The sequence below is a fragment of the Hylobates moloch genome, unplaced genomic scaffold, assembly GCF_009828535.3.
Source record: "Hylobates moloch isolate HMO894 unplaced genomic scaffold, HMol_V3 SCAFFOLD_9, whole genome shotgun sequence".
NCBI lineage: Eukaryota > Metazoa > Chordata > Mammalia > Primates > Hylobatidae > Hylobates > Hylobates moloch.
The window spans coordinates 21,750,342-21,890,661 of record NW_026652284.1 but is presented as its reverse complement, the minus strand read 5'-3'; the positions used below and the strand labels follow the sequence as shown (position 1 = coordinate 21,890,661).

At 50.3% G+C, this 140,320-nt stretch overlaps 4 protein-coding genes across 8 annotated transcripts in view; all 4 read left to right on the top strand.

The window, feature by feature from the left end:
* Positions 1-580, top strand: part of ID3 (inhibitor of DNA binding 3) — a 1,573-nt gene extending 993 nt beyond the window's left edge. The window contains exon 3 of the mRNA XM_032759270.2: positions 100-580. The gene's annotated coding sequence lies outside the window, so the exon portion shown is untranslated. The remainder of the gene's footprint in view (positions 1-99) is intronic.
* A 27,800-nt stretch (positions 581-28,380) lies between these two features.
* Positions 28,381-52,095, top strand: E2F2 (E2F transcription factor 2). Of its 2 annotated transcripts, none has more exons than XM_032759269.2 (7): positions 28,381-29,032; positions 35,100-35,205; positions 37,836-38,049; positions 38,816-38,974; positions 41,080-41,194; positions 43,630-43,822; positions 50,253-52,095. In XM_032759269.2, the coding sequence occupies exons 1-7, from the start codon at positions 28,781-28,783 to the stop codon at positions 50,513-50,515; spliced, it is 1,302 nt and encodes a 433-aa protein (XP_032615160.1). In that variant the 5' UTR covers positions 28,381-28,780; the 3' UTR covers positions 50,516-52,095. The 2 variants fall into 2 exon arrangements, with proteins under 2 accessions (XP_032615160.1, XP_032615159.1); XM_032759268.2 differs by having other exon boundaries at positions 37,836-38,055.
* Positions 52,096-71,041: 18,946 nt separating this feature from the next.
* ASAP3 (ArfGAP with SH3 domain, ankyrin repeat and PH domain 3) lies at positions 71,042-127,030 on the top strand. 4 transcript variants are annotated; one of them, XM_032759267.2, is made up of 25 exons: positions 71,042-71,226; positions 99,890-99,962; positions 100,058-100,203; positions 103,417-103,491; positions 104,663-104,712; positions 113,579-113,690; positions 113,919-114,004; positions 114,458-114,533; positions 114,715-114,801; positions 114,977-115,086; positions 116,948-117,017; positions 117,345-117,432; positions 118,706-118,754; positions 118,858-119,048; positions 119,134-119,267; positions 119,525-119,619; positions 120,160-120,337; positions 121,572-121,657; positions 121,821-121,936; positions 122,494-122,561; positions 122,655-122,762; positions 122,912-123,107; positions 124,259-124,481; positions 125,050-125,140; positions 126,245-127,030. In XM_032759267.2, the coding sequence occupies exons 1-25, from the start codon at positions 71,098-71,100 to the stop codon at positions 126,317-126,319; spliced, it is 2,712 nt and encodes a 903-aa protein (XP_032615158.1). In that variant the 5' UTR covers positions 71,042-71,097; the 3' UTR covers positions 126,320-127,030. The 4 variants fall into 4 exon arrangements, with proteins under 4 accessions (XP_032615158.1, XP_058300377.1, XP_058300378.1 ...); XM_058444394.1 differs by having other exon boundaries at positions 122,655-122,825; XM_058444395.1 differs by having other exon boundaries at positions 114,971-115,086.
* A 4,393-nt stretch (positions 127,031-131,423) lies between these two features.
* The window catches only part of TCEA3 (transcription elongation factor A3), a 45,270-nt gene continuing 36,373 nt past the window's right edge, over positions 131,424-140,320 (top strand). Inside the window, exons 1-4 of the mRNA XM_058444116.1 lie at positions 131,424-131,610; positions 136,988-137,050; positions 138,111-138,216; positions 138,731-138,872. Of these exons, the coding sequence (XP_058300099.1) occupies positions 131,542-131,610; positions 136,988-137,050; positions 138,111-138,216; positions 138,731-138,872 (380 nt within the window). The 5' untranslated portion in view covers positions 131,424-131,541. The remainder of the gene's footprint in view (positions 131,611-136,987; positions 137,051-138,110; positions 138,217-138,730; positions 138,873-140,320) is intronic.

Sequence of the window (140,320 nt, the reverse complement as noted above, 5' to 3'; positions counted from 1 at the left end):
AGTTTCCTCCCTGGCGCCGGCCAGTCTGCGGACGGCCCCCGCCTCGGCGCGCTTGGCGGAAACTAACTGCTCCTTGGTCTTCTTTCCTCCCCCGCCCAGAACGCAGGTGCTGGCGCCCGTTCTGCCTGGGACCCCGGGAACCTCTCCTGCCGGAAGCCGGACGGCAGGGATGGGCCCCAACTTCGCCCTGCCCACTTGACTTCACCAAACCCCTGCCTGGAGGCTGAACCTGGTGCTCAGGAGCGAAGGACTGTGAACTTGTGGCCTGAAGAGCCAGAGCTAGCTCTGGCCACCAGCTGGGCGACGTCACCCTGCCCCCACCCCACCCCAAGTTCTAAGGTCTTTTCAGAGCGTGGAGGTGTGGAAGGAATGGCTGCTCTCCAAACTATGCCAAGGCGGCGGCAGAGCTGGTCTTCTGGTCTCCTTGGAGAAAGGTTCTGTTGCCCTGATTTATGAACTCTATAATAGAGTATATAGGTTTTGTACTTTTTGTACAGGAAGGTGACTTTCTGTAACAATGCGATGTATATTAAACTTTTTATAAAAGTTAACATTTTGCATAATAAACGATTTTTAAACACTTGTGTATATGACGACACCCGTCTCCACTAAGTACTAATGATGCTTTCTCCCACAGGACCGAATTTAGGGAGCTTTGGGAAAGTGAACTTACTCCCATGAGAGGGAAATGAAAAACTGCCCAGTTGGGATGGGGTGGAGAGAGAAAGTGTTCATGATGGGAATCTCCTGTCCATTGAGGGATGGGTGCAGAGAAAAGATCTGGGCTCTGCCCCGTGATTTCACGGATGAAGAAACCAGAGACTGATGCAAGCTCGCCCAGCAAGTTGGGGGCTCAGGCAAGTTGAGAACTGAGTTTTCATGTCCCTTGAGATCTAGCAGTAGCTTTCCTCTTTATTGTCGCTATTGACTATGCCATTCTAGCAGGGGATGTGGTAAGAGGAGAGCCTTAAGTTTGCTTCACCTGGTGCCCAGACATGGGTGGTGGTTGATAGACCAATTCCAAAAATGAATAAACTGATAGCTGGGCCTGGTTTTTCATTTCCTTCTTGCTCTCTGGGCTGGCTTCCTTGGGGGCTTCCAAAGTTGGAAAAAAGGAGAGAGGAGGTCTCTCCTGAAATAGGTAAGAAAGATTTGGATGCTGGTTGGGAAGTACTGATACTAATCCCTTCTCTAATGCTAGGTGGTTGTAGAGTCCAACCCTGAACAAGGAATGTGAGGCAGAGACTCCACAGTCCTCATTTCTGCTGGTATTTCTACACCACCTCCATTGGGAACCTATTCTGTAAGCATCCCTGTCCCTATTTCAGAAATGGGGAAAGGGAACCTCTGTGGGTACTACTTCTGAACCAGGTTTTCACAGCCCTTGAGAGGTACAGATGGGATTTGAACCGCAACTTCAGTGACTTGATTGTGGTGAACAGGAGCAGGGCTGGGGACTGGCCATTCCTTGAGGCCAGGCCTGGAAGTGGGGCAGAGAGCAAGGTCCCAACCCATGCCTTCCCCCACACCCCTGGTGGCTCCCCAGGTGGGCTTTACCAGGTGCCTGGCCTCACTAGAGATTCCTGTTTATGGTATGATCTCATCTGTGTGTTGGTCCCTGGCATGAATTACTTCAATATTTCATAACAAACAGGTCACGTCATCACCTTTAGTGCCTTAACCCTGGTGAGCTTGCTGGGGTGAACAGGGGCATGGGGGAGGAGGAGAACCTCTGGCATTGCCAACCAAACTCCCAGCCTTATCAGTGGTTCTTAACCTGTTCTGTGTCCTGGTCACTCTGATCTGAAGGAAGATATGAACACACTCTTCAAAAAATACACAGTGCAGAGCAATAGCAGACTTCAATCCTCATGTAAGGAACCCTTGCCCCAAACCAAGTACGAGGCCTGGGTTGGGTCTATTTTGGATTGTTTTTTAGGTGTGCTGTGCTGGCTTTAGAGATGGCCATACAAGGGCATAAATCCCTGCTCTGTCACCTCCTAGCTGTATAACTTCAGGCTAGGGACTTTGCCTTTTTTTTTTTTTTTTTTTTTTTTGGAGGGGGGCCCCCTTGGTCGCCTGGGCTGGGGGGCAGGGGGGCCATCTCGGTACCTTTTTTTTTTTTTTTTTTTGAGACGGAGTCTCGCTCTGTCGCCTAGGCTGGAGTGCAGTGGCGCAATCTCGGCTCACTGCAAGCTCTGCCTCCCGGGTTCACGCCATTCTCCTGCCTCAGCCTCTCCGAGTAGCTGGGACTACAGGCGCCCGCCACCACGCCCGGCTAATTTTTTTGTATTTTTAGTAGAGACGGGGTTTCACCGTGGTCTCGATCTCCTGACCTCGTGATCCGCCCGCCTCGGCCTCCCAAAGTGCTGGGATTACAAGCGTGAGCCACCGCGCCCGGCGGGACTTTGCCTTTCTTGAGCCCCAGTTTCTGCATCTGTAAAGGAAGCTGATTCTAAGGCAGCGGTTCTGTGGTGCTAAGCCCCACATTACACCATGAACTGCAGTAGAGCCAGGCATTGAGCTCAATATCTTATACCATTTTCTGCCACAGCATGTTGCCTCTTGCTTGCTCAGAAGTTTCGGTACCGTGGAAGGCTAAAAAGGACTGCGGTGGTCATCTGCCGAGTGACCTTGAGCAAGCATTCCACTTCTCTGAGCCATGCTCCTTCTGTGCCCTGCTGCCTTCCAGGACAGAAGATAATGGTGGGAAAGTTCTTTGAAACGCATCACACACCTACGAGGTATTATTAAGCTAATTCCAAGGAAATTGCCTGTCAGGACTCCCAGGACTGAGCTGTTCAGGTAGCCAGGACAAAAGATAGACCAGCATGCCAATCCATTAGTCATTAGAGAGTGAAAGCAATTTGGCCCTAGGTCAGAAAACTCCCAGAGAGAGGATAGTGTCTTCTGTCATAATCACCTATGGAAGTGCCTGCCAGGTTCCAAACTATTTTATCTTCATTTTTGTTCTAATCCTCACAAACCACCATGATGGGTATCATTCCCTGGTTTATAGAAAAAAGACTCAGGCTGAATAACTTGATCCAGGTCACACAGTAAGAAAGTGGCAGAGCAGGGTTTAGGAACCCCAGCTTCCTCTAGCTTCAAAGCTCATGTTCTTGCCTTCTCTTCAGATTGCCTCTTTTCCCTCGCCATTCCCATAGCCTGGCACATGCTTGGTCCCCAGGGAGTGCTTGTCCCAGGGAGCGCTCGTCCCAGGGAGTGCTTGTGGAATGAAAGACCTAAGACTCTCCCTCATCTGTGAAAGGGGGTGTCGGTACCTCCCTTCCATGTGTGTTGTTCGGATAAACTATAAGGCGCATAAAGTATCCACGAGGCTTCCTGAACTACAAGATTCACTGCTCAGTGTCTTGTGCAAATTGTCGCATGCGATCAGATTCAGAGCTGATGGCATCGGCTGTGAAATACAGACATTTGGGAGGTGTCTTTATTTTGTAAATAAACTAGCTCAGAACAGGCGAAGTAACTTGCTGGTGGCCACACGACTTCTAAGTAACAAAGGCCAGGATTCAAATTCATGCCTGTGACACCAGAAACGGTGCCCTTTCCATAAAGCCAGTTATAGCTCTCTACCTGTGGACGCGCCGGACAACCTTCAATTATCTGTCTTGCCGGCCTCATCACCCCTCGTGGCCACCATTCTTCCCCATGCCCCAGGCTAAACCTGAAAACCTCCTGCCGCGCTCTTTCCCGCAAGTGCTGCTTCCAAGGGCTCCCCTCTGCCCACTCCCGGACCTCCCCGGAGACAGCCGCTCCCCACCAGCGGCGCTGCGGCGCCTGGGCTAGGGCAGAGCCTCGGCCCACGTGGCCCGGAGCCCGGCAGGGCGGAGCCGAGCCGGCCCCGCCTCCGCCCCGCCCCTCCCGGCGCCCCTCGCTCCCCCCGCGGGCCCTGGGGGCCGCTCGCAGGTGTTCGCTGGCGCCCGGATGTCTGAGCTCTGGCTCCGCTCTGGCTCCGGCTCCCTCCGCAGCCTGCGGGCGGGGCTCGCAGCCCATCCGGAGCCTCGCGGCGCCCCCGCCGCTCTGCCAGCAGCGCGGCCTCCCGGTTCCCAGCCTAGCGGCCTGGGGGGGCCCCCCACCCAGCGGAGTCGCTGACCCCACTGCTCTCCTGCTGCCCCCAGCTGCGCTCGGGCCGCTGCAGCCTCGGCGCACCCCCACCCGCTTCCTGCCCCGGCCGCGAGGCCGCCCTGGATCGCACCCGGTTCCTTCCTTCCTTCGTTCTTTCAGGCAACTCGCATTCCTCGAGCGCCTGCGACGTGCCCTGCATAGGGCCTTACCGGCCTTCCGAGTGTGGCCCCAGGCCCGCTGGGCTCCTCCGAGAAGCCTCTGCCCTCTCGACTCTCCTTTCCCACCTCCGCCCCTCTGTTCCGTGAGGTGCTTCGCTCAGAGTCGAGCAATTTAATTGTTCTCTGATTAGTTCTCCTGTTAGAGGTCAGTCAGTGGCAAGGTCACGAAGTCTCTTTGTGGCTGAGATCAGGGGTCAGAGCGTGGCCGGATTTGGGGTTTCGCCACTCTGGGGCAGGCTTTAGGGATAAATGTGAGTAGTCAGGCTGTGGGGGTCCGTCTGTAGGCAGTGTCAGAGGCCAGGGTTAGTCCGTGTTTGGGTAGGGTCGGTGGGCAGTCGGGATCAGGGTAGTGAGACACCTTGAGACTGGGAAATGGGGGTTGCCTTTGACAAACCAGATTAAGGAGGGAGGAGTTCTCTGAACTCATATTCACCTCCCGCCGTGGCTGGGGGCTGACCAATGGCGCCCCCACGCCGGCCTCCGCCTTCTGAGCTATGGAGCTGTCTTTCCATCGGGGGACGCCTTCTCTCCTCACTGCCACCCTGCTTCTACTTTGTGCCCGATGCTGCAGGCAGAAGCTCTCACTGGGCCAGACTTGTCAAAGGGAGCCTGGGCTTACAGTGAGGGTGGCCAGGGTAGGGAGGTCTTAGGCTTCCTGGGGACCCCTACCCTGGAGCCACCCAGGAAAGTTGAGGTTCTTCCTTGCTGTCTGAGTCATTTGTTATAATTCTGAAGCCTGTCAGGGATGGAAGGAAGGGCCCTTAGAGGTCACAAATGTAGCCCAGAGAGGAGTAGGAACCTGCTCAGGGACACACAGCAAGTTAGTGTTCAAGTCGGGATTGGAACACCAGCCTCCCACTTTGCTATTCAGGGCTCTTTTCGTGATGCTCTCCCTACCTCGAGTAGGGGTTGTTTTTCCCCCTTTAGAGATGGGGCAGCGGAAGCCTGGAGAGGCCGAGAGACTGCCTCTTAGCTTGAGGATCTGCAAAAGTGAAGTTAGGGAAGGGTGACTTCCCAAAGCATTGTCTCTTGGCATTGCCCACCTAGCCCCCTCCCTGCCACCCTCGTTAGGAGCAAATGGAACAAGAGTGGCCAAGCGTCGAGTTGGAAGGCGGGGAGGGAGAGAACACTGTTAAGAACTGCTGGGGAAAAGCTTAGCTGGGCTCTTAGGGAAACATATGGAACGCATTACCCGGAGTTGAGGTGGTCGCTGGCCAGCTGGCAGTTGGTCCCTTTGGGGCTAAATATGTGCCTTGTGTGGCCATGAGGGTACCTAAGGCACGGCAGACTCCCCAGAATAACCTCCCCACTCACTGATCCAAGTTATTTCTGAATATTGTTTTGTTTCCTATGCCTGTGCCATTTCTTTTCTTCTTTTTTTTTTTTAACGGAGTCTTGTACTGTCGCCCAGGCTGTAGTGCAGTGGCACAATCTCAGCTCACTGCAACCTCCGCCTCCCGGGTTCACGCCATTCTCCTGCCTCAGCCTCCCGAGTAGCTGGGACTACAGGTTCCCGCCACCACGCCTGGCTTTTTTTTTTTTTTTTTTTTTTGTATTTTCAGTAGAGAAGGGATTTCGCTGTGTTAGCCAGGATAGTCTCGATCTCCTGACCTCGTGATCCGCCCGCCTTGGCCTCCCAAAGAGCTGGCATTACAGGTGTGAGCCACCGCACCCGGCCTTCTATGCCTATGCCATTTCTAGCATCAGAAAAAGAGTTTCAAGGCCGGGCACGGTGGCTCACACCTGTAATCCCAGCACTTTGGGAGGCCAAGTGGGGCACATCGCCTGAGGTCAGGGGTTCAAGACGAGCCTGGCCAACATGATGAAACCTCGTCTCTACTAAAAATACAAAAAATTAGCTGGGCATGGTGGCACGTGCCTGTAATCCCAGCTACTGGGAAGGCTGAGGCAGGAGAATCACCTGAACCCAGGAGGCGGAGGTTACAGTGAGCCGAGCGTCTGGGCAACACAGTGAGATTCCATCTCCAAAAAAAAAAGAAGGATTTCAAGACATGCCACTGTAGGTTATGCAGGGAAGAGATGAGAAATTGAGGGCCATCAGGACAGACAACCATATTGCTCCATTCCTCACCCTACACCCACCCTGACTCTCTTCATCGGGGCCAGGGGCCACTTGGTCTTACAGTGGTTCCATATCCACTGTTCATGATCCCAGCTTCCACTGAGGGTTCATCCAGGTGGGCCCCAAGGGTCCTAGATGTTAATCCCTGTCAATCACATTTTCCACTGCAGGTTCAACTCCATATACAAAGAGAGCGGCAAGAAAGTGTTTCAAAAGAGGCCATTCACTAGTGGGCAGCATTTTACAGTCTATGTGGTAACGTGGACTGGTTGGGGGGTGCTTCCATTTCACCCCCCTCAGGGCTCATAGGTGTTAGGGGACCTGCTAAAGGTCACCCTGGAGTAACTGTCAGAGCCACAGTCTCCAGGATGGCCTCCTTACTCAGCGCTTTGGATGTCTGCAGCTGTTTTGAAACTTCATGCAAACCGATGGGTGCTGCAGAATTGGCCTCTTCCAGCCGCAGCAGTAATCCTGTTACTTTCTCTCTGTGAGTCTGGGAAACATACAGACACTGGTCGAAACCTCAGCTTTGTCATTTACCAGTTGTGCTATCCCAGGTAAGTTTTTGGTTTTCTTTTTGTTTTTTTGAGACAGGGTCTCAATCTGTTACCCACGCAGGAGTGCAGTGCATGATCACTGCTCTTACTGCAGCCTTGACCTCCTGGGCTCGAGTGATCCTTCCACCTCAGCCTCCTGAGTAGCTGGGACTACAGGTGTGTGCCAGCATGCCTGGCTAATTTTTTTTTGTATGTTGCCTAGGCTGGTCTGAAACTCCTGGGCTCAAGCAATCCTCCCACATTGGCTTCCCAACGTGCTGGGATTACAGGTCTGAACCACCAAACCGGGCCACAGGTAAGTTATTTATCATCTCTGAGCTTCACGTGGTTGAATTGATGATTAAATTAGATGACATATGTAAAGCATCTGGTATTTGGTAGGCTCCAGATGACCCCCACCACAGAGTTTGCTGGGCTTGGTGTCAGATTCCTAGCCTTATTCCTTCTTCATCTTTCCAGAGTGGCAATGTGGTTGGCATAACCCGATCACAGCACCCCAGGACTCCTGTGCAACATTGCCGCTGTATATGCAGAGCCCTTTCACTCAGCCTGGCAGCATCCGATCAGCGTCGCAGCCCAGTGGATTGAGGAATAAATATAAACAGTGCAGAGACTAAAAGCAGAGCTCTGGTCCAGCACATCTACTCCCAAGCTCTGCCACCCTGGACAAGCTCCTTCCCCTCTCTGAGCCTCAGTCTCCTCCCTGTAATACTGTGAGAACCCTGTCCACAGTTGTGTGCCGATATACTGAATGTAAAGCACCTAAAAGCCTGCCAGGATGTGGCAGGCACTCAAGAAGCATTACTAGATTCATTTCACACATGGAGAAACTGAGTCCCAGAGTGGGAAAGTGACTCAGGCAAAGATTTCCCTCACAGAACTGGGGATAAAAATCCAAATCTTCAAGCTCCCAGTCAGTGCCTAATTACTACTTTCTCATTCTTGGAATTTGTAATTATTTCATGACAAGCGTGCTTTTGGCTGCTGGAGGGATGGAACTTCAGAGGTTGTGAGCCTCCCCTGGCTCAGCCTGGCCCAGAACCAGCTCACTCATGAAACTATCCTCTCTTGCAGAGAACAGGAGTTGCAGGGAGGAAGAACGTAACCCAGAGGCCAGAGAACCTGGAGGCCAGGGTTGGTGTAACTGTGTAGGTAAGAGCAGCAGCTTCGTGATCAGCCAGACCTGCATTTAAATCCTTCTCTGCCACTTCTCAGCTGTGTGACCAGCTACATGACACCACGTCTCTGAGCCTCAGGTTTTCATCTGTAAGCTTTCAATGGTACCTCTCCCATAGGGCTGTTGTAGGAATTAAATAAGACAACAGAGGTAGAGTACCTGCTCCCAACTGGCAGCCCTTATAATTTCACGAAGAGGAAGCAAAAGGGGAGCCAGCTACTTTTTTTTTTTTTTTTTTCGAGACAGCGCCTCTCTCTGTCACTCAGGCTGGAGTGTGGTAGTGTGATCTCGCCTTGCTGCAACCTCTGCCGCCCAGGTTCAAGCGATTCTTGTGCTTCAGCCTCCTGAATAGCTGGGATTACAGGTGGACACCGCCATGCCAGGCTAATTTTTGTATTTTTAGTAGAGATGGGGTTTCACCATGTTGGCCAGGCAGGTCTCAAACTCCTGACCTCAAGTGATCCACCTGCCTCGGCCTCCCAAAGTGCTGGGATTATGGGTGTGAGCCACTGTGCCTGGCCGGAGCCAGCTACTTCTTATCCTCATTCTCATGTATAAATCTTGTTGTAAACTTTTAAACAATTTTTTGTTTTATTTTTATTTTTTATATTTGAGACAGGGTCTCTCTCTGTCATCCAGGCTGGAATGCAGTGGCATGATCATGACTCACTGCAACCTCAGCCTTCCAGGCTGAAGTGATCCTCCCACCTCAGCCTCCCAAGTAGCTGGGACTACAGGTACCCATCATCACACCCGGCTAATATTTGTGTTTTTAATGGAGACAAAGTTTTGCCCTATCGCCCAGGCTAATCTCTAACTCCTGGGCTGAAGCAATCCACTTGCCTTGGCCTCCAAAGTGCTAGGATTACAGGTATGAGCCACCTCGCCCGTCCTTGTAAAGTTTTTTTTATTTTTTGAGGTGGTGTCTTGCTCTGTCGCCCAGGCTGAAGTGCAGTGGTGCGATCTCGGGTCACTGCAACCTCCACCTCCCAGGTTCAAGCAATTCTCCTGCCTCAGCCTCCCAAGTAGCTGGGATTACAGGCACCGATCACCATGATTTGCATTTTTAGTAGAGATGGGGTTTTGTATTTTTAATAGAGACAGGGTTTCTCCATGTTGGCCAGGCTGGTCTTGAACTCCTGACCTCAAGTGATCCACCCACCTTGGTCTCCCAAAGTCCTGGGATTACAGGCGTGTGAGCCACTGTGCCTAGCCCTTGTTACAAACTTTTAATTGAACAAACAATGGATAATAGAGACGTTCTAAGATTTGTCTAATGAAATGCTTTGTGTTCCCATGCTCTTCCACATACTAGCTGTGTGAACTTGGACAAGTGACTTAACTTCTCTTCTCAGTGTCTGCTAACAGTCCCTACACAGATGGTTGTTGTGAGGCTTAGTTACCATACAAAATTCTTAGATTAGTGCCTGGCACATAATAAGAACCACAGCCCCCAAATGCTAGTTGTCATTCATTATCTTAACATACCATGTGAAGCTTGTGTTCTCTTTCATTCTATAGCCATCTGTGTTTTAATATAAAATTGTGATGTCTCTCTTTCTTTTATTTTTATTTTTTGAGTAAAACGGACATTTCAGAAAGATGTACCAGATTTTTATCACATGGTTTTGTGAGACCCGGCACCCAGCCAACTTCACACGTAGTCACACACGTGCATGCGTGAGGACACATGCATGCAGACACACACACTTTGAGAAGGCCATGCTACGCCAGGCTGCTTCCCAAATGGGCTGAAACAAGTTCCCTTGCCCTGAAGATCTGCCTGTCCCCTCTCCTGCCCACTCATCACGCTCCGTGGAGTGAGGCAGGAAAGGGTGATTGGCTCACAGCAGCAGCATAGCTCTTAGCAAACCTGACTTGGGAGAAAGGCCTGGCTCCAGCTCTTAGCCCAAGTGTCAGAGCCTGGGTCCCAGCACTGGCTCGATGCCCTCCTTTGCTGTGCAACCCTGGCCATGTAACTTCACCTCTCTGAGCCCCAGCTTTGTCGTTTGTGAAAGAGAGCTAACTGTTCCTACCGCTCAGGGTTATGAGGATTTGACAGACACATGGAAAGTGCCTGGCACGTCGCTGTTGCTCCATCAATGAGAGCTCTCAAAAGTCTGGCTCGTTTTTTAGCTCAGTAAAAGCTATCTTTTATAGTCTTTAATAAAGTGGGGCTGGCCGGGTGCAGTGGCTCACGCCTGTAATCCCAGCACTTTGGGAGGCCGAGGCGGGTGGATTACGAGGTCAGGAGATCGAGACCATTCTGGCTAACATGGTGAAACCCCGTCTCCACTTAAAAAATACAAAAAATTAGCCGGGCGTGGTGGCGGGCGCCTGTAGTCCCAGCTACTTGGGAAGCTGAGGTAGGAGAATGGTGTGAACCCAGGAGGTGGAGCTTGCAGTGAGCCAAGATCGCGCCACTGCACTCCAGCCTGGGTGACAGAGTGAGACTCCATCTCGAAAAAAAAAAAATAATAAAATGGGGCTATGGTCTATGTGCCTTACATAATTAATAGACTTTATTGCTTTTTGATGTATCTGTTAATCCAATAAAGGTGTCTCCTAACACTGTTTTATTTCATATTTTACAATGTCTGGGCAAGTCAATGAAGCCCACTGAACCTCAGTTTCCTTATTTCTTTCTTTTTTTTTTTTTGAGACGGAGTCTCGCTCTGTCGCCCAAGCGGGAGTGCAGTGGCGCAATCTCGGCTCACTGCAAGCTCCGCCTCCCGGGTTTACGCCATTCTCCTGCCTCAGCCTCTCCGAGTAGCTGGGACTACAGGCGCCCGCCACCACGCCCGGCAAATTTTTTGTATTTTTAGTAGAGACGGGGTTTCACCGTGGTCTCGATCTCCTGACCTCGTGATCCGCCCGCCTCGGCCTCCCAAAGTGCTGGGATTACAAGCGGGAGCCACTGTGCCCGAGTTTCCTTATTTCTAAAATGAAAAAGAAAAAACCTTCCTCACAGAGCTGTTTGGAGAATTTAACGAGATGGTATATGCGTGTCCAGGAAGTAAGAGATCTTTTTTTTGCAGCCCCCTTTCTCTCATTAGGCTGAATTTCTCAAAGACAGAAGGGAGTTATTATTATTATTATTATTATTTATTTATTTATTTATTTTTTTTTTTAGACAGGGTCTCACTCTGTCATCCAGGCTGGAGTGCAGTGATAACCATCCCGGCTCACTGCAACCTCCACCCCCAGGGATCAGTCGATCCTCTCATGTCAGCCTCCAGAGTAGCTGGGACTACAGGGAGAGAGTTCTATTGACCTCTGTATCCCCAGCATTGAATATCTAGTAATACATTTAATGATAGCAGTGACGGTGACAACAACTTTCATTTACTGAACACTTACTGTGTTCGAGGCTCTGTGCTAAGTGCCTCTTAAGAGAAGGGCAAGTAATAGACATGTAAACGATTTGCTTTTCTCTGCTGATGATTTAAACATGAAGGAATTGTTTTACATTTCCCTTGGGGAAGTTTTATATTCCATACTGGAGACAAAGTTTATTCTTGGGCCATGTACATTGTTTTGCCAAATCAGTTGGATAAAAATTAGAGCAATCCTTAGTTTACTTATCTATAAAATGGGGCTAATGATTAACTTGACTCATGTAAAGGTGTCCCATAAATGGGACATAAATGACAATGGTTTCTGCTTACTCCTTCCTTTCCTCCCCACATACACACACCCTTCCTTGGGGAGAAGGCAGTGACTAGGAAAGATTTGTTTTGTTTGTTTGTTTGTTTGTTTTTTTGAGATGGAGTCTCGCTCTGTCACCCAGGCTGGAGTGCAGTGGCGCGATCTCAGCTCACTGCAAGCTCCGCCTCCCGGGTTCACGCCATTCTCCTGCCTCAGCCTCCCAAGTAGCTGGGACTACAGGCACCTGCCACCACGCCTGGCTAATTTTTGTGTGTGTGTGTATTTTTAGTAGAGACGAGGTTTCACCATGTTAGCCAGGATGGTCTCGATCTTCTGACCTCGTGATCCGCCCACCTCAGCCTCCCAAAGTGCTGGGATTACAGGCGTGAGCCACTGCGCCTGGCCGTGACTAGGAAAGATTTGAAACTGAGTGGCAGAGAGCTGAGTCCCTTTGCCCCTGTGGGATTCTGTTTCTCCTTGGCATAGCGTGGGAGATTTTTCTGGAATATTTTCATGATTCTGAGACTCTCGAAGGCCTATCTGAAGTCCTGCCTCCCTCAGAAAAATCTCCCTTAATTGCCACAGCACCAGAGTCTACTTACACAAATACCCGCATGCCCCTGTGATCACATGTTGCATATTCCAACTGGATTTAAGTCTTAGAAGATGGAGTTGTGTTAGTGTTTTGATTTCTGTTTTCCCAAGTTCTCTCTTTTCTTTTCTCCCCTTCCCTCCCATTCCCTTCCCTCTTTTCTTTCTGAGACAGGGTCTCAATCTGTCACCCAGGCTGGAGTGCATTGGTGCAATCATAGCTTACTGTAGCTTCAAACCCCTGGGCTCAAGAGATCCTCCCACCTCAGCCTTCTAAGTCTGAGATTGCAGGTGCACACCACCACACCCAGCTACTTTTTAAAAAAGTTTGTAGAGATTGGGAGGTCTTGCTGTGTCTTGAGCTCCTGACCTTGTGATCCTCCTGCCTCAGCCTCCTACAGTGCTTGGATTACAGGTATGAGCCACTGTGCTCGGCCAAGTACTTTTTTTTTTTTTTTTGAGACAGAGTCTTGCTCTGTCACCCAGGCTAGACTGCAGTGGCGTGATCTCAGCTCACTCCAACCTCCACCTCCCAGGTTCAAGCAATTCTCCTGCCTCAGCTTCTGGCGTAGCTGGGACTACAGGCACCCGCCACCACGCCCAGGAAATTTATTTATTTATTTTTTAAACGAAGTCTCTCCCTATTGGCTAGGCTGGAGTATAGTGGCGGGATCTCAGCTCACTGCAAGCTCTGCCTCCTGGGTTCACGCCATTCTCCTGCCTCAGCCTCCCGAGTAGCTGGGACTACAGGTGCCCGCCACCACGCCTGGCTATTTTTTTTGTATTTTTAGTAGAGACGGGGTTTCACCATGTTAGCCAGTATGGTCTCGATCTCATGACCTTGTGATCTGCCTGCCTCGGCCTCCCAAGGTGCTGAGATTACAGGTGTGAGCCACCACGCCTGGCCATGCCCGGTAATTTTTTTTTGTATTTTTAGTTAGACGGGGTTTCACCACATTGGCCAGGCTGGTCTCGAACTCTTGACCTTGTGATCTGCCCCCCTCGGTCTCCCAAAGTGCTGGGATTACAGACGTGAGCCACCGCGCCTGGCCAGGTGCTTCCTTTTCTTTGGAGGCAGGTCGGGCCTCACTGTTGCCCGAGCAGGTCTTGAATCCAGGACTCAAGGAATCCTCCCACCTCAGCCTCCTGAGTAGCTTTCATCCTTTATAAGCATTTCAAAGTCTCCAAGTCACAGATGGAGCAGCTGAGACCCAGAAATAAGAAGGGCCTTGTCTAAGGCCACAGAGTGAGTACAGAGCCAGTCCCACATCCCAGGACCCCATCAACCCACCTGAGCTTAGGAACTCTCTGAGCACCTTCTTGGCACTAGGCTTTGTGCTCATTGCTTCCTCACACCAATTTTATAAAGTGGGTGTTGTCCCACTTTTGCGATAAGGACACGGGGACTCAGGAAGGTAAAATAACTTGCCCAAGTCACACAGCTAGGAAGGGACAGAATCATGACATGACTATCTGACTCCAAAATGCATGCTTTTTAAATACCTGGAGGCCTCTGCAGTTTGGCTGTTTTGGAGCCTCAGAGTTGCTTGAGTGGCTCAGTGGACAGCCTCTCTGAGTTTCTGTAGTAGTAGTGTTGTACCCCAAAGCAAGGAGTCGGTTACCAAGGCTGATCCCTGTGCCCAACTCCCTCTGTCCCAGCAGCTGGGGTCCAGGGGTTCACAGAGCAGGCATTCATGGCCCCTGCTCTAGCAATGATCTGCATGGCATGCCGCCCCATCCCCAAAGCCCATTGTCTCCCCAGGAGACAATATGGAGAAAGGACCCAGCCTAGTGGGCTGCCTGTATCCATCTGTAACCATGGAAACCCCTTAGGGAGACAATTACAAAACCCTCCTTGCCACCTCCCGCCCTGCAGCTGTGGCTCCAGGAGCCCAGCCTCCAGCAGCAGAGGAATTAGTGATAATTGCTGCTCCCCCAGCACTGCCACCACGAAATGGGACCCAGCTGGGCCCCCCTACACGGGGATCTCCCCCACCCTCCCAGTCCCAGAATTGGTGTTGGTAAAGGGGCCTTAGATGGGTTTAAGGCCTAAGCTATATTTCTTTTGCAAGAGTCAAAATATCCTTGTAGCTCTCTACTGGTAAGATATGTCCTTGATCCCACATTTGGGCACAGAGAAAAAAGGGCTCAGCACAATTCTTAACCATTGAATGGTCAACCAGTCACCTGGGAAGGGCTTAGGTCTTCAGTGCATGACTCCCCTCTGGCGGCCAGTTGCTGCAATTGTCAGAGAGGAACAAAAATGATGACCTCGGCCGGGCGCGGTGGCTCACGCTTGTAATCCCAGCACTTTGGGAGGCCGAGGCGGGCGGATCACGAGGTCAGGAGATTGAGACCACGGTGAAACCCCATCTCTACTAAAAATACAAAAAATTAGCCGGGCGTGGTGGCGGGCGCCTGTAGTCCCAGCTACTAGGAGAGGCTGAGGCAGGAGAATGGCGTGAACCTGGGAGGCGGAGCTGGCAGTGAGCCGAGATTGCGCCACTGCACTCCAGCCTGGGCGACAGAGCGAGACTACGTGTCAAAAAAAAAAAAAAAAAAAGATGACCTCTTTTCCTGGGTATTTACTGTGGTCCAGATACACACACATATTAGATCTAATCCTTACCATCTCTCGGTGAGGGGAGTCTTCTTGTCCTACTTGCACATGCTGAAGCCAAGGTGTCCAGAGAATATCCAGAAGAAGGATGACAAAGTGGTTGAGAGGGTGAACCTGGACAGCCCTGACTCAAAACCACCTCTACTGTCACCAGCCCTGTGGTCTTGGGCAAGTTACCTAAATGCTCAGAGTCTCACTTTCTTCATCTGTAAAATGGGGGTGATGATGTTACACATCTCATGGGGGTGATATGAGGATCATATGTGTGAAAGTTTATGAGCCTTCAGAAAGGTGACCCACACATAGTAAATAAAATTCAGGGCCCTGACACGCAAAGCTGTCCTTCAGGCATAATCATTGAACTACTCTTGGTCTCAGTTCCTTCATCTGTTCTGTCGGGCTAATGGTGGCTTCCTCATAGGGCTGTTGTGATAATTAAGCAGATCTGGGCATGAATGTGCATGCTTTGCAACTATTAGCTTTTTTTTTGACAGAGTTTCCCTCTGTCATCCAGACTGGAATGCAGGGACACAGTCACAGCTCACTGCAGCCGTGACCTCCTGGGCTCAAGAGATCCTCCAGTCTCAGCCTCTTGAGGAGGTGTGACTACAGGCATATACCACTACGCCCAGCTAATTTTTAAATATTTTTGTAAAGACAGAGTCTCGCTATGTAGCCCAGGCTGGTCTTGAACTCCTTGACTCAAGCCATCCTCCCGCCTTGGCCTCCCAAAGTGCAGGGATTATAGGAGTGAGCCACTGTGCCCGACTTCTTAGCATCATTTTTGATCTGCTTGTTTGGGGAGGAATAATCACAGGAGTGGGGTAGTGTAGGGGGCAGGGGGTGGGGGAGAGCAGTGGGCGGGGAGGTGGGTTAGAAAGTGAATTATAAGCCAGGTATGGTGGCTCACTCTTGTAATCCCAGCATTTTGGGAGGCTGAGGCAGGAGGATTGCTTGAGTGTAGGAGTTCGAGACCAGCCTGGGCAACATAGCAAGACCCTATCTCTAAAAAAAGAGAAATGAAAAAGAGAGAATAGGGAGAGAGAGGCAGGGAGGGAGGGAGTGGAAAAAAGTGAGTTATGTTTCTCTCCATGAGCCTGGAGGAGGTACATGAGAATTCTGGCTCCTGTGACTACCTCTTTGGCCTCACAAGGCCCCCAACTCGCCATTTCCCCCCAAGCAGAGTTACAGAGGGACTCTGACAGTGGCCAGAGACTTTCTTGGAAAGTCTCTTGGAAAGGGATTGTGAGTGATCTTGCACCTATTCCAAAAAACCTTTCATTGGCCGGGCTGCATGGCTAACGCCTGTAATCCCAGCACTTTGGAAGGCCGAGGCAGGCGGATCACCTGAGGTCAGGAGTTCGAGACCAGCCTGGCCAACGTGGTGAAACTGTCTCTACTAAAAATACAAATTAGCCAGGCGCAGTGGCTCATGCCTGTAATCCCAGCACTTTGGGAGGCTGAGGTGGGCAGATCACCTGAAATCGAGAGTCTGAGACCAGCCTGACCAACATGGAGAAACCCCATCTCTACTAAAAATACAAAATTAGCCAGATGTGGTGGTGTGTGACTGTAATCCCAGCTACTCGGGAGGCTGCAGCAGGAGAATCCCTTGAACCTGTGGGAGGCGGAGGTTGCAGTGAGCCAAGATTGGGCCACTGCATTCCAGTCTGGGCGACAGAGCAAGACTCCATCTCAAAACAAACAAAAAAACCTTTCGTTGAGTTTAGTTCAATAAGCAATTCTTGTCCTTGTACTCTGCAGTGGGTACTATGCTGGATATTGGGGTGTGAAAATTAAAAAGACAAGGAGAAGCTTAAATCTGGGGGTGGAGTGGGGAGGAAGAACATTAAAACAACTGTAATTACAATTGCAAAACGATGATAGAGGGCCAGCATGGTGGCTCACCCCTGTAATCCCAGCGCCTTGGGAGTCCGAGGCAGATCACTTGATTCCAGGAGTTCAAGACCAGTCTGGGCAACATGGTGAAATCCCTTCTCTACAAAAACAAACAAACAGGCCGGGCACGGTGTCTCACACCTGTAATGCCAGCACTTTGGGAGGCCGAGGCGGGCAGATCACGAAGTCAGGAGATCGAGACCATCCTGGCTAACATGGAGAAACCCTGTCTCTACTAAAAATACAAAAAAATAGCCAGGCGCGGTGGCGGGTGCCTGTAGTCCCAGCTACTCGGGAGGCTGAGGCGGGAGAATGGTGTGAACCCGGGAGGCGGAGCTTGCAGTGAGCTGAGATCGCACCACCGCACTCAAGCCTGGGCGACAGAGCGAGACTGCGCCTCAAACAAACAAACATACAAACAAGAACGATGATAGATTGAGATTCCTAACAAGAGGTGGGGTGCAGGGCTCAGGGTCAGCTTCCAAAAGATGGCTGGCATAATCTGCCACCACCCCTACTGTGGCCAACACCAAAATCACCTCGATTTCAAAACTGAATGTCTTGATTATTTCAAAAGAGATCTGGGCTGGGTGTGGTGGCTCACGCCTCACAGCATGTTGGGAGGTTGAGGCAGGTGGATCACTTAAGGTCAGGAGTTCAAGACCAGCCTGGCCAACATGGTGAAACCCTGTTTCTACTAAAAAGAAAAAAAAACACAAAAATTAGCTGGGTGTGGTGGTGGATGCCTGTAGTCCCAGCTACTCAGGAGGCTGAGGCACGAGAATTGCTTGAACCAAAAAAAAAAAAAAAAAAGAACTAGCTGGGCACGGTGGCTCACGCCTGTAATCCCAGCACTTTGGGAGGCCGAGGCGGGTGGATCATTTGAGGTCAGGAGTTCGAGACCAGCCTGGCTAACATGGTGAAACCCCGTCTCTACTAAAAAATACAAAAAACAATTAGCCGGGCGTGGTGGCAGGCACCTGTAGTCCCAGCTACTCGGGAGGCTGAGGCAGGAGAACGGCGTGAACCCGGGAGGTGGAGCTTGCAGTGAGTCGAGATCGCGTCACTGCACTCCAGCCTGGGCTACAGAGTGAGACTCCGTCTCAAAAAAAAAAAAAAGTTCTGAGCCATTTTTCAATGTTAGCAATTGAGCTGGCTTCATTTTTTTTTTTTTTTTTTTTTTTTGAGACGGAGTCTTGCTCTGTCGCCCAGGCTGGAATGCAGTGGCGCAGTCTCGGCTCACTGCAAGCTCCACCTCCCGGGTTCACGCCATTCTTCTGCCTCAGCCCCCTGAGTAGCTGGGACTACAGGCACCCCCTACCACGCCCAGCTAATTTTTTGTAATTTTAGCAGAGACGGGGTTTCACCGTGTTAGCCAGGATGGTCTCGATCTCCTGACCTCGTGATCTGCCCGCCTTGGCCTCCCAAAGTGCTAGGATTACAGGCATGTGAGCTGGATTCCTAATTTGGTCCCTGGTTTCTGTTCTCTTAGCCTGAGGAGTTAAAAATGCACCCTTTTAAAATTGAGTGCTGTTTAAGATCACGTGGGGGATATGGAGGTACACGGCATTCTCAATGATTTATTTATCTGGTTTAAGAAAGAAAAGAAAGGAAGAAACTTCTGAGAGCAGAAAAGTTTTTTCTGGTGGAAGAGATGGAGAGAGACATGTCAAGCAGGGAGGACAGCACAGGCAACAGGGAGAGCTGAGAGGTCAGAGGGGGAGTTAGGAAGAGTGTGTTGGATTAGAACGTAAGGGGGCCAGGTGTGGTGGCTCACGCCTGTAATCCCAGCACTTTGAGAGGCCAAGGCGGGTGGATCATTTGAGGTCAGGAGTTCGAGACCAGCCTGGACAACATGGTAAAAACTCCTCTCTACTAAAAATATAAAATTAGCTGGGCAGTGGTGGTGCGTGCCTGTAATCCCAGCTACTTGGGAGGCTGAGGCAGGAGAATCGCTTGAGCCTGGGAGGCAGAGGTTGCAATGAGCAGATTGTGCCACTGCACTCCAGCCAGGGTGAGAGGGTGAGAGCCTGTCTCAAAAAAAAAAAAAAAAAAAAAAAAAAAAAAAAAACCTAAGGCCCATGTGTGAAGGGTCTGAAAATCAGAGGGACCTGGTGGTGGGGGTGTCTGGGCCGTGGTGGGGAGCTAGTTGCCAGACCTTGAGCTAGAGAGAGACAAGGTCAGGTGTGTGTGTTAAAGAGATCCCTCAGGAAAAGGGGGGAATAAATTGACAATTACAGGAATTATAGGGGTGGATCACGAGGTCAGGAGATCGAGACCATCGTGGCTAACATGGTGAAACCCCGTCTCTACTAAAAATGCAAAAGAAATTAGCCGGGCGTGGTGGCGGGCGCCTGTAGTCCCAGCTACTCGGGAGGCTGAGGCAGGAGAATGGCGTGAACCCGGGAGGCGGAGCTTGCAGTGAGCTGAGATCGCGCCACGGGACTCCAGCCTGGGCGACAGAACGAGACTCCGTCTAAAAAAAAAAAAAAAGGAATTATAGGTGGCATTTCCCCCAAGAGGCTGTGGGCAGCTCTGCTGGGACCTGACTCCCACGTGGGATGTCCCTCTTCCCGCATGGGATCACCTCCACGGGACCCGACATCTGTGAAAAACATTCCCAGAGCCTATCTGGAAAGAATCTGGCCGGTCTGGTAGCCCTGTCCTTCTCAGCGGGGCTGCATCTTTCACATCCTGTTTCTCTTCCCCAAGCCCATAGCGGGTGAGTTACCTTGTTGATGAGAAGACGCCTCGCAGACTTTGGCAGGTGCCAGGGTTGACCTCTAGGTGGCAGACTTCACCTTTCAGCCCCACCAGCTTCCAGCCAAATGTCTGAGAGAAGGAAAAGGAACTAATGAAGACGCAGGGGGACCCACCAGGCGCCGCAAGCACGTTTACTGAGCTGCACAGCCACCCTCTCAGGCACACGTCATTCTCTCCACGTCACAGCTCAGAGACGTGAAGTCACTGATCCAAAGTCACACAGATGGGTGGCAATTGGCTTCTCTGAGCCTCATGTTCTTTATCTGTACGGAGACTGACCCATTCCTAGCAATCACTAATCTACTTTTTTTTTTTTTTCTGAGACAGCGTCTTGCTCTGTCACCCAGGCTGGAGTGCAGTGGTGTGATCTCGGCTCACTGCAGCCTCTACCTCCCGGGTGCATACAATTCTCCTGCCTCAGCCTCCCAAGTAGTTGGGATTACAGTCATGCGCTACCATGCTTGGCTAATTATTGTATTTTTAGTTGAGACATGGTTTCACCGTTTTGGCCAGGCTGGTCTTGAACTCTTGACCTCAAGTGATCCACCCACCTCGGTCTTCCAAGGTGCTGGGATTACAGGCGTGAGCCACTGTGCCTGGCCTTTTTTTTTTTTTTTTTTTTTGAGACAAAGTCTCACTCTTTCCCAGGCTGGAGTGCAGTGCACGATCTCGGCTCACTGCAACCTCCACCTCCCGGTTCAAGTGATTCTCCTGCCTCAGCCTCCCAAAGTGCTGGGATTACAGGTGCCTGCCACCACGCCCAGCTAATTTTTGTATTTTTAGTAGGGATGGAGTTTCACCATGTTGGCCAGGCTAGTCCCAAACTCTTGACCTCAGGTGATCCGCCCGCCTTGGCCTCCCAAAGGGCTGGGATTACAGGCGTGAACCACCACGCCCAGCCCCACTAATCTACTTTTTGTTTCTATAGATTTATCTATTCTAGCCTGTAATCCCAGTACTTTGGGAGGCCAAGGTGGGTGGATCACCTGAGGTCAAGAGTTCAAGACCAGCCTGGCCAACAGGGTGAAACCCCATCTCTACTAAAAATACAAAAATTAGCCAGCCGTGGTAGTGCACAACTGTAGTCCCAGCTACTTGGGAGGCTGAGGCAGGGGAATCCCTTGAACCTGGGAGGCGAAGGTTGCAGTGAGCCAAGATCATGCCACTGCACTCCAGCCTGGGTGACAGAGCAAGACTCTGTCTCAAAAAAAAAAAAAAAAGATTTATCTATTCTAGATATTTCACTAAATGGGATCATACAAACATGGCCTTTCATTTCTGGTTTCTTTCACTTAGCATAATGTCTTGAAGAGTCTTCCATGTCGTAGCATGTATCAGTACCTCATTCCTTTTTACGGGGCCAGGTGTGGTGGCTCGTACCTATAATCCCAACGCTTTAGAGGCAAGAGGATTACTTGAGCCCAGGAGTCCAAGACCAGACCACGGGATATAGTGAGACCCCCATCGCTATTAAGAAAAAAAAGAGGCCGGGTGCGGTGGCTCACGCCTGTAATCCCAGCACTTTGGGAGGCCAAGGTGGGTGGATCACCTGAGGTCAGGAGTTTGAGACCAGCCTGGCCAGGATGGTGAAACCCTGTCTCTACTAAAAATACAAAAATTAGCCAGGTGTGGTGGCATGCACCTGTAGTCCCAGCTACTTGGGAGGCTGAGGCGGGAGAATGGTGTGAACCCGGGAGGCGGAGCTTGCAGTGAGCCGAGATCGCACCGCTGCACTCCAGCCTAGACAACAGAGCAAGACTCCGTCTCAAAAAAAAAAAAAAATTACATTACTTTTTTTGGCTGAATAATATTCTATTATATAAATATACCACTTTTTTTTTTTGAGGCAGGGTCTTGCTCTGTCGTCCAGGCTGGGATGCAGTGGCATGACTTCCGCCTCCCAGGTTCAAGCAATTCTCCCACCTCAGCCTCCCAAGTAGCTGGAACTACAGGTGCATGCCACCGCACCCAGCTAATTTTTGTGTTTTTTTTGTAGAGATGGGGTCTATGTTACCCAAGCTGGTCTCAAACTTTTGGGCTCATTTGATGTACCCGCCTTGGCCTCCCAAAGTGCTGGGATTACAGGCATGTGCCACTGTTCCTGGACTCCACATTTTGTTTATCCAATCATCAGTTAATGGGCATTTGGGTTGTTTCTACTTTCTGGTTATTATGGATAATGCTGCTATGAACATCTGTATACACATTTTTGTGTGAACATATGTTTTCAATTCTCTTGGGTATATGGGAGTAGAATTGCTGAGTCATGTGGTTAACTCTGTATAACTTTTTAAAAAACTGCTGAACTATTTTCCAAAGCAGTTGTACCAATTTACAATCCCACCAGCAATGAATGAGGGTTTCAATGTCTGAGAGTTCTCCACATCCTGGACAACACTTGTTATTGTCTCTCTTTTCTATTATAACCATTCTAGTGGGTTAGTGAAGGGTCATTTCATTGTAGTTTTGATTTGCATTTCCCTAATGACTAATGATGTTGAGCATCTTTTCATGTGCTTATTGGCCTCTGTATATTTCCTGTTTTTTTTTGAGACGGACTTTGGCTCTTGTCTTCCAGGCTGGAGTGCAATAGCACAATCTCGGCTCACTGCAACCTTTGCCTCCTGGGTTCAAGCGATTCTCCTGCATCAGCCTCCCGAGTAGCTGATACTACAGGTGCCCGCCATCACACCCAGCTAATTTTTGTATTTTTAGTAGAGTCAGGGTTTCACCATGTTAGCCAGGCTGGTCTCCGACGCCTGACCTCAGGTGATCCACCTGCCTCAGGCTCCCAAAGTGCTGGGATTACAAGTGTGTGAGCCACTGCGCCCGGCCTGGCCTCTGTATATTTTCTTTGAAGAGTTGTCCAGCCAAATTGTTTGCCTTCTTAATAAATTTTGGTATACACACACACACACACACACACACACACACACACACACACAGCACAGCACATTCACATCCCATCCCAGATTCACTTCAACGCAATGAACCCGAGACAGCTGTGATTAGCCCTGTTTATGAGATGAAGGACCAGAGGCCCAGAGTAATGCAATGATATGTCCAAGAGCACATAACTTATGGAGTGCCAAGATTTAGAATTGTATGGTTTTTTATTTATTTTTCTTTATTTTTATTTTGTTGAGACGGGTTCTCACTCTGTCACCCAAGCTGGAGTGCAGTGGTGCAATCTTGGCTCACTGCAACCTCCGCTTCCTGGGTTCAAGCGATTCTCCTGCCTTAGCCTTCTGAGTAGCTGGAATTACAGGTGTGCGCCACCACACCTAGCTAATTTTCATATGTTTAGTAGAGACGGGGTTTTGCCATGTTGGCCAGGCTGGTGTCGAACTCCTGGCCTCAACTGATCCATCCACCTCGGGCTCCCAAAGTGTTGGGATTGCAGGCATGAACCACTGCACCTAGAATTTTTTTTTTTTTTGAGACGGAGTCTTGCTGTCGCCCAGGCTGGAGTGCAGTGGCGAGATCTCGGCTCACTGCAGGCTCCGCCCCCTGGGTTCACGCCATTCTCCTGCCTCAGCTCCCAAGTAGCTGGGACTACAGGCGCCTGCCACCTTGCCTGGCTAATTTTTTGTATTTTTAGTAGAGACGGGGTTTCACCGTGTTAGCTAGGATGGTCTCGATCTCCTGACCTCGTGATCCGCCCACCTCAGCCTCCCAAAGTGCTGGGATTACAGGCGTGAGCCACCGCGTCCAGCCTGCACCTAGAATTTTATGTACTTAACAAACATTCATATAGTGTTTACTACATGCCAGTCACTGTTAGAAAAGCCCACGAACCCATCTTCCAACAATGTTCCAGTAAAAAGGTTACCACTAGCAGAACTTCCTTAAAGGAACATCTTGTTTCTCTTTTTAAAAAATAACTTTTTTTCTCCAATCACCAAAGTAATACATGTTTATTGCAGAATAGGAGAAGCACAAAGAAGATGGAGCAGGGATTTTTCTCCCTTGTTTCCCATAGCTCTGATCTGGTTTCTCTGTGATTTAGGATTCGTGTGAACAGGTGATGCACTGAGGAGCCCGGGACAGGGGATATGTACCTTCAGGAAGTGTCTGTCAAGCGGTTTGTATTCTGATTAATAGGACTTTGAGCACAAGGAATCTGTGGAATTTTTCAGGAGAAGATACACCAGCTGGAATGGAAGCTTGCTTTAGTTTGGGGATTTTTCCAGGACTATCTGGGGTTGTCTGGAACAGGAACTTCCTCACTTACCTGCTCTGTGGCCTCAGGCAAGTCGTGGCTTCCTCATCTGGAAAATAGTACTAAGCATCCCCAACTCATCTAGTTGTGGGACACAGTCTTTCCACTTCCAGCAATGTGTGCAGCACTGGAACCCCTGGTTCATTAGCAGAATGTACCCTCCTTCACATGGGGTTTTGGGGCTGAGTTCATTGTTCACAACAGCACTGTGCCTTGGGAGAGAGATCTGAGTTCAGATCCTGATTTCATCTTTAAACAGTTGTCAAGTTCCTTTACATATTTCAGCCTCAATTTCCTCATCTGTCCAAAATGTACCTGTGTTACAGGGTAGTTGAGAGGTTTTCACAAAATAATGTATGTAAAATACCTAGCTGGGGGTTTACGCCTAGGAAGTTCTCAGGAAATGGGAACTATTATCGTTTATTTCAGGCCTACTTTGTGCCTGGCATCTCAGGGGAGGAAGGCACAAAAGTGAAAACAAAGCCTGGGTTCTGCCCCCAAGGAGTTTGAAGCTTGGTTGATTAGAGTAAAAGGGTCTTATGCACTGGAGATAGGATCAGAGACAGAAGAAAACTGCCAATTCTTGAGGCTCCTTATGAACCTGGTTCTGTGCTGAAAGCTTTATATGCATTATCTCATGAGATTTCCTCACAATCCTAGGAGGTAAGTGCTATTAGGATTAGAAAATCAGGATCAAAGATCAGAGAATTTAGGAAATTTGCCTGGGTCACACAGCTAATAAAGTATCAGGGCCTGAGTTTGAACCCAGGGATGTCTGACTTCAGATTCTTTGCTCCTTCCACTCCATTTGAGTTGGACCTTGAAGGATGAGTCAGATTTGGGCACATGGGGATGGAGGGGAGGAGGGGCCTGGAGAATAGGAGGATATGGAGCCAGGTAAGCAAAGCCTGGGAGATGAGGAAGTGTAAGGCATGTACGGCAGAAACTCTGAGGGTTTGTGTGTGTTTTTTTTGTTTTGTTTTGTTTTGTTTTGAGACAGGGTCTCGCTCTGTGGCCCAGGCTGGAGTGCAGTGGCACGATCTTGGCTCATTGCAACCTCCACCTGCTGGGTTCAAGCGATTCTCCTGCCTCAGCCTCAGTAGCTGGGATTACAAGCACACACCACCACGCCTGGCTAATTTTTTTTTTTTTTTTTTTTTGTATTTTTAGTAGAGATAGGTTTTTGACATGTTGGCCATGCTGATCTCGAGCTCCTGGTCTCAAGTGATCAACCCACCTCAGCCTCCCAAAGTGCTGGGATTACAGGCATGAGCCACCATGCCTGGGCTGTTTATTTTGAGAGAGTCTTACTGTGTCGCCCAGGCTGGAGTGCAGTGACATGATCATGGCTCACTGCAGCCTTGACCTCCCTGGGCTCAGGTGATCCTTCCACCTCAGCCTCCCGAGCAGCTGGGATTACAGGTGTGTGTCACAACACCCAGCTAATTTTTCTATATTTTGGAGAGACAGAGTTTTGCCATGTTGCCCAGGCTGTCTTGAACTCCTGGGCTCAAGAGATCTGTCCACCTTGGCCTCCCAAAGTGCTGGGTTTACAGGCATGAACCACTGTGCCTGGCCTGAAACTGCAAGTATTTAGTCTGGTTCCATGTGAGGGCCTCTTCGGGTCCATTTCACATAAACCTTAGCCAAAATATATTAAGTACCTACCATGCACCTGACATTTCTCTAAGGACTTTATAACCAACACCTTACTAAGTCCTCACAGTAAATGGAGAGGTCACTTGTGCCGCCTCCATTTCAAAGATGAGGAAATTGAGACTCAGAATGGTCCAGCAACCTGACCATGATCACAATGCTAGGAATGAATGGGGCAGGAATTCAAGCTCAGGGAGGCAGATTTCAGATCTGTGCCCCACACCTCTTGCAAGAATTAGTTCTCAGGCAGTGAAACTCTAAAGCCAGCCCCAGCTGCCCGAAACTCAACCACAGAGAGCTGGCTCTCAGCCCCTCACTGGCTCCCTTCTCTTCTCCCAGCTCCACCCTGCCACCCCCATTTCCCTCCCTGGCCCTGGGGCCCTGCTCCTTCCCCAAACCTGCTCTGCCACAATTCCTTCCAGGTTCCCTCATCTGTAAAATGGGGATAATAATAGTGTCCGCCTCAGAGCAGTGTTGAGAGGATCAGAGGAGGGGCTCAAGGTGCTTACAGCCCAGTGTATAGTAGGTTCTCAGTAAAAATCAGTGATCATCACCACCACTGTCGTTTAAGTAGTGTCTCTGAAGTAATGTAAAATTGAATGAGTGATAGCATTATCCACATTTGATGGTTGAGGAAATTGTGGTTAAGAGAAGTGAAGCAGCGGCTGTCCAGTGTCACTTAACTAGGAAGTAGAGAGCGGAACTTACTTAATCTGGGCCTCCTGACTTTCTGACTTCAGAGCTCATTAACTTCTCCTATTCTTTGCAGCCAGGCAGATGAGTGAATCATAATCAGTATTTATTACCTGCCTTCTGCACTCCAAGCCAGGCCCTAGATGCTAAGGGGCATTCTAGAGAGATCTGACCTAGATTCTTGAAGGAGCATAGAACCTAACTGATAAACAAGGTATGAAAACAAAGCCTTGTTTTGTTGAGGTAGAAGACACTAAGGGTCCCAAGAGGGTAAGAGCCATTCTGGCTGAGAGGAAGCAGGCAGGGGAGGCTTCTTATAGGAGGTGAGATTTAAGCTGGCCCTCAAAGGACCAAGGAGATACGCAGACTAGAGTAAAAGGGTCTTATGCACTGGAGATAAGGTCAGAGATGTGACCGGGAGTGGTGACTCACACCTGTAATCCCAGCACTTTGGGAGGCCGAGTAGGGCGGATCGCCTGAGGTCAGGAGTTGGAGACCAGCGTGGCCAACATGGTGAAACCCTGTCTCTACTGAAAATACAAAAATTAGCCAGGTGTGGTGGCTGGCACCTGTAATCCCAGCTACTCGGGAGGCTGAGGCAGGAGACTCACTTGAACCTGAGGCAGGAGAATTGCACTGCTGCACTCCAACCTGGTGACAGAGTGAGACTCTGTCTAAAAAAAAAAAAAAGTCAGAGATACAACAACAGCTGCCAATTCTTGACGCTCCTTATGATCCAGGTTCTGTGCTGAAAGCTTTATATGCATTATCTCATGAGATTTCCTCATGATCCTGTGAGGTAAGTACTATTAGGATGAGAAAATCAAGGATCAAGGATCAGAGAATTTACAAAATTTGCCTTGGTCACACAACGAATAAAGTGTCTGGGCCTGGATTTGAACTCAGGGCTGTTGGCTACAAAGCCTGGGCTCTTAATCATCATGGGTTATTGCCACCTTGTCCTCAACCATCTAATGAGGAATTAAGCTGTGGACTGTCTCTGGAGGGCTTTGAATGCCAAGGCTCAGACTTGCATAAAAATCACACAGCACCAGGCAAGAAATCAGACCTGAAATCTAGCAGCAGCTTTTTACCACTCACTACCCAAGGTTGCTTCTCTGAGCCTCTCTAAACTGGAGTGATGAATGTATTATCAGCAATGAAGGTTTTTGAATGAGGCAGAGAGGCTCTTGTGACAAAAGGATTGTTTAAAAGAAACCTAGAGATGTTCAAACATTTACTGAGTGTTGGGTCCTAAGAATACAACTGTGAACAAGACAAAGCTCTGCAGTGGGACTCTGACCCTGCTGTGCCCCCAGGCAGCTTGGGAGGGTAGAAGAACCCCTTAACTGGAAAAACAAGGGCTCCAGAGCTGGGACCTGTCCCAGATTCTATTGCCAGCTCTCAAATCAGGGAATCTCTCTGTATGACCTTGGGCAAGTTACCCAGCCTTTCAGACTATCAGTCTTTATCATGGGGATCATCATTCCTCTTCCCAGGATTGTTGGAATAAATTAACTAAAACAACGCTTGTAAGGATCTAGCATGGTGCTTGGCATCCTGTAGGCACTGAATAGATGTTAGTTTTCCCTACAAAGAAGTAGACTAGTTTGCCTCCGTCCCTTACCCCTCTGCCATTAAAGGGAACAGGTTCCTGGCCTTCATTTCAGCAGGAAAGGGGCTATGAGTGCACATGTGCTAGCTAAGCAACAATGCAAACTAACAAAAGGGCCTGTGGCCTGGGGAATACACTGCTGGGTCTGGGCTCAGGCCGGGACCCCGCGCCAAAATGTTTCCCTTCAATCCCAGAGAATCCGGGCCCATTTCTCGGGGCGCTGTGCACTGCTCTGGCCGCCTCTGCACTGTGCATCCCCGGAACCACCCTCTGTCTCCGTCTCACCGGCTGCTAGCTAGCGCGGCCGGCGGCTGGCGGCACCGACAGCAGGTGTGGCTGCCCCTTTAAGCGGCGAAGCAAGTGTTGCAATCGCCGCCTCGAGGACGGGTTCTTTCCGGGGGGTGGAGCCTGTACTGTTGCAGTAACCAACCGGAGCGCGGCATTTTCCGCGGGAGATCCGAATTTCGCGGCACGACGTTTGGCGCTAAAAAAAAAAAAAAAAAAAAAAAAAAAAAAAAACAGGCAGAGAAAGACTCAGGGACTAGAGAGCGAGCCGCAAGGAAGTCGGTGCAGTCGAGACCCCCCCTCCCCATCCCAGCGCATCGCGTCTCCGCCGAGCTTGAGGGCACGCCGGGGACCCCTCTCCAGAGCCGGCCGGACCCCAGGTGCCGAGGCCTTGGGGAGCGCGGGGAGTCCCGGGTCGCGGTGCCCTCGGGACGAGACAGCCCCTGGCAGTGCCACCACCGAAGCCGCCGGGCGATCTCCAAGCGCTGCTCTGCTCGGCCGCGGGCCAGGAGGGGAGGGTCCGGCCTTGCCCCGCAGGCGTCCATTGGCGGCTTCCCCCGGCCTCCGCGCCATGCCGCGGGCCGTGTGAAAGGCGGCAGCACCGGAACCCGCAGGTGTCCGCGGGCGCGCCAAGCCCTTTTGGGTAGGGGGCGCCTTACTCGCTATGCTGCAAGGGCCCCGGGCCTTGGCTTCGGCCGCTGGGCAGACCCCGAAGGTAGTGCCCGCGATGAGCCCCACAGAGCTGTGGCCATCCGGCCTCAGCAGCCCCCAGCTCTGCCCAGCTACTGCTACCTACTACACACCGCTGTACCCGCAGACGGCGCCTCCCGCAGCGGCGCCAGGCACCTGCCTCGACGCCACTCCCCACGGACCCGAGGGCCAAGTTGTGCGATGCCTGCCGGCAGGCCGGCTGCCGGTAATGCGGGGGGCCCCCACCGCTTCCCCCTATGCTTTTCCAGGTGTAGGAAAGAGGGAGGGGTGCCTGAGATCCAGTTTGAGTGGAGCAGGTAGAGTTTTGGGAAGAGGAAAGATGAGCTTTCAGTTTCCAGGACCCAGTGCCCCCAGTATCTGAGTAGAAGACCCCTTCATTTTCAGACTTTGGATGAAATAATCTCATCCATTGTAGTGGAGTGGAATGAGCACTGGATTGCGAGTCTGGAGGGAGACCCAACTCACTACTCCCAGTGCACTGTGTGACTTTGGGGAAGTCCATGCAGCCAACGTTGCGGCCATTCATTCATTACTTCATTGTTTGGCCAGAAACCAGTACTGGGTGCCTGCTATTGTCCAGGCAAAGAGTATGGCCTGGGGACACTGTGGGACTTTGTAAGACAGAGGGATAGGTCTAGTGGGTCTCTCAGGTCCAATCTGCCATGGACAGACTCCAGATTGTCCAGCCAGCTCCTGGTATAGCCCCAAGTATCTGCCCTAGGTCCTCCCCCAGGCCCAGTCTTCCCTCCCAGACAACCTGTAGCAGATACAAATGTGGGCAGCCCCCTTGGGTTCTGTTCAGATTGGCTGCCCTCTCCTCAAGCTCCCGGGCTCGTTGTCAGAGAGGGCCCAAAGCGTAGTGGCACCAGGCTCCCTGCCGACCTGGGCTCAAGGTCTGTTTTGTGGGAGTGGAATTCCTGGAGCCCGTGTGAATCAAAACAACTTTAGGGTGGGGGGTGGAGTGGGAAAAGCCTGGGGGAGTGGAGGTGGTGGTGGTTGAGGAGCCTGGTTTCTGGTGTGACTCTGCCACTAATTCTCTGTGTCCTTGGACAAGTCTTGGCCCCAGTCTGGGCCTCAGTGTCCTCTCCTTCACAATGTGTGTGTGCACAGGTGGCTGTGGGGCTAGCTCTTCTCAGCCACATTCAGCTCCAGGTCCTGGGTTTTGGAAGCAGGCTCCAGGGAGAGGAAGGGGGTGTTGTAGGTTTGCTTAGTTGTGAGTGCGGTGAATAAGTTTGGGTACAGGGATAAGACCACCCCCCACTGCCCCAGAGGCATCTGGTCAGACTTGTGCTAGTCAGCAAGCACGGATACCCAGCCAGCTCTGGATGCAGGCAGAGCCACCACTCCCTGCCAGTGGACTCAGGCTTTGCCCATGTTCAAAACGTTAACCTTCCTGGAGACCCCTCCTGCACATGATTTCTAACTAGGAGAGCAGTGGGCAGGAATGGTATTATCCCCATTTTACAGGTTAAGCAACTGAGGATAACTGGGATTGGGTATCTTGTGTTCGGCGTTTTATAGCCTAAAACATCTTTGTAGTTTGTGAGATAGATGGCATTAATAGCTCCATGTTACAGGGGAAAACTGAGGCTCAGAGAGGGGATGTGACCTAAGGTCAGAGATGGGGATGGGGTAGAGTGATGGGACTCACAAGGCAGTCGGCTCTTCTTTTTTTTTTTTATTTTTTGTAGAGACAGGGGTCTCCCTATGTTCCCCAGGCTGGTCTCAAACTCCTGGGCTCAAGCAATCCTCTTGCCTCAGCCTCCCAAAGTGCTGGGATTACAGGCATGAGCTACTCTACTGCACCTGGTCAGGCAGTAGGCTCTTCTCTATGTAGCCTTGACTTTCTTTAATACTGCCTGACTTAGGAGCTGAGATCCCCCCAGGGAAGGGAGCTTTGTGGCAGGCCCACTCTCCTCTGGCCTGCTGCTTTCAGACTGGAAGTTTCAGTAACAGCTGTGGTTTTACACTGCTTTGAACCCTCCCAGAGGAGCCCAAGTACATCTGTCTGTACCTCCCTCCCAGAAGGGCTCAGTGATCTTAGCAAGAAGGTCTCTCTTTTACTGAGTGCCTCTCCTGTGCCAGACACTGCTTGGCACTCTTCACGTTCATTATCTTGGTCGGGATGTCCAGAATGAGGCATCTTGCAGATAAGGAGACTGAGCAAAGAAAGGAAGTCACTTGCCTGGGTCACAAGCAAAGAAGCAGGGGAGTCTCCTTGCAGCAGACCACCCTAAAGGCCTGCCAGGCCCAGAGCTCCCACTCCTGTCAATCCCCAGATGCCCGGGGCCCAGCCCCGTGGGCAGGCCTGCCCTCTGCTTACTCATTTTACAAGGGTGTGACCTGGAACGGCTCCAAACCCAACCCTGGGTGTGGCCGCTTGCTTTGTGGCCAGGCTGCAAAGTGCAGGGTGAGCAGGATTTGTTGGGGAGCTTCTGTTTAAAGGGACCTCAGGCACTGTCCAAGGATGGCAACCAAGTTCAATGGCAGAATGAAGGCCAGAACCCAGATCTCCTGGCTCCCTGTCCAGAGCTCTTTCCAAGTCCTCTGAGGAAGGCTCAGGGAATGCCCCTTTATCGCATGCCTCCTCTGGCCAGGTGCATGGCGTCATTCTCTTTCATCCCGGCAGGAAGCTCTGCCCAGGCTGGTGTGCAATAGCACCATCTCTGCTCACTGCAAACTCCGCCTCCCAGGTTCAAATGATTCTCTTGCCTCAGCCTCCCAAGTAGCTGGGATTACAGGCGCCTGCCACCACGCCAGGCTAATTTTTGTATTTTTAGTAGAGATGGGGTTTCACCATGTTGGCCAGGCTAGTCTCGAACTCCTGACCTCAGGTGATCCGCCTGCCTTGGCCTCCCAAAGTGCTGGGATTACGAGCGTGAGCCACCACGCCCGGTCCTCCTTTTCTTTTAATTTGTCTACATTTTCCAAATTTCCTCTTGTGAGGCATGAGAGAAAATAAACATTTTAACACACAACTCTACAAGGCAGGTCAGGTGAGGAGATGTAGGCTCAGAGAGGCAAGACAGTGAATCCCAGGCTGCCCAGCTACCAAGTGGCAGAGCTGGGATCTGAAAGCGAGGTTCGACCCCTTACATTTGCTCCTGCCCCTACCATCTAACTTAGGGCTTAAGAGAGACCAGGCTCCACTCTGCGTGACCTTGGGCAAGTCACTTCCTCTTCCCCAAGTCCCAGTTTCCTCACCTTGGTGCCCGTAAGGGGGTTGTGCCTGGTGATCTCTGACCCTCTGCACTTGTGCAGCTGCCTGAGGAAGGAGCTGTACTCTTCTCCATAGGGGTTGGCTGGGTGGGCTTGAGTCCTGACCAGGCCTTGAAGATCCAGCCAAAGGGGCTGCCTAAGAGCGTCCAGGATAGAGCTAAGCTGGCCTCTGGCTGTGGCCATAGCCTTTGCTCTCCTCCCCTCATTGCAGTCTCTTTTCAGCTCACCCTTGAACTTTCCCCTTTTCCCACTGGTGCTCCCCATACATCAGTGCTAGCAGCTCCCCGGTGGGGGCACTCCTTATGGGCAAAGTGCTTTGCTGCACTATGTCACTGAATCCTCAGCATAGGTGGAGACAATGATGCCCATTTTATAGGTGACTTGAGGTCAACTGATTTCCCAGCTAAGAAGGGGAAGGCCTAGATGCAAAGCCAGGCCAGTCTGACTCCAAGACCTGTGCTCAGCCTCACCTTGATCCTGATCCTCCTGGGCTTGTCGTCTGCCACCTGTGTTCTGCAGGTTCAGCCCAAGCCATAGGCTGACTTTCCTCTGGGCACTGCCCAAAGGTGTCAGGGAGGTATCCTTAGGGGGACACTTGCTGCATTGGGACCCTGGGAGTGCAGAATAAGGATGAAGGAGAGTGAGAAAAGAGAGAAGGCTGTGTGTGTGTGTGTATATGTGTGTGCACGTGCATGCAGTGATGGGGGCAGGTGGGCGTAGCCCAGGCCTTGGCCCAAATTCTAGCAAATCCTGGGGCAGCGTGTGTGGGATGCAGCTGAGGCAGCCTGGTACATGGCTTTGGAGTCAGACAGGCCTAGGTTCAAACCCTGGCCTGGCCTTTTGTGTGACCTTGGGCATGTGCTTACCCTCTGTAAGTCTCCATTTCTTGGCTTCCGAGAGCCAGTGCCAATACTGATGTGGCAGGACTGTTATGGGCGTGTAACAGGCCCAGCATAGATATTCTGTTCCAGGTCTTGCCGGGGTTCTTCCTGGTGTGTTCTGGTGGGGGAGGCAGGTGTGGCTGGGGAGGCCCTAGGCTGCCCCACCTCCGCCTCAGGTAGAACTCCACCTGAGCTTCCCTTCCTCTCCCTGCCCTTGGTGCTCCTGCTGGGGGATATATGAAGAATACTAGGATGTGCAGCCTTGGTCAGGATTGATGGAGGCCTCGGAGCTCCCCAAGCCTCAATTACTTCAGCTGTACAATGGAGATTAGTGGTGTGGGAAGATTCAGTGAAGTGATGAATGTTGGGGCGTGGTTCAGGGCATGTGGAAGGTCTCAGCCAGTGACTGGCACTTTCTCCAGTGACAGCGTGGGGCTGAATCTCTAGAATGTAGGATTTCACCAGTTAGGAAGGTAGAAAAGGAATATTTGAGAGACTCATTCAAGAATGAGCAGTAAAGTGTTTGGATGGTTTCCAGGTCTGGGTAGTGGTGGAGAGCAAGAGTGTTATATCCAGGCTCCTCAAACCAAGGAGCAGGGCTCCTCAAATCAGCCCAGGAAGACTTCCTGGAGGGGGCAGGAGTGGGGGGAGGGGAACTGACAGCAGGAAGAGCTGTCACCACCTCCAACACCTGTCAGCCCAGCTGTGCTCAGCAGCAGTTAGAAGTCTCAGCCCTGCTGAGCATGACCTCACCACCAAATGTTAAAATAGGCCTCTCTGTCCAAGCCAGGGCAGGGGTGTCTGGGGGATCCAGAGTTGGAAAGAGGAAAGAAATGGGCTCGATGACCCCCAGAAGGATGTATGAAGGAAGAGGTTGAGATTAGATTTTCGGGAAGGGACTCTGTGTTTCCTGAACACCTACTGTGTGCTGAGACACAGGCTGAGAACTTTACAGAAGTTAAAGGAGCAGGAGCTAACCAGGGTCTTTCTCCTGCATGCAGACAGGGAGCTAAATAAGTGCTTCAAAGGGAAGCAACACAGGGATTAATTCAGCGTGTTCCAGGGTTTTTAAGATGCAGAGGCTGCCCAGGTGGTGCCTTCCTTGAATCCTTACAATAGCCCCTTGAGGTAGGCATTTTTACCCCATTTACAGAGGAAGAAACTGAGGCTCCTAGATGTGTAACATTTCCCCCAACTGGTACAGTGAGCCTGCGAAGGAGCTGGAGATTCAAGCATGGGTCTCTGACCTATGTCCCAGTGTCCCAGTGCCCCAGCCCTGCCCCTGCCCTGCCCCTGCCCAGCCCTAACCAGGAGAGAGGCCCTTTCCGGGCCAGTGCAGCTCTGGGCCTAATTGGGGCCCGGGTGGCAACAGGGTGGAGAGGAGCAGATGGGTCTACGGTTTGATTTCCCCAGCAGGTGTTTCCCAAGCTTGGCGGGAACAGAGAGGGGGAGCGGGGGGCGGGGAGGGGGGGTGGCCTCAGCTGCTTGTCCTTAAGACACGGGAAGGATTCATTGTCTGCCCCTCTCGGCAAAGAAAGAATGGCAAATGCAGTCTATTCAGGAGGCCCTGGGGCCCTCAAGCTGGAGTCCAAACATGGGGGTGGGGATGTTTGCACTGCTTCCCACTGTGGGCACCTCCCTGGGTTGTGGCACTGAGCCAGGAAGTCCCCTGGGTCTGGGCGGATGCCCAGCCCCGCCCTGATAAGGACCAGCTGTGGGACTGTGATGGGCACTCAGTCTGGCTGGGCCAGCTGCTTCTGTAGGGGGGCCCTTTCCCCACCCTGATGTGGTTTAGGCCCCACCCACTGCTTCCTCCTGGTATCATCCTCTGGGTGTGGTGGGGTGAGGAGTGGGTATAGGAGCCGGCTTAGGGCCCGTGGTTAAGGAACTCTGAGCCCTTGGCCAGACTGGCTTTTGTAGGGTCTCAAGTGCCTGGGCCTCAGAGGATGGGAGTTTTATTTGCCCTTCAGAAAACAAGAGTTCCCCTGAAAGCTCACTTCTCAGGTCACTGATGTTTTCCTATCAAGTATAGCAGTGCTTCACCAGGACTGGTGGTAAATTGAGGCACAGAGGTGGCTGCTAAGTGGCTTCATCGCTTTGGGCCCACATCAGGGAAAGGCTAAAGGAGGAATGATTCTCAAAGTCTGCCTCTCTTTCCCCCTTCTCTCCAAGGCCAAAAGGAAGCTGGATCTGGAGGGGATTGGGAGGCCCGCCGTCCCTGAGTTCCCAATCCCCAAGGGGAAGTGCATCAGAGTGGATGGCCTCCCCAGCCCCAAAAGTAAGCAGTGCTGATGGGGCCTCTGGGGTGGGGTGGTGCAGGGGCAGAGGGCAGTGCCCTGCCCAATCACTGGTAGTCATATTTGGATCACTTTCCAGTTTACAAAAGCTTCCTGTGCATTTTATGATTTGATCCCGCCAGGTAGGTAGGCTTGTCTCTCTTTACTAATCAGGCAACTTGAGACTCAGAGAGCTTGAGTGACTTGCCCATAGTCTCAGAGTGGAGTCAGGACTAGAGCCTGGACATGTAAATCTTGCACTACTTCTATGTTTTTTGTTTTTGTTTTTGTTTTTGTTGTTGTTGTTGTGAGACAGGTCTCGCTCTGTCACCAAGCGTGGATTGCAGTGGTGCCATCTGGGCTCCCTGCAACCTCCACCTCTGGGATTCAAGCAACTCTCTCACCTCAGCCTCCCAAGTAGCTGGGACTACAGGTGCATGCCACCATCCCTGGCTAATTTTTGTATTTTTAGTAGAGACACAGTTTCACCATATTGGCCAGGCTGGTCTCAAACTCCTGACTTCAAATGATCCACCCGCCTCGGCCTCCCAAAGTTCTGGGATTACAGGCGTGAGCCACCATGCCCGGCCAGTCTCGCATTACTTCTACCACACCATGTACTGCTCTCATGATCTAAACGCAATGACCAGTGTTTTATTTGGGAATTTATTATTCTTAAAAAGTTTTAATGTTTAGGTCAATGTAAATTTTTCTAAATCAGAGGAGCAGGGGCTAACCAGGGTCTTTCTCCCACATGCAGACAAGGAGCTGAATAAGTGATTCAAACGGAAGGGAAGCACAGATTATTCCAGTCTCTGCCACCCCAGAGGGTTTTAAGATCCAGAGGCTGCCCAGGTGGTGCCTTCCTAAAGCTAAGTTGGAGGGGGTTGCTGCCTCTTGATATTTTCAGTCAATATCCTGGATAGGCTGAGCGCAGTGGCTCACACCTATAATCCCAGCACTTTGGGAGGCCAAGGTGGGCAGATAACCTGAGGTCAGGACTTCCAGACCAGCCTGGCCAACGTGGTGAAACCCCGTCTATACTAAAAATACAAAAATTAGCCGGGTGTGGTGGCGCATGCCTGTAATCCCAGCTACTCAGGAGGCTGAGGCAGGAGAATCGCTTGAACCTGGAAGGCAGGTTGCAGTGAGCCGAGATTGCAACAGTGCACTCCACTCCAGCCTGGGAGAGAGAGTGAGACTCCATCTCCAAAAAAAAAAAAAAAAAAATCCTGGTTAGAGCAGGAGTTTAAGCAACTGTGTTTGGGAGGAACACTAGTTTTGGGGGTCCAGGTAGGCCTCTGCCCCAACCTGACAGGTCACTCCTGTGAACCTCAGTTGTCTCGTGTAAAAGAAGACACAGCTAGATCAGGAATGGCAAGAAAGTTTCCTCTACATTTGATTGGTCAAGGCTGCCCAAAGCACTGTCTTGAAGGATCCTGAGGCTCATGATAACTGGTCCTCCTCCAGAGGAACCTAAGACTCTAAAACTCAGGTTCCAGAATTACTAGATTGGCCACTAACTTGCTATATGACTTGGAAGTCACTCAATTACAAAAGTCCTCTCGTGGTTTTTTTTTTTTTTTTTTTTTTTTTTTTTTTGAGACGGAGTCTCGCTCTTTACCCCAGGTCGGACTGCAGTGGCGCTATCTCGGCTCACTGCAAGCTCCGCCTCCTGGCTTCACGCCATTCTCCTGCCTCAGCCTCCCGAGTAGCTGGGACTACAGGCGCCCGCCACCGCGCCTGGCTAATTTTTTGTATTTTTAGTAGAGACGGGGTTTCACCGGGTTAGCCAAGATGGTCTCGATCTCCTGACCTCGTGATCCGCCCGCCTCCACCTCCCAAAGTGCTGGGATTACAGGCGTGAGCCACCGCGCCCGGCCTCCTCGTGGTTTAAGATGCTGCAGCTGAGATATGGTCTTGCGACATCAACCTCATTGAGAAAGGGACCTTTTTCATGAACCTCCCCGACTTGATGTTACAGGACCGATTTTTCTCAGATAATCATTGTGATTCACATGGGAAGAAAAAGCAAGTGTGTGTCTATAAAAATGCTCTTAAATCCAGGCTTATTATTTCTACCCTATTCTAATTCCAAACTCTGGACATTTAAGTGGCAGGATAGGGTAATGGTTAAGAAGGAAAACTCTGGAGTCAGACTGCCTGGATTTGAATTCCATCTTTGCCACTTTCTAGCTGAGTGAGCTGAGCAAATTACTTAAACTGTGCCTCAGTATTCTCATCTATAAAATGGGGATGATTGTACAGCAACCTTACAGGGTGTCGTAGGGCTTAAATGTGTTCGTATATGGAAAGCACTTAGAACAGTGACAGTAGTTGTGGGTGGTTGTGTGGCAGCCCTAAGCTGTGGTGGAAATGTGCATTTCACCAGGAGTCAGGACACTAGGCTTCCAACACTGCCCACTGGCTGTGAGACCTTAAGCAAGTCACCTTCCCTCTTAGGTATCAGGTTCCCTGTCTGGACAGTGGTGGTGATGGATGCCCTTGCTCACAGTGCTTTGTAAACTGGAAAGTGGTGAAAGGTGGTACTTAATGAGCCTACGTCAATGGACGAGGGTCCTGGGCGGGTCCTCCCCTCCCTGAGCTGTGACTGGGTCCCTTTCTTCCTCAGCCCCCAAATCCCCCGGGGAGAAGACTCGGTATGACACCTCGCTGGGGCTGCTCACCAAGAAGTTCATTTACCTCCTGAGCGAGTCAGAGGATGGGGTCCTGGACCTGAACTGGGCCGCTGAGGTGCTGGACGTGCAGAAGCGGCGCATCTATGACATCACCAACGTGCTGGAAGGCATCCAGCTCATCCGCAAGAAGGCCAAGAACAACATCCAGTGGGTGTGAGTGCCTGGGCGGCCAGTGGTACCCTCCAATGGGTACTTGTGCTGTGGGCGGAGCCAGAGGCAATAGCCAGTGGGTGTGAGTGGCAGGGGCAGGGCTGAGAGCAACATCCAATGGGCACAAGGGCTGAGGCGGACCAAGAACAACATCCAATAGGCTTATTGCTGGGGGTAGAGCCAATGTATGGTGAGGAAGAGCGCCGTGTACCTGCTGAAGTAACCGGAGAACGTGATGCGGGGCAGAGTGGAGAATGACATCTGGGAGGTGTAAAGGCAAAGGGAACCCCAGATTCTTCCTCTTGAGTCAGAGATCCCAAGATCTACTTCTTCTAGCTTAGGGCAGTCCCCTGGGAGCTGAGTAGGGGGATCCTGGACTCCCTCCAGATCTGAGATAGGAGTACTCAAGCCTCCTCTCTCCATTTCTACAGGGTTTAAAGAGCTGACCTATAGCCCTTGGCATAAATCCTAAGAGAACCCAGGCAGGGAAGTCAGGACTGAGGCTACTCCAGTTGGAGGAGGCTGGGGCATGGGGATGAACAGAGTCGAGAGCCCCTCAGAAGTGGGGTTCAGGCCTTGACTTGTTTCTTCTCCCAAGCCCAAGCCCCAAACCTCTAGTTCCAATCCCTGGTAGCTCCCTGAGAGACAGGCATGACCACTGATTTGCACAACCCAGGGAAGCACCCTCATAGACTATTTTTTGAATGGCCTTGTTCTGGAGTTTCACCCACAGACTGACACTGGGGGGCTGCTCTGTTCCCAGAGGCAGGGGAATGTTTGAAGACCCCACCAGACCTGGGAAGCAGCAACAGCTGGGGCAGGAGCTGAAGGAGCTGATGAACACGGAGCAGGCCTTGGACCAGCTCATCCAGAGCTGCTCTCTGAGCTTCAAGCATCTGACTGAGGACAAGGCCAACAAGAGATATCCTCTTTGTTGGGGGAAGGTGTCAGGGAGCAGGAATCTGCTGCATGTTTATATCTATCCTGAGTTGATGCAGTAACTTACCCTAAGGGTCTGGCATCTGTTTCTTCCTTCCTGGGTGGCTTTTATTCTCAAGTCTATTTTTCTAATTATTTCTTTAATTTTTTTAGAGACAAGGACTCATTCCGTCATCCAGGCTGTAGTACAATGGCATGGTCATAGCTCACTATAGCCTCACACTCCTGGGTTCAAGTGATCCTCCCACCGCAGCCTCCTGAATAGCTGGAACTACAGTCATGTGCCACCATGCCTGGCTAATTTTTTATTTTTTGTATAGACAGGGTCTCGCTTTGTTGCCCAGGCTGGTCTCTAACTCTTGGCTTCAGTCGATCCTCCTGCCTCAGTCTCCCAAAGTGCTGAGATTACAGGCATGAGTCACTGTGCCTGGCCTCAAGTTTATTAAAGGTATTTTTTCATTATTGAAAATAAGCCAAGTACATTTCTTTAAATCTGGAAAATGGAGAAAAAGAATGACGAGCTGCCACCTTAACATAGCCATTGCTGCCGGGCGTGGTGGCTCAAGCCTGTAATCCCAGCACTTTGGGAGGCCGAGGCGGGCGGATCACAAGGTCAGGAGATCGAGACCATCCTGGCTAACACGGTGAAACCCTGTCTCTACTAAAAATACAAAAAATTAGCCGGGCGTGTTGGCGGGCGCCTGTAGTCCCAGCTACTCGGGAGACTGAGGCAGGAGAATGGCGTGAACCCAGGAGGCGGAGCTTGCAGTGAGCCGAGATCGCGCCACTGCACTCCAGCCTGGGGGACAGAGCGAGACTCCGTCTCAAAAAAAAAAAAAAAAAAAAAACCATAGCCATTGTTCCTGAACTGCACACAAAATGTGTTTTATTTAAATATAGTTGTAATGTAGTTGTGTGCCTGCTGAACATAGCTTTTTTTTTTTTTTTTTGAGACAGTCTCACTCTTGCCCAGGATGGAGTGCAGTGGCACAATCTTGGCTCACTGCAACCTCCACCTTCCAGGTTCTAGCGATTCTCCTGCCTCAGCCTCCTAAGTAGCTGGGATTACAGGTGCCTGCCACCATGCCCGGCTAATTTTTTTTTTTTTTTTTTGAGATGGGGTCTTGTTCTTGTTGCCCAGGCTGGGGTGCAGTGGCATGATCTTGGTTCACTGCAACCTCTGCCCCCTGGGTTCAAGCGATTCTCCTGCCTCAGCCTCCCGAGTAGCTGAGATTACAGGTGCCTGCCACCACACCCGGCTAATTTTTGTATTTTAAGTAGAGACGGGGTTTCACCATGTTGGTCAGGCTGGTCTCGAACTCCTGACCTCAGGTGATCCATCCGTCCCAGCCTTCGTAAGTGCTAGGATTACAGGAGTGAGCTACCGCACCCAGCCTTCACACCCAGCTAATTTTTGTACTTTTAGTGGAGGTGGGGTTTCACCACGTCGGCCAGGCTGGTCTTCAACTCCTGACCTCAAGTTATCCACCTGCCTCGGCCTCCCAAAGTGCTAGGATTACAGGCATGAGCCGCCACGTTCAGCCGAATATCTTTATACATAGAATGCTTTCCCATATTTTTACTTGTTTCCTAGGTCAGATCTCTAGGATTGAAATGATGAGGTCAAAGAGCATGGACTTTGCTAAGGCTCTTTCATGCATTTTCCAAAATCATTTCATATCTAATTGGTTTTGGATCTGACCTTGTATTTTTGGAAGGATGCTAGGCATTGTGAGAAATATAAAGAAATAAAACACGTTTTCCTGCCTTCTCAGAGCTAATGATCTAGTTTGAGAGATGAAGCCTTTACATAAGGCAACATTTTTTATGATTTATAATGTAAGGCAACATTATATGATTTATAATGTAAGGCAACATTTTTTATGATTTATATCCCCATCTGCTTTCCAAAGGGATCCAAGGTAGCTTATGATATTAACAGGTTACGGATTGTATTATTTCTAAGTTGTACAAGGAGTGAGAAAGTAATATTCAGAGGCTTAGGAGAGGTGGGTGAAGGTGCTTCCTGGCAGGTTTGGGGTTTGAATTTTGACCAGACAGTCACTTTTCTTGACTCTCCTGCCCTACGCTGGCCTATGTGACTTACCAGGATATCCGTGCTGTCGGCAACTTTAAGGAGCAGACAGTGATTGCCGTCAAGGCCCCTCCGCAGACGAGACTGGAAGTGCCCGACAGGACTGAGGTGAGAGGGGAAATATTTGGTGGAGAGCAGGGTTGAGACCCTGCCAGGGAGGGTTCCAGGTGGCTTTGCAGACTCTGTCCCTGGCACTGCCTAGCCCCATGCTTCTCAGGCCCATTCTGGTGTCCATGGCAATACTGGTGGCCTTCAAGCTTGGGCAGAAATGGCAGAAGCTGGAAAGGGCAACGGAGACTGAGCAGTGGCCTGAGAAGATGTCTGTTCCTAGTTTCTTTCTGCATCCCACCAGCCCTGGGTTCCTGCGCACATGCACACTCATGCTCACATATGACGCTGTCAGTACTCATGAAAATCCTTTCATGCGGACCGTGCTTTCCCAGGTTAAAGACCAAAATTCCTGACACTCCCTATGGGGCTTTGGTGCTCTGAGGCCCCAGCTGACCTTGCCAACCTCCTTTTCCGTGCTGCCCCATCTGTCTTTGTTTTGGCCACACTGACCTGTCTGCAGTTTCTCCATTGCACTAAGCTCGTTCCTAGTGTGAGATCTTCTGTTTTGTTTTATTTATTTATTTATTTATTTTTGAGACTGAGCCCAGGCTGGAGTGCAGTGGTACGATCTTGGCTCACTGCAACCTCCGCCTCCCGGGTTCAAGCGATTCTCCTGCCTCAGCCTCCCAAGTAGTTGGGATTACAGGCGCCCGCCACTACACCCGGCTAAGTTTTGTATTTTTTTTAGTAGAGATGGGGTTTCACCATGTCGGTCAGGCTGGTCTTGAAGTCCTGACCTCATGATCCACCTGCCTCGGCCTCCCAAAGTGCTGGGATTACAGGCATGAGCCACCACACTCAACCTATTTGTTTTTTTTTTAAGACAGGGTCTTGCTCTGTCACCCAGGCTGGAGTGCAGTGGCATGATCTCAGCTCACTGCAACCTCTGCCTCCTGGGCTCAAGCCATCCTCTCACCTCACCCTCCTGAGTAGCTGGGACCACAGGTGCATGCCACCATGCCTAGCAAATTTTTTGTTTTTTTTGTAGAGACGAGGTTTTGCCATGTTGTCCAGGCTGGTCTCGAACTCCAGCATAGAAGTGATTTGCCCGCCTTGGCCTCCCAAAGTGCTGGGATTATAGGCATGAACCACCACACCTAGCCCGTGCAAGACCCTCATACATGCTCTTCCCCTCGAGCTGAAATGCTCTTCCCTCTCTGCCTGATTTACTGCTATTCATCCTACAGGTCTCAACTCAAATGTCACTTCCTCAAGGAAGCCTTCTCTGATTACCTCCAGACTTCATAAACACCAGTGCTTTTCCACTGCCTTTAATCTCCATTTGCTGAGGTATATTTGGCATGATTACACGATTGCATTCTGCTTCATCTATTAGTGTGTAAGCTTCACAAGAGAATGTTCTGCTCACCTTGTATCCCTTGCCCAGAGCCTGGCATATTATAAGGACTCAAGAAATAATTTATTTGAAGGAAGAACTGGGGTTGCAGAGACAATTAAGGTCCCGCCCCTACCCTTGGAGGAGTTCAGGACTTAGTGGGAAAAAGACGCTGTCATTTATAGACTGAAGATGTGCTTTGAGAGCATAGAGAAGGGGTAGTTAGAGGAGGTATCCCAGGTGGGGACAGTTAAACTAGGTCTTGAATGAATAGGGTTTTTGCTAGGTGTAGTTCTGTGTGAGTACAGGCATGGAGACCTGGACATGTGCCTGGATGGCATGCGTGTCATCAGTTGTGGCTTCAGTTGCGGTTATGTGGTAGGGAAGAGACAAGGTGGGAAGACCAAATACTAGGACTCTTGGTTACAAGTAACAGAAAGCCAAGTCCAACTGGCTTCAGCAGGAGGTATGGGTAGGGGTGGTGGGAACCAAATGACAAGTCCCAGGGGAGATTCAGAGATTGCGGGCAAGGCTGGATGTAGATGCTCAGACTATGACTTCAGGTCTGTCTCACGCTTTTCATCTCTCTGCTTTTCTCTGTGCTGACTCCATTCTCCTTGTGGTGGCAGAGGTAGCTTTTATGATACCAGCTCAGCAACCCCAGTGGGAAGGGGGCTTCCGTTTCCCACAAGTCCAGCAAAAGTCCTGGGCCTAGTGCTGGTTGGATCCACCTGAGCCATGGGCCATCCTGAACCAATCATGTCACACTAACTTTCCTGGCTGCGTCACAAGCTCATCCACTGGCATTGGGGAAGGGTGCTGCCCCCCCGCCCCAAAACTAGATGACCTGAGAGTGGGGGGAAGAGTGATTTCCCACAGGAAAATCAAGGTGTTCCCCCTAAAAGAAGTGGGCTTCGGGGCCAGACAGCAGAAACAGCGGAAGTCCACCTTAGGCCAGATGGAGTTGGTCTCAGTGCCAGCCCAGGGTTTGAGCTTGCACCCATGGATGGCAGCAGCCACGTGCGTCTGTCCATACACACTAAGTGTAAGTGTCCAGCTGCCCAGGGCAATGACCTGGCTTCTCCTCCTCCTCCAGGACAACCTGCAGATATATCTCAAGAGCACCCAAGGGCCCATCGAAGTCTACCTGTGCCCAGAGGAGGTGCAGGAGCCGGACAGTCCTTCCGAGGAGCCTCTCCCCTCTACCTCCACCCTCTGCCCCAGCCCTGACTCTGCCCAGCCCAGCAGCAGCACCGACCCTAGCATCATGGAGCCCACAGCATTCTCAGGTAGGTCCCTTGTCCAGAGGGACAGGAGGTGGGGGGAGGGACCGGCCTTAGTTTTCTCTTCTACATCAATGTTTGTTGAAAACCTCCTGTTTTATCCAGCAGCTGGGGATGTAGTCATCCTACCCCACACATGTGCATTGTACTTAATGCTTTATAAAGCCTCACTAGGAAGGCTGGTGCTGCTCCAGGACAGAGGAAGGCCTGGATCTGAATCCCAGCCTGTCCACTTACCAGCTATATGACCTTGGACAATTTACCTAACCTCTCTTGGCCTCAATTTTTCTCATCTGTGAGTTGGGCGCAGTAATTAATACTGTCTAACTCATAGGTTGTTGTGAGTTATAGCTCACGCCTATAATCCCAGCACTTTGGGAGACCGAGGCAGGAGAATCATTTGAGACCAGGAGTTCAAGAGCAGCCCGGGCAACATAGGGATACCCTGTCTCTACAAAAAAATTTACAAATTAGCCGAGTGTGGTGGCACAAGCCTGTAGTCCAGCTACTCGGGAAGCTGAGGTGGGAGGATCACTTGAGCCATAGAGGTTGAGGCTACAGTGAGCTATGATCATGCCACTGCACTCCAGCGTGGGCAACAGAGGGAGACCCTGTCTCAAAAATAAAAATAAGAATAAAATTTTAAAAAATAGGCCAGGAGCTGTGGTTCCCACCTATAATCCCAGCACTCTGGGAAGCTGAGGTGGGAGGATCACTTGAGCCCAGGAGTTCAAGACCAACCTGGGCAACATAATGAGACTCCATCTCTAATAAAAATAAAATAAAATAATAAAATTTGCCCATTAAAAAAAAATAAGACATAGAGGTGATGTGTCTTACCTAAGGTCTCCCAGCTGGGAGGCAACAGAGCCGTGTCTTGAACCTTGGTCTACACACTCCCAGCCCAGTGCTGTCTCCACAAGGCATAGATCAAATCAAAGAAGGGGCTTCTGGCTGGGAGGTGGACAGTATGGTTAAGAGCTGGCTACCCCTGATGGAAGGTAGTACAGGTAAGTTGCCAGGGAGCAAAGTTCCTGAGAGCTTCCCAAAGAGGGTGGGAGTCTGGAAGGAGTACAAATGGAAGCCTGTAAAGGCCCCTCTCCAGAAAGCTGGTGGGAGTCTGGAAGGAGTACACATGGAAGCCTGTAAAGGCCCCTCTCCAGAAAGCGGGTGGGAGTGTGGAAGGAGTACACATGGAAGCCTGTAAAGGCCCCTCTCCAGAAAGAGGGTGGGAGTGTGGAAGGAGTACACATGGAAGCCTGTAAAGGCCCCTCTCCAGAAAGAGGGTGGGAGTGTGGAAGGAGTACACATGGAAGCCTGTAAAGGCCCCTCTCCAGAACAGTTTTTGCCTTTTCCTGGATCACACATCTGGTTAGACTGGCAGGATTCTTCAAGGCTGTGTAGGCCAGTGTTCCACTTTTTGTCTTCTTAGCAGCAGAATCCTCTTAAGTAGAACCCTAGTGTTTAGACAAAGGTAGAGCTAGAGCTGGGCTGATGGGAGAGGCTTGCTGGAAGGGCTCTGCAGTACACCGGTTGTGTCCATTTCCCTAACTCAGAGGTTAATAAACTATTGCCTGCAGGTCAAATCTGACCTGCTTTTAATGACCCATGAGCTAAGAATGGTTTTACATTTTTAAAGAGTTGTGGGAGAAAGAAAAAGAAGGCAACTATGTGACAGAGACCACAAGTGTCCCACAAAGCCTAAAATACTCTCCAGCTTTTTTTTTTTTTTTTTTTTGAGACAGAGTCTCGCTGTCACCCAGGCTGGAGTGCAATGGTGTGATCTTGGCTCACAGCAACCTCTGCCTCCCGGGTTCAATCAATTCTCCTGCCTCAGCCTCCCAAGTAGCTGGGATTACAGGTGCCCGCCATCACACCCAGCTAATTTATTTATTTATTTATTTATTTTTTGTATTTTTTAGTAGAGGCAGGGTTTCCCCATGTTGGCCAGCCTGGTCTTGAACCCTTGACCTCAGGTGATCCACCTGCCTCGGCTTCCCAAAATGCTGGGATTACAGGCTCCAGCTCTTTATAGAAGTTTGCTGTCCCCGTCTAACTCAACCCTTCTTTTTACACATGAATGAACAGAGGCCCAGAGAGGGCAAGTGGCTTCCCTAAGGTCACACAGCAAGTTGATGGCAGAGCTGGGACCAGAGCCCGGCCTCCCAACTCTTCTCTAATGATCTCTCCTGTGTCTGTCAGGCCTCATCAGGGACCAGAGCTTCTCCCTGTGCCAGCCATCTGTCCCTCGGGGCACCTCCCCAGTGCCTATCTCCCATCGCAGACCTGTGCCCCACCCTCTGGTCCATCCTCCTCCTGCTGTGCCTCCTCACGCAAGTGTCAGCATGCGCATAGCCCTCTGAGGCTGGAAGCACCTTTGCTTCAGTTGTCCTCTGAGACCTTGGGTGGAGGTGGCAGATCCCAAAGCATAAACAAGGGTGTGAAGTTGTTGGTTTTTTTCTTTTTTTGAGACAGAGTTTCACTCTATCACCCAGGCTGGAGTGCAGTGGCACGATCTTGGCTCACTGCAACCTCTGCCTCCCAGGTTCAAGCAATTCTCCTGCCTCAGCCTCCCGAATAGCTAGGAGCACAGGTACATGCCACCATGCCCGGCTAATTTTTGTATTTTCAGTAGAGACAGGGTTTCACCATGTTGGCCAGGCTGGTCTCGAACTCCTGACCTCAGGTGATCCACCCACCTCAGCTTCCCAAAGTGCTGGGATTACAGGTGTGAACCACAGAGCCCGGCCCGGTGTGAAGTTTTTACCTGAGTTTTACAAATCAAGATCCTGAGGCCCAGAGAGGAGTAGAGGCTTACAGAGCAGTCAGTGGTGGGGCCAGCTCTCATGTCATGGCTGTCCCCGCCGACCCTTGTCACATGGCCTCATAGTATTATCCCTGCTGAAGGGAGGAGGAGGAAGTTTTCCTGGTCTCGGCTCACTGCAACTTCCACCTCCCAGGTTCAAGCGATTCTCCTGCACAGAAACACACACACACACACACACACACACACACACACACGTGTTCCCTGCTGTGTTCTGAAACAGCATGGTTTTGAGGTCTGCGTGCCAGAAGCCATGTAAGAGAGGAAGCCACTACAGTCTTGGGACCTGGGTCCTGGCCCTGGTTCTGCATTACCGGGGAAGTGTTCTCTTCAGCCTCAGTTTCCCTCATCTGTAATGGAAGGGGTTTGAACAACATCGTCTCTGACGTTTCTGCAGGCCCTGACATTCTGAGATACACCTAAATGTAGCTGATGGCACAGGATTTGAAATTGGGAGACCTGGGTTCAAGCCTGTATCTCACCTCTTAGTGACTTGGTGACTGTGAGTGAATCACTTTAACCCCTCAAAGCCTGAGTTCCCACATCTCTCAAATGGGGACACTTGAAATTTCCTCATGAATATTGAGTGGGTTATAGAAGATGACATGGCATAAATGTGATTTAAAAAAAAAAAAGAAAGCTTACGTGGCCGGCTCCGGTGGCACACGCCTGTAATCCAGCACTTGGAGAGGCTGAGGGAGGTGGATCACTTGAGGCCAGAAGTTCCAGACCAGCCTGGCCAACACGATGAAACCCCATCTCTACTACAAATACAAAAATTAGCCGGAGGTGGTGGTGCATGCCTATAATCCCAGTTACTCAGGAGGCTGAGGCACAATAATCACTTGAACCAGGGAAGCAGAGGTTGCAGTGAGCTGAGATCACACCACTGCACTCTAGCCTGGCCGACAGAGTGAGACTGTCTCAAAAAAAAAAAAAAAAGCTTATGTGAAGAGCATCTACTGAGCTGGGCCTGGTGCTGTTTTAGAGACAGAAAAGCAGTAAGAGCCATTCAGAGTGTGGTGGAGAGACACTTATTACAAAAGGTGATTCTATTTCTGGACGTGATCAACAGCAGGAGACAGCAAGGTCTGACCTATAATAGAGATTTTCACATGTGTTTTATCAGTTACTGCTTCTAATACTCATCCCTGTTTTTCCACATGAGGAAATAGAGTTCTGGGGTTCCATGGCTGGTGAGAGGAGGCGCTAGAGTCTAAGCCCATATGCTCCCCGCTCCCAAGCCAGGCCTCTGACTGTAACATCAGCAGCGTGCCAAACAAACCTTAGATTTTTTTTTTTAATGCAAATACATTTAATGGACTTCTTTGGGCCCTAGTTTTCTCATCTGTAAATAAGGGTAGCAGCACGGACTCCCTCAGGGCCGTTTGAGTGTCCAAGGAGGCTGAACCACGCCTCGCCTCAAGGGCAGTGCCACCACCTCCCCCATTAGCCTTGGTAAATGGGAGCAATTTTTAACAGGAGCAAGGGCAGCATGCAGACGCGACAAACCAGTGCTTATTTATTTATTTATTTATTTATTTTTATTTTGAGACATGAGTTCTCGCTCTTGTTGCCCAGGCAGGAGTGCAGTGGCACGATCTTGCCTCACTACAACCTCCACCTCCTGGGTTCAAATGATTCTCCTGCCTCAGCCTCCCTATTAGCTGGGATTACAGGTGCCTGCCACCACACCCGGCGAATTTCTGTATTTTTAGTAGAGATGGTGTTTCACCACGTTGGCCAGGCTGGTCTCGAACTCCTGACCTCAGGTGATCTGCCTGCCTTGCCCTCCCAAAGTACTGGCATTATAGGCATGAGCCACCATGCCAGGCCAAACCAGTGCTTCATATGCACTTACCATGCAGTCCTCTGAGTAATCCTTTGAGGTAGGTAGAGTTATCATGCGCCATGCAGAGGGGAGGAAATGGATGCTGTAAAATGTGAAGTCCAGAGCAAGACTCCATCTCAAAATAAATTAAATAAATAAATAAAAGGTGAAATCACATGTCCAGGGGTGCACCACCAGTCTCAACAGGCAGACTAGCATCCCATCACAGTTGTATCTTCAAAATAATACTTGGCTGGGGCTTAAGGAGTGACTCCAATGTGGGGGATTCTCAGCATCAGGATATATATGGCAGGCAATTTCCAGTGCCTCATTGCATGTCCCTGTATGGGAAATCACCATCTTACATCTAAGTGGAAATGAGCAGGTTGGGTGTGGTGGCTCATGCCTGTAATCCCAGCACTTTGGAAGGCCGAGGCAGGAGGATTGCTTGAGCCCAGGAGTTCGAGACCAGCCTGGGCAACAGAGTGAGACCCCCGTCTCTACAAAAAAGTTTGAAAATTAGATAGGCACGGTTGCATGTACCAGTGGTCCCAGCTACTCAGGAGGCTGAGGCGAGAGGATTGCTTGAGCCCAGAAGGTTGAGGCTGCAGTGAGCCGTGTTCACCCTACTGCACTCTGCACTCTAGCCTGGGCAAGACCCTATTTCAAAAAAAAAAGAAGGCGAGAAAGAAATGAGCATAGAGTGCTGGAGAATGGCTACTGAAAGGTCAAATAAGATGAGGCCAGAGAAATGACCATTGGGTTTAGCAGCATGGGGGTCACTGGCTCAGGGACATGGTGGGGAGAGACCCCAGACTGGAGTGAGTTGAAGAGAGAATAGTAATAGGGAAGAAGAGACAAGATCAGGCTACTCTGGAGAAAGTTTACTGTGCAAAGGAGCAGAAAAATGGGCCAGTAGTTGAAGAGGGTGATGAGGTCAGGTATAGTTGTGTGTGGTGGAGAGTAGAGTCAACGTAACAAATTTACCATTGTAACTATTTTTAAATGTACAGTTCAGTGGTAATTAATACATTCATAATGTTGTGTAACCATCACCACCATTCATCTCCATAACTCCTTTCCCCTTGTAAAACTGAAACTCTGTACCTATTCCCCATTCCCCTCTCTGCCCAGCCCCTGACAACCACCCTTCTACTCTCTCTCCCTGCGATTTTGACTAAGTATCTCATGTAAGTGGAATCACACAGTGTTTTTTTGTGATTGGCTTATTTCACGTAGCTTAATGTCCTCAGGGTTCATCTATGTTGTAGCACGTGTCAGAATTTCTTTCCTTTTTGGTCGGGCACAGTGGCTCAGGCCTGTAATCCCGACACTTTGGGAGGCCAAGGGAGGTGGATCACTTAGGGTCAGGAGTTCGAGACCAGCCTGGCCAACATGGTGAAACCCGATCTCTACTAAAAGTACACACATTAGCTGGGTGTGGGGGTGCGGTGGTGCGTGCCTGTAGTCCAGCTACTTGGGAGGCTCAGATGGGAGAATTGCTTGAACCCAGGAGGCGGAGGTTGCAGTGAACCAAGATCGCAACACTGCACTCTAGCCTGGGTGATAGAGTGAGACCTGGTCTCAAAAAGATAAAAAATACATGAAAAGGGGTAGGGTTGGGTGTAGACTCTGGAAGGTGGATTTTGAGAGCAGGACAGTCCACCCAGGCTGAGGAGAGAGGAGAAGGGTGCAGTCATCCAGAGAACCGGAAGTTTGTCCTCGCATGCTGAGGAGTTGGATGCTAGGGCCAGGCGTAACCTTTGTCTGTTTGTCTCCAGCGCCAGCGCCAACCCCCCAGCAGGCCCCACCGCCTCCATCCCTGGTCCCCTTGGAGGCTACTGACAGCATGCTGGAGCTGCCGCACCCACTCCTGCAGCAGACTGAGGACCAGTTCCTGTCCCCGACCCTGGCGTGCAGCTCCCCTCTGATCAGCTTCTCCCCGTCCTTGGACCAGGACGACTACCTGTGGGGCTTGGAGGCGGGTGAGGGCATCAGCGACCTCTTCGACTCCTATGACCTTGGGGACCTGTTGATTAACTGAGTGGCCCTGCCTGCCCCCAGCAGCCTGCCCCCGACTCTACCTCCTCACAGACAGGCGACAGCCCCTCTGCCTGCACAGGGACACTGGACACTAGGTGCTGCCCTCAGGGCATGGGGTCTCCTCGCCTTTCCCGCCCCAGCCGGCGGAAGCTGTGTGGGGAGATGTGAATGGTACGGGTGAGGAGTGGATAAGGGGTGTGTCCTCACCTTCCTAATGGAAGCTGGGCCTGGGGAGGCCCATCCAGTCTTCTGACTTCTGACCTCTCACGAGAAGGCTGCAGGTGAGGTGGCCAAGTCCAGGGAAAGGCCCTACCTCCTTTTGAGGGGTAATTAGGACCCTCGACGTACCAAGAATTACGTAATGCCTTTGTATTTATTTCAGGTTGAGTTGTTTGTTTGTCCTCCCTGAATTTTAGCAGGGAGGTTGTTCTAGTTTTTAGTGAGACCTCTGCAGACAGACCCATCAGGGCCCATCGCTGTCCATGTTCCAGGGCAGGTCTGGGTTTCCAAGGGAGGGTCCCGGGCCACGTCCCTGGTTTCTCCACCGTGGTGGGGGCTGGGACTCTGAGGGGCTGTCCAGTCTGCCAGAATGCTAATTGCACTTAGGCCTCATAGTTCTAGTAAACGGCAGCTGTAGGCCCTTTTGCCTCTAGCCCTGTTCTTGGCCTCACATCTCCAGCTGAGCTGCTGGTCTTGGCTTCCTGGTTGCCTCTGTCCCAGAGATGGTCCCAGGGAGCCATCCTAGGGCAGGTAGCGCTGAGGCTCCTGTGGAAACAGGAGCCCCCTGCTCGGGAGACCCCTTTCCTGAGGCCAGAAGTCCTTACCTCTCCCTCCCCTTGCGATGTAAAAATCGTCCAGCAGAGACAAGCTCCCGCGGAAAACAGGAACATGGGGGCAGCTGTCATGGCTGTGGCGGGCACTTTTCCTCAGAGTTTCTGCCTTGCGCTGGTCCAGGAGCCATTTTGCACCAAGGACTTGGTAGGCAGAGGCAGCCCCACTGTAAAGGAGGGTCAGATTAAAACAACAAACTGCCAAAAGCATCCCCTCCGCCCCCCATGTGGCACTGGCATCATTCTTTGCTTCCCTGGGAGGAATTTTTTCACCATATTTATTGAAGGGGATGGTTCCTTAAGGACGTCTCTGCCCGTCAGAGCTCACTCAGACCCCAAGGACACAGGTGACTGGGGCTTGGTGACTTGTTCACTCCTTTTTTCCTAGGTATACTGAAGGGGTGACAGAGAGAGGTCTTCATGGCAGACCAGGACTTCACAGCTAATGGGGAGAGGAACTCATGTGACCTCTTCAGGCCTGGGGTCCTGAGGGGGTCTTTTGGCTTCAGCCTGTTCCCCCAGAGGCTTGATCATCCCACACTGTCCCTTCAGTCCAGCTGCTCTTCTCCCCCACCCACCCCGGGATGTGGGTGCTCTGGGTGAACCAAGGCCGTGCCTTCTGGAGAGAGGCTCAGGGGCTGGTCTGAGAGGCCTGCCACCCACCCCTCAGGGAGCTAGGTTTTCTCAGAGGCTCAGCTGGACAGCACTTTTTAAAAAAAGTTTGTAGCATTAAGCTGGTTTAAAATATGAAGTTGGTTTTGTTGCATGACTCCTGAGCTGACTGACTGATGTCTGAAGTTTGAGACTAGGGATTATTTCAGGGTGGGGCCCAATGTGATCTAATGCCCAGCTGGGGACAATTGTGCCTCATCATTTGCTCAAATTCCTGGGCCCCCAAGTTAGCCCCCTCCCAGGAGTGGTCAGCAGGTCACAGCTGCCCCCACTCTATAAGCAGGGCTAATTGCGTACCCTTTACAGAAGTGCTTTTGTTCTCCTCCCCAAATACTCACAAGGGTCTTATCAGAAGCCCGTCTTGAAGTCCGGCATGCGCAGGGATCCTGTGTGGGATCTTGTTTGTGGTGAGTGGGCTGCTCTGAGGTCTCCACTGGGCTGCCATTTAGCCATGTGCCATCTCTGAAGTCAGAGGTGTTTGACTCCCATCCCTTGGGCTCTGTCTGGAGCTTTCCCCAAGAATCACATCAGAGAAAAGGAAGAAAAGGCCTGCAGGACCCACTGGGAATGAGTTTAATACTGAAGTCTGAAAGCTCATGCCCTAGAGGCCTCTCCATATGGCTGGACAGGGGAGCTGCCCTCAGGCTTGTGCCCTGTGTCCTCAGCAGCTGTCTCTGTCCCCCTCTGCACTATGCCTTTGGCACCGTGCCTGGCCAAGGGGCCAGACCTCCCAGGCTAAGCCTTAGATTCAGTGCAGGACACAAGCTCATGCCCGCTTCTTGCCAGTGACACTTGAAACCTCCCGACTTCCACAGAGCGCTTTCAGGACACATTGTGAGTGGTATTTTCTTTTCTTTTTTTTCTTTTTCTTTTTTTTTTTCAGATGGAGTCTCGCTCTGTTGCCCAGGCTGGAGTGTAGTGGCCTGATCTCGGCTCACTGCAACCTCTGCCTCCCAGGTTCAAACGATTCTTCTGCCTCAGCCTCCCGAGTAGCTGGGACTATAGGCATGCACCACCATGCCTGGCTAATTTTGTATTTTTGGTCGAGACAGGGTTTTGCCATGTTAGTCAGGCTGGTCTTGAACTCCTGACCTCAAGTGATCCACCACCTCGGCCTCCCAGTGTTGAGATGACAGGCACGAGCCACCGGGCCCAGCCTGAGTGGTATATTCTTTAGGGACCAGGTAGACTTTAAAACGAGGGTAGGAGAAGAGCTAGTTTCTTTCTGAGGTAAATAATTTCTGCCAGGAAACTTCCCAGCCCCACCAGCAGCCCCCCTAAAAAAATCACTCATATCCCCAGGGACTTGTAAAGCTTGGGCCTCCAGGAAATCATCCAGTAGAGTTGGAGATCCAGAGATTTCTTGAAGCCAGGGACATGCTCGTAACTCCTTTCCCATTAAAGGTGTTAGAATAGACCAGAGGGTGTCCCCTTTCCACAGTAATGGCACCGGCTGGTGTGCCTTCAGGGAGGAAGAGGGAGGTGGGCAAGCTTGAAAAACTGGCTTTAGGATGGTTCTGACTTTGTTCTCCCTCCCCAAGTGTTCTCAACCTCCATCCTGCAGTGTTCAGAGTTCAGGGAAAGGGTTTGGGTGCCCCAGCATCCAGGTGTTGTGTGGCTTAGCGCATGTGAAGTGAAAACCTTTCGGGGTTGTTTGGAAGCAGCTTTCTGGTTCTTGTCATTGTATCCTGAGGTCCCAGAACCCCATTCTTCCACGAGGATCCTCAGTGACCATGGTGGCCACACACCCGGCCAGCCTGCTGGCTCCTGGGTGAGCTGAAGAACCTTGCCTGTGGCACTTTTTGAGGGTGAGCTGGCCCCGAGAGAACATGGTCCCTGTGCTGGGACTCGTGCGGGTCATTTCCCGCCGGCCTCGTTTCACCTGGTCCTGTCTTGATGAGCACCGTGTAAGCCTCCTTGTATTGAGATAATTGGGCATTAAACATTAAACTGCAGCTCTGGGCATCTTGTCTTTGTCGTGCTTTCTGAAGCTCATTACCAACTGTGGATCTGGTCCCTCCGGGCTAGGTGTTGGGGGCTGTCCTGGCCAATGCCGGGGGGGTACATGATTGCCCAGTGGATTTCCCTCCAAGATACAGCCTCTTATCACCATGCCTGCAATCTCACCTTTAAGGCACTGAAAAGTTCTCAGCACCCAGATCTAAAATGTGATCAGCCCTGACTCTGTCTCCCCTATCTGGGCTATTTCCACAGCTTCCTGAATGGTCTTGCTGCCCACATTGTCCCTCCCACCCTCTACATCAGTGGGTCCAACTGTAGTCCTCAGACCAGCAGCAGCAGTATCACCTGGAAATGTGAGACATGCATATTCAAGACCATGCCTCACACTGGGTGCGTTGGATCACTTGAGGTCAGGAGTTCAAGACAAGTCTGGCCAGCATGGTGAAACCCCATCTCTACTAAAAATAAAAAAAAATTAGCAGGGCATGGTAGTGGGCGCCTGTAATCCAAGCTACTGAGGAGGCTGAGGCAGGAGAATCACTTGAACCCAGTAGGCAGAGGATGTAGTGAGATCACACCACTGCACTCCAGCCTGGGCTACATAGTGAGACTGTCTCAAAAAAAAAAAAAAAAAAAGAACTTATGCAATTAACTACAGTGCTGTCCCGAACAAGGGTCATTTATTTATCAGACATTTATTGGGCATCTACCCTGTTCCAAGGTGGGGTCATAACTACTGCTCCCTCCTTGTCAAGGGTGTTTACCTGCCTTAAGAAATTGCTTCCTCTTTCCCTGGGTGGCCAAGGCCTGGCAGGTGTGCATCTGCAGCAGGGTTTTGTTTGTTTGTTTGTTTGTTTGTTTGTTTGTTTTGAGACAGGGTCTCTGTCACCCAGGCTGGAGTGCAGTGGCGTCATCTCGGCTCACTGCAAACTCCGCCTCCCAGGTTCATGCCATTCTCCTGCCTCAGCCTCCTGAGTAGCTGGGACTACAGGCGCCCGCCACCACGCCTGGCTAATTTTTTGTATTTTTAGTAAAGACAGGGTTTCACCGTGTTAGTCAGGATGGTCTCGATCTCCCGACCTCGTGATCTGCCCGCCTCGGCCTCCCAAAGTGCTGGGATTATAGGTGTGAGCCACTGCACCCGGCCGCAGCAGGATTCTTGAGGTGCCTCAAGCTCTGGGTTGCAGCAGGGATAGAAAACCAGACATTTCAGGGGATTCTGAGAGTTTCAAAGGGCTCAACAGTGTGACAATACTTTTTTGTTATGTATATTAAGCTGTTTACTTTGCTTGTAGATCTTTCCACAGATCCTGGAAGAGAGAACAGGTAATAAAACTGAAAACTGAACTTTGGAAAATCTGAGATACTGAGAACCATAAAAAGAACCAAAAGGGCTCTTCACTCATTTGTTCATTTGTTTCACAAAACTTTTCCTTTTTTTTTTTTTTTTTTTTTTGAGACAGAGTCTGTCTACGTCGCTCAGGCTAGCGTGCAGTGACGCGATCTTGGCTGTGCCTCCAGAGTTCAAGCAATTCTTGTGCCTCAGCCTCCTGAGTAGCTGGGACTACAGGCGCACACCACCACACCTGGCTAATTTTTGTATTTTTAGTAGAGATGGGGTTTTGCCATGTTGCACAGGCTGGTCTCGAACTCCTGACCTCAAGTCATCCGCCTGCCTCTGCCTCCCAAAGTGTTGGGATTACAGGCATGAGTCACTGAGCCCGGCCCACAAGCCTTTTTTGAGCATCTACTATGTGCCTGCCTCTGCCTGGTGCTAGGGAAACCATGCGCCCTCACTTTATGGAGCTTACAGCCAACTCTAATTCAAACCACATAAAGTTTATGGATTGAACATATATTTAAACAAACACCTTTGAGCCTCTATGTGCTGGCTGGTAGATCCCAAGCTTTAGCGCTCATCAGAATCAGAGGGCTTGTTAGAGTACAGCTTGCTGGGCTCTATCCCTAGAATTTCTGATTCAGTAGGTCAGGGGTGGGACCTAAAAATGGACATTTCTGAGCTGGGCGCGGTGGCTCATGCCTGTAATCCCAGCACTTTGGGAGGCCAAGGCAGGCAGCTCACCTGAAGTGGGGAGTTCAAGACCAGCCTGACCAACATAGAGAAACCCTGTTTCTACTAAAAACACAAAATTAGCCGGGTGTGGTGGCGTATGCCTGTAATCCCAGCTACTTGGGAGGCTGAGGCCAGAGAATTGCTTGAACCTGGGAGGTGGTGGTTGCGGTGAGCTGAGATTGTGTCATTGCATTCCAGCCTGGGCAACAAGAGTGAAAGTCCATCTAAAAAAAAAAGGGCATCTCTAACAAGCTCCAAGGTGACGTTGAGGATACTGGTCAGGAGGACCACTGCACCGGATAACATGCAATGCCCACACTGGGATTCAGACATTGCAAAATGTAAAAAAGAAAGAAAACAATCCTTATTCCTGAGGAGCTCACAGCCCAGTGGATTCACTCACTTGCTCATTCATTTATTCAACAAATTAGGACCTTGTGTGCATAACATCATTTAGCTTCCGGCCAAGCGTGGTAGCTCACACCTGTAATCCCAGCCCTTCGGGAGACAGATGGATCACTTAAGCCCATGTGTTTGAGACCAGCCTGGACAACATAGTGAAACCCCATCTCTACAAAAAATACAAAAATTAGCCAGGCATGGTTCTGGCATGCCTGTAGTCCCAGCCCTTTGAGAGGCTGAGCTGGAAGGATCACCTGAGCCCAGAAGGTCTAGGGTGCAGTGAGTCATAAGCATGCCACTGCACTCCAGTCTGGGCAACAGAGTGAGGCCCCGTCTCAAACAACCAAAAAAAAAAAACCACAAACAAACAAACAAAAATCTATTAGGTTGGTGCAAAAGTAATTGCGGTTTTCGCCATTAAAAGTTATGGCTAAATGGTTTCCGGCAAAACCCTATAAAGTAGGTATTGTTATTAGCCCTATGTTTATAAATGAGGAAATTGAGACTCAGAGAGGTTGGGCAGTGTGTACAAGGTCACACAGCATGTGATGGAGCCCAGGCCATGCATCCCCAGGAAACCCTACTGTTAACCTCTAGCCAAACTTCATGTATTATAAATATGTCGTTTAATAAAGTGTTATAAATGCCACCATCAAGGAAGAATGGAATGCTCTGGGAGCTCGGATGGGCTCCATCTATGGAAAGATGGACTCAGAGAGGGTTGGGGATGGGGCCTGAAGGAGATGCTTGCCAAAGGAAAGAAGGGGAGAAGGCTGCACAGCAGGCAGAAGTAGCTGTTTGGGAGAAGGCCAGCTGGCTCCATGGTTAAAATACGTAGAACAGGGCCAAGTGTGGTGGCTCACGCCTATAATCCCAGCACTTTGGGAGGCTGAGGCGGGAGGATTGCCTGAGCTCAGGAGTTCACCACCAGCCTGGGCAACACGGTGAAACCCTGTCTCTACTAAAATACAAAAATTTAGCCGGGTGTGGCGGCGTATGCCTGTAGTCCCAGCTACTCAGGAGGCTGAGGCAAGATAATTGCTTGAAACAAGTGACCACAGCAAAGGGTGACCAGCAGGATGCCCAGTGTATCTGTTGGCTGGTGGTTGTATTGACCCAATTATGGCCACACACCTCTTCCTGGAGTGTGCAGTCCCTCAATTAAAGGGATCCCTGACCACGCTGAGTGTTCCCCGGTCAGCGTTAGCGAGGCCTCTGCCCAGGCAGGTTATTTTCCCAGCATGGGGACCACTGCCCTCTGGTGGCCACTCTGCCAAATGCAGAAATTGGGAAAAGCTACCTTTTATTAAGATCTCTTTAGGGACTAGGTTTTAGTCTATGCAATCTTTTCAAAAACCTTATAGAATAGGCATTATTATCGCCAGTGAGGCTCAAAGAGGTGAATTTACTTATGTGAGGTCACACAGCTAGTAAGGGTGAGCAAGAGAGGCACTTCACCTGCCTCACCCTAGTCCTGGTCCTGGTGATACAACCAGACTCCAACGTGGCCATCTAAGCTCCAACACCCATACTTGTGACTTCCATGTGGTCCAGCCTCCTAACTGGCATTATGGGGGCTCCATTCTGACCTTTGAGATTTTCTGTGTGTGTACACTGCCAGATGCTGGGGAAACAAAGACACAGTCTTTTGCCCACAAACAGTCTGACTAGTGGTCCCTCAAATATAAACTGTGAGAAGACACCTGGCTTCAGGAGCAGCAAAGAAAGCATATTTGCATGTGTGTGTATTTGGTATTCTAAGGAAACAGGTCCTTGGGGAAGCCTGCAGGCAGTGTCCCAGCCACAGGGAATCCTCTTCCCAGACAATGCGTGCCCTAAGGCCAGCAATCCCCTATCCCACCACCACTACTAGGCTGTACTTTCAGGTCCCTGGGACAAGCCTGATCCTGTTATTTCTTTATTTTCTTCTTCTTTTTTTTGAGATGGAGACTCGCTCTGTCACCCAGGCTGGAGTGCAATGGCACGACCTGGGCTCACTGCAACCTCCGCCTCCCGGGTTCAAGTGATTCTCCTCCCTCAGCCTCCCAAGTAGTTGGGACTACAGGCGCCCGCCACATGCCCAGCTAAGTTTTGTATTTTTAGTAGAGACAGAGTTTCACCATATTGGCCAGGCTGGTCTCGAACTCCTGACCTTGTGATCTGTCCGCCTCAGCCTCCCAAAGTGCTGGGATTACAGGCGTGAGCTACTGCGCCTGGCCCCCTTTTTTTTTTTTTTTTTTTTTCTGAAATAGGGTCTCCCCCTGTTGCCCAGACCGAAGTGCAGTGGCACGATCACAGCTTACTGCAGCATCGACTTCCCGGGGCCAGGTCATCCTCCTATCTCAGCCTCTCAAGTAGCTGCGACTATAGATACACAACACCATGCCTAGCTGATTTTTGTATTTTTTTTAAGAGATGGGGTCTCACTAAGTTGCCCAGGCTGCTCTCAAACTCCTGGGCTCAAGCCATCCTCCTGCCTCAGCCTCCCAAAGTTTTGGGATTACAGGTATGAGCCTGGCCTCATTATTTCTCTACTTACACAAATCTTCCTCATGGTCTGAGCCCTTTTAGGACCACCACCTTCCCTTGAGCTCTGTAACCCTGGCAGGGCCACCAGCCACCAGGTTCTTTGGAGGTACTAGGGAAGCTTTTGTGGATGAATAACCATGAACTTGCAGTACAGTTGATCTGCTGTCACTTCTGACGTGCTTGTTATTTTCAGGAAAATGCTCACCAGTGTGAAGGTCATTCATTCCTTTGACCCAGACATACCCACCTCTTCTCATGTTGCCAGCTTTTTTTTGAGACAGAGTCTTGCTCTGTTGCCCAGACTGGAGTGCAGTGGCACAATCTCGGTTCACTGCAACCTCCACCTCCTGGGTTCAAGCGATTCTCATGCCTCAGCCTCTTGAGTAGCTGGGACTACAGGCGCACGCCACCAAGCCCGCTAATTTTTTTTTTTTTTTTTTTTTTTTTAGTAGAGATGGGGTTTCACCAGGCTGGTCTTGAACTCCTGACCTCAAGTGAACCGCTGTCCTCTGCCTCCCAAAGTGTTGGGATTACAGGCGTGAGCCACCGCTCCCGGCTGCCAGCACCTTTTTTCTAAGTGTCCAAGGCAGTAGTTTCCCCTAAAACCAATTCACAAGTTTTTATTGAGCACCTACTAGGAAGCCAAAACACAGGGAGAGGAAAATTTTAGAGGTAGAGCTTCAGGCCTTTTATTAAGAACCTGCAATTGTCCTAATTGGAGTTGTCCTAAGCCTGTTACTCCTCACATCCTAATTGTCCTAAGCCTGTTACTCTTCACATCACCCCAGGGGGAAGGGGAAGATGAATCTTTTTATAGCTGAGAAAGCAGCTTGGAGAGGGATAGGGACATATCCAGAATCACAGAGTAAGAGGCAGAGCTGAGATTTGAAGCCAGGTCTAGCCTGATGACAACATCTCAGCTTCTGTGCCTGTGGTTCTCAAAGTGTACTCCCCAGACCAGCAGCATCAGAATTACCTGGGTAGTTGTTAGAAATGCGGATGACTGGCCAGGCACGGTGGCTCACGCCTGTAATCCCAGCAATTCAGGAGGCCGAGGCGGGCGGATCACCTGAGGTCAGGAATTTGAGACAAGCCTGGCCAACATGGTGAAACCCTGTCTCTACTAAAAATACCAAAAATTAGCCAGGTGCAGTGGCGGGCGCCTGTAATCCCAGCTACTCAGGGGGCTGAGACAGGAGAGAATCGCTTGAACTCGGGAGGTGGAGGTTGCAGTGAGCCGAGATCGCACCATTGCACCCCAGCGTGGGTGACAGAGCGAGGCTATGTCTTAAAAAAAAAAAAAAAAGGCCGGGCGCGGTGGCTCACGCTTGTAATCCCAGCACTTTGGGAGACCGAGGCGGGCGGATCACGAAGTCCGGCGATCGAGACCACGGTGAAACCCCGTCTCTACTAAAAATACAAAAAAAATTAGCCGGGCGTCGTGGCGGGCGCCTGTAGTCCCAGCTACTCGGAGAGGCTGAGGCAGGAGAATGGCGTGAACCCGGGAGGCGGAGCTTGCAGTGAGCCGAGATTGCGCCACTGCACTCCAGCCTGGGCGACAGAGCGAGACTCTGTCTCAAAAAAAAGAAATGCAGATGACCAGGTCCCATTCCACATCAAATGAATCTGAAATTCTGGATGTTGGCCCCAGGAGTCTGCATTTTAATAAGTCCTCCAGGTGATTCAGATGCACGCTCAAGTGTGAGAACTGCTGACCTATGCTGCGGTGGACTCCGTGGTCCAGGTGCCCACGCTTAGATGGGAACGACCCCCAACTGGTACATACACAAACAACTCCCGTCAAGACAAATTCCATAATAGCAACAGTGGAGGGAGACTCATTCTGGAGGTTCTGAAAGGGTTTCATGGAAGAGGCAACATTTGAACTTGACCATAATCAATGGAAGGACTTTCAAGATCATAAATGGAAGAAAAGGGCTTTCAGGTAGAGTGGAAGCAAGGAAGCCAGAAAGTACCTATTCATAAAATGGGAATATAGGTCAATTCATGACATGCTTTGCCTGCTAGGCTGACACATCTTGCCCTTATCCTGGAAGCAGTGGGAATCCCTGATCCTTGGAAGCTTTTTTTTTGGGGGGGGGGGACGGAGTCTCGCTCTGTCACCCAGGCTGTAGTACAGTGGCGCGATCTCGGCTCACTGCAAGCTCTACCTCCCAGGTTCACGCCATTCTCCTGCCTCAGCCTCCCGAGTAGCTGGGACTACAGGTGCCCGCCATCATGCCCGGCTAATTTTTTTTGTATTTTTAGTAGAGACGGGGTTTCACCGTGTTAGCCAGGATGGTCTCGAACTCCTGACCTCATGATCCGCCCGCCTTGGCCTCCCAAAGTGCTGGGATTACAGGCGTGAGCCACCGCGCCCGGCTCCCTGGTAGCTTTTTGAGCACAGGTGTACTCATAGCTCAAAGTCCCTATAAGTCATTGCCCAACAACAGTGTTATTTTTGTTTTGTTTTGTTTTGTTTTGTTTTGTGTTTTTGAGACGGAGTCTCGCTCTGTCGTCTAGGCTGGAGTGCAGTGGCATGATCTCGGCTCACTGCAACTTCTGCCTCCTAGGTTCAAGCAATTCTCTGCCTCAGCCTCCTGAGTAGCTGGAATTATAGGTGCCTGCCATCACACTCGGCTAATTTTTTTGTATTTTTAATAGAGACGGGTCTTCACCATCTTGGCCAGGCTGGTCTTGAATTCCTGACCTCGTGATCCACCTGCCTCAGCCTCCCGAAGTGCTGGGATTATAGGCGTGAGCCACTGCGCCTGGCCAACAGTGTTTTCTTACTTACCCATCATAGTAGGCAGAATAATGCCCCACTCCCAAAAGATGTCCAATGTCCTAATCCCCCGAACCTGTGAATATGTGATATTACATGGCAAGGGAAAATTAAGATTACAGGTGATCAGATTGCTAATCAGCTGACCCTGAGATGGGTGATTATCTTGGATTATCTAGGTAGACCTAACATAATCATAGTCCTGACTGGTCACAGTGGGTCATGCCTGTAATCTTAGCATGTTGGGAGGCTGAGGCAGGCGGATCATCTGAGGCTAGGAGTTCGAGACCAGCCTGACCAACATGGCGAAACCCGGTCCCTACTAAAAATACAAAAAAATTTAGCCGAGTATGGTGGTGTGCGCCTGTAATCCCAGTGACTCAGGAGGCTGAGGCACGAGAATTGCTTCAGCCTGGGAGGTGGAGGATGCAGTGAGCCAAGATCACACCACTGCACTCCAGCCTGGGTGACAATTTGAGACTCTGTCTCAAATAATAATAATAATAATCATCATCATCATCATCATCATCGTCATAGTCTTTTTGTTTTTTGAGACAGGATCTCATTCTGTCGCCCAGGCTGGAGTGCAGTGGTGTGATCACAGTTCATTGCAGCCTCAACCTCCCTTGGCCCAGGTGATCCTCCTGCCTCAGCCTCCCGAGTAGTTGGGACTACAGGTGTGTGCCACCACACCCAGCAAATTTTTTGTAGAGATGGAGTTTTGCCACATTGCCCAGGCTGATCTTGAACTCCTGGGCTCAGGTGATTTGCCTGCCTCAGCATTCCAAAGTTCTGGGATTACAAGCATGAGCTACCACACCTGGCCAATCGCAGTTTAAATTGGGTGGTCAGGATAAGCCTCCCTGAGATGGTGGCATTTGGGCTAAGACTTGGCAGAAAGAAGTGAGAACATTGGCCATGTGAATATCTGTGGGAAGAGCATGCCAGGCAGGAGGAGCAGTCAGTGCAAAGGTCCTGGGGCACAAGTGTGCCAAGTGTATTCAAGGAACACTAAGGAAGTCAATGTGACTGGAGCAGGGGAGGAGACGGAGAGTGAGAAGGGATGAGGTCAGAGGAAGGCAGATTAGGTAAGACCTTCAGGCCATGCAAGGCTTGGCTTTTGGCTTGAGTGAGAGGCATTAGAGGGTTTTGCAGAGCGCAATGACATGATCTGGTATCAGAGTCACCTGCTGCTCAGTTGAGAATAGGCTATAGGCCGGGCATGGTGGCTCACACCTGTAATCCTAGCACTCTGAGAGGCCAAGATGGGTGGATCACTTGAGGTCAGGTGTTCAAGACCAGCCTGGCCAACATGGTGAAGCCCCATCTCTACTAAAAATACAAAAATTAGCTGGGCATGGTGGCACATGCCTGTAATTCCAGCTATTTGGGAGGATGAGGCATGAGAATTGCTTGAAGCTGGGAGGTTGCAGTGAGCCAAGATTGTGCCACTGCACTCCAACTTGGGCAACAGAGCGAGACCCTCTCTCAAAAAAAAAAAAAAAAAAAAAGAATAGGCTGTAGAACAGCCAGGGTGGAAGCAGAGAGCACAATGAAGCCTCCTGCAGTGATCCAGGCAAGAGATCACGATGGCTTGGACCAGGCCACTAGCGGTGGAATGATGAGGAGTGGGGTTCTAGATATATTTTAGGGCTAGAGCCAGTGGATTTCATGATGCGGGGTGTGAGAGAAAGAGTCAAGAATGTTCATCCTGAACGCTAGAAAATGGAAGTTGTAGGCCGGGCGCAGTGGCTCACACCTGTAATCCTAGCACTTTGGGAGGCCGAGGTTGGCGGATCACGAGGTCAGGAGTTCAAGACCAGCATGACCAACATGGTGAAACTCTGTCTCTACTAAAAATACAAAAATTAGCTGGGCATGGCGGCGCACACCTGTAATCCCAGCTACTCGGGAGGCTGAGGCAGGAGAATCGCTTGAACCCGGGAGGCGGAGGTTGCAGTGAGCCGCGATTATGCCATTGCACTCCAGCCTGGGCAACACAGCGAGACTCTGTCTCAAAAAAAAAAAAAAAAGAAGAAAATGGAAGTTGCCACCAGTTTAGATGAGGAAGAGGTGTGTGCATGTGTGTGCATGTATGCATGTGTGTGTGCGTAGCTGCTTTGGGTAGGGAAGCCAGGAATTCAGCTTTGCATAGGTTAAGTTCAAGAAGGCCCCTTAGACTTCCAGGCAGACGTGTCTGGAGGCAGTTGGATATAGTAATCTGCAGGTCAAGGGAGAGGGTCCAGGCTGGAGTTACAAGTTGGGAATCATCAGGATCTAGATGATATTTAAAGCCATGGGACTGGGTGGAATCCCCAAGGGAGTGAGCACGGAGAGTGGAGAGGAATCCTCAGTGCCGAGAAATCAGAAAGAAGTGGAGGAACCAACCAAGGAGTTCAAGAAGGAGCCACCAGTAAGAGAGGAAGAAAATCAAAGCAGTGTGGTGTCTTGAGGCCAAGTGAAGAAATCGGGGAGACATTAGGCAGCTGCTGGAGGGGCTGCAGGATGAGGACTGAGCATTGACCTCTGGGTTCAGCGGGTGGGGGGGTCACTGGTGGCCTTGATGAGAGCAGTTCAGTGGCTGGTGGGAGCAAAATTCTGATCAGGCGGAGTTTAAGAGAATATCACAAGGCCAGGCATGGTGGCATACACCTGTAGTTGCAATGACTCTGGAGGTTGAGGCAGGAGGATCGGTCAAGGTTACAGAGCCATGATCATGCCACTGTGCTCCAGCCTGGGGGACAGAGCGAGACCCTGTCTCTAACCAGTGGCATGATCAAAGCTGTGTATAGCCTCACACTCCTGGGCTCAAGCAATCCTCCCACCTCAGCCTCCCGAGTAGCAGAACGTAACAGGACTACAGACACGTGCCATCACACCTGACTAATTTTTAAATTTTTTGTAGAAGCGAAGTCTCACTATGTTGCCCAGGTTGGTCTGAAACTCCTGGGCTCAAGTGATCCTTATGCCTCAGCCTCCCAAAGGCATGAGCCATTGTGCCCAACCCCTTGATGGTTTGATTTTATCTGGAAAAAAACTTGCTCCAGAGAGCAAGCATCCTGGGACCTCTCTGAGCTCATTTCTTACCCTTCCCACTGCTTCACCCCAGAGGACTCTCCTCTTGGCAAATGGCAGTTTGCCAGTGAACCAAAATCAAGCACAAGAATCTAATAATACCATCATAGGTGTTTAAACTAGAATGACTCCATCTTGAATAGGGGCTGGATAAAATAAGGCTGAGACCTACTGGCCTGCATTCCCAGAAAGCTGGGCATTCTAAGTTACAGGATGAGATACAGGTCACAAAGACGTTGCTGATAAAACTGGCTGTGGTAAATAAGCCAGCCAAAATCCACCAAAACCAAGATTGCTGCAAAGTGACCTCTGGTCATCCTCACTGCTCATTATATGCTAATTGTAATACAGTAGCATGCTAAGAGACACTCCCACTAGTGCCATGACAGTTTACAAATGCCATGGCAACGTCAGGAAGTTACCCTAGAGGGTCTAAAAAGGGGAGGAACTCCCAGTTCTGAGCACCCCTTTCCGGGAAAACTCATGAATAATCCACCCCGTTTCGCATATAATCAAGAAATGACCATAAAAATGCGCAACCAGCAGCCCCTGGGGGCTGCTTTGCCTATGGGTTATCCATTCTGTATTCCTTTACTTTCCTAATAAACTTGCTTTCACTTTATGGACTTTGTGCGAGATCCAAGAACCCTCTCTTGGGGTCTCAACCCCTTTCTGGTAACGGTACCAGCAGAGGACTGTTCAAGCAGTTGCTCCTGACTCTCTATTTATTGATTGTATGCAGAAATGAGGAGAGGCTATCTTGAGAGGTTCTATTTTTAAAATTATGGCACTGAAAGTACAGTATTTGCATTAGGTACATCAAACACTTGGAATCCTTACAGTTTTCTCTCCTTCTCTATTTTGATCCAATATAAACATAGTCGGGCATGACATACTATCAAACACCTATAGATTACTTAAAGATTACCCTAAACCTGGAAGTTCAGAAAAAATTTCACTGTAATTGAATTGTTCACATAATATTTAAGTAAAAACAAAAAGTTATTTTACTTAAAAAGAGAGAGAGAGAGAATGGCCAGGCTCAGTGGCTTAGACCTATAATTCCAGCACTTTGGGAGGCTGAGGAGGGAGGATCGCTTGAGCTCAAGAGTTCAAGACCAGCCTGGGCAAAGTGAGACCCCTGCCCCCCGACCTCCATATAAAAATTAAAAGTGGGCCGGGCGCGGTGGCTCACGCTTGTAATCCCAGCACTTTGGGAGGCCGAGGCGGGCGGATCACGAGGTCAGGAGATCGAGACCACGGTGAAACCCCGTCTCTAATAAAAATACAAAAAATTAGCCGGGCGTGGTGGCGGGCGCCTGTAGTCCCAGCAACTCGGGCAGGAGAATGGCGTGAACCTGGGAGGCAGAGCTTGCAGTAAGCTGACATTGTGCCACTGCACTCCACCCTGGGTGACAGAGCCAGACTCTTTCTCAAAAAATAAAAAAAATTAAAAGTTAGGCCAGTGTAGTGGCACGTATCTGTGGTCCCAGGTACTTGGGAGGCTGAGATGGGAGGATCCCTTGAGCCCAGGAGGTTTAGACTATAGTGAGCCATGATCATGCCACTGCACTCCAGCCCGGGTGACAAAGTGAGACCCTGTCTCAAAATAATAACAATAAAACAAAACAAAGAAGGCTTTGAAGTCATGCAGACCTGGGTTGGAATCCTGGTTATATTACTTATTCATTCTGACTTTATACAAATTAATCTCTCTGAGCTTTAATTTCAGTGAGATGGGAAGCATAATGTCACCTACTTCATAGGGTTGCTGTGTATTGAGTGAGCTATCACTTGTATAGCCCTTGGCCCTGTGACTAGTACATAGTAAATAAATAAATAAATAGGTGGGCCAGAGCCCCAGACCAGAAAACCGATTATTACCGTCCACAGTGGTAATTGCTGTGGTGGGGGATACTGGGTCCCGTAGGAGTCCAGAGTAAGTACATTAAGGAAGGGTTCTTGGAGGAATTGACATCTAAGTTGGCCCGCTGAAAGGACATGGGACAGCATTACAGACAGAGGGGAGAACAGTGAAGGGGCTCAATCACAGTGGGGACAGAGAGGCGAGAGATTAGCCTGTGAATGGCAGGAGTAGCAAGACCATGCAGGGCTAGACGTCCATGAAAAGAAGTTTGGCTTTTATTCAGAGAGCAATGCCGGGGGCACTGAAGAAAGTTCTAAGCAGAGGAGCAACAGAACAGATATGCAAGATTAGGGGCTGGGAGACCAGCGAGGAAGTGAAAGGTGGTGGTGGTCTGGACTGGGGTTGGCCTGCAGATGGAGAAGGTGGTCTCATTGGTGAGACTAGTGACAAGACTTGTTTGAGGGGAGGTTGGTAGAAGAAGGGAGGAGAGGATGACTCCGAGGGGGTGCATGGTAGTGCCTTCCATCAAGACAGGGACAGAAAACAATCTGGTGCAAGAGGTGGGCGTACGAGATGGTGAGTTCAGTTTTGGACCTGTAGAGTTTGAGGTGTCTGTCTGTGAGACAGTGAAATGAAACTGTCTCATAGGCAGCTGGATACATAGATCTTGAACTAGAGAAGAGTACAGGCTGGAAATACAGCCTTGGAAGATGTGATTGGCTCAGTAATGGCTCCCAAAGATATCCAGGTCCTAATCCATGGAACCTGTAAATGGCACTTATATAGCAAAAGAGATTTTGCAGATGCGATTGAATTAAGGATTTTGAGATGGGGAGATTATCCTGGATTATCTGGATAGGCCCTAAATGTAATTACAAATGTCCTTATAAAAGGGAGGCTGAACACTTTGGGAGGTCCAGGTGGGAGGACCACTTGAGGTCAGGAGTTTGAGACCGGTCTGGCCAACACAGTGAAACCCTGTCTCTACTAAAAATACAAAAATAAATAAATAAATAAATAAATAAATAAATAAATAAAAATAAAAATAAAAAATTAGCCAGGTGTGGTGGCATGCGCCTGTAATTCCAGCTACTCGGGAGGCTGAGGCACAAAAATCCGTTGAACCTGGCAAGTAGAGGTTGCAGTGAGCCAAGATCACACCACTGCACTCCAGCCTGGGCGACAGAGCGGCATCATGCCTCAAAAAAAAAAAAAAAAAAAAAGAAAGAGAGAGAGAGGTTGAATTAGCCGGGCGTGGTGTCATGCACCTGCAGTCCCAGCTACTCAGGAGGCTGAGGTGGGAGGATCACAAAACCCCAGGAGGTTGAGACTTCAGTGAGCTGTGATCACTCCACTGCTTGGAGTGACAGAATGAGACCCTGCCTCAAAAAAAAAAAAAGAGGGGGCCAGGCACCATGGCTCATGCCTGTAATCCCAGAACTTTGGGAGGCCGAGGTGGGTGGATCTCCTGAGGTCAGGAGTTCGAGACCAGCCTGACCAACATTGAGAAACCCCATCTCTACTAAACATACAAAATTAGCTGGGCATAGTGGTACATGCCTGTAATCCCAGCTACTCTGGAGGCTGAGGCAGGAGAACCACTCGAACCCGGGAGGCGGAGGTTGTGGTGAGTTGAGATCACATCATTGCACTTCAGCCTGGGCAACAAGAGCGAAACTCCATCTCAAAAAAAAAAAAGAAGAAGAAGAGGGGTGGGGAGGCTGGGTGAAATTTGACCACAGGGAAGACGGCAAGTAAGATGCTTGAAGACGCTGCTGCCCTTGAAGGTGGAAGGTGCCATAAGCCAAAGAATGCAAAAACTACAGCTCTCAAAGCTGCAAAAGCAAGAAAACAGATGCTCCCTTATAGCATCCAGAGGTAGTACAGCCCCACTGATACCTTGATTTTAGCCCAGTGAAAGTTATTGCAGACTTGTGACCTCCAGACATGTAAAAGAATAAATGTGGCCAGGCACGGTGGCTCATGCCTGTAATCCCAGCACTCTGGGAGGCCAAGGTGGGCAGATCACCCGAGGTCAGAAGTTCGAGACCAGCCTGGCCAACATGGCGAAACCCCGTCTCTACTAAAAAATACAAAAATTAGCTGGGTGTGGTGGCATGTGCCTGTAATCCCAGCTACTCGGGAGGCTGAGGGAAGTTAGTGGTGATTTGTTATAGCAGCAACAGGAAACTAGTACAGAAGACATCAACATTACCGTTGGGATTGGATAAAGAAATCCAGGAAGGCTAATAGGGTGAGACATGCAGAGGATTTAGCAGAGAGCTCCCAACGACTCCAGCATTTAAGATCCCTGCGGAGAAAGTGCATCTCAGAAAAGGCTCTTGGAGCAGCCAGAGGGAGGAGGGCCACCAAGGAAAATAGTTCTCCTAGGATTCAGGGGAAAGGGTGTTTCAAGGAGAAGGGAGTGGTTAACATTGTCAGATGCTCCCAGAAGTCAAGCAAGAAAAGTGCCTGAGCTCAGGAGTTTGAGGCTGCCCTGAGCTACGATCATTGCACTGCACTTCAGCCTGGGCAACAGAGTGAGACCTTGTCTCTAAAAATGAATAACAAGAAAAGTGCCTATTTGGTTTCAAGAGGAGAAGCTGACCTTGAAAGAACTCTTGGAATAGTTGTCTTCTCTATCATATGGTACACATTTTTTTCCAATTTTTAATTCTTTTTTCTTTCTTTCTTTTCTGTTTTTTTTTTTTTTTTTTTTGAGACAGGGTCTCACTTTGTCACCTAGGCTGGAGTGCAATAGCAGGATCTCAGCTCACTGCAAACTTGACCTCCTAGGTTTAAGCCATTTTCCTGCCTCAGCCCACCAAGTAGCTGGGACTACAGGCAAGAGCCACCACGCCGGGCTAATTTTTGTGTATTTTGTAGAGACAAGGTTTCGCCGTGTTACTCAGGTTGGCCTTGAACTCCTGAACGATCCGCTAACCTCGGCTTCCCAAAGTGCTAAGATTACAGGCATGAGCCACCGCGCCCGTCAACTTTTAATTCTATTACACAGTAGTATATGGTCATTGTATAAAAGTTAGGATATACAGATTCACCAAAAGAAAAGAAAATTACTCATAATGTCTTCAGCTAGTAATATTTTAGTGCTTATCTTAACGGGTTTTTTTCTTTTCTTTTCTGTGCGAGAAAAGAAAAGATTCTCTCAATCGCCGCCCTGTGGGGTAAAACACCATGAGGCCATTTTAAGAGGGGGAAATTCAGGCTTAGAGAGGCAAGCAATTTATCCAAAGTAACCAAGATTGGAATCTAGGTTCCTCTGACTCCAAAACCAATGTTCCTTGACGCGGTGCTTTCCTAGCTTTTTACTTGGAGAACTTTTCCCCAGAGGACCTCAGGCTTCAGAACTAAAACTAAGTGGATTTCTATCCTGAACCCCATCCCTCATCCGCCCCAAAGGATGGTGAGCCAGATTAAGGGGTGAAAGGCAGGAGCAGGAAGAGTAAAGGCGTGGGTGCGATCTACGGTCGGGTAAGAGGGAACTGGTACACGAACGTGTTCGGTTTTTCGCAACATCACAGTCAAGCGGGCATCAGGCTTCCCATTGTACAGATAAGGAAGCTGAGGTTCCAGGAGGAGAAGTAATTTCCCCCAAGTCACACAGCTAGCCAGGGGCCCCGAGCCACATATCCCCGGGGCGGCGGGGGTTATCAGGAGGGAGTCCCCGGATGCCTGCAGAGCTGAGGCTAAGAGCTGGGCGTACGCAGCAAGGGAGGGGTGGGGCGATTCGGGGCGGAGCGAGGCAAGGAGATTGGGCGGGACTGGGGAGAGAGGAGGGAAGGGTGGCGGGGGGGCGGGTAGGGCAGAAGGGGCGAGGTCATGGGGAACTCGGAACGAATCAGCAGAGGAGGGAGGAAGAGGCAGGGGGCTCTAAGACTGGGCGCGGAGATGGAGCAGCCTGGGCAGTGCGAGGGAGGAGGATTTGGAAGACCCAGAGCGGGATGAAACGGGACAGAGCCCTGGAAGGGCAAGGATGGGGGAAGGCGGAGGAGTTTCGACCGAGGCCAGGGGCGGGGCATCGAGCCAGGGGGAGGGGTCTGAGGCGGTGAGGGGCTGGGGGCGTGGCCGAGGGGGCCGGCGAGGGGCCGGGGAAGCGGCCTGAGGCGGCGCGGGGCGGAGACCGGACCCGGGGCCGGGGCGGGGACCGGGGCCAGGGCCGGGGCCTGGACCGTGGCGGTGGAGGACGGCGAGGAGCCGGGGGCGGGGCCGTCCCAGCTGAGGATCGGAGAGCGGCTGGAGGGCCGGGGGCGGGGCGTGCAGAGGGGCGGGGCGTGCGGAGGCCGGGACGGCGCCCCCGGCCGGCTCAGCGCGGAGCAGCTCAGTGCCCCCCGCGCCCCGCTGCGGCAGCCCCACGCTCGCGCCCGCCATGCCGGAGCAGTTCAGCGTCGCCGAGTTCCTGGCCGTCACCGCGGAGGACCTCAGCTCCCCGGCTGGGGCTGCCGCCTTCGCCGCCAAGATGCCCCGGTACCGGGGGGCGGCGCTGGTGCGGGAGGAGGTGAGGGGGCCGAGGCGGGAGGGGTCCGGGGGTCGGCGCCGGGCCTGGCCTTGACCTCCACAGGCGTGTCGCACCCGAGCTGCGACGGCCCTTCACCGCGCCCCGAAACCTGCCCCCTCCCTAGGTCTGGGAGGACCGAGCGCATCTCCAACAGCTGCGTCCTCACCGTCGAGGCGGGGGGAGGCCCGAGGGACCGTTTTGGGGGGCCTCGAGGTCACTTCGATGACAAACTCCACAGGTCGGGGGACGTACCCCAAGTGCCCCGCGTGACCGCCTCATCACATATGTGTTTGCCTAGCGCCTTCCAGCCTCAGTTTGCGTTTTCATCTTCGGAGCCCCACAAGTTTGCCCCCGAGTCACTCTCCTGAGATGCAGGCTTCCCGCCTCAGTCCTGAACTTTCTTCCCCCCGGCTGCAGAGAGGCCCTCTCCCCCTTGCGGCTGGTTCGGAGATTTGGCCCGCGTTTGTGGAATGAATGCGGATGGGAAGGCGCCAGGAGCCGGGGTTCACCTTGGCCGGGCTGTTGGCAAGTTTATCGTCTCCTCTCCCCTCCCCTCTCCTCTTTGTCTTTCCCAGCAAAGCGTCCCAGGCCTTTTCTTTCGGCCTTGCAGGCTGCCCCACCCCATTCCCATGCTCTTCGGAGTTCCTTCCATTCCTCTTCTCCGAACCTGCTTCAGCTTTCCCCAGCTCCTCTGCAAGGAATATTCTAGGACAGACACCCCGTGGCCTTGGTCCAACGGAGAATAATGTGTTTTTGCAGCTCCTCATCCAAAGGATGCCCTCAATTTGGGTGGCATTTTGGACCTCAGCAAAGGCTCTAGCCTTCCACCCTTCACCCTAAGTGTACTAGGCACCCACTGCGTGGCAGATACAAAGCTCAGTAGTTCATAACATCCTGCGCCAGTGTCAGGAAATCTCTCCTTCTCTTCTCTCTTGGCAGGCTGACCCTCCATCTCGGAGTCTGTTTGTATCACTTTGTAAGGGTGATAGAGGATTGTGGAAGGAGCATCGACTTTGGGGAAGGCAGACCTTTTTTCTGTCTTTTTTTTTTTTGAGACGGAGTCTCGCTGTGTCGCCCAGGCTGGAGTGCAGTGGCGCCATCTTGGCTCAATGCAAACTCCGCCTCCCAGGTTCGTGTGAACCTCCTGCCTCAGCCTCCCAAGTAGCTGGGACTACAGGCGCCCGCCACCACGCCTGGCTAATTTTTTTTTTGTATTTTTAGTAGAGACGGGGTTTCACCCTGTTAGCCAGGATGGTCTCGATCTCCTGACCTCATGATCCACCCGTCTCGGCCTCCCAAAGTGTTGGGATTACAGGTGTGAGCCACCGCGCCCAGCCAAGGCAGACCTTTTTTCAAACGCTGGCTCTGCAGTTTGCCATTTGGGTGAACGTGGGCATGTGACCTGTTCTGTCATCTGTGGAGTGGGGGTAATAATGTGTACCTCACATGAGACAATGCATATAAAGCATGTATCTTTTTTTTGGAGACAGTCTTGCTCTGTCTCCCAGGCTGGAGTACAGTGGTGCGATCTCGGCTGACTGCAATCTCTGCCTCCCGGGTTCAAGCAATTCTCAAGCAGCTGGAATTACAGGCATGCGCTACCACATCCAGCTCATATTTGTAGTTTTAGCAGAGACAGGGTTTCACCATATTGGTCAGGCCGTTCTTGAACTCCTGAGCTCAGGCAATCTATCCGCCTTGGCCTCTCAAAGTGCTAGGATTATAGGCCTGAGCCACTGTGCTGGCCCATGCCTCTTGATAAATGGAATGATTATCATCAGGTTAATCGGCAGATCTCTTTAGACAGCGATTGGGTCTCTTTTGTCTTCATTTGTCTCACAGAGCCTCGCCTTGTCTCATTTGTCTCACGGAGCCTAGCCTACTACTTTTCACATAGTAGGGGTACATGTTTTATTAAAATAAGAAGCAGCCGGTCAGGTTTGGCTTCCTTCCTTGGGCAGAACCAGTAGCTTGGAGTCCACTGCCTGTGGATGTGGGTTATGTTTTACTGTGGGGCTCACAGGGAAACAGCGCTGTCCAGCCCACCCTTTGGAGAGCTTCCTGAGGTTTGTCTTCATAGCCTCACATTTCATGACCCAGAATAGCTCAGTGCCATCCACATTCTTAGGGATTTCATGGTTCATCCTTCTCCCCAGGTTGTTCATTAGAATCTTAGAGCAGGAGAAGGGGCTCCAATATGAACCTTATCCGGACAGAAATGCCCATTTATGCCCATACATCTGGCCTTGCCTGGCTGTGTAAGTGTAAGCACTGTGTGTTGGGGGAGGGGCCCTTAGAATGGGTCTGGAGGCCGAAGAAGGCTCTTCAGGGCTCAGCTTTGCCCCAATTCAGGCAAGACAAAATCCATCCTCCGTTGCCTTCAGATTTTTGGTTTGGTGCATGTAGAGGTTCGTTGTTACAACAGAAAGGCTTGTGGCACCTAAACACAGCTTTTCTCTTCAGCATTTCAGGGCCCAAAAAGTTAGAGTCTGAACTTTGGATTAGACTTCCCTGAGGTTTCCTGTTTGGTTTTGCATTTGCATTTATATTTTGCGATTACATTGTGTTTACACGTAGTTTGATGCTGCAATTTTTTCCCCCAGTTCTGGGCTTGACTAACCCACCCCCAGGCTTGTAGCTCTATTTGACTGAATCAAAATGCAACTGATTCTCAAGTCAAGTCTTCCAGTTCTGACTGGTTTCCTGGGAGTAACTAGGGACCCTGTCCTGGGACTTGCAGCCCTTTTGTACAGTCCTGCTGGGAAGGACCCTGGGCAGATCACAGGAAACTAGAATGTCAGGGCTGAGGGACCCTTTTAAGATAGAGACCAGCTAGAAACTCTCTCAGATAAGTTGGAGAAACTGATGTCCAGAGAGGCCAAGAGACTTGTCCAAGCTCCTGCGGTTGGATAATGTGAAAGTTAGCATTTCTACCCACGTGTTCTACCCCTGGTCCTGTTCTCTTTCCTTTTAAAGTCCATCTGTCTGTCCTCCCTACGTAACTTCTCTGAACCTCGTTATTTTATCCTTAAAATGGATCTGTTAATCACTCCCTGCTTACCTTACTGGGTTGTTAAAGTTTTTTGTGTTCAATTATGAAGCACCATGCAAATGTGAGGGAGTATATTAAGATAGTCATTATGTCAACCAGCCTCTTCCTGTCTTGGGCCCGTTTATGCCCATCATCTCGTTGATATTCACAACAACAGGTGAAACCGGGCCTAGGGCAGTGGAGGCAGCTGCCCTGTGTCACATAGTGGGTCTCTCTGACTCTGCTGTGCTCTGCCTGGGCTCTATCCAGCTCTCTGTGCCATCTCTATGGACATGAAGGACGCTAAGGACATAAAGATGCTACTTTGATTTGCTGACTGACTAGAGAGAAGTAGCCTGTTACAGGAAGATCAGTAAGAACCCCAGGAGTTTGTCCTGAGTCCCCAGAGAAAGGTACAGTCAATGCCATAAGAGGCAAGTGGAGCAGGAGAGGGAGAGAGCAGTAAGGACTGGTGCAGTGAGGGAAGAGTTCCTGGAGGAGGTGACACTTCCAGGTAGAAGGATAGATGAACCCCACTTAGCGGAGAGTGAATTCAGAGACTGGTGGGAAGAGAGCATATTGAGAACCAAGTAAGCCATTTTGACCACAGCTAAGAATTCATACTATATTGTGTGCCTCAAACTGCTAGTGGACACACCCCCTCCAGTAGGTCTCAGATGAAGCAGTCTGCCACAAATAGGAGATCTTCAAAGGCTTGTTTTGTATATATTTTTGAAATTTTAAAATAAAGTTTTAATTCGACAAGTGGCAAATTTATTATTATTTTATTTTTTGAGACAGGGTCTCACTCTGTAACCCAGGCTAGAGTACAGTGGCACAATCATGGCTCACCACAGCCTCAACCTCCCGGGCTCAGGTGATTTTCCCACCTCAGCCCCCTGAGTAGCTAGGATTACTGGAGCTGGGTTAATTTTTGTATTTTTTGTAGGGCTGGGGTTTCACTATGTTGCCCGGCTGGTCTTGAACTCCTGGACTCAAGTGATCTGCCCACCTCAGCCTCCAAAAATGTTAGGATTACAGGCGTAAGCCGCTATGCTCAGCCGGGGCATAATTTGTAATAAGTAATTTAAAACATAACAGAAAAGGCCTATGAACAACTATCTCAATCCCTATATTCTCCTCAGAGGTAATTGCTATGGAAATGTACATGCTTCCCAATGTATGTCCTCATGGAAAATATATTATCAGTGGGGAAATGGGAGTGGCCGGGGGAATGTTTACCTAAATTGGTATCAGGTCTTATAATGCACAGTTTAAATTGTTTTGGAGTTACATTTTTCTTTTCCTTTGTGACTTTTGCTTTTTTGAATCTTGTTTTATAAAGGATTTCCTTCTTAATTTTTAATATTCTTGTGAATTTTACAATTTGCTTTGTAAAATGTATTTTAGTGTTAAAATTGTGTAATCTTAGAGATTGTTTGCAAGAAACATAAACCCTGTCAAGCTTGTTTCTGTTGGAGGGAAATTTGTTTGTTTGTTTTTTGATCGTCAGAGAAGAAGGTTGAGGGAAATTGGCTTTAAAGAATTAGAGGTGCCTCATGGGACTGAAGAGCTGGAGGTAAAAGTACACCTCTCCAGGGCCTGGAACTGGAGGCTGGGAAGTTGTCAGGAACTAAGGCAGCTGCTTCGTCATTCTTGTTCTCTCCTGCCTCTGCTTCTCTCTGCACATCTGATCAGTGCTTTCGCTCATTCATCATCACACAGGCCCCAAAGCACAGCCCCCATGCTCACGTGACCTCACTGGGCCAGTGTCTAAAGGTAACCGGACACAAGATTGAGCCAGTCTCATGTCCCACTTCCAAGTTCCTGGCAGAGGTTGACAGCCTGGCCCAGCTTCTGGACTGGTTCCAGTAGCTGGGTCTCCACCCCTGGTTTCATCAGCAGAGGTCATGGAGGGAAAGTGACAGGCAGAGTAAACATGTCCATTGAGACCTATGGTGTGGGAGGGGGCACTTCTCAGAGAAGGGGCAGGGCCTGGAAAATCCCCTCAGAAGTATCTATGGCGATTCCTCTTTATTTCACACAGTCCAGGTTCCAGGGAGAGGTGCTGTGCACATCCTGTTCTGTACCTCCCTGGTTTAGATCATTTATGCATACTCTCAGGTATAGAAGAACTCGTTTAGAAAACTCAGGTATAGGAGTTTTTATATTTTTTATTTTTTAATTTTTTTTGAGACAGAGTCTCGCTCTGTTGTGCAGGCCAGAGTGCAGTGGTGCAATCTCAGCTCACTGTGAGCTCCACCTCCCGGGTTCACGCCATTCTTCTGCCTCAGCTTCCCGAGTAGCTGGGACTACAGGTGCCCACCACCACACCCGGATAATTTTTTGTATTTTTAGTAGAGATGGGGTTTCACCGTGTTAGCCAGGATGGTCTCGTTCTCCTGACCTCGTGATCCGCCCACCTCGTCCTCTCAAAGTGCTGGCATTACAGGCGTGAGCCACTGCACCTGGCTGGAGTTTTTTTTTTTTTTTTTTTTTTTAAGACAGAGTTTCACTCTTGTCAGCCAGGCTGGAGTGCAATGGCACGATCTGGGCTCACTGCAACCTTCACCTCCCAGGTTCAAGCGATTCTCCTGCCTCAGCCTCCCGAGTAGCTGGGATTACAGGTGCCTGCCACCATGCCTGGCTAATTTTTGTATTTTCAGTAGAGACGGGGTTTCACCATGTTCGCCAGGCTGGTCTCAAACTCCTGACCTCAGGTGATCTGCCCACCTCTGCCTCCCAAAGTGCTGGGATTACAGGCGTGAGCCACTGCGCCCAGCCAGGTATAGGAGTTTAAAAGATTTAAAAGATTAGAATGCTAAGGGGGTGCAGCAAGACTTGGAGGGTTTTGAATGCCAGTTGAGCATTCTGACTTTTTGTTGGGCAGTGGGGACCAGTGCGCCCAATCATGTTGCTCAAGGAATGGATGAGGTTGGCCCTGCCAGCATAGTGCCTGGGGGACTGCTCCATGCCAGGCCCTGCATGAGGCACTGGGCAGATGCATCGCTCAGTTGAAGAGATGCAGTCCCTGCCCTGTGGACCTTAGAGTCTTCTGGCAAAGCCTGACAGTAAGCAGGTAAACAAATAAGTCACAGCCGGGTGCAGTGGCTTATGCCTGTAATGCCAGCACTTTGGGAGGCCAAGGTGAGAGGATCACTTGAGCACAGGAGGTTGAGGCTGCAGTGAACCCTGATGGTGCCACTGCATGTGCTAGCCTAGGTGATAGAGCAAGACCCTGTCTCCAAAATAAAACAAACAGAAAGAACAAATGTCAGAAGTTGCTCATTGTACTAAGTGGCACGAAGACTTATCCTCCTCGTCAAGGCCTTCTTTGAGGTTTGTTCCGGGTCCTCATCTCTTCAGGGAATCTTGTCCACACGTGTGGCCTTAGTTACCTCCCATCTCCAGGTGACTCACACATTTGTACCTGTAGCCCAGATCCTCATGTCCCAGTGCATACTTGACCACACTCCTAACTTCCCCCAGGCTCCCTTCCAGAGCTCTTTTCACAATGAGTGGTGTGACCTCTCACTTCCACGTGTGCCCCTCATCACCAAGGATCATCAGTTTTACCTTCTTTTTTTTTTTTTTAAGACGAAGTCTCGCTCTGTTGCCCAGGCTGGAGTGCAGTGGCATGATCTCGGCTCACTGCAACCTCCGTCTCCTGGGTTCAAGTGATTCTCCTGCCTCAGCCTCCCCAAGGCAGATGGATCACCTGAGGTCAGGAGTGTGAGACCAGCCTGGCCAACATGGTGAAACCCTGTCTCTCCTAAAAATACAAAAATTAGCTGGGTGTGGTGGCACGTGCCTGTAATCCCAGCTCCTCGGGAGGCTGAGGCACGAGAATCGCTTGAACCCGGGAGGTGGAGGTTGCAGTGAGCCCAGGTCACGCCATTGTACTCCAGCCTGGGCGACAGAACAACGCTCTGTCCCCCCAACAAAATATTATTTTATTAAGATCTAATTTGTCAATAGATTTTGACTTCTATGAGAATAGAAACTAATCTCACCCTAGTATTTACCATAGAACCGTAGTGTGGTTTCAGAAAATATTAGTTGAATAACAAATAAATGAAAGAAAAAACTAAAAAGGAGCATTCATAGAGAATAATGGTATGGGGGTGATCCAGATGGAGGGGACATCTTAGGCAAAGGCGCTGAGGCAGTAAAGAAGCTGAAGTATATGTGACCCTGAAAGGGGGCCCAAGGGGCAAAAGCACTGAGATGGGCAAAGGGAATAGTGGCACCTGCTGAGTTCGGGTGGCGGTGGCAAGGCCATATTCAAGTTTAATGGCCCTGGTAGTGAGTTTAAGTTTTATTTCATATACAGGAAAGCAACATAATCCAGTTTATATTTTAGAAAGATCGTATCAGTTGCCGTGTGGAAACTAGATTGGAAGGGCCAGGAGAGGACCTAAGGAAGCCATGCTGTTATTTAGGAAAGAGATGATGGTGGTGTGGATAGGGTTGTGGTTGGTGGAGGAGGAGAGAAGTGCACAGATTGTAGAAGTGTTTTATAAGCAGTCAAGATTTGTTGATGGAGTACATGTGGGCAGTGCTCAAGACTGGGTTCCACATTTCTTTTTTTCTTTTTCTTTCTTTTTTTTTTTTTGTTTGATTGGGATGGAGTCTCACTCTGTTGCCCAGGCTGGAGTTCAGTGGCACCATCTCGGCTTACTGCAACCTCCACCTCCTGGTTCAAGTGATTCTCCTGCTTCAGCCTCCCAAGTACCTGGGATTACAAGCGCCCGCTACCACACCCAGCTAATTTTTGTATTTTTAATAGAGATGGGATTTCACCATGTTGGCCAGCTGTTCTCAAACTCCTGACCTCAAATGATCCGCCCGCCTCAGCCTCCCAAAGTGCTGGGATTACGAGTGTGAGCCACTGTGCCTGGCCTTAAATTTCTGATGGAAGGGTGCCATATACCGAGAAGGGGAAATCTGGCAGGGGAACAGGTTTGGGGAGAAATCAAGAAATCATTTTTTTTTTTTTTAATTTTTTGTTTTTTAGAGACAGGGTCTCCTTCTTTTGCCCAGGCTGGAATGCTGTGGTGCAATCATAGCTTACCACAGCCTTGAATTCCTGGGCTTAAGCAATCCTCCTGCCTCCACAGGCACATGCCACCACATCCTTGCTAATTTGTTTCTTCTTTTGGTAGAGATGAGGTCTCGTTGTGTTGCCTAGGCTGGTCTCAAACTCTTGGGCTTAAGTGATCCTCTTGCCTTGCCCTCCCAAAGTGTTAGGGTTACAAGCATGAGCCACTTGCCCCTGGCCAGGAATTCTATCTGTATATCTTTATAGGTCTTGAGACATCCAAGCGGAGATGTCAAGAAGGCAGTATGTGAGTTTGGAATTCAAAGGAACGGGCTGGAGATACACATTGGAGAGCTGTCAGCATCGAGACAGTGGGTTTCAAACCTGCATCTGTGTCAGAATCACCTGGCGTCATTCCCAGAGAGTATGATTCAGTGGAGGTATCTTAGGCTTTTTCTGGCAAGCAAGAGAAACCATCCTGAGCTGATTTAAGCAGAAAAGGGCTGCAGTGAAAGGGAATGTTCAGTAGATCACAGAATTTCTGGGAAGTTGGAAAATGGGCTGGGCAGCAGGCAGGATCTCAGCCAAAATCATGCCACGGAGCCAATTTGGCAGGACACTGCTGCCACACACTAAATGCCATCGCTGTGTCACTGTCCCCTGGACACTAGGCACCATTGCTGCAGTTGCCACCAGCATTGGAATGTATCTTCCACTGTGCTCCTGATTCAAAGTCTGTAGTGAGGGCTTCTGATTGGTTGAGCTTAGGTATAAGGGAGGCTGGAAAAGCAAGAATTTGTTGTTTTCAGCTTTCATAGGAGGTGAAACTCTGCCAAGACTTGTGCAGTGAGGAAGTCCCCAGACATAGGAAGGAGGTCAGGTGCCAGACTGGCACACAATGACAGATGTACTTGACAGCAGGTTTGCCAGCTTGTGGGAGTGTCTGGGAATCTGCATTTAAACCAGCACCCTGGAAATTCCCATGCAGGTGCTGCCTGAATCATATTTGCATCCATTGCTTGAACTGGTACTTAAAGCTGTGGGGGCTGGGTGCGGTGGCCCACACCCGTAATCCTAGCACTTTGGGAGGCTGAGGCAGGGGGACCACTTGAGGTCAGGAGTTTGAGACCAGCCTGGCCAACATGGCGAAACCCCGTCTCACTAAAAATGCAAACAATTAGCCAGGCGCGGTGGCACGCACCGGTAATCTCAGCTATTCGGAGGCTGAGGTAGGAGAATCACTTGAACCTGGGAGATGGAGGTTGCAGTGAGCTGAGATTGCGCCACTGCACTCTAGCCTGGGTGAAAGGGCAAGACTGTGTCTCAAAACAATAAAAAAATAAAAAATAAATAAAGCTGTGGAATGGACAAGATCACCTAGAGAGAGGAATGAAGAAGGCCCAGGCCCAAGCCCTAGGGACCCTCAGTATCAAGAGATTGGGATAGGAAGAGGAATTAATAAAGGAGACCAAGAACGGGCTGCCAGTAGGGAAGGAAGGAAATAAGACAGTGTTGTGCCTCAGAAGCCAGGAGAGAAGTGTTCTGAGGAGAAGGGGTGCTCGGCTCTGTTAGATGCTGCCCAGATGCCCAGAGGTAAAATAAGACAATGACAGAGACACAGCCTCTGGCTTTGGCAACATGGAGGTCATTGGGAACCTTAAGAGCAGATTTATGGCTCACTCCTGTAATCCCAGCACTTTGGGGGGCTGAGGTGGGTGGATCACCTGAGGTCAGGAGTTCGAGACCAGCCTGGCCAACATGGCAAAACCCCATCTCTACTAAAAATACAAAAATTAGCCAGGCATGTTGGTGGGCACCTATAATCCCAGCTACTCAGGAGGCTGAGGCACGAGAATTGCTTGAACCCGGGAGATGGATGTTTCAGTGAGCCGAGATCGTGCCACTGCAGACACAGCAAGGCTCCATCTCAAAAAAAAAAAAAAAGCAGATTTAATGCCATTTTCGCCTCCACACCATCCTGGACTGATTTGAGGAGGGGGCAGATGAGAAGTTCTCCCTAGAAGGGGAGCAGAGACATAGGGTGTGGCTAGAGCCCTGGTATCAACACGGTTTTCTAGGATGGACTGGGGACCCAACTCCACTGAACCAGCCTCCTCCCTACCAACAGCCTCTGCACAGGGGGCTGAGGGTCTTCCCAGAGTTGTCAACGTTGAGCCTGTCTCTCAAAGTCTCCTTCTCTCCCCAAATTTGTCTTTTTTTGTGCTCACTTCCTTGCCTAGTGTTGAGCTGTTTCTGGCCACTGAGGTGCAAGGAGACAGATGACTCAGGCAGATTTGGAGGCAGAAACTGTAACTTTAGGTCAGAGCAGAAGGAACATCTTTCCCTGAAGGCAATTTGATCATATCATTCTCAGACAAGATGCTGCTAGAAGGTCCCTTCGATGGGCCTAGAACTTGGGCCCAGGGCAGATGAGGGAGTGAGACCCACAGGGGCACAGTGAGTGGCTTCTGTGACTCTAGGGCAGGGCCCTGGGAAAACTGCGATTCCACCTCACCAACGTCACTGGAGGTGCTTTGGAGGGCATGGGAGGCTGAGCTGGGAACGGCTGCTGGAGGTTCTCTAACTTGACTGGTTTTAGACCTTGAAAGAGCTTTTAAGAATCTCAGCTGCCGCGGGCTACACCCAAACCCACTGAATCAGAATCTCCCAGGGGCGAGGCCTGGGCAAGTGTGCAGTTCGAAGTTCCCAGGTAACTGATGAGCAGTCGGGGTGAAAACTATGGTGGTAAGCTATTGCATGCCCACTGAAGGTTAGTAATCCATTAAGCCATATTTACTGAACGCCTGTGGTGTACAAAGGCAGGCTGTGAGGGCATGGAGAGAACTGGACAAGATCTCCTGGGTGGGAGGACTCTGCCAGTGAAAAGTTGATTGACAACCTGTAGCGTACAGGGATGTGGCTGAGGTCTGTGGCGAGAGTCCAGTAACTAAAGTCAGACAAACTTGGGTTTGAATTCCTATTCACTGTGTGACTTTGGGCAAATGACTTAACCTTTCTGAATCTCGGTTTTCTGATCTGTGAATTAGGGATGATGATAACTGTCTTATGGGTTTGTTTGAGGGGATAACACATAAAAAATCTAGCAAGCATAAACCTAGCACGTAACAGGTACTTAGTTAAAATTAAAATTAAAATTCTCTCTTACTGTAAACACAAGTACACCTGCACACAGGGTAGTTAAAAAGAACAGGAAACATACAGAGAAAAGAGGAAAGTAATTGCAATAGGGATGTGGTAATTACCATGAGTGAGTGTTGAGATTATCTGTGCGGTCCTGGCACCAGAGCAAAAAGGGAAACCTTGTGTACCTTGGAGGTGTTGGGGAATGAACAGCTGAGCCTGATTTTGGACAAGGCAGGGTCTTCCCTCAGCTCTGCCCTTTGCTCTCTGCCTTCTGTTCATTTCTTCGTCAAACATTTGCTGAGGCCAGCGTGGTGGCTCATACCTGTAATCCCAGCACTGTGGGACGCCAAGGTGGGAGGATCACTTGAAGCCAGGAGTTTGAGACCACCCTGGGCAACAAAGCAAGACCCTGTCTCTACGAAAACAAAACAAAACATTTGCTGAGAGGCTACCTAGCAATTCTCAGTCCTGGCTGTACCCTACAATCCCTTAGGTTGCTTTTAGGTAGATTTCTTCTCATTCAGGTAAAATTCACATAACATGAAACTCACCATTTTAAAATGTACAATTCAGTGGCCTTAAGTATATTCACAGTGTTGTGTAGTCATCACCACTATGTAATTCCAGAACATTTCCATCACCCCAAAAAGAAACCCTGTATTGATTAGTAGTTACTCTCCACTCCCTTTTCCCCGGCCCCCGACAACTTTCCATCTCTATGGCTTTACCTATTCTGGACAGTTCATGTGAATGAAATCCTACTATATGTGGCCTTTTGTGTCTGATCTCTTTCAGTTGCATAATGTTTTCAAGGTTCATCCGTGTTGTCTGGGTTGTGTTAAAAAGCAATAAAAATAGGAAAAACAAACACACCAGGCAGTGTTGTAAGCATTTTTCAGATATTAGCACATCATAACACAGGGCCTGTCCAGTTATTTGGATACAGAGAAGGTGTCTGCTGGGCAGGAATATCTACCGTGAAGCCCTTTCTGTGTGTCATATGCTGGGCCATGTGCTTAAATGCCTGACTGAGTTCAGTCTGATTAGATAGATGCTGTTATTATGCCATTTGACAGATGGGGAACATCTGTCAGAGAAGCTGTGTCACTTGCCTCGGGTCACACAGCTAAGAGGACTGGAACCAGAATTTGGACTTTAGGACAGTATGACTTAAAAGCCGGAGTCCTTAACCCTTGCTCTCTTTTCTATATTGCCACTGGGCCTTGCTAATATGTATTCATACATTTAATCATTCATTCATTCCACACATGCTTATTAATACCCACATCCTGAGTCTTGTGTTGAGCGCTGCAGATACAAAAGTAAATGAGCCATTCCCTGCCTTTCTGGAGTTTTCAGCCCCGTAGAGATCAGACATGTATGGCAAATAAGGGCCAGGATGCTCTAATGAAAGCCTGTAGTGGGCACAGGATGGAATAAAGGTAGGCAGGATCAGTTCTGTTGTGGTGGGGAGGGGGTGACCTGTAAGTTGAGTCGGGAAAGATGAAGTGTTTACTAGACAGAATGGGGCAAGGGCCCTCCAGGCAGATGGAGCAGCATGAGCAAAGGTCTGATGGCTGGAAACAGTTTGGCATATTTAGGAAATTGCCAAGAGTTCGATAGGGATGGTTTTAAGGGACCAGTGATGGATAGCAAGCCCAAGTTGGGGGCAGGGAGGGATTCATCCTGGCCAACAAGGGAACCCAGAAGGTGGGAAGTACTGTTTGCTGCTCTGTCCAAGAGGGCAGGCCAGGTTCTTCCCCAGGGTTGAGTGGAATTCAGGGCTTGAGGCCAGGGGTCGGGTAGGAACCTTCGGCGGTTAGTCCAGCAAAGTTCTTGTTCTCTTAGCTCATCACCGCCAAGCAATCTCCTGAGGAAAATCCCAGCCAGGAAACTTGGGGTTTGCAGAGGCCTCAGCATACATCGAGCGTGTGGCTCCCTTCTTGCAACCCCTCTTCCTCCCTGCTTCCTACCACCCCACAAGGGACAGCCGGTAAGGCTGAGCTGGTGAGGCTGGACAAGTGCCCAGGCTGGGAAGATGTCTGCAGAGGCCTGACCAAGGGGCCCACAGCCAGTCACCGGCTCCAGCAGTGCAGGAAGGAAAACAGCAAGAGGCCAGAGGATCCTGAAATAATAAATGTCAGAGCAGACAGGAGCCTTCCCGTCACCACCCAAACCCTTCATTCCAGAAGAGGAGTCAGAGGCTCAGGGTGGGAAGGAGACTGGCCAGGTCATACCGCGGGACAGGGGCAGGGCTGGGGCTGGCCCTGGGTCCTGGCTCCCAGGCCTTGCAGTGTAGCCACCGCAGGGGCTGTGGGGTGGCAAGCAGGGCCAAGGGCCACCTTGGTATGGATGAGGCAGAGGGATAGCTGGGAAGAGCACTGCCCTCCTCTGGCATCCCCTTCTGCCCCAGCCTGGACTCTCAGGTGCTGGGGGTGGGGGCTGATCCAGAGGAAAACCATTTGGAGTCTTTCGCTTGCCCCTGCTGGTGGCTGAGGTTGGAGCAGCCTTGTAGGGTATGACTAACCTCAACTGTGTCCTAGCGCTTTGGCCTGGAAGGGGATTTAGAGCTCATGTCTGTTAGCTCAAAATTGGACAGATGAGGAAACTGAGGCATAGAAGGAGGAAGGAACTCGCTCAGAGGCACACCGAGGGCTTAATGGCAGAGACAGCCCTAAAATTCAGCACTTTCCAGTTCAGGGCTCTTGGTCTCATGGCCTTGTTCTATATGCAGTAGAAGGCCATTCTCTCAGAATGTTTCTGCCGCGCCTCTGAAGATGCCTGGCATCCATCATTAGAAAAAACATTACCTCAATTTCTTTTCACAGCAATCCTTACAGAGATAACTGGGGCTAAGAGAGAGAGGATTTAGCTCATAGTTTGCTTTAGTGTGATGGCAAGAAAGGGCTCTGGAGGCAGAGGTCTCTGCGCTTCTTAGAACTTCCTACATGATCTTGAGCAAACTGCCTAACCTACCCCAGCCTCAGTTTCTTCATCTGTAAGATGGGGAGGATAATAACTACCTCACAGAGCTGTTGGGAGGAATAGGCCAGGTAACAAACATAAAGTGCCTGCCCCAAAGTGAGCAGTCAGTTAGTGGGGCGGTAGGTAGTTGAATTCATGCTAATAATAGACTCAAGCTGGGAGCTTGGAATGGGAGTCCTTCCTGTTGGGTGATCTGCTCCGGGCCAGGGCCTGGCTGTGTTCCCATCACCCTGTCATGCTTGGGGAACAAGGCTGAACCCTCTTTGTCCCGCTTGAACATGGATCTGCAGCCGAGCCCTGGAGTTAAACTTTCTATGTTGAGAATTAACAAGTAACTGCCCTATTCAGAACCCTTCAGGAGCACCCCATCATTTATAGAATAAAACCTAGAGGTTTGGTTAAAAGCATGGACTCTGGAGCTCAACTGCCTGGGTTTATTTTATTTATTTATTATTATTGTTATTATTATTTTTGAGGTAGGGTCTCGCTCTGTTGCTCAGGCTGGAGTACAGTGGTGCAATCAGAGCTCACTGCAGCCTTGACCTCCTGGGCTCAAGTGATACCCTACCTTAGCTTCCCAAGTGGCTGGGACTACAGGTGTGTGCCACCATGCCTGGCAAGTTGTTTTGTATTTTTTGTAGAGACAGGGTTTTGCCATGTCGTCCAGGCTGGTCTCAAACTCCTGGGCTCAAGCAATCCGCCCACTTGGGCCTCCCAAAGTGCTGGGATTACAGGCAGGAGCCACAACACCTGACCTGCATTTTCTGTAAATTGGTGATTGGATCTAGAAGTGAGAAGCCCTGGGCTTTTTTTTTTTTTTTTTTTTTTTGCTTTTTCTTTTTTTGTACTTTATCATTTTGTTAAATATTTTAAGTGTAACTTGGTTTGCTCATTAAGGTATTGTATTTTGTATTTTTTTTTTTTTGAGATGGAGTCTCACTCTGTCACCCAGGCTGGAGTGCAGTGGTGTGATCTTGGCTCACTACAACCTCCACCTCCCGAGTTCAAGTGATTCTCCTGCCTCCCGAGTAGCTGGGACTAGCCAGGGTGGACCACCACACCTGGCTAATTTTTGTATTTTTAGTAGAGACAGGGTTTCACCACGTTGGCTAGGATGGTCTCAAACTCCTGACCTCATGATCCACCTGCCTCTGCCTCCCAAAGTGCTGGGATTACAGGCGTGAGCCACCACACCGGCCTAGTTTGTATTTGTTAGTTTGCTTGCATTTCCAGTGAAACCTGGGGCAAGAAACTCACCTGAGCCTTTATTTTGCAGTCTGTAAAATGAGGAGGTAATGTTAGATAATCTCTAATATTCTGTGACTTCGCCTCTTAAGGAACACCACCATAGTCCAAAGCAAAGATAGAAAATGTTTTTCATCTCTCTGCCAACTCTAGTTTAATTGGTAGAGGCTACCATCATATCTTAACAGAATGATGAACCAAATCCACAGTCAGTGGGGAAAACACTGTGATTGATTAATAATGGCTATAATGGGCCAGGCGTGGTGGCTCACACCTGCAGTCCCAGCACTTTGGGAGGCCGAGGTGGGCGGATCACGAGGTCAGGAGATCGAGACCATCCTGGCTAACACAGTGAAACGCCATCTCTACTAAAAATACAAAAAAAATCAGCCAGGCATTGTAGTGGGCGCCTGTAGTCCCAGCTACTCTGGAGGCTGAGGCAAGAGAATGGCATGAACCCAGGAGGCGGAGCTTGCAGTGAGCCGAGATCGCACCACTGCACTTCAACCTGGGTGACAGAGCAAGACTTCATCTCAAAAATAGTAATAATAATAATAATGGCTGTAATGGGCCAGGTGAGGTGGCTCACGCCTGTAGTCCTAGCACTTTGGGAGGCCAAGGCAGGCGGATTACCTGAGGTCGGGAGTTCAAGACCAGCCTGGCCAACATGGTGAAACCCCCGTCTCTACTACAAAAAATTAGCCGGATGCAGTGGCGCACGCCTGTAATCCCAGCTACTCTGGAAGCTGAGGCAGGATAATTGCTTGAACCTGGGAGGCGGAGGTTGCGGTAAACTGAGATCATGCCATTGCGCTCTAGCCTGGGCTACAGAGTGAGATTTCGTCTCAAAGTAATAATAATAATAATAATAATGGCTGTAATGGTCATGGGATGACACAGAAGTGATACCTATGCACTATATTATAATGGTCCAAAGGAATGAATGTCTAATGGTGAAATATAATCTGTATCTCCCAAGGCCTTAGCTCTAGCAGCTCTGCCCCCTTGTCTGAGTTGCCTTGGTAACCACAGCTGGCTCTGAGAAACCATGGGAATGAAGAATGGGTCCTATTGATGAATCCTGACCCAGGAGGGGGCATGCAGAAGGCCCTTCTAGGCAGGGCAGCTGGGCATGGTCTAGTGCTGCCATCTGTGGTCTTTTGCCTGCAGAGAACACAAACCAGAGAGCCAGAGTATGGGGGGTGTGTGTGTGTGTGTGCGTGTGTGTGTGTTGGGATCAGAGTAGGGGACACAATGGGCAGTGCCAGCAGCTGGAATTTAGGCCTTGTCTAGGGCCAGGGTAGGCTGCCCAAAGGACTCCAGTGGGCTTTCCAAGCTCAGACATGTCTCTTACACCAAGATGTGTTTCAGCCACCTTTGCCCAGTGCCTGCCAGGCTCTTGCATGGATCCGTTGACTCTTAGCTTTGAATGAAATCTAAATAGCTGTCCATTCTAATCCAAAATCCAGTGTCTGAATCACTCTCTAGCACCTAAAGTATTTGAATACTTCAAGTGACATGGAGCTCACTGCCTTCAGGGGTGGCCTATTCTTCCTTAGGAATGTCCCCTGTTTGAGCTGAAATCTGTTTCTGTCTCCCTAATTTCCGCCTCAGTCCTGGGAATCCTCTCAGGCCAGCCTGAACAAATCTGTTTTCTTTTTAGTAGGACATCCTTTACAGTGTTTGTATTCGGGGCCTCACCATTGCTGTCAACCTTGTTTTCCTTGGACAGATCTCCCTCTGTGCCCTGCCTTCTCCCTCTCCTAAGCCTGAGGGGATGGTGAGGGAATATGGTAGAGGTGGTGGAATTGGGATTTAGGTGTGGAGGCAGATCCAGTCCCAGGATCAAATAAGCTGTGCCCCCTAACCTTTGTGGGGCAGCTTAGAGATGGGGAAAGAACATTGGCCCTGGATTTGGCTAGTCCTGGGTTTAAATTATAACTCTGGGCCAGGTGCAGTGGCTCATGCCTGTAATCCCAGCACTTTGGGAGGCTGAGGTGGGCAGATCATCTGAGGTCGGGAGTTCTAGACCAGCCTGGCCAAGATGGTGAAACCCTGTCTCTACTAAAAATACAAAAATTAGCTGGGCATGGTGGCACACGCCTGTAAACCCAGCTACTCAGGAGGCTGAGGCAGGAGGATCGCTTGAACCCAGGAGGCAGAGGTGGCAGTGAGCTGAGATTGTGTGTCTGCACTCTAGCCTGGGCGAGAGTGAGACTCTATCTCAAAAAAAAAAAAAAAGAAAGAAAAAGGAAAGAAAAAGTTACAGCTCTGCCACTGTTCATCACTGTGTGACTTGGACATGTTCCTCCTCCTGACAGCTTCATCTTTAAAATGGGAATGGCAATGCCTTCCTCAAAGAGTGGCCAGGATAGTGACAAGTAATGAGGCTGCACAGAGCAGGCACTCGGGACATGCTGCTTGTACTCTCCCTGCCCGGCGGCAGAGGTCTGCTGTGGTCTCTCTCCACCTGTGCTTCCACACAGCTTGCTAACGAGGATCAACGTGGAGTTGGGGGTGTGAGGAGATATGTTTAATTAATTCAATGAAAGTTGAGAAATTCCTAAACCAAATTCAATTTAATTTTGAAGTAGATAACATTTTTAGTTATCAAATAGTGGACAGTATTCTAAGCACTTTACCTATAGAATTTACTTAATCTCCCCAATAACCTTATGTGGTATGCAATATTATCATCTTCATTTTATGAATGGGGAAATTGAGGGACTGAGAGGTCACATCAGGTACCTGGTGGAGCTGGAATTCAAATCCAGGTAGTTTGGGGACAGCCCTATACTTTTAGCAATGATGATGCACTGCATCTCTGAAGAGAATTAGAACAGTAATTCCCAAACTTTAGCATGCATTAGAATCACCTGGAGGGCTTGTTAAACCACAGATTGCTGGACCTCACCCCCAGATTTTCTGATTCAGCTGGAGAATTTGCTTTTCTAACAAGTTCCTGGATGATGCCTGCTGCTGGTTGAGGGCCCCCACCTTGAGAATCTCTGACTATCAGGGGCTAAATGGGCCCACCTGAACCCAGAGGCTGATTTTTTTTTTTTTTTTTTTTTTTTTTTGCCGTCTTCTGCTTTATTGACAGGTAAATTGTTCAAAAATGTCCTCACGATTCAATAATTACAAAGACTCAGACTTACATTAAAAAAGTAAAAACCAGAACCCCCCAGGTGCCCATCCAGCAGATGACCCAGGAGGGCAGTGGGGTGGCAGGGCTAGGCGGTGCTGGGCCACTCAGTGCCGGCTTGGGGAAGTGCAGGTCCTGAACAGCCTTGCCAAGCAGCTGACCGGTGGGAGGACAGGGGAAGCCTGGCCCAAGCTGTGGACAAGCTGTGTCTGCTGCCACAGTTAATCACAAGCCTCTGACGACACAGGGCCACAGAGCTGGTCACTCAACATCTGGTACAAAGAAGGGTGAGGTGAAATCCACGTGCCGTGGACCGGGGCCAGTGTGCAGGAGTGTGTTGGGTGGGTCTACATGATCATACAGGCTACTAATCACGGGGGCTCCATGCGGGGGCAGGACTGGTTGGGGGGGGCGGCAGGGTGGGGTATCCCAGTGGCTGCTTCGTGGCGCCCTGGGGCTCTGACTTCTCTCAGCCCAGCAGGCCACAGGGCCTGCCTGCACCACGACACTCGCTGGTTTTATGGCAGGAGGTGGAAGCCGTAGAAGCGAGTGGAAAGCAGAGAGCACAGCTGACTTCACAGTAGTATGGCTGCGACCCAGAATGAACTTAATGCACACAGGGATGCAGGGTGTCACTGGGCCCGGGCCTCTATCCATGACTAGGTGGTCAGCAGGACTTCTGCAGCTGACTATGCAATGGCTAAATGAAAAAAAGGCCACAAACTAACCTCCACTTTCCTCTGTCTTCAAAATTCTAGTGACACTGGGAATGCTATATGACCTCCTACTATTCTCCTAAGGTTCTAGGAAAGTTTCAGGAACTAGGGAAAAGACTGGGTACTGAGGCTGTGTTCCCAGATGTCTGCTTCCGAAGCAGCCGCGTCATGACGGGCTTCTGCTGAGGAAGTGGTGTTGGCAGGGCCCCATATGCCTTCTTGGGTTGTCAGGGGTGGGAGACAGGCTGTATGGGGGTCCTTCATGTGCAGACGGAACAGTGTCGCCTCACAGCTGTGCAGACGAGCAGATGTGGTCTACTGCCACGAACAATGCGGCATAAAACTGATCAATATTATAATAAAGAATTTGTCTTCTTCATCTCCGTATCTACAAAGTGATTCTACATTTCCTTGGACAACACTGGAGGGCCCGCTCAGTCTTGGCACTGACGCTGGAGGCCATCCCCAGCTCCCTGGCCCCTGCAGCGAGCTGGCGGCTTCAGGTGTCACAGGCCGGCTGCTCCAGGCCTTCGAGGGGGAGCTGGCTCCTGTGGGGGGAGTTGGGGCTCTGTGGGCCGCTGGGGTTGGAGCTATTTGATGGAGTTGAGTGTTTGGTGGAGTCCGAATCAGGCTCTTTGTCAAAGTCCTGGTCTGGATCGGACATACTTCTCAGAGGCACGGTCACACCAGGCTCCGATCCACCTGATGAGGGCCACGAGATGTAGGGCTTGTTCCTGGATGGAGGCTGTCGAGCCAGGTTGGTGGGAGTGGGGCCTGGCCTTTCCTCCTGGGAGGGGGGCACAGCACTCAGAGGCAGGTCCATGAGCACCTGCATGCCGTCACCTGGGCCCATGTGAGCTTTTTTTTTTTTTTTTTTTTTTTTTTTTTTTTTTAAAGACAGGGTCTCATTCTGTCACTCAGGCTGGAATGCAGTGGCATGATTATAGCTTACTGCAACCTCGAATTCATGGGCTCAAGAGATCCTCTCACCCCAGCCTCCCAAATAGCTGGGACTACAGGTGTGTGTCACAGTACTTGGCTAATTTTTTTTTAAATTTTTTGTAGATGGTTGGGTGCAGTGCCTCATGCCTGTAATCCCAGCACTTTGGGAGGCCAAGACAGGAGGATCACTTGAGGTCAGGAGTTTGAAACCAGCTTGGCCAACATGGCGAAACCCCATCTCTACTAAAAATACAAAAATTAGCCAGGCATGGTGGTGGGCACCTGTAGTCCCAACTACTTAGGAGGCTGAGGCAGGAGAATTGATTGAACCTGGGAAGTGGAGGTTGCAGTGAGCCCACTGCACTCCAACCTGGGCAACGGAGAGAGACTCTGTCTCAAAAAAAAAAAAAAAATTTTTTTTTTTATAGATGGGGGTCTCACTTTGTTGCCGAGGCTGGTCTTGAACTCCTGGGCTCAAGCGATCCTCTCACCTTGGCCTCCCAAAGTGCTGGGATGATAGGAGGGAGCCACCACACCTGGCTTTTCCTTAATCTATCCAGTTTCATGGGGAATGAGGGCTGATCTCACACAGAGGCAGAAAATAAACCACAGTAAGAACCATACTCGTGTTTTCCAAATGCCTCAAGCCTTGCCACATGCCGCCATGTTTGTGATCTCATTAAGCCTCACAGTAATTCTGTGAGTTAAGCAGAGAATGGATTTTTCTGCCTGTAATCCCAGCACTTTGGGAGGCCGAGGCAGGCAGATCACGAGGTCAGGAGTTTGAGACCAGCCTGGCCAACATGGTGAAACCCCGTCTCTACTAAAGATACAAAAAATTAGCCGGGCATGGTGGCGGGCACCTGTAATCCTAGCTACTCGGGAGGCTGAGGCAGGAGAATCATTTGAACCTGGGAGGCGGAGGTTGCAGTGAGCCGAGATTGCGCCATTGCACTCCAGCCTGGGCAACAGGGCGAGATTCCGTATCAAAAAAAAAAAAAAATCTATTTTAAAGGAGAGGAAGTTTAGAAAACTAGCTGGGCTAGTGTCACCCAAGGAGATAATTTTGGAGATGAGGGGCTAGAATCTTAGCTACTGACTCATCACAGCACTCTGGAAATCTCTCTGTCTTTCCCCAAAATACCTTCCTTTCCCCAGGAAAGACAATTCCTATCAGAATTGTCTCCTTAAAACTAAATTTTTTTATCAGTGTGTGGATGAGTGGATTAAAAAAAAAACCCTGCATTTCTTTAGCTTAAATCTTTGAGCCCTATTATACCACGGGATAGGTGTTATCAGTCATTTATACCTCAGTGTGAATGATTTTCAGATATTTTCTTGAGAAAGGGGTAATTAGAACTTTTCCCTTTTCATGCTCCCTTTGGGCACTTGCATGTTCTTAAGTCTGTGGGTCTTTTGAAGGAAGGGTCCGTGTCTTACGTGTCCTCACCATCTGGCACCATGCCTGGCTGAAACAGTCACCAAGAAATGCTTGTTGAAATGAATGAATGAATGAATGAATGGAGGAACTATGTTCCTGTCCTTGCCCATTCTTCCCAGAGCACACCTCCCTTCCTGGCAGTCCTGCCATTTATACCAAGCGTTCCCCTCCCTCTACCTCGTAGTGCAGTCTCTTTAGTCTCTTTTCTGCCTGTCCAGGGGCCAGAGTTAAGCAACACAGCTTACGGGACACCTTCCCCATTCCTTCAAAGCAGACATGGCTCTGTTTTCTCTGGATTCCCAGGAACCTTCCATCATAGCCCTTATCACATTGCATGATAAGTGTCTGTTTATAATGGCGTTTTCTTCCCTTCAATGATGATGTCCTTGAGAGCTGAGATTGTGTCTTTTTTTGTTTGTTTGTTTTTTGAGATGGAGTCTTGCACTGCCCCCCTGGCTGGGGTGCAATGACGCGATCTCGGCTCACTGCAGCCTCTGCCTCCCAGGTTCAAGCAATTCTCCTGCCTCCGCCTCCCGAGTAGCTGGGACTACAGGCACATGCCACCATGCCTGGCTAGTTTTTTGTATTTTTAGTAGAGACGTGTTAGCCAGGATGGTCTTGATCTCTTGACTTCGTGATCTGCCAGCCTCAGCCTCCCAAAGTGCTGGGATTACAGGCGTGAGCCACCATGCCTGGCCGAGATTGTGTCTTTTTTACACAGGGTGTAGTGGGCACTCAATAACTAGTTGAATGAATAAACAGCCATGTGAACTTGGCTGCCAAGAGCAGTAGGGACGGGAATGGTATCTGGCTGGGAAGCTGTTTGCTGATAGATGTCTGACAAGGGCATGGAAAAACAGTCTGTGGCTGGGCGCGGTGGCTCACGCCTGTAATCCCAGCACTTTGGGAGGCCGAGGCAGGCGGATCATGAGGTCAGGAGATCGAGACCATCCTGGCTAACACGGGAAACCCCGTCTCTACTAAAAAATACACAAAATTAGTCGGGCGTGGTGGCGTGCGCCTATAGTCCCAGCTACTCGGGAGGCTGAGTCAGGAGAATGGCGTGAACCCAGGAGGCGGAGCTTGCAGTGAGCCGAGATCGTGCCACTGCACTCCAGCCTGGGCGACAAAGTGAGACTCCATCTCAAAAAAAAAAAAAAAGAAAAGAAAAGAAAAGAAAAGAAAAACAGTCTGTGAGTGATTCAGGTGACTTGTCTCCCTTTACCAGTTAGAGCTCGTTTCAGCCACAAGTGGCAGAATACCTACTATAACAGTGGCTCAAATAAGAGATTTCTCTTTCATATTAAAGAAGTCCACAGATAAGTAGACTGGGGCTGCTAGGGTAGTTTCCTAATCACTAGGGACAAGGCTGATATCTTGTTGCTCCGCCATCCATAACAAATGGCTTCTACTTCATGGTCCAGGATTGCTACCTGAGCTCTAAACATCGCAAGCACATTGTGGCAAGAAGAAAGGGGTGACAGAGGGTACCCTTGCATTCCCCTTTTTTCTTTTGTTTTTTTTTTGGGGAGGCGGTTTGAGACAGGGTCTTGCTCTGTTGCCCAGGCTGGAGTGCAGTGGCACAATCACAGCTCACTGTAGCCTCAACTTCCTGGGGTCAAACAGTCCTCCCACCTCAGCCTCCTGAGTAGCTGGAATTATAGGCACATGCCCCATGCCTGGTTTTTAATTTTTTGTAGAGACAGAATCTCACTATGTTGCCCAGGCTGGCCTCGAACTCCTAGGCTCAAGCGATTCTCCCCCCCCAGCTTCCCAAAGTGTGGGATTACAGCCATGAGCCACCATACACCAGGCCCTTTTCTTCTTAATTAAAAAAAATCAACTTTATTTTTTAGAGCAGTTTTAGGTTCATAGCAAAATTGGGCAGGAAGTACATAGAGTTCCCATATACACACAGCCTCCCCGTCTGTCAACAGCTCTTACTGGAGTGGTACATTTGTTTCAGTGACCATACATTGACACATCATCACCAAAAGTCCATAGTTTACATTAGGGTTCACTCTTAGTGTTGTACATTCTGTGGGATTGGACAAGTGTATAATTCCATGTATCCACCATTATAGCATCATACAGAAATGTTTCCTTGCCCTAAAAACCCTCTGTGCTTCACCTGTTCCTCCTCCCTACCCCCATCCCTGGCCACCACTGATCTTTTTACCGTCTCCATAGTTTTGCCTTTTCCAGAATATCATATAGTTGAAATCATGTAGTAGCCTTTTCAAATTGGCTTCTTTCACTTAGTGATATGCATGTAACTTTCCTCTGCATCTTTTCATGGTTTGATAGCTCATTTCTTTTCAGTGCGGAATAATATTTCACATTCTGGATGTATGACAATTTCTTTATCCATTCACCTACTGAAGGACATCTTGGTTGTTTCCAAATTTTGGTAATTATGAATAAAGCTGATGTAAACATCCATATGCAGATATGCATACGTTTTCAACTCATTGAGAAAATATGAAGGAGTATGATTGCTGGCTCATTTGGCAAGGGTATGTTTAGTTAAGAAACTGTCAAACTGTCTTCCAAAGTGGCTGTACCATTTTGCATTCCCACCCACAATGGGAGTTTCTGTTGCTCCACATCTTTGCCAATATTTTTGTTTTGGGGTTATTTATTTGTGTGTGTGTGTTTTTTTGTTTTTTTTTGAGATGGTGTCTCGCTCTGTCACCCAGGCTGGAGTGCAGTGGCACTGTCTCGGCTCACCGCAACTTCCGCCTCCCAGGGTCAAGTGATTCTCCTGCCTTAGCCTCCCAAGTAGCTGGGACTACAGGAGTGTGCCATCATGCCTGGCTAATTTTTGTATTTTTAGTAGAGACAGGGTTTCACCATGTTTGCCAGGCTGGTCTCGAACTCCTGGCCTCAAGTGATCCACCAGCCTCAGCCTCCCAAAGTGCTGGGATTATAGGCGTGAACCACCGTGCCTGGCCTCCCTTGCCAGTATTTGGTGTTGTCAGTGTTTTGGATTTTGGCCATTCTAACAGGTGAGTAGTCCCTCCCTTCCTTTTTATTTTTTATTTTTTTAAAGCCACTTTATTGAGGTAGGATTGACATGTGAAAAGCTGTCCATAGTCAGTGTATACAACTTGATGAGTTTGGGGGTTATCTCCCTTCTTTGTAAGATACTTCTTGGAAGTTAACAATTAAAATATTATATTCCATGGCCAGGACTTAGTCCCATGACCACAGTTAGCTGCAAGGTAGGAAATGTAGTCTTTATTCTAGGTCGCCAAGTGGCCATCTGAAAAGTCAGGTTTCTTGTGAAGGAAGAAGAGAGAATGGACACTGGGAGCCACCCAGTGATCTCTGCCACACTACAGGGAAGGGAAATCTCTCAAACTTGCTTAAAGGAACTTCGTTGGGTGGGTTCAGGGGTATTTCATGGAATTTCACCAAAGACATAATGTGTGGAGGTTGCCTCTGAACAGGCAGCATCTGGAAAGTTGCCAGAAACCAGCACCACTCTTCCTCTTCTGCCTTGCTGTGGTGGTATGGGGCTTGTTCATTTCGTTCTACACATCTGCTCTGTTCTTTTCTCTCTGCATGTGGCAGGAAGGACATCCCAGCTTTAGCATTTCAGTCAGTCAACTAGCTTTCCAGAGCCCAATTCCAGAGTCCTTGGAGAAAGAATCTGATTGGTCCAGCTTGGATCAGGTGGAGAGAGAATCTCATTGGTTTAGCTTGAACCAGGTGTCTCTTGACTCTGGCTAGGGCAAACAAGGCTGCAGGGGCCCACCTCCAGAGGAACGGAAGGCAGTTTTCAGAAAATGGGTGTCATGGGATGGGAAGACTCCTCAAAATGTATCTAGAGCATGAACATACTCCTGTCAGGTCCATGTCCCAGGACTTTGCAAACCATCATTCATTTAGGTAAACATTTGTTGAGCACCTTCTGCGTGCTAGGCACATGGATCAGCCCTCTAGGGATTTTGGAAATCTTTTTGGAAGTTGTTCTTATCTTTTTTTTTTTTGAGATGGAGTCTCGCTCCCATTGTGCAGGCTGGAGTGCAGTGGTGCGATCTCAGCACACTGCAATCTCCACCTCTCAGGTTCAAGAGATTCTCCTTCCTCAGCCTCCTGAGTAGCTGGGATTACAGATGTGCACCACCACACCCAGCTAATTTTTGTATTTTTAGTAGAGACAGTGTTTCGCCATGTTGGCCAGGCTGGTCTTGAACTCCTGACCTCAGGTGATCCACTGCCTTGGCCTCCCAAAGTGCTAGGATTACAGGCGTGAGCCACTGTGCTGGCCCAATTGCTCATATCTTTAACCTGAATCGTCTTTTAGAGCGAAATCATAGCTCCTTAAATTACTCACCTTTTAGCTTTCCAGGTTTCAAGATGGGGATCAAGGGATTTGGTAAACACGTGCTTCTGTTTCCCCATCGGGATTTTGGGGAACCATAGAGATGGCCATGTTCTCGCCTCTTTTTTTTTTTTTTCTTTTTCTGTTGGCCAGTTTAGAAAGAAATGTTCTCCCCTCCACCTCTTTGTCTCTTTAGTAAGAAACATTTTGTTTGTTTTTTGTTTGTTTGCTTTGTTTTTTGAGACAGGGTCTCCCTCTGTCACCCATGCTGGAGTGCAGTGGCGCAATCAGGGCTCACTGCAGCTTTGACCTCCCCAGGCTCAAGTGATCCTCCCACCTCAGCCTCCCAAGTAGCTAGGACTATAGGCACATGCCACCACATGGAGATGGGGTTTCGCCAAGCTGCCCAGGCTGGTCTTGAACTCCTTGGCTCAAGTGATCCTCCTGCTTTGGCCTCCCCAAGCGCTGGAATTACAGGTGCACCCCACCACACCCAGCTAATTTATTTATTTTTCTTTTCGGTAGAGAACAAGGTCTCACTATATTGCCTAGGCTGGTCTTGAACTCCTGGCCTCAAGTGATCCTCCTGCCTCTGCCTCCCAAAGTGCTGGGATTATAGGCATGAGCTACCATGCCCAGCCTCATGTTTTAACCAACTCAAATATGATGCCCTCTCCTTAATCTTCCTGATTCTTTGTTTTCTTTCTTCAGCCCTGGGATGGGCCTCCACAGATCTCAAATATGAAAGTGTCTCAAGTTCACACCCGAGGAGGAGAATGTTAGGTTTATAGCCCCTGTAGGAAAAGAACCCAGAACTTGGCAGACCTTCCTAGCATCAGCAGCAGCCAATGATGATGATCACAAGTGCTGTTCATTTTGAACATACTCCATGCCCAGCACCAAGCTAAATCCTGTATGTGCATCCTGTCATACATATAGCCCTCATACCAACCCTGAGAGGTAGGCATCGATTTCCCCATTTTACACATGGCTAATCAGGAAGCTCAGAAAGAATAGGTAACTTGTGCCCAGGCACGGTGGCTCATGCCTGTAATCCCAGCACCTTGGGAAGTCAAGGCGGGTGGATCACTTGAGGTCAGGAGTTTGAGACCAACCTGGCCAACACAATGAAACCCCATCTCTACTAAAAATACAAAAAATTAGCCAGGTGGTGGGCACCTGTAATCCCAGCTACTCAGAAGGCTGAGGCAGGAGAATTGCTTGAACCTGGGAGTCAGAAGTTGCAGTGAGCCAAGATTGTGCCACTGCACTCCAGCCTGAGCAATAAGTGCAAAACTTGGCCTCAAAAAAAAAAAAAAAAGAGGCAACTTGTTCAAGGTCACATAGCCCCCGAGTAGTGGAGCTGAGCTTCAAAACTAGACCTCCAGAGGCTTCCCACGTGCCACCAGCCTCTGAGAACATTCCACATTGCCTCTGAATTCTGTCCCATGCATGTCCTCTGGTGGGCATTATTTTGAATCTTTGGCGGTACCATTTCAAATGTGTTTACTAACTCTCGTCATGTAACTCTGGAAATCAGACTCTGATCCCATTTTATTTTTGTCACTGGGAAGAACAGCTGGGCTGGGGTCAGGGTGGGGCTGTGGTGCATGGATGGAGCACTGTTCTGTTGCACCCGGGAAGTCCAGCCCTGTGGCGTCCCCACCATGTGACTCTGGGTAAGGGCCTACCCTCTCTTGGCTTCAGTTTTCTCATCTATGGGCCTCTTCCAGCTCGACATTCTGTGCTTTCCAAGTTAACTGCGCATTTCACAAGGATTTCATGAGGTTGTCAACTTCCACGCCCCACTGAAAGGGGGAGTGTTTCTCATCTAGGCTGAGCCTTCCTGGGGCATATGAGACTTGCTTCTTGCCATCACATCTCTGGCATTTCCCACATTCTGATGTTTGTTCTGCAGTCTCTGGGCTTTGGGGTTATCTGGTGTTGTCTCTCCAGTTCTCCCCAGTGGGGATGGAGTGTGCCCCCTCCACCCTCTGCCATCTCCCCAGACCCAGGTAACTGAATGCCTCCAACCTTTCTCTGCTCACCCATAGCATCCTGGCCTCTTCCTGCTTGTCCTGACATAACTGTTTATTGAGCCGGGGGTTTGGTGAACAAGTGTCCCCTGCTTTGTATCTTAAGGGAACATAGAGATGTGCGTGTTCTCCCCTCTGGCCTTTTGCTCAGCATTTTGTACATATTTACAAATCATTCATCTCAGCAACTCCACAAGTCCCCTAGTATCATCCCCATTTTGTAGGCAAGGCACTCAAGGCTCAGAGAAGTTAACAGATTTGTTTAACGGACACACCAGCTAGTGCCAGAGGCAAGATTCAAACCCAGGCCTGGCACACCCTGTCATGCCACGTGCCTTTGACTCACTACATTTACGCTGCATTGGATTCAGGGAGAAAAGTCTGTGGTCTTCTTGGAGTGGTGTGACTGGTCTGTGGTTTCTGTGTGGTTTTTTGTGTTTGGTAGGGTAAACAGGAAGATCCTAGGGATAAGTTCCAGAGGACAGCAAAACTCAGCGTATTTGTTTGGAGGGTGGTGAGGGGGTGGAAATCATAGAGACAGGGTTCCTGAAGGAAGCACCCTTTTCCAGCTTGGCATCCCTGAACCTCTGTCCACATTTGCTTCCAGATCTTGGAAGGAGACCAAGCCATCCTGCAGAGAATAAAGAAGGCTGTGCGGGCAATCCATAACTCTGGCCTTGGTAAGTGAGCCTGCTGGGTGCCCCGCCTGGTCAGGAAGCCCCTCTCCCAGCCCCAACCCGGAGCTAACTCCAAGCTCCCGTCTGTACCTCCACAGGCCATGTGGAGAATGAAGAGCAGTACCGAGAGGCTGTGGAATCCTTAGGCAACAGCCACCTGTCCCAGAACAGCCATGAGCTGTCCACAGGCTTCCTAAACTTGGCCGTGTTCACCCGCGAGGTCGCTGCGCTCTTCAAGAACCTGGTGAGGCCCCTGTCTCTTCCTTGCCCAGACTCAGGGTAAATCTAGTGGTCTTAAGAACCTGACTAGGAAAGGGTCCATTTCCTTCCTTCTCCCAATTTGCCCTTGACCTCTGACCTGAAGTCAGACCTGAGGTCCCTTTCCAGCCCTGACCTTTCTTTTGGATAATCCTCCTTTCTTTCTGGCTTCTTACCCAACTAACTCTTCTCTCTCTGTTCTCCTCCTTCTCTTCACCCAGGAGCAGAGGGGGTCTCACAGCAGGGAAGAGCCCCACGCAAGGGAGGGTTCCCTGGAGGAGCTTTGGGATAAAGGAGAGACAGGCTCTAGGGTTCCTACCTTTATACCGCTACTGCTGCCACTGCCGCCACCACCGCTGCCACCGCCTCCTCCTCTCCTCACTCCCTCTTTGTCCTCTGCTTTCCTAATCTACATCTGCTTCGTACTTAAATCCCAGGACGTGTCCCTGCCTCTACAAGCCTCTCAGCCCCTGTACATGGCCCAGTGGCCTCAGGTTGCTTCCTGATGGCTTCCTTGGTGACTGCCTCTTCCATGGTTCAGTTTGAACCCAGGTTATCTGGCTCCAGAGTCCAAGCATAAGCCTGGCTACACTGCCTCCCAGGAAGGCCTCTCGTCTCCCTCCAGGCTCCGTGGCACTGGAGCAGCTCTTGTGGCTCCAGTCCTACCCAGCATCCTCCCTGGTTGGCAGGGGCCACATCATCCTTGAGAGGCAATGTGCTCAGTGGTTAAGTACCCAACCTTGGACCTAGACTCCAGCTTGGAATCCCCACTCTGCTGCTTACTAGGTCAAGTCGCTCAGTCTGCCCAAGCCCCAGGTCTCTCATCTGTGAAACTGGGATAATAATGCTACCTACCTCACAGAGCGGTAATGAGGATTAAGCAAGTTAGTGCCTACTTTGTGGTAAGTGCTCAGTAAATGTTGGCTAATATTATATTAATGGCAAAACAGCAATTACTTTTGCACCAACCTAACAAAATCTATCATTGTTATAGCTCTTGGCATAGCTATGCCTCGTACACTGTCCTGCACGTAAAAGCCTTTAACAGTGTTTGAGGCCGGGTGCAACGTTTCACACCTTAATCCCAGTGCTTTGGGAGCCTGAGGTGTGTGGATCACTTGAGCCTGGAAGCTCTAGACCAGCCTGGGCAATGTAGTGAGACCCTGACTCTACAAAAAATATGAAAATTGCCGGGTTCGGTGGCTCACGCCTGTAATCCCAGCACTTTGGGAGGCCAAGGTGGCGGATCACTTGAGGTCAGAGATTTGAGACCAGCCTGGCCAACATGGTGAAACTGTCTTTGCTAAAAAATACAAAAATTAGTTGGGCGTGGTAGCAGGTGCCTGTAATCCCAGCTACTCAGGAGGCTGAGACAGGAGAATCACTTGAACCCAGGAGGTGGAGGTGGCGGTGAGCTGAGATCATGCCACTGCATACCATCCTGGGTGACAGAGCGAGACTCCATCTCAAAAAAAAAAAAAAAAAAAAATGCCAGGTGGGGTGGCGTACGCCTGTGGTCCCAGCTACTCGGGAGGCTGAAGTAGGAAGATCAGTTGAGCCTGGGGGAAGTCAAGGCTGTAGTGAGCGTGATCACACCACTGTGCTCCAGCCTGGGTGACAAAGCAAGACCCTGTCTCAAAAAAAAATAAAATAGTATTTGAGTTCAATTGAATTAGTGTCCTTCTTTATTTTCACCTCTTCTCTCCCTGTTTCAGTCAAACTAGTGTTTCCTGGGGGTCTGCTCTCTAGTGGGCATTGTACCAGGTGACACAGGAAAGTGTCAGACTGCCTCAGAGAACCACAGCCTAGCGGGGGAGAGAAAAACTAGTGTGTGGACTAGTATCAAGAAATACCAGCAGCATGGCACAAACTCAAGGACCCAGCAGCTGGTCTCAGAGGCCTAGTGCTGCCATGGTTCAGAAAAGGGGAGATCAGCATAGACCAGTCAGGAGGAGTAGCCAGGAGAGGCTTCCTGGAGAAGAGACCCAAGCTGTACCTTGGAAGCTGGTTGAAATATTAGGCCTCTTTAGGTTGTGAAATCACAGAAACTCAACTCAAACTAGGTTAAATTTTTAAAAGGGAATTCATTAGCCCCTGTAATGAGAAGTCCAGGGGCGCAGCTGGCTTAGGCTCCATCCTTTCCTCTTTTTTTTTTTTTTTTTTTGAGACAGAGTCTCGCTCTGTCACCCAGGCTGGAGTGCAGTGGCACGATCTCAGCTCACTGCAAGCTCCGCCTCCCAGGTTCACGCCATTCTCCTGCCTCAGCCTCTCCGAGTAGCTGGGACTACAGGCGCCCGCCACCATGCCCGGCTAATTTTTTTTTGTATTTTTAGTAGAGACGGGGTTTCACCATGGTCTCGATCTCCTGACCTCGTGATCCGCCCGCCTCGGCCTCCCAAAGTGCTGGGATTACAAGCGTGAGCCACCGCGCCCGGCCCATCCTTTCCTCTTAAGATAGTTTCTCTGTCTCTGCTCAGTGGGCAGGATAGCCCAGCAGGCCCAGATGCCCATCTTACCAGAATAAAGATGGTCTTTCTCCCACAACTTAGGCAGAAAAATCCCAGTGAGGATTGTGATTGGCTGGCTTGGGTTGCGTGCCTGTTCCCTATCCAGTCCCTCTATCCTGGGGCTGGGGTGCCCTGCTCAGATCTGACTTCTACGTTTACCCCATCTGACCACAGACGAGGAGTTCCCCACAGGAAAGGGGGTTCTATGACCATTAGTAGGGGAGGCTCTGAAGCGTTAGCCAGCCCAGAACAACAGACGTGCACTAACAGGTCAATTTGAGAGAGTCAGAGAAGAGAAGGGAGGCTGCTCCTGGCGAGGAACAGGGAAGAGACTGACCATGGGGTGCTGCTGGAGCAGTGCAGCAATGAGGCTGGAGCCATCAGGGGAGGGGTCACTCCGACACACCTCAGCCTCCCCTCCTGCCCCCTGTCACACAGGAAGCCTGGCGAGCAGTAGGTCAGCCATCCTAAGCTGACCCCAGAGCCAGGTCCTCTAGTCCTCCCCAGGCTCAGCACTCCTGCCATGACGGCCCCCCTCACTTGGCTGTCATCTCTTTGATAACATCTTTTCCTCTCCCCTGCTTCCCTTCCCTGCTGCTCTCTTTGCCAAGTGATACTTCACCGTACCCTGAATCCCTAGGGGCTGGATGCCAGTCACCTGAGGTGGGAATGGGCATCTCTGTTTTTTCCAGATTCAGAACCTGAACAACATTGTCTCTTTCCCCCTGGACAGTCTGATGAAGGGGCAGCTGAGGGACGGGCGACAGGTGAGTCTCCATGCTGGGAGTGGTGGTGGGACAGAGTAAAAGAGGGGTGGGCAGGAGACTGTTAGGGGGCAGGGCTGGACTGAGGGTGGAGGGGAACAAGTGAAGGGGCTGTCTTAGCGAGAGTGATGAGCCTGGGGAGGTCTGGAGGACCTGGCTTGGGTCAGCCTAGGATGGCTGACCTGCTGTCTGCCAGGCCCCTTGTGTGAAACATCTCATGTAAATCTTACAACCATCCTATGAGGTAGGCTTTGTGGGTATGCTCATCCCCATTTTGCAGTTGAAATTCGAGGCCCAGGGAGTTAGGTAACCTGCTGATGGTTTACATAACTAGGAAGTAGAGAGCCCATGTGGGAATCCAGGGATCCTGAATCCCATACTCAAGCTGCCCTGTCTGTGCCTGGCAGCCCCTGGCTGGATGCAGAGTGGAACTCAAAGAAGGTGACAGAATAATCTCCCTGGGCAATCTGCCCCAGACGGCCCAGGGGAGGAGCCGTGCTCCCCCAAGAGGGTTCCCTCCCTGCCCTAGGCTGCCAGCCTGGCACCAGCCTGCTAACCACACAAACCAGACAGGCAGCTTTTTCACCTTGGGAGTCTCGAGGTTGTTCAGAAGGGTGTGAGCAGCCTGGGTGGATGAGGCTTAGGCAAGCTAGGCGGGGGGTAGTCAGGTCTCCCTGGCTTGCTGTATGGCCTTGGGTAGACTTCTCAACCTCTCCGTGCATGTTCCTTGACCTGTACCCTTGCTCTAAGAGGATGATCTAGCACCAGGGAGGAGAAAATGCTGGGCTAAAGTTAGGCAGGGGGAGTTTGGCCTTCATCCTCCCATCCTCATGGTCATGACTGATCTCTCCTCTGACCAAGAGGACTCAGGGTAGAGCCCAAAGATCTCTTCACACCCCAAGCCATGGCCCATCAAACCTGACTGATTCTTGGCATCTCTGGGGAGGAGAAGGTCTGTTGGGAGGAGGGCCTCAGCCCTGAGAAATGGGGTCAGCTGAGCCTGTTTGGTGGGGGCAGATTTGCAGCAGGACTGTGGGGGCAGGGGCTGGTTAGAGAAGGGCTCTGAGCAGCGCAGGGGAGCACACTAGCAGGTCCCCCTGCAGGCAGCAGAGCATACTGTTTATTCCAGTGCTCCAGCTTCCCTTTGGGCAAATTGTCCTTTTTTAACCCACAGGATTCCAAAAAGCAGCTGGAGAAGGCATGGAAGGACTATGAAGCCAAAATGTAAGTGGCCACAGCCAGGGTCGTTTGTCCGGGAGAGTAGCGCTTAAACTGCAGCAGGGGGCTGGATAGGGAAGAACCTAACTGCTGCCAAGACATGTCATCCAGAAGTGGGTGGCATCTGGCTCTGTAGAGGCATTTACAGGGGATTGTTTATACCCAGACCTGACTGGATTCTGGGGACTAGGTCACGAGACCACCAAAGGAGCTATTGTGAAGGGACCTCAGGATACTGCTCTCAGAGTCCCATCTGCTCGGTGGTGCCAGACATGGGCAGGGATGGGAAGGAGCTAGCACTGACCAAACACCTCCATGTGCTGGCCATTTAATCTTCACAGTCACCCTGTCATGTGAGAGAAAGGTATTAGTATCACAATTCCCACAGGAGGACTCAGAGAGGTTAAATCACTTGCCCAAGGCCCCACAGCTTGGCAGAGGCAGAACTGGGGTTTATGCCCCTTGCTCCTCGTTCCTCAATGTCAGGTGGTATATCTAGAGAAGGAAATGGCTTCCTGTGTTCTGTGCACACCACACGATACTCCAGATCTCTCACCAGCTATTGGGACATCATGGGGAAAGAAGGAGCCTCAAGCAACCAGTGGCCAATTCCTCCTGGGCAGAGACTCCTTGGGCTCTGTCTTCTGAGGAGTCTGTCCAGATCCCAGCCCTTGCCCTCTGCCCACCCAGGCCCATACTGTAGAGCATTGTTTGTGCTTTTTTGTAAAATTTTGTTTTCTCTTGCATTTTGCCAAAGCAATTTATGCTTATTATGAATAATTTTGAAAATATGGAGAAATAAAAGAAGAAAAAAAATTAATCATCCTTAGCAGAGGATTAGGGTCATGGCAGGGGGATAATACTCTCTGTCGTTTGAATTTTTTTTTTTTTACAAGGTGTGGGTAACATTGCAATTTTCATCATTTTAAAAAAAAGGTGGGATGGGGAGAAACTACCCAAAAATAGGAGAAAAATTATTAATTTTCAAGCCTAAAATATTAACATTTTAACATTTATTTTCCTATGTACGAAGAAATGTTTTTATAAAAATGAGATCATAACAACATACTGTTTTGTAATCTGCTTTTTTCATTCAAAAAATACATTGTGACCATCTTTGTACACCATTACGTATTCTTCCACAACATCAATCAAATGAGTGTGCCAAAACCTGCATAATCCATCATATATTTAATCTGTTCCTGTCATTGGAGAAGCATCCTTGGATTTAAATATTTGCCCCTACTCATAATTATTTCTGGAGGATCAATTTCAAGAAGTAGATCCTGGAGCTTTTTATTGTTCCCTCAGCTCCCAGAGCCATGGCATTGCTCCAAGTCTGAAGCAAGGTCACATCTTGTCCCTGCACAAGCATCTCCAGCCCCAGCTGTGGGCATAGATCCTGTGATGAAGGGTGTAGGCACTGTGTGGCCATCCCTGTGGGACCCCGTCCCTGCCTGTGATGGGGCACGGCCGTCTGCTCTCACTGGAGGCCCAGGGACGGGTAGTGAGGGCACAGGCTGACCTTGTCTTCATGATTTGCTATGGGGCCACACCTCTTCTTCCTGAGTTACCTTGACTAAGCTCTTAGACTTTCGGGGATCGTCTACCAAATGGAAATAATAAGCTCTACTCTGCTGACCTTCCCAAAGCAGGTCTGCTTTTCCTAGGTTTTTATATTGAGCCTTCCTGTAGGATTTCATTTACAGACCAGACTCCATTTAGTTGATGGGAAAGGGGGATTGGCTGAGGTTATTCAGTGAGTTATTGACAGGACCTGGACTAGAACCCAGGGCTTCTGAGTCTAGTGCTATTTCTGCCACGTGGTCTCCTGGCTCCCACCATGGAGCCACATAGTTTGAGCTAATGTCTTGGCACGGGTGACTGTACAATCCTTTTCATACGGGCTCCAGGTGTAGCCAGATATGCGTGAGCCATAAGTTACTATGTAATTCCACCACATTCTTACCAAACAAGTCTGAGCAGCAGCTGGAAGGGCCCAGGGCCCTGATAGCATCTGTCAAATACCACTGGGAGCTTCACCCCTGGCTGTTCATATAGGAGGAGGATTACCTCTCCACGTGGGGCTGCTGAGAAAGGCATCCCGGGCCCTGTACAGAGGCCAAGTTTATCTAGGCAGTTCCATTTACAGGTCTGTTTCCTCATCTGTACAATAGGGACAGTAATACCTTGCAGGGTCAATGTGGCAATGAATAAGCACAGTGCATATAAAGCACTCAGCACTTCAGTTCAGCAAGTATTTATTGACCACCTCTGAGCCAGAACTAGAACCAGAATAACACAGGAAGAGATTGAGAGGCAGAAACTCACACATCTGCTGGTAGCATTTACCCTAGCCAGCTTTTAATCTGTGCAAGTCATTTTCCTTCTCTGGATCTCGGCTTCATCATCTGTAAAATGGTCCCTGTTCTGAGAGAGACTGTTATCTCTCAGAAAATAAACAGCGTGACTGTCAGCAGCTCGCAGGAATGAGGCAGGGAAGAAGGAATGGAACAAACCTCAGTCACAGTGTTGATTGTTAGGGCTGCCCCTAAGGCTCAGGCACTAGCCAGTCCTGGGTTCAACTCCTGGCCCCACCACTTAACAGCTGTGTGACTTGGACAAGTGACTTATCTCAGCCACAGGCTCCTCTTCTATAAAATGGGATAATGATCCTGCCTTATGGGGCTATCATTTTAGCATGTGAAGGGCCTAGCAGAGTGCCTGGGCCTAAAAATTATAATTAGGAGCCTATAATCCTAGCACTTTGGGAGGCCAAGACAGGAGGATCACTTGGGCTCAGAAGTTCGAAACCAGCCTGGGCAACATAGTGAGACCTTGCCTCTATTTAAAAAATTAATAATAATACATATATAATAAGTATAATACATATATTTAGAAGCCACACGTGGTGGCTAATGCCTGTAATCTCAGCTACTTGGGAGGCTGAGGCAGGAGGATTGCTTAAGTCCAGGAAATTTGAGACCAGCTTGGGAGACAGAGCTAGACCTTGTCTCTAAAAAAGAATAATAATAATAATTAGTAATAATAGCAGCTTCTACTTATTTAGAGTTTCCTTTGTGCCAGGCACTGGAATAAGGTCTTTGCATCTATTACCAGATTTATTCTCCCTGGCAGGGAAAGCTGCTATTGTTATTCCCAATTTATAGGTAAGTAGTGAGGAACCCCTGCCACCTAAGCGTGGCTCAAGGTTTCAAGGTTGGTGGGTGTGTGGTATTTAAATACTTCCTTCCTGCACCAGGAGTACCTGTACCCATCCCATGAACAACACTGGACTGTTGCTGTAGTCTCCTTCTGCAATGATCTCAGTCTTAGTAACTAGCATTTAAGTACTTTCACCCACTATTTCATTTCATTCCTTCTATTGCAATTCCACTCATAAGACAGAAAAATGTTTCTAACATTTGAAATGTTTTAAAAATGTTGGTGATCCTTTGAGGATAGGGAAGGAATGGGACTTGTTATTTTATAGGGGAAGAAAAGCAATCCCCAGCTATTATGTCATCTCAGAATGACTATGTCAGACTTTGTAGGGAAAATCTCTATGAATTATCTCAGCTGAGGCTGAGGGACAGAACTATGATAATTGACAAAGCCATTTTGTCAAAGCTGTGTACATTTTGTCGAAGCTGAAGCACATTGACAAAGTTGTGTACTTCATGGCTTATCTACACCCTGAGTTAAGTAGCATCTTTTAATCTCTACTAGCATTCAAAAAATAGAGAAAGAAGAAAGTACCATATGCTGAAAAAAATTATCTAAAAGGGATCACCAGTATTTACTACTCTGTCATCATTGCCATTACTAGAATCATCATAATCCTGCCATTCATTGAGGGCTTGCCATATGCCAGGAACTGTACTGTTTCCTATGCATTATATTATCCAAGGACAAGGTGTCATTACAGTGGTTCCCCCTTATCCTTGGGGGATACGTTCCGAGACCCCCAGTGGATGTTTGAAACTGAAGATGATACTGAACCTTACATTAGGTTGGTGCAAAAGTAATTCCGGCAGTTTTTGGCATTAAAACATAATCTATGCTTTTTCCTATATATACATGCCTATGATAAAAATTAAGCACAGTACGAGATGAACAATAGTAATAAAATAGAACATAGTAGCATCACTACCCTTGCATTCTGGGGCCATTATGAAGTAAACTAAGGGTTACTTGAACACAAGCACTGCAATAATGAAACAGCTAATCTGATAATCAAGAAAGCTACTGAATGACTAATGGTAGGTGGTATAGACCAGGGGTCCTCAACCCCTGGGCCATGGACTGGTACGGGTCCAAGGCCTGTTAGGAACCTGGACTGAACAGCAGGAGGTGAGCGTTGGCAGGCGAACGAGCATTACTGCCTGAGCTCCGCCTCCTGTCAGATCAGCATGGCATTAGATTTTCATAGGAGCACGAACCCTATTGTGAGCTTCACATGCCAGGGATCTAGGTTGCATGCTCCTTATGAGAATTTAAGCCTGATGATCTGAGCTGGAACAGTTTCATCCCAAACACCCTCCCCCACCTTGCTATCCGTGGAAATATTGTCTTCCACGAAACCAGTCCCTGGTGCCAAGATGTTGGGGACTGCTGGATAGACAGTATAAATACACTGGACAAAAGTATGATTCATGTTCCAGGCAGGATGGAGCAGAAGGATGCAGGATTTCACATGCCACTCATAATGATGCATAATTTAAAACTTACAAATTGGGCTGGGCATGGTGGCTCATGCCTGTAATTCCAGCACTTTGGGAGGCCAAGGCGGACAGATCACCTGAGGTCAGGAGTTCGAGACCAGCCTGAAACACATTGTGAAACCCTGGCTCTACTAAAAATACGAAAACTAGCTGGGTGTGGTTGTGGGCACCTGTAATCCCAGCTACTTGGGAGGCTGAGGCAGGAGAATCGCTTGAACCTGGGAGGTAGAGGTTGCAGTGAGCTGAGATGGCGCCATGGCACTCCAGCCTGGGTGATGAGCAAAAGTCCATCTCAAAAAAAAAAAAAAAAAGACAAAAAAACTTAGGAATTGTTTATTTCTGGAATTTTCCATTTAATATTTTTGGACAGGGTTTGACCATGAATAATTGAAACCACAGAAAGCAAAACTACAGAGAATGGGGGACTACAGTATTATTCTCATTTTCCAAATGGGGAAGCAAGCTCAGAAAGTTTTATAAAGGTTAAGTAAGTGAAGGAGCTGCCGAATATACTTTTCTAACCACTGTACTATATTGTGGTTTGCTTTTTGTCCATTTAATCTGGAGCAGATATCTTTCCATGTCAGTACAGTCATCCCTCAGTATCCATGGGGCATTGGTTCCAGGACCCCTGCAGATATCAAAATCTGAGGATGCTAAAGCCCCTTAGTCAGCCGCCTATATCCTCAGGCTTTACACCCACAGATATGGAGGGCCGACTGCATGTACAGATATTCCTTCTTTTTTTTTTTTTTTTTTTTTTTTTTATTGAGACAGAGTCTACTCTGTTGCCCAGGCTGGGGTGCAATGGTGCAATCATGGCTCACTACAGCCTTGAACTCCTGAGCTCAAGTGATCCTCCTACCTCAGCCTCCCATGTTGCTGGGACTTACAGGACCGTGCTACCATGCCTGGATAATTGTTTAAAATTTTGTTTTAAAGTAGAAACGGGGTCTTACTATGTTGCCCAGGCTGGCCTTGAACTCCTGGCCTCAAATGATCCTCCCACCTCAGCCTCCCAAAGCACTTGGATTACAGGCATGAGCCACTGCACCTGGCCAATCTTCATTCTAACAGCTGCATAGTATTTCTATATATGGCCATACTATTATTTGTCTAACTGCTTTCTACTGATGGACATTTAGCTTATTTTCCATTTTTGACTATTGAAAGATATGGTAACATTGTACACTGGGAGACTCCCCCTGCCCCTGCCCACCTGATGTCACTTCGTCTCCCTCATTCCTTCTTTTTTTGGAGAGACAGGGTCTTGCTCTGTCACCCAGGCTGGAGTGCAGTGGCACAATCACAGCTCACTGCAGCCTTGACTTCTTGGGCTCAAGGGATCCTCCTGCCTCAACCTTCTGAGTAGCTGGGACTATAGGCACACACCACCATGCCTGGATCATTTTTAAATTTTTTGTAGAGACAGAGTTTCACCATGATGCCTGAGGTGGTTTCGAACTTCTGGGCTCAGGCAATCCTCTCACCTTGGCCTCACAAAGGGCTGGGATTACAAGCATGAGCTGCCACGCCCAGCCCTCCCCAATTCCATAGCAAGCTGCCAGGCACTGCTGCTGAGATGCTGCTGAGATGCCGCAGGCCCAGCCATCACCTTCCCCTTTCTGCTGCTTTTTTTCAGATTCATAAAAAAAAGTCTGTCCTGACCCTCAGGCCTGGTTCACAGGATCAGTTCCCACCCTACTTCTACCACCCTTTACGAACTCTTGCTTGGGGTATCAGAAAGCTTAGGGAAATACAAAATAACTCCCACTTTAAAATTAAAAAAAAAAAAAAAAAAAGCCTACAGAGCCTGCAATGTCTGGAGACATTTCTGGTTGTCACAGCTGAGGGGATGCTACTGGCAGCTAGTGGGTGGAGATCAGGGAGGCTGCTAAACATACAAACCACCAGGCAGCCCCCCATAACAAAGAGTCATCTGGCCAAAAATGTTAGCAGTTCCATGGTTGAGAAACTGCTCTACAGGTCCCCAGGGACAGATTCTGCATATGAACACTATCCCAGAAGTCTTACCTACTCAGGAGGGCCCAGAACTTTAGAGTCAGAAGGGACCTGAGAACTTACTGTAAAACATTGCTTCCTCCATTTACAGATGGGAAAACAGAGGCCTTGAGGGGCCTACAGTAAAAGCTGCCATGTGTCTTCTATGTGCTGAGTCTTTTGCATGCTGTGCCTCATCTGGGTACAGATAAGAATCTCCAATTTCCAGATGAGGAGACCGAGGCTCAGAGAGGGGAAGAAATGCAGCTAGTAAGCAGCAGAGCTTGTATTAATCCCACTCTGTCTTTGTCTTCTCTGCTCAGGGCTGGCCCCCACTTGAGAGCAGAACTATTAAGCAAGACCTCTCCTTTACATGGGATTTGGAGTCACATGCACCCAGCCTGAGATGTGGAAATACTCTCCTGGCTGCGAGTGGGTAGTCTGCTGGGCGTGGGATTTCCAGGAAACCATTTACACACAGATCCACCCATCCCCAAAGAGGGAAAACAGCCAACCTCTGAGGGGGAAGGCCCCGGTTACTCTTAGCTACCAGGATGGGAAGCACTTTCTGTCTCCACTTAAAAAGAGAAGAGCACAGTGGGGCGTGGTGGCTCATGCCTGTAATTTCAGCACTTTGCGAGGCTGAGGTGGACGGATTACTTGAGGCCCGATTTCAAAGACCAGCCTGGCCAACATGGTGAAACTCCGTCTCTACTAAAAATACAAAAGTTAGCTGGGCGTCGGCTGGGCGCGGTGGCTCACGCCTGTAATCCCAGCACTTTGGGAGGCTGAGGTGGGTGGATCACCTGAGGTCAGGAGATTGAGACCATCCTGGCTAACATGGTGAAACCCCATCTCTACTAAAAATACAAAAAATTAGCCAGGCATGGTGACACCCACCTGTACTCCCAGCTACTCACGAGGCTGAGGCAGGAGAATCGCTTGAACCCAGGAGGCAGAGGTTGCAGTGAGCCGAGATCACACCGTTGCAGTGAGCTGAGATCGTACCACTGCACTCTAGCCTGGGCAACAGAGCGAGACTCCGTCTATAAAAAAAAAAAAAAAAAAATTAGCTGGGCATGGTGGTGGGCACCTGTAATCCCAGCTACTCAAGAATGGCTTGAACCTAGGAGATGGAGATTGCAGTGAGCTGAGATTGCGCCACTGCACTAAAAAAAAGAAAAAAAGAAAGAAAGAAAAAGAAAAAGAAAATAAAAGAACAAAGGTTTTCTGAGCTTTAAGTGTGAAGCTCCATGGGCTCAGAAGAATGAAAGCACTTTCAAATAACTCAGAAACAGAAAGTCAAACACTGCATGTTCTTTCTCCCTTATAAGTGGGGGGTAAGCAATGGGTACATGTGGACAGACAGAGCAGAATAGTAGACATTGGAGACTTCAAAAGGTGGGAGGGTAGGTGAGGGATGAAAAATTGCCTATTGGGTACCATGTATACTATTTGGGTGATGGGTACTCTAAAAGCCCAGGCTTCACCACTGCGCAGTATATCCACAAAACAAAACTGCACTTGTACCCCCGAATCTATAAAATTAATACAAATAAAAAAGATTGAAGGCACCTGTGCTCTTAATACCTTCCAGGAAAATCAGAACTGTTTGCCCCAAATCTCACTTGGCCCTTGTTTGAGTCCTTCATCCCCCTGCATAAAAACCTTCAAATCCTTCCCATTACTCTTGGGATAAAGACCAAGAATATATTAACGTGGTGTGAATTAGACCCTGCATGGTCTGGCACCTCCTCACCTCAGCTGGCACCAGCCCTCTCCATCTTGGCACTATCGCTCCTGCCTTGGGGCCGTCACATGGTCCAGCCCTCTTGCCCAGCAGTAGCTTCCTCCAAGCTTCTCAGGCTTCAGATCCCAGCTCAGACATCACTTCCCAAGCAGCCGCAATGAGGTTGGATCCCCATTTTCTCTCCCATAGTTCTCTGTGTGGCTGTGATTTGATTCATGTCTTTCTCCCCCAACACTCTGGATTCCCTAAACTGTCTTGTTCATTGTACCCAGCCCCACCACACAGCTGGCACGGGAGGGCCTCCTGTACCATGCGGCCCCTTTGCTCATGCATCCCTGGCAGAAGAGGATTAGGGGCTGGTGAGAGTTGTTCAGGCTTCTCTTTCCTTGGGGTCTAGGGCCAAGCTGGAGAAGGAGCGTGATCGGGCCAAGGTGACAGGAGGGATCCCTGGGGAGGTGGCCCAGGACATGCAGAGAGAGCGGCGCATCTTCCAGCTGCACATGTGTGAGGTAAGGGGTGCTCTGGATGAGGGAGGGGGGCGTGGGATGTGTCTTCCTGTCTGCCTCTCCAGGAGACCAGTCACAGCCTCAGTTCAGGTCCTGGCCACATGGCCCTGTGGGATGTCACCAAGGCCCAGTCGCAGCCAGGAGGATTAGCCTGGGATGGGGACTGCAGCCCCTCGTTCCCAGGATTCTGCTTCAGCTCACATCATGTATCTTGCCCTGCCCTCCTCCTAGTATCTGCTCAAAGCTGGGGAGAGCCAGATGAAGCAAGGTCCTGACTTCCTTCAGAGCCTCATCAAGTTCTTCCACGCCCAGCACAAGTAGGTATCTCCCCACGTCCCTGCCACTAACCCTTCCAGTGTCACAGAACAAGGCCCCTCTCAGGGTGTGATAGACCTGCAAGTCTCTTTGGAGGCCTGCATCTTTTTGGCAGAACTTTCATAGCTCCTCACTGAGTGCTCACCGGGTGTCAGGCACGAGTACTTTACAAACATCAATTCACTCAATCCCCCAACACTTCTGGGAGCAGGTACTATATTATCCCCATTTTATAGATGAGAAAACTGAGGCTCATTTTCTGATTACATAGCTAGTAAGTGGGATTTGAACCTAGTCAAGAGAGACTCTTGTCTATGGAGTGTCTGTTCTTGACCGTCAGACTACAATGCCCTGAGGTGCCCTGTGATGCTTACAGCAGCTTCTCCCACACTTCTGGCTTCATCTCTCATTTCCATCTTTATCTGGACCCTTGTTTGGCCTCTGACACCTCTTAGCTTTTTCCAAGATGGCTGGAAGGCTGCCCAGAGCCTGTTCCCCTTCATCGAGAAGCTGGCAGCCTCAGTACATGCAGTAAGTTGGGTCTTACCCTTGGGCATGTGATCAAGCCCCCTGTCCTTCCAGGAAAATCTGTGGGTGTGGAAGAGCTGGCTCCTGCCCACAGAGTAAGGCTACTGCTCTACTCTTCTGGGTCTGGGCTCTGTGCCTGACATATTTGTTGGCTGGTGATGGGATCTCATCCTCTGTCCCATAGCTCCATCAAGCCCAGGAGGAGGAGCTACAGAAGCTCACCCAGCTCCGGGACTCCCTCCGAGGGACACTGCAGCTTGAGAGCAGAGAGGTCAGCCCCTGAACTATCCCAAAAGGAATGCCCTCCCCCAAGGCCCACCATGGAGGGAGAGAGAGAAGGAAGACCCACAGGGTCCCCTGGAGAAGTCTCCCTGAGTGAGCCCCTGCAGAATGGGGCTCTTCCCACTGAGATGCCCTGAGGTCTCCTTTGCATGTCTGAGGGACAGGAACACCTGAGCCGGAAGAACTCAGGATGTGGCTACAGCATCCACCAGCACCAAGGCAACAAGCAGTTTGGGACGGAGAAAGTGGGCTTTCTATACAAGAAAAGTGACGGGTAAGTGATTCAGAGCTTACATAATTTGCCCAATGTCACACTGCAAAGCAAGTAAATGACAGGGTTGGGGAAGCTGCCCAAAGGAACTGTTCTAATCATTTGTGTAGACACTGATGGTTGCAATGTAAAATCCTCAATTCCTGGGTTGTCCAGGACACCTGGGCATGTGAACTTCTGCTAAAGGTGACTGGTTATTTTAAGTTAAAGAAGAAGAATAGCAGTAGCTAACTTTTTTTTGAGATAGAGTCTCGCTCTGTCGCCCAGGCTGGAGTGCAGTGGTGCGATCTCCGCTCACTGCAAGCTCCGCCTCCTGGGTTCATGCCATTCTCCTGCCTCAGCCTGCCGAGTAGCTGGAACTACAGGCACCCGCCATGACACTCGGCTAATTTTTTTGTATTCTTAGTAGAGACGGGGTTCACTGTGTTAGCCAGGATGGTCTCGATCTCCTGACCTTGTGATCCGCCCGCCTTGGCCTCCCAAAGTGCTGGGATTACAGGCATGAGCCATCGCGCCCGGCCAGCAGTAGCTAACACTTATTGCAACACTTAGTATGCCCTCATTCTTTTTTTTTTTTTTTGAGATGGAGTCTCCATCACCCAGGCTGGAGTGCAGTGACGTGATCTCAGCTCACTGCAACCTCCGCCTCCTGGATTCAAGCGATTCTCCTGCCTCAGCCTCCCGAGTAGCTGGGACTACAGGTGCCCGCCACTACGCCCAGCTAATTTTTTGTATTTTTAGTAGAGACGGGGTTTCACCATGTTAGCCAGGATGGTCTCGATCTTCTGACCTTGTGATCTGCCCGCCTCAGCCTCCCAAAGTGCTGGGATTACAGGCATGAGCCACCACGCCCAGCCTATGCCCTAATTCTTAACCTCTACAATATACTGAATATGCCTAGAAATGAAAGTATTGGCTGTGCTTTGCTCCCTAGTGTAAAAAAAAAAAAAATCAGTCTATGGGCCAGGTGCAGTGGCTCACACCTGTAATCCCAGCACTTCGGGAGGCTGAGGCAGGCAGATTACTTGAGGCCAGGAGTTCAAGACCAGCCCAGCCAACATAGTGAAACCCCATCTTTACTAAAAATACAAAAAATTAGCCGAGTATGGTGGTGTGAACCTGTAGTCCCAGCTGTTTGGGAGGCTGAGGCATGAGAATTGCTTGAACCTGGGAGGCAGGGATTGCAATGAGCCGAGATCGTGCCACTGTATTCCAGCCTGGGCGACAGAGAAAGATCCTGTCTCAAAACAAAACAAAACAACAACAAAAAAACAAACAAAAAACAAAACTGCTGTGAAATGCAAAGGCCCTTGTGGGATATATTCATGTTTCTACCTACCAATCAGTTTAATCAGAGAAGAATAACTTTGAAGAAGAAACCAATGAACATTCACCTGTTACAGGAGAAGTGTTACGTAGTTTTGGATCATGGACTTGCTAATTTTATTTTGGGGATATTAATATTGAACTTGCTTAGTTGAACCATAATTTATTTGTTGTTGTCAAGAGCCTGTGCCTCTCAGAATAGGAGCTCCCTAATGATATAAGCTGTGTCTCCCCCATCAGACTGGAAGCTCTCAGAGGACCAAAGTCACATCATCCCCTTAGAATAAGGATTCCCAGGGAGTGAGGCTGTGTTTCTCCATCAGACTGGCATCTTCCTAAGAGCAGAACTGTGTCTCCTCCATCAGAAGGGAGCCCCAGAGAGTTGGGGGTCGGCAGGTGGGGGTGTAGGGTTAGGAGAAGAAAGAGGTAAAGGGATGTGGCTCGAGATCATACAGGTGGGGGCAAATCTCTGTTCTCTGACACCAGGGAACTAGGTGTGAGCCTTGGGTCACTGTCCTTCTATCCCTCTGGGCCTTAGAATTCGAAGAGTCTGGCAGAAAAGGAAGTGTGGAGTCAAGTATGGCTGCCTGACCATCTCACACAGCACGGTGAGGCCTAGAGGTGGTGGGAGTCTCAGGGCACGATGGACCCTCTTCTTCTGGTGTTCTGAGCAAATAATGTCAAGCCCTCCCTCCAAGACTGGCCCCCAAACCTAGGTCCAGGGAGCTTGAGACCCGTGTGGGGGGAACAGATGGGACCTGAAGGCCCCAATCTAGTCTTAGTCTACACACCACATCCTTGAGGTGCTGCTGGGTGAGGAGAAACACAAATGGAACAGGGTGATTATGCCCATTTAACAGAGTGGGAAATGGAGGCCTAAAGAGTGTGGAGGGCCAGAGGTAACACATACATCCTCCACCCCTAAATTCCCACAGATAAACCGGCCCCCAGTGAAGCTGACCCTGCTGACGTGCCAAGTGAGGCCAAACCCTGAGGAGAAAAAGTGCTTCGACCTGGTGACCCGTGAGTGTTCCCTGTGCTTCTCCCCCACCCGCAGCTGCTCAGGGCTTCTCTAAGACACCCGTCAGCTCCCGGCGGGCTTCAGTGAGGGGTCTGTGTCCAGTTCCACACATGGTATTGAATTGCTGCTACTGCAGACATAAGAATCCTTAGGTCCGGGACACCCACATCACATTAAACGTCAAAATGCACCCACTTTCCATAATAAATGTGACTATTTATATAGAGCATATTTGAGTGGATTTGGGTCATCTGGGTTTTGAAATTATTTCTTTTTTTTAAATTTTACCTGTTTTTCCCAAATACCCAGACTTGAAGGAGATGAAATTATTGTTTCTTTACATTTTCTACTTTTCGTTCTTCGGAGCCTTTGGTGCAGGCTTTATGTGAGAGCAGACACAGGCTGAGAAAGACCTAGATCTTGTCCTCGGGAAGCTCTCTGGCAGGGGTGTGGGGTGGGTACCCAGGACTGTAAGATGAGGGGGCTGTCCGGAAGATGGGTGTAGATACAGCCCCGTAGAAGATGAGGGAGCAGGAAGGCCTGCACTGCTGTGGGGAATCAGGAAGGGCTCCTGGAGGAGACAGTATTTGAGTTTAGCCTTGAAGGACATGTAGAATGAAGAGTTTGTGGGGTGGGGGCTTTTGAGGTGACAGGATTAGCATGATGAAAGGCATGGAAGCAGGAGAGTGGGTCTGGCCAGTTTGGCCAGAGTAGAGGGTTCATGTAGCAGAGTGAGAGATGAGGCCTGGAAATCCCTCATAAAGTTTGGACCTTATTTCATGGCAGTAGGGAGCCGTGGGAGATCTTGGGGCAGGGCAGTGGTGTAATTAGAGCAGAGCCTTGGGCACAACAGTTGGGAGCTGGTACAGGCTAGGGGAAAGGGGAAATGGGAAGCAGGGAGACCAGACAGGAGGCCTGGTCGCCCAGGAGGAGACCAGGAAGGGCCCAGTGGGGTGGTGACAGTTGGTTCAGAGGATGCCCTGCCTCTGAGCTGGGTTCTCTGGGGTTCCAAGCCCTTTGAGACCTCGTCTGAGCCTGGAACCAGGGTTTCACGCAGAGGGAGCTTTGTTGGGATCCTACTTCGGAGGCCACTTCTGAGAAACTGCCCCTGCTGCTGGCCACTGTCATTCCGCTCCCTCCCCACTCCTAGCTTGAGAGTCCGACTTGTCAGGGACACATCTCCATGTGGCCCCAGCGGCTTTGGTGGGGGCTCCCTGGGCTCCGGGAAGGCCAGCAGCATTTCGGTGGGTCAGAAGCCCCCTTCTCTCCTGACAGACAACCGGACGTACCACTTCCAGGCGGAGGACGAGCACGAGTGTGAGGCGTGAGTGCCCCCTCGGCCAGCCCGGCCAGCCTTGTGGGTGGGGGCCAGCGGCCCTATCTCTTCCCACCTGACATCCCCATCCCACCCCGTTCAATCTCCGCAGGTGGGTGTCAGTGCTGCAGAACAGCAAGGACGAGGCCCTGAGCAGCGCCTTCCTCGGGGAGCCCAGCGGTGGCCCAGGGTCCTGGGGGGCCGCCGGGCATGACGGGGAGCCCCATGACCTCACAAAGCTGCTCATCGCGGAGGTGAAGAGCAGGCCTGGGAATAGCCAGTGCTGCGACTGCGGGGCTGCCGGTAGGTCCCTGGTGCTGGGGCAGGAGGGAGGCTTAAGTGGAGGGGAGGGGCTGCACCTCCAGGCTCCAGCTGCTTTCCTCTGCAGACCCCACGTGGCTCAGCACCAACCTGGGCGTGCTCACCTGCATCCAGTGCTCGGGCGTCCACCGCGAACTGGGCGTGCGCTTCTCGCGCATGCAGTCACTCACCTTGGACCTGCTGGGCCCCTCCGAGTTGTTGGTGAGGGCGGGGCGGGGCCTGGAAGGGGCCAGACGCGGAGTTAGGGGTGTAGTTTCATCCGGGGGCGGGGCTTGCAGATTGTGGGTGGGACCTGGCAGAGGTGGGCTGGGACAAGCCAGGTAGCAGGTGGTCAGGGGCGGGGCCTGAACCGCGAGGGCGGCCGAGGGGCGGGACTCTGGGGGCTCGGAGCTCCGCCCTGTGCAGGCTTAACCGCTCGGGTCTTATTCCACCCCACTCCTATTTTCCTACGACTCCAGCTGGCCTTGAACGTGGGAAACACGAGCTTCAATGAGGTCATGGAGGCCCAGCTACCCTCACACGGCGGCCCTAAACCCTCAGCTGAGAGTGACATGTAAGGGGATTCTCAGAGAGAGGGGCACCCTGCCTAGGGGATTCTGCCTCCGCAGCGTCCAGGGTCTCAGAAAGGTCTTGGATCAGAAGTCTGGGGAGGCTGGGCGCAGTGGCTCACGCCTGTAATCCCAGCACTTTGGGAGGCCAAGGCGGGCGGATCACTTGAGGTCAGGAGTTCAAGACCAGCCGGGCTAACATGATAAAACCCCGCCTGTACTCAAAATACAAGAATTAGCTGGGCGTGGTGGCACACACCTGTAGTTCCAGCTACTCAGGAGGCTGAGGCATGAGAATTGCTTGAACCCTGGAGGCAGAGGTTGTAGTGAAACAAGATTGTGCCACTGCACTCCAGCCTGGGCAATAGAGTGAGACTGTGTCTAAAAAAAAAAAAAAAACCCTGGGGAGAGGGGAGCCTCAGATCTGGACATCTTCAGGACATGGTTCTGGAGAAAAGGAGAGCTGTATCTGCTGTGGGAGGGCCCCAGGGATCAGCTGGGCAGACACAGTCCATTCTCTGAGATCCTATGGTTGTCTTTGGTAGGGGCACCCGCAGGGACTACATCATGGCCAAGTATGTGGAGCATAGGTTTGCACGCCGGTGCACACCTGAGCCTCAGAGACTCTGGACAGCCATTTGCAACAGGGACCTCCTGTCAGTACTGGAGGCCTTTGCCAATGGGCAGGACTTTGGACAGCCACTGCCAGGGCCTGATGCACAGGTGAGAACCCCCTCCAAGGGCCACTTATAACCCACCTGTCTCACATATTCCCCAGTTCTTCTCCAGGACCAGCTGTTACTCCCCTCCGCCCCCCCGCCCCCGACATCTGCTCAAATCTCACCCATCAGAGTGGTAAGTGGGAAAGAGCACAGCTTCAGTCAAGCAGACCTGGATGGGAATCTTGACTCTGTTTTTTCCTAGCTGTGTGATCTAGGGCAGGTTACTTCTCTGAGTCTCATTTCCTCATCTATAAAAGGGGTTAATAATAGCGCCCACGGTGATGAAGTGAGAAGTCATGTATATAAAGGGCTTAGTGTACAATGGGTATGCAATAAATGTTAATATCTTTTTCTTTCACCTAAATAGCCCTGAAATGTAAGGGCAGGTCAGTTTAGAGCCAGGAAGGCCACATTGCTTTGGCTATTCCAAGAACAAATGCATGAGCACAGAGAGAGGATGTCAGAGACATTTGAAAAAGTAAATCAGCAGGAGTTGCTGACTGATTGGACATCAAAAATTGGATGTTGGCTGGGTGCAGTGGCTCACGCCTGTAATCCCAACACTTTGGGAGGCCAAAGTGAAAGGATCACTTGAGCCCAGGAGTTCAGAATCAGCTTGGGCAAAATAAGGAAACCCCCATCTCTACAACAACAACTAAAATTAGCTGGGTATGGTGGCACACACCTGTGGTCCCAGCTACTCAGAAGGCTGAGGTGGGAGGGTGGCTTGAGCCCAGGAGGTTGAGGCTACTGAGAGCTGTGATTGCACCACTGCCCTCCAGCTTGGGTGACAAAGCGAGACCCTGTCTCAGAAAAACTAAAAACGGGTATCTTTGAACTGTCTGTCTGATATCTTGGTGGGCTATCTAATGGGCAATGCAGCACTTAGGTGAGGTGAGAATTTGGAACAGCCAGCACATGTGTGATAGTTGAAAATGTGAGGTTGCTGAGGTCTTGGTGGGGAAGTGCGATCAGGGAGAGGAGCCCAGAGCCGAGAAAGAAGTTTGGGAAACACTTGTTGGGGGCAGAGGAGGAAGAGCCGTGAAAGGGAAAAATGAGAGAATGGCCCTTCACCTTCCTCCCAGACATGAGGCTGTGCCCTTGCAGTCTTATCTCTCCAGGGTTCTGGCAGCTTCCTATGGGGGGATAAAGGGGTAGCAAGAGTTCAAGAGGGAAATACTGGGTTGGAGGCAGGTGCACTGGGGGGAAACTCAGAGGTGTGGATGTGTTTTCAGGCACCTGAAGAGCTTGCCCTGCATTTGGCTGTCAAAGTCGCTAACCAGGCCTCCCTGCCTCTGGTGGATTTCATCATCCAGAACGGGTGAGAGCCTCCCTGCCTGTCTGTCTGGCTCCTGACACTCCTGCTCCTTTCCTTCCTCTTCTCCCATTCTCTTCCCTCCTTTCCCCTCCCACTTTTTCCCCTGACTTTGATCCCCTCATTGATCTGTTCCCCTTCCTTTCTCCCTGAACCCTCCTCTCCCCAGTGGTCACCTGGATGCCAAGGCTGCTGATGGGAACACGGCTCTGCACTATGCAGCACTCTACAACCAGCCCGACTGCCTCAAGCTGCTGCTGAAGGGGAGAGCTTTGGTTGGCACAGGTGGGGCTTGAATACCTCCTCCGTCAGACTCCTATTCCTGACTACCCCTTGTGTGGACTTCCGATGGTCTCGGGCTCTAATCCTGGCTTGCTTCTGACCACCTCTGTGATCTTAGGGGTTTGTCATTCATCTCCTGAATTTCAGCTTCCTCATCTGTAAAATGGGAATAATACCACTGACCTAGCAGGACTGCTAAAGAGAAAAGAAAATAATATTTCCGGGAGTACTTAGGCAAATAAATATTAGCTAGATCTGAATGATAATGATTATAATAGCTAATATGTATTGTTTAACATATGCCTGGCAATGGGGCAAGTGCTTTATGTGTGTTAATTAATCGAATCCTCATAACCACTTCATCAGGTAGTTCCAAGTATTATACTCATTTCATAAACAATTTTGTCCCAAAAGGTTATATAATTTGCCTGTGGTCACATAGCCAGAAAATGGCAGAGCCAGGATTCAAACCCAGACATTCTGATTCCAGAGGCCCATCTAAGCTGTAATATATCTTTGACCATGACCATGACCATGACCCCTGACTTTCCCCGCTACAGTAAATGAAGCAGGCGAGACAGCTCTGGACATAGCCAGGAAGAAGCACCACAAGGAGTGTGAGGAGCTGGTGAGGACTCGGGGAGGCAAGGGGCCCCTGACCCTTTCTCTCTCCCTGCTGAGCCCCCAACCCTCTGAACCACCAAGCCTTTGTTTTTGGCAGCTGGAGCAGGCCCAGGCGGGAACCCTTGCCTTCCCTCTACATGTGGACTACTCCTGGGTAATTTCCACAGAGCCTGGCTCTGACAGTGAGGAGGATGAGGAAGAGAAGGTGGGTCCCAGCCCTGTCCCTCAGGCCTCTGGATGGCAGAAGGAAAGAGCCAGACTGGGCCTGGTGTGTGTTGGCGAGGGCGGTGAGGCGGGGGGACAGGGCTACACCAGAGGAACCAGTCCTCATCCTCACTCTTTGGCTCTTGGCAGCGCTGCTTGCTGAAGCTCCCAGCCCAGGCTCACTGGGCCAGTGGGAGGCTGGACATCAGCAACAAGACCTATGAGACTGTCGCCAGCCTGGGAGCAGCCACCCCTCAGGGCGACAGTGAGGACTGTCCCCCGCCCTTGCCAGTCAAAAACTCTTCTCGGACTTTGGTCCAAGAGTGTGCAAGACGTGCCAGTGGAGGTACAGTTGGATGCCCGGATAAATGCTCACCATGCCATTCACAGAGGGCCTGTATATGCTGGGGCACTGAGCTGAGTGCATATGTTAGTCCGTAGCATCCTTACGATGACCTCCCAGGGAGGGGTTCTCATCTTCCCCTTACAGATAAAAGAACAGAGATGTTAAGTCACATGCTTAAGATCCCACAGCTAGTAAGTCTCTGATGTAGGATTCAAATCTCAGCCCATCTTATTCCAAATTCCTCAATGCTCCACTTAACAAGAGAGAAAAGAGTTTATTGAGCATATCCTTCATCCTGAGTCCTTTGAGGGCTACCAAGACACAGTCTAGTAGGGGAGATAAAAACTGGAATGCAATTCATTATAATACAAGGTACATTGTGATATAGAATGTAAATCCCAAAAGGACAAGGACTTTGAATGTTTCATTGAATACTATTTGTCCAGCGCCTAGCTCAGAGCCTGGCTGTTCTCAAGAACTATTTGTCGAATGAAGGAACAGACTTGTTCTGGGAGGTTGGGGCTGTTGGGGAGGGAGCATGTCCTGCTGGGATTGGGGGTTGGTTTAGGAAGGCTTCCTGGTGAGGATAGCATCTGAGTGAACCTGAGGAATGAGCAAGGGAATCCAAACTGGGACAGGGTATGAGCACAAGCAAAAAAGTGAGTCAGCATGGCCCTGGCCACCGCGAACAAAGGCTTCATCAGTTGAAGGAGAACACTGGACAGGTAGATGGGGAATGGACTATTGGCAGAGAACCAGAAGAGATCCTAGGCCGGACACAGTGGCTCATGCCTGTAATCCCTGCACTTTGGGAGGCCGAGGCAGGCGGATCACCCCAGGTAGGGATTTTGAGACCAGCCTAGCCAACATGGTGAAACCCCATCTCTACTAAAAATGCAAAAATTAGCCAGGCATGGTGGCATGCACCTATAATCCCAGCTACTCTGGAGTCTGAGGCAGGAGAATCTCTTGAACCTGGGAGGCGGAGGTTGCAGTGAGCCGAGATTGCACCATTGCACTCCAGCCTGGGTGACAGAGTGAGACTCTGTCTCAAAAAAAAAAAAAAAAAAAAGATCCTAGAGGCCAGAGACTGCTTTGAGGTTGGGCACAGAGCAAGTGATAAAGGAAAGCTTTATCATTCCTGATTCCAGATCGTTGTGAAGTCTCCAGCCTGAGTTCAGAGGCCCCTGAGACCCCTGAAAGCCTGGGCAGTCCAGCCTCCTCCTCCAGCCTCATGAGCCCCTTGGAACCTGGGGGTCCCAGCCAAGCCCCACCCAACTCTGAAGAGGGCCTCCGAGAGCCCCCAGGCACCTCCAGACCCAGCCTGACATCTGGGACCACCCCTTCGGAGATGTACCTCCCCGTCAGGTTCAGGTTGGTGAGGGCTCAGCTGTGCAATCAGGGCAAATCCCCTGACTTCTTTGAGCACCCATTGATTTCCACACCTCTAAATAGTACCTGCCTAAAGACTGGGTCACACTCCATCTCTGGGCCTATCACTTATTATGCAGAAACACTGAACCCTGGGACCCCTTCCCCCTTCACACACTTGCTCCCAAATCCTGCATGGAGAGCTGAGGAGGAGCCAGGGATCCTGCCTGCTGACGTTGGAGTAAAGGAGGCTTAGCCCCCTGTGTGGCTTATTCTAGAGGCTCTCAGTGCGGTCTTCACTCTGTCCCCACCTCCAACCCAGGATCTTCTCCCTTCCATACAAACCCATTCAGTCTGGAGTTTGGGGAGAATTAGACCTGCAGATATCCACAGAGTCTTCTGGAGTTCAGTTCCAGCCTTCTTGGGCCTGTGATGGGCCTGGCCTGGGGGCCTTGTGGACTCCACCCACCCATCCTAAGCCCCCAGACTGGCTCTGTTCCTGAGCCCTTTCTCCCCACTCTGAGGTGCTCTCTGGACCTGAGGGTCACGTTGGCCTTTCCCTGCCTTCCAGCTCCGAGAGCACTCGCTCATATCGGCGGGGGGCACGGAGCCCTGAAGATGGTCCCTCAGCCAGGCAGCCTCTGCCCAGAAGGAACATGCCGGTAGGAACTCTGGGACCATGGTTTGAGGGGCGGTGGCAGGGTGCCTGGGAGGCAGAGTTAGTCAAGAGTAGGCGTATTGGGGTGGGAGACCTCCCCATGGTTGGGGTACAAATGGGCCCAGGCAGCCACAGTTTGGCTAGTCCCTGTCCTGGTGCCCAGGCGGCCATGGTTTGGCCAGTCCCTGTCCTGGTGCCCAGGTGGTCGTGGTTTGGCCAGTCCCTGTCCTGGTGCCCAGGCGGCTGCAATTTGGCCAGTCCCTGTCCTGGTGCTCCTCTTTCCCTGCTCCAGCCCAAGGCTGGGTGAAGCTGAGGAGAGCCCAGGCCTTGAGGGGTGGCAGCAACGATGAGGTCCAAGCTCTGGCTTCTCCCCAGGGGAGGATGAGGAAAGTTGTGTTAGGCAGGCCAGTAGCTCAGAGAAGGCATCACTTCCCTGCAGAAGAGGCAGGATTAGGTGGCCGTGGACCAGCCCTTGTTTACCTAACTCTCCCCTTGTTCATGAGTCTCCTGGAATCCACAGGGACTTTCAGATCCCGGGCATAGAGGGATGTGAGAGGGACAGGGCAAGAGCTGCCATCCTTAATCCAGCTTCTCCCTGCTGAATCACCAAGTCTCCAACAATGGCATATATTTGTTGAACCTAGGAGTGGGCACAGATCAGAGCCAGTTGTGTTGGGAAGGAAGCCTCTTCTGTCCCTTGTTCCTCTGGGAATTCCTCAGAATGGCATTGGTTGTGTTGGGAGTCAGGATGGCAGGGGCAAAAGCTGGTTCTGTCTGGGGAATCATCATCTTTAGTCCACCAGAGTTAGTCACCAGACACAAATCTATGTCCATATCCTGGTTCCACTATTGCCCTGAAAACCAAGTATCCATCAGATGGCATTTAATTGATGCCTGTGATTGTGGTGTGTATGATAGCAAGAGCTTGGGCTTTAGAGTAAGGAGACTTTGGACAAGTGGCTTCACTTCGTCAAGCCTTAGTTTCTTTGTCTGTAAAATGAGAATAATTTAATCTATCTACAACAGGACAGATGTGAAACTGAGTGAGATGAACACCTGGTATGTTACAGGTGCTTTGAAAATGTCAGTTTCATCCTTCTTTCTGCAGGTTGGCATCAGTGAAGGAGATGGCTCAAGGACTGGGAGTCTCCCAGCAAGTTCTGTGCAACTTTTGCAAGAGTAGCTCCTTGCTGGCCCCCACATGCCTCATGCTGGGCCCCAACGTTCAGAGCTGGGACTTGAGCTCACAAAACTGGGGAGCTGAGACGTTTGTTCCGTTGGATCTCACTCTTTCTGTCCCTTGTGCCTCTGTGGCTGGCCTGTTTCCTGCCACGGGCCATACCTCTACCAAGGACACATGGCCTTTCCTTGTTAGGGCTGATGGCAGTTCTTTCCTATCTCATTACCCACTAGGGGCCTGGGAGCCCTGTGGCTGGATCTGAGTGCTCCTGAGCTGGCTTCAGCTGCAGAACTCTCAGTCCCTCATCAGATCGAGACTCTATTTCCCCCATCAGTCTGGGGGCTTCACAAGGGAAGGAGAGCCCTCCATCACTGACTTCCAGATCAGGGACCCTGCCAAGTAGGGACTGTCTTCTCAGCCAGCCGTTTATTAGTCTAATATTCCTTCACTAAATTCCACCTCTATGTCTGGACCTGTGTTAGGCACTTCAGATACCACACGAGTAAGACAAGGGCCCTGCAGGGTGGTCCTTTGGTGGAAAGCTGGTCTTAAGGGTTGGGCTTGGGAATAGGCAGGGTCAGATTCCAGGTAATGGCTCTGGACTCAGCTGGTTTATACCTGTATGACCATTACAGTTGTCTACAGATCACATCCATTCTGGCTGGTCAACATGCATGCTGTACTGGCTGTTAAATAAAAATATTCTGAATGTCACTCCTTTTGAGGGACAGCACAGCCTTCCCTAGGGACTCTCCTGTATTCCCCAGCCAAATAGTAGTGTCAGATGCTCCCACATTTGCCTGTGTCCTTGATTTAGCAGGAAGGAAAGCAATGGTCTGGGTTGATGGATGCCGACTTCTCTTCTCTTTCTCTTGGTCAACTCAGGAGGCTTTTAGTCTGAGGGAATGGAGAGGCAAAGAAAGAAGGGAGAGTAATAGAATTGGGAGGGCAGAGACTTAAGGGTTCTGCTTCCCAGCACTAGAAATTCTATCATTGCTCAGCCCCAGTGAGAAAGCAGATACAACTAAGCCATCATCAACCACTAACATCTCAACTTGCCAGTTGCTGGGTGCTGGGCCCTGGCAGAAATGGGCGAAGCCAAGCAGGGGAGACTAGAGAGCACCAATGGCCAACACAGCTGCCTGGCTGGGGAGGCTGTGCTGTCTCCCCGGAGACCTGACTGGTCTGTGGTTCCCACAGGAACAGGGTTGTCCTTTGAGCCCCCAGTGTCTGGTTTCATTCATCTCAGACTTGTTATTTCACTCTTCTCTAATAAAGGACTAGGGGGTCAGTTTCCAGTGGTTTCATTTATGTGATCTAAAGAGCAACAGGGAGGGGAACAGAATCTTGGGGCTTGAAATTCTTTCTCTGGACCTGGCAAGGGAGATGGCCTGATGTAGAATAGTGGTTTGCAACCACAGTGTTTTGCCCCAGGGAACTTTTGATAAAGCAGAAAACAGTTTTGACTGTTCCCAACTGGAGGGTGCTAGTGGCATTTAGTGGATGAAGGTCAGGGATGCTACTAAACATCCTGTGGTGCACAGGTCAACCCTCCATAGCAATGCATTATTCAGTCCAAAATGTTAATAGTGCCAAAGTTGAGAAACCCTGGAAAGAGCACTGGACTAGGAGTCTGGAGACCTGAAATTCTACCTCTCCCATGGTCCTCTGCCACTGTCTCTGTTGATTGCCCCTGAGACAAGGATTTGGGAGCAAGTAGCTTATCTGTGAAATGATCCCAGGAAGCATAATGAGGGAATAGAGAAGTGAAACAAAGTCAAAGAGCAATAAAGAGCTGGGCGTGGTGGTGAGAACCTATAGTCCAGCTACTTGGGTGGGAGAATTGCTTGAGCCCAGGAGTTCAAGTCTGCAGTGAGCCATGATGGCGCCACTGCACTCCAGCCTGAACAACAGAGCAAGACTCTGTCTCTAACTCTTGTTGGGGACATGTGAGAAACAGTATTGACTAGAACATGCCTTCAGGTTGTCCCATTGAGAGTGAAGAAACTGGATGTTTTCCACCAACTCTGGTTTCTTGCTGGTTGGGGATGTTCTTTCTGAGGGCATCAATTTCCTACCACCCCAAAGCGCCTAATCAGAGAAATGTGGGGAGCTGTCCAAGGTGTGTCCAGGAATTATCTTCCAGTGACCTGCAGAGTGGATAGGTAGGCAGAGGGGATATGATGGTATCAACAGGGTCCAACCCTGAGAGGATCGTCACCCTCTTTGGGCCTCGGTCTTCCCATCTATACAATAAAGAGGTTGGACTCCATGTTTCCTTAGGATCCTTCATACCCTGACATTCTAGGAGTCTTAACTTCTTTTGATGTTGCACAGCTTAGGGTGGGGACTGGGTGGAAGTTGGAGAAAAATCTTTTTTTTTTTTTTTTTGATGGCTCTGTCTCCCACACTGGAGTACAGTGGCACAATCAGAGCTCACTGTAACCTTGAACTCCTGGGCTCAAGCAATCCTCCTGCCTCAGCCTTCCGAGTAGCTGGGACTATAGGCCCATGCCACCATGCCCAGCTTTTAAAAATATTTCATAGAGACGAGGTCTCTCTCTCTCTCTGTTGCCCAGGCTAGTCTTGAACTCCTGGCTTCAAGCAGTCCTCCTGCCTTGGCCTCCCAAAGTGCTAGGATTATAGGCATGAGCCACCACTCCTGGCCTTTGTTTGTTTGTTTGTTTTTATAAGGCAATCCTAAGTAGCCTCAGGCTGCTGAGGTTGAGTCTCTTCAACCCAGAAGGGCTTGGCTGGGATTGGCAAAAAGGCCTCCCAGAATCCCAAACCATTAGAGTCTAACCTCCCAAATGTGACCGGCAGGGCTGCATGCTCAGTTCCCACCCACTGCCTCTCCCCACACTCCTCACCTCTGTGCTGCAGCCACGCTAATTTTTCAGTTCCTCCAACACTGTCAGGCAGGCCAGGCACCCTCCCATCCCTAAGCTTTGCACATTTGGAACTCCAAGAGGAGAGGACTGTTTTGTTCCTCTGGATGTCCAGAACAAGAACTACCTGGCACATATTAGGTGCTCCATAAATACATGTTGAATGCCTCTTCCTTTCTTCTGTGAACACTCTTCCTCCTCCCCTCAATGCCCACTGTGTACTTCAGCCCAAAGTTTAAACTTCGTTTCTTCAGAGAAGATGACACCCTAAACAGTGCAGTTCCCCTCAAATGTGTCCTTAAGCTATTCTCCACTGCTTCCTGCCCTTCACCCCAGCTAAGATAAATGCATTAATTGACCATGTCTGTTTTTGTTTAAGGTTTCTCTTGCCCATAGACTGAGTCTCAAGCTTTCTGGGACTGGGTCTGTCTGGTTCATTGCTTGGACACTCAATATGTATTTGTTGAATGGATGAAAAAATCCCGCTCTGTCCTACCTTGATCCCAGTCACATAGCAACGAGAAGATAGGTGTCCACACCAAGCTGCCTCTGCGACCCAAGCTGGAATGGGGTTCTCTCAGGAAAATCAGGAGATTTCACTCGACACCCCAACCCCAGCTCCCACAGTCCCAACCTGCGCACACTGTGGACCACTTTTCATGCCTTCCCTCCAGGTTCCTGAGCCCCACCCCCATCACAGGAAGATCATTTTCTGTCCATTAAACTCATTTATTTAGCAAGAGAACTGGGTCTGCAGGAGATACTTGAAGATCATTGGAGATCATTCCACAGGAAGGCAGATCCGTGCATGGCTGGGGAAGATAGACACAATTGTGTTTCCACCCCTCCGCTAAGATGACTCTTCCAAACCCAGCCCCACTGAGGGGGCACTGGCCTGACCTGGCAGCCTTGCACCTGGATCAGTATTTCTCAAAATTTGGTGCACTTAAGAATGAATCTCGGCAGGGCGCGGTGGCTCACGCCTGTAATCCCAGCACTTTGGGAGGCCGAGGCAGGCGGATCACGAGGTCAGGAGATCAAGACCATCCTGTCTAACACGGTGAAACCCCGTCTCTACCAAAAATACAAAAAATTAGCCGGGCGTGGTGGCGGGCGCCTGTAGTCCCAGCTACTCAGGAGGCTGAGGCAGGAGAATGGTGTGAACCCGGGAGGCGGAGCTTGCAGTGAGCCAAGATGGCGCCACTGCACTCCACCCTGGGGGACAGTGCGAGACTCCGTCTCAAAAAAAAAAAAGAATAAATCTCATGTGTAATTACAGCACTTTGGGAGGCCAAGGCAGGAGGATCACTTGAGACCAGGAGTTTCAGACCAGCCTGGGCAACATAGTAAGACCCAGCCTTTACAAAAAATTAAAAAATTAGCTGGGCATGATGGATGGCTCACACCTGTAGTCCTAGCTACTCAGGAGGCTGAGGCAGAAAGGATCACTTCAGCTGGGGAAGTCGAGGTAGTGAGCCTGATTGCTCCACTGCACTCTGGCCTCAGCCACAGAGGGAGAGCCTGTCTCAAAAAAATGAAAAGAATCTCCCCAATAAGCTCTCACTACTCAGAGTGTAGTTCTGGGACCAGCAGCACTCCCAGCACGTAGGAGCTTGTTAAAAATGCAAAGCCTTACTAACAAAACAGCCAGCAAATGAAGTTTTAGGTAGACAGAGGCAAACAGGAGCCTGGATCCACGTGGCATGCACAGGCCGTGTGCACGATGGAGTGAGTGCAGGTTAAAGCAGAGCTGGATTTAGTGATCTACACACACGCGCACACACACGCGCGCACGCACACACACACACACGGGATCCGAGCGCACCGAGTTGCCTCCACTTGGCATAGGCGCGGAACTGAGTCCTCCCGCTTTGAGATGCAACGGTGCAGAGACGCGGGAGCCCAGAACGCTTCCTGGGGCCCCTGGGACACCCTCGGGCGACCGCCGCCTGTGGCCAGGTCACAGCCTCCCAGCTCGCCAGAGAGCCCTCTTTCCCAAATCTCTCTTCGGTTCCCCGGCGCCCCTGGAAGGGCCGAAGGTGGAGGGTCCCCTCTCTCAGCCTCGTCCCTCCCCTGAGGCCCGACCGGCCGGCGCGGGCAATCAGTGCCCGGGCAAGCCCTTGAAGTCTATATTTAGTGCCAGCCACCCCTCCCCCGCACAGTTGCGAGGCGGGCGGTGGGGGGTGGGGGTGGGGAGAGCCCCGCCCCCGCCGGGCGTGTGTGTCGTGTGTGTTTGGGGCCCGCGCGGGTTGAGCGCCCTCCGCCTTCGCGCCTCCTGCCCCCGAGGCCCTACGGCTGCCCCTGTGCCCCTCGCCCCGCCGGGCATCGCGGGCCAACATGGGCCAGGAAGAGGAGCTGCTGAGGATCGCCAAAAAGCTGGAGAAGATGGTGGCCAGGAAGAACACGGTGAGGCTGCAGAGTTTGGGCCACGGCCCCCGCCCCCGGGAGGCACGGGCGAGCCCCGGATTCCGGGGTGGGGACGTACTGGCGGGGCGCCGTGCGGGTGCGTACGGGACTCGGGGACCCGAGGGAGGAGCGGCTGGTGCAGGGCCCAAGGCCCCTTGGGGACCCTTGCTGAGTACCTCGAGGTGGGCGTGTGCGTGGCCCAGGGGGATCGTACGGGTCCCGGAGGCGCGACTTGTGCACGTCCCTTTGGACGTGTAGGGTACACTCTGGGCAGCTAGTGCAGGGCCCAGGAAAGCGGGCGAAGAGAGCTGGACGTGGGAAAGGACTTTCGGAGTCCCAGGACTTGGCGTGTGCAAAGCCCAGGGAGCGGCGGCGATGGCGGGGGCGGGGCGGGGGGCGAATCCTGGTGGCCCGAGAAGTGGCAGAGAAGCTTGGGCTAACGGGGGTACTGAGCTGCATCCCTGCACCCCGGAGTGGGTCTGCGGGAGAGAAGCAAAAGGCTGTGGATCCTGCGACCCCACCGCTTGGTGCGTCAGGAGCGGTTCTTTTGGCAACTTTCCATTTCCTTGGCCTTGGGGTGCGGCCCGGACGGGCGGGGGCTGAACAGGTGCGGGGGCCCGCGGGGTGGGGGAAGGGGGCCGGGCTGGAGGCCTGTGCAGCGAGGGCGAGGGCGGAGGGAGGAGCGGGCTCGGCGGGAGGTTGGGAGCAGGGCTGACAGCCCTACCGGAGGGTCCTGGCCAGAGCGCAGACCCAGCTGGAAGTTAATGTTTGATCTTCCCCGTGATCTTTGCCTGGGGCTGGCGGCCGACTGGTCGCCTGGCCAGAGCAAATTTGGTCTTGGGTCCTGGAAGGCCTGGGCTCACCCTGGGAGGGAAAAAAAAGGGAGCCTGGTGAGCATGCCCATCCCACCTCCCGTTTTTGTTCCAGGGTCCTCTTCCTCCCACCATCAGTAGCCTTGTGCTGCAGCCATCTGCATTTCCAGGACACCTAGGAGCCTGGGAAAGTAAGAGACACTAAGGGAAGTTTTAGAGCCAGGAAGAGTAGCCAAGGCCCAGGGAAGGGTCGCTGGAGCCATGAAGTGGCAGGGAGCCCTGGAGTGGACACTGGGCAGTCATGAGTTGGTGTCCATATAAAGGCCAGAGCCTCAGCTTCTTCATCTGTAAGAAAGAGATGAGATTATCTGCTTCTGGAGGAGGGATGTCACTGGATTCTTGTCTCTGCTGGCAGCAGTGAGGATTGGAGAGATGAGATAGAGATGTAAAGCCCTTAGTAGGACTCAGACCTGTGCTTGGTAAGAACTGGCGAACAAGACCTGCTTCTACGCAGCCAGGTCCAACACAGAAAGACACAGCACAAACCTGCAGTGTTGGGAGCTTCTCACCTCCATGCACTCCCCGTTCCAGGCTCCTCCACAATCCTCAGTACAACTGAGCCTCAAGTCATGGGGGAGCATTTTCTCAGCTGGGGTTGGCAGAGCCCAGCCAGGGATTCTGAGCCAAATTCCAGTTCAAATAGACAGGTTATCCCAGCCCAGCTCCTTACTGACCCCCAAGCTTGGCCCAGGAAAGAAATTCTGGGCCCCTGGGTAAGAAGGGTAGGGTGGGGACGCCTAGAGACCCGGGGAGAGGCAGCCTGCTTGGGGTAGAGCTCTGGATGAAGAGGACAGGACCTGCCCTGGCCTCCCCCTCACTCCTTTTATGGCCCTAGGCAAAAGCCACTCAACCTTCGCTCTCTGGGCCTCAAGTTTCCTCTTCTGTGAAACAGGAAGAGGAAATGGTGTCTTTTGGAGATAGATTCCTGTGGAAGTGCCCAGAGCTGTCCCCAGAAAAGATGCAAGTCTGGCCGCAGGGTCCCTGCAGCATGGATCCAGTTTACAGCCACGTCCGCGCCTGGGCTCTTGGCAGCATCTGGGTGGGCATGGAGCTCTGGGCATCTGGCCGAGAAAGGTGGGGCCTGCTCTGGGAGTGAAAGTGGACCCGCCTAGCAGTGGTTAGGCAGGGGAGGACATACTCCCTGTAATAAGACGGATCCTCCACGTTGCAGCTCAGGCCTGGGGTTTACTGCCAGTTGCTGAAGTCTCAGCCACTTAAGGCTTTGTCACATCCTCTGAGCATGCACTAACAGAAGCAACTTCAAACATGCAATCAAGTGCCTACGGTCACAGCTACACACACTCATATAGCTATAACATGCAGCCACAACACAGTAGTTAAACAAGCAACTGAACCTAACTGTGTATGAGACACGACTACTGACACCAACATGACAAGCATACTGACCCATATGACCCACATTGACCATTATAGTTACAGAACGATACACAAAGACAGCCACACACATGTGCATGCAGCACAGCTACACCCAGACATGCAATGCTACAGACTTAGCAAACAGCCACATTTATACATTCAGATCTTATATCACACGCATCATCCCACAAAGCCAAATAGACACAGCTGTGCCTGGAGCTGCATATTCACAGCTCCACACAGACCAGAGATACTGCTGGCTACAGAACCCATTTGTGTGTTCAGAGAGATACACCCAGCAACATTTGCACAAGGCTTTGTTTACCCAGCTACAATCCAGGCTCATGGCTATTCTCCTCCAATATGACCCAGTTATACAGCTGTGACACACGAGGCATACACCCAGTAGAGAGGTGGAACTGGCTTAACACTGATTGTTGCATTTTCAGGAATTTTGCAACCTGGTGGTTAAACACAGCAATTGTTTCAAAAAATTACATTATCTGCTTACAATTAAATAAATTATATTAGAAACAAAGGTAAGGAATCCTCCAAAATAATCACTTCCTGATTGTTTTACTATGTTGTACTGTTATGTATGGTCAGAGGTAATTTACTTCTATTGTTATCTGTACGGTGGAAATATCATATAATGGTATGGTACTGTACATCTCCTCCCAAAACTTCCTTCAGTTCAGTGACAGCATGTTGGTAGCTTGAAACTGGCCATGGGATGAGTGTTTACACCACGGAAACTGGCAAACACTACAGGTCATTTTTTTTTTCCTTGAGAACTGGTTGTTAAACGTTGGCCAGCACACCACTGCACTTACCCATGTTGATATTCCATGATTGTGTATGTCTAGACAGATCTACGCCCACGCTAACACAATTTGTATAGTACCCAAAAGGCCTGAGTTTGAATCCTAACTTGGCTCCTTATAAAGCATGTGACCTTGAGAAAATTATTTAACCTCTCTGTTTCTTGGATTGCTCTTTGGTGAACATGGGATAATAATTCTGTAAGAATGGGAATAATACACAGGACCTACCCGATAGGGTCATTGTGAGAGTTAAATGAGATAATACACGTAAAAAACTTAGAAGAGTGCCCAGTACATAGCAAACCTTTAATTAATGTTACACTTGGAGTTGTGCACCCCCAAGTTCACATACACATCTGCAGGTCACGCCTCTGAAAACATACCGTGAACCCAAGTTCTCAGGGAGGCTAAGGACTGACAGAGGGCAGCTCTTGGGACATGGTCCAGGTCCTGGCAGGGCGGGGATTGGCAGCTGGAACCATGAAGTGTGGGCCAAGGATAGGAACATACAGGACACCGTCAGCTGGTGCTCCCCAGGGAACTGATCTCAGGACAGCAGGCAGGTATGGCTTCTAGGAAGGGGCTGGGGGAAAGGAGAAGGCTGAAATGAGTCAGAGGGTGTCCAGGGCCTGGCAGGTCACAGATTTTCAAACCTAAGCCTTTTTCTCCCTCCCGCCTTCTTTCTCCTTTACTCCTGCACAAGTTCATCCACTCAGGGAGCACTGGACTCTCTGCTGAGCCCTAAGGTCTCAGAGATTAGAACGGTTCTCTTTACCCGAGAGAAGTTAAAGTACCTGTTCACACAAAGACTTGAAATGAATGTACCTAGAGGCTTTATTTGTAGCAGCCCCAAACTGGAACCTATCCATAAGTCCCATCAACCGGTGAATGAATTTAAAACATTGTGGTAGACTGGGTGTGGTGGCTCACGCCTACAATCTCAGCACTTTGGGAGGCTGAGGCAGGAGGATTACTTGAGGCCAGAAGTTTGAGACCAGCTTGGGCAACATGGCAAAACCCCATCTCTTCAAAACAATACAAAAAGTTAGCCAGGTGTGGTGGTGCATACCTGTGGTCCCAGCTATTCAGGAGGCTGAGGTGGGAGGATCACCTGAGCCTGGAAAGGACGCTGCAGTGAACTGTGATTGTGCCACTGCGCTCCAGCCTGGGCAACAGTGAGATCTTGTCTCAAAAAATGCCAAACAAACTGTGGTACATACGTACAGTGGAAACCACTCAGCAGTAAAAAGGAGCTACTGATCCACGAGACAACATGGATGAGTCTCAAAAATAATTATGCCGAAATAAGCCAGATAAAAAAGGGTTTTTGCCCTACATACTCTTTACATAAAATCCTTAAAGATACAAGGTCACCTATAGTAACAGAAGGCAGAATTGTGGTTGTTTAGGATTGGGGATGGGGAAGGACGGATTAGAAAGGGGACAGAAAGAAGCTTTTGGGGCTGGTGGTTGTGCTTTTATCTTGATTGTGGTGAGGGTTCCATGGGTGTACACCTATGTTGAAACTTATCAAATTTTACACTGTAAAGTGTGCAGTTATTGTATGTCAATTATACCTCAAAAAAGCTGTTTTGTTTTGTTTTGTTCGAGTTGGAGTCTCGCTCTGTCACCCAGGCTGAAGTGCAGTGGCATGATCTTGGCTCACTGTAACCTCCATCTCCTGGGCTCAAGTGATTTTCCTGCCTCAGCCTCCTGAGTAACTGGGATTACAGGCATGCGCCACCACGCCTGGCTAATTTTTGTATTTTAGTAGAGGCGGGGCTTCACCATGTTGGCCAGGCTGGTCTTGAACTCCTGGCCTCAAGTGACCTGCCCACCTCAGCCTCCCAAAGTGCTGGGATTATAGGTGTGAGCCACCGTGCTGGCCAAGCTGTTTTGTTTTGTTTTTTAAAAAGTCCCCAGTCCTCACCCTGTGAAGTTCACAGTGGGGAGGTAAGGGAAGGACGCTACAGGCACACGAGCAACAATAAGCCAGGAAGGAATTCATTTTGGAGGAAAGATGGGGAAGGGGGAGGGCATTCCTGGGGAGAGGCACAGCAGAACCAAAGGCTGGAGGTCAGGAGCCTGGCTCAGAGGGTTTGAACCCAGCAGGTGGCGGGGGGTGAAGTTAGAGCACTGTCTAGGACAGAATGTTTCTCGTCTCTCTCCTTCCTTCTGCCCCTTGCCTATCCTTCGGCCACGTGTCTGTCTGTATCCTCCTGCTCCCTGTACCAAGGCCACACAATAGTCAGAGAAGCCTGGTCAGGACCCGGGCCCCAGTCCTCACCTTGTGGCTTCCCACAGGAAGGGGCCCTGGACCTTCTGAAGAAGCTGCACAGCTGCCAGATGTCCATCCAGCTACTACAGGTGGAAGCCTTGGGACAGTGCCTGGGGGGAGAGCTGGTGGGGGAGGGAAAGACCCCTGGTGAGGGAAGGTGGAGTCTGGGAGGAATTTCTGAGGGGAGGCCTGCGGGGAGGGGATCTTGAGGTGCAGACCTCCCAGGGAGGGACTGAGGGGGACACAGGGGCATCTCGGGGACGGAGAGGGTACTTTCTAGGTGTAGGGGACCTCTGGGCCTTGGAGCAAGACTGGTTTGCTTTTCTTGAATACCTCAATTCCCAAGGCCCTGGGCCTGTGGGATCCAAGAAGCCAATGATCCAGGGAGAGAGAAAAGTCCCCCATTTAAAAATCCCCGTGTGGCCCTCAAAGTCCCCAGATTTACCAAAAGCTCCTGGCCCTGAAAAATCAGCACAGACAGATGCAAGGTCTCATAGCTGGAGCTGCTGTCTCAGTTGAAACTGGAGCTCAAAGACACTAGAGGGAGCTGGCCACGGTGGCTCATGCCTGTAATCCCAGCACTTTGGGAGGCCGAGGCAGGCAGATCACCTGAGGTCAGGAGTTCGAGACCAGCCTGGCCAACATGGTGAAACCCCCGTTTCTACTAAAGATACAAAAATTAGCTGGGCAAGGTGATGCACGCCTATAATCCCAGCTACTCGGGAGGCTGAGGCACGAGAATCGCTTGAACCTGGGAGATGGAGGTTGCAGTGAGCTGAGATTGCACCACTGCACTCCAGCCTGGGTAACACAGCGAGACTCCATCTCAAAAAAATAGACACTAGAGGGTTGGGAAGGGGAGGGGCCCTGACAGTCAGCCAAGTGCCTCCCCCAACCCTAGGTGCAGGCTTCCACCAAAGCCACAGGTATCCTCCATGTCAGGCTTAGCCCTGGGCCCTCGGCCTCGTGCAGAGCAGGGCCTCAGTTACAGCAGTGGGGTTCTGACCTCAGCCAGGAGTCAAGGCTAGGACTCTGGGGGTCCAGGTTGGAAGGGGAGGTGGTGGTAGAGCTGGGGCAGGACCTGCCAGTGATGGCAGCCATTCCTGTGTATCCATTCCCAGATCATGCCTTAACCCTCTCACTTTGCAGACAACCAGGATTGGAGTTGCTGTTAATGGGGTCCGCAAGCACTGCTCAGACAAGGAGGTGGTGTCCTTGGCCAAAGTCCTTATCAAAAACTGGAAGCGGCTGCTAGGTGAGAGAGGACAAGGTTGTCTTGAGCCCTGTTTTTCTCCTAGAGCTTAGGACAGGACTTGGCCTGGCTCATAGCCAGCACTCAGTGTATGTCTGTTGAGTGACTTAATCAGTGACAGATGGCCTCTGGATCCGGGAGGTAGCTAGTGGGGGACTGCCAATGTTTGTGTACACAAGTGCAAGATTTGCAGACTTGTGAGTTTTGAGCACATGTGCCCCTTATGTGTTTGTGCTCTCGTGCATTTGTCTATATAATACATGTCTACATACACACATTTGTCTGAATATGTGCAGAGGTGTGTTTGCCAATGTATTAATGTCCCCATGTGAGAATGTGTATTTGTACACACGTTCCTGTTGTATGTGCATTTGTGTGTAAATGTGTTTGTGTGTATGTTGGGAGTGTGTGTGCCGCTGTCCTTGTCCCTGCCCTTTGCTCCTTCCCCACTAAAGTCATGCTGAGTTCTGCTGGGACAGAGCTTAGCTGAGGGACAATGCAACCCTTTTGTTTTCAGACTCCCCTGGACCCCCAAAAGGAGAAAAAGGAGACGAAAGAGAAAAAGCAAAGAAGAAGGAGAAAGGGCTTGACCGTTCAGACTGGAAGCCGGAAGCAGGCCTTTCTCCACCAAGGAAAAAACGAGAAGACCCCAAAACCAGGTATTCTTTTCTGGGATGGAGAGAAGGGAGCTGACACTTGTCATGTCCTCTGACAGCAACTCAGTGTATATTACCTCATTTAAACCTCACATCCTGGGGAGGAAGATACTGGTATTATCTCCTGCAGTGCCCCCTGTGGGGGTCTTCTTTGGCTCAACCAGACGTTAGACTCACAAGACCCAAATAGGCCATAAATGGCACTGGCTTTGCCTAGAAGGATGCAGGGACAGGAAAGAGTGCGTCTGCAGGAGGGCCTCCAGCATTTCTCTACAGAGAGTTCTCATAGGAGACCACACAGCAGTCTAGAGCTTTTCTCTGGCCCACTCAGGCAACAGCCTAGGTGCAGGGAAACAAGACCACAGCGGGTGTAAGCCTCACATCCCAAATCTTGTAACAGTCCCAAAGACAAAGTTTCCAAGATGCTAGCAAAGGCAATAGCCACTTATAAGATTCACTGCATCTGGCGCAGTGGCTCACACCTGTAATCCCAGCACTTTGGGAGGCTGAGGCGGGAGGATCACTTGAGCCCACAAGTTTGAGACAAGCCTGGGCAACATGGCAAAACTCCGCCTCTACAAAAAATACAAAAATTAGCCAGGCTTGATGGTGCGCACCTGTAATCCTAGCTACTCTGGAGGCTGAGGTGGGAGAATCGCTTGTGCCCAGGAGATGGAGGTTGCAGTGAGCTGAGATTGCACCACTGCACTCTAGCCTGAGCAACAGAGCAAGAACCTGTCTCAAAAACAAACAAAAACCAAGACATATATCATAAATTAAAAGGATCTCTACTTTCTGTATTATACAATAACAATTTTAAATCTGAATTGTTGGGTTTTTTTCACAATGATCCTGTACTGCTTTTGAAACAAAAAATAGTAACAGTGCTTTTAAAAACCAAACAAATAAGAGGGATAAAAATCTGTTGTAGAAAATAACGGAAGGCCGGGCGCGGTATCTCACCCCTGTAATCCCAGCACTTTGGGAGGCTGAGGTGGGTGGATCACTTGGGGTCGGGAGTTCGAGACCAGCCTGACCAACATGGAGAAATTCCATCTCTACTAAAAATACAAAATTAGCTGGGCGTGGTGGCACATGCCTGTAATCCCAGCTACTCAGGAGGCTGAGGCGGGAGAATCACTTGAACCCGGAAGCTGGAGGTTGCAGTGAGCTGAGATTGCACCATTGCACTCCAGCCTGGACAACAAGAGCAAAACTCCGTCTCAAAAAAAAAAAAAAAAAAAAAAAGGAAAATGTAGAAAAGTAGAAAAAAAAAAAAATCACTCACATTCCCACCACCCAAAGACAATCACTGTTGATGAGTTAGTGTATGGCTTTTCTTTCTGTTCTCTCTTTGACTTGTTTTCTATAGTCATCCCCAATTTTAATAGCCTGCTTTTTAAAAGGTAATGCCTGTGAAATGGATTTGTCACATTTTCTATGTTCTGTTC

Bases quoted from the DNA above. Each gene is read 5' to 3' on its own strand.
- E2F2 (XM_032759268.2), top strand. From the start codon at position 28,781: ATGCTGCAAGGGCCCCGGGCCTTGGCTTCGGCCGCTGGGCAGACCCCG. The intron at 38,056-38,815 runs GTGAGTGCCTGG...CTCTGTTCCCAG, and splicing joins AAGAACAACATCCAGTGGGT to AGGCAGGGGAATGTTTGAAG. The intron at 41,195-43,629 runs GTGAGAGGGGAA...CTCCTCCTCCAG, and splicing joins AAGTGCCCGACAGGACTGAG to GACAACCTGCAGATATATCT.
- ASAP3 (XM_058444394.1), top strand. From the start codon at position 71,098: ATGCCGGAGCAGTTCAGCGTCGCCGAGTTCCTGGCCGTCACCGCGGAG. The intron at 114,534-114,714 runs GTAAGTTGGGTC...TCTGTCCCATAG, and splicing joins TGGCAGCCTCAGTACATGCA to CTCCATCAAGCCCAGGAGGA. The intron at 117,018-117,344 runs GTGAGGCCTAGA...AAATTCCCACAG, and splicing joins TGACCATCTCACACAGCACG to ATAAACCGGCCCCCAGTGAA.